The sequence below is a fragment of the Neofelis nebulosa genome, chromosome 2 (genome assembly GCF_028018385.1).
Source record: "Neofelis nebulosa isolate mNeoNeb1 chromosome 2, mNeoNeb1.pri, whole genome shotgun sequence".
NCBI classification, from domain to species: Eukaryota; Metazoa; Chordata; class Mammalia; order Carnivora; family Felidae; genus Neofelis; species Neofelis nebulosa.
The window spans coordinates 129,729,694-129,873,872 of record NC_080783.1 but is presented as its reverse complement, the minus strand read 5'-3'; the positions used below and the strand labels follow the sequence as shown (position 1 = coordinate 129,873,872).

The 144,179-nt window shown below is 39.8% G+C and overlaps 1 protein-coding gene across 3 annotated transcripts; it reads right to left on the bottom strand.

The window, feature by feature from the left end:
- Positions 1 to 59,782: 59,782 nt before the first annotated feature.
- LOC131504273 (mitochondrial adenyl nucleotide antiporter SLC25A24) lies at positions 59,783 to 121,060 on the bottom strand. 3 transcript variants are annotated; one of them, XM_058716349.1, is made up of 11 exons: positions 120,671 to 120,808; positions 103,942 to 103,980; positions 102,775 to 102,901; positions 98,483 to 98,570; positions 88,074 to 88,185; positions 80,885 to 81,043; positions 78,406 to 78,558; positions 71,672 to 71,779; positions 69,546 to 69,713; positions 64,514 to 64,664; positions 59,783 to 61,866 (listed from the first exon to the last, which is right to left on the bottom strand). In XM_058716349.1, the coding sequence occupies exons 3-11, from the start codon at positions 102,842 to 102,844 to the stop codon at positions 61,682 to 61,684; spliced, it is 1,194 nt and encodes a 397-aa protein (XP_058572332.1). In that variant the 5' UTR covers positions 102,845 to 102,901; positions 103,942 to 103,980; positions 120,671 to 120,808; the 3' UTR covers positions 59,783 to 61,681. The 3 variants fall into 3 exon arrangements, with proteins under 3 accessions (XP_058572332.1, XP_058572331.1, XP_058572333.1); XM_058716348.1 differs by lacking the exon at positions 103,942 to 103,980 and having other exon boundaries at positions 120,671 to 121,060; XM_058716350.1 differs by lacking the exons at positions 103,942 to 103,980; positions 120,671 to 120,808 and adding an exon at positions 107,717 to 108,100 and having other exon boundaries at positions 102,775 to 102,903.
- Positions 121,061 to 144,179: the final 23,119 nt, after the last annotated feature.

The following is a 144,179-nucleotide window of genomic DNA, read 5'->3' as shown; positions in this document are numbered from 1 at the left end:
TATAAATCCCCTCCAGGATTCCATAATTCTATACCCTGGATGTTATGAAATAATAATAATATGAATATATGAAATAATATTCCAAAGAAGATATGTTATCATTCTTTCATTAACTTATTTGTGGAATATTTTAAGCTTTTAACATAGCTGGTTACAGTTGATAACTAAGTAATAGGAAAAAATATCCTCTAATATGATAGAAATAGGCTTAGGGAATCTACACAAGGTTTTAGCTGTCAAGGTCACTTTGGTAAGATTCAGATCCCACAAACAAAACTGACCTCAACTTGGCAGCTTCTGTACCCTAAATTACAGGGCTGAAAAGAAAGTCAACACTCATTCTAATTAGGGTGATAACCAGCTGTTAGCAATGAGCAAATGGCCTAGAGAGGGTACACTGCCAGCACAATTTTTAAATAGCAGGAAGTTCATTAAAATGATAAGGGAAGAGCAGTAAGAGACTGACACATTGTTCCAGCTAGTCCTGGGAGGTGGGAAGTGCAGGCCCCAGCTGGATAGATCATTCCAGATCCTGGATTTAAGGCTACAGATGTCTGCTGATACAGGAGCTAATTATCATAACTGGAAAAAAAAATTAACAACAAAACTAAACTACCACAAGATGACAGGTAAAGCCCTGTCATCTGCCAAAATTTAGGCTTCAATTTATACCCCAAGGTCTAGAAGGGAACTTACACATCAGTTATTAGTCAGTGGTTCTCATGCCTGGAAACAAGTTAGAATCACCAGGATGCTTAAAAAAAATTACTAATGCTCAATCCCACAACCAGGGATTCCCATTTACTAGGTCCCTGCTGAGGTCTAGTCTCAAGGTCATTAATTTGCTCAAGATCATCCAGTTTTTAGTTAGTTCCAGGCTAGAGATGATCATCGTTGGTATCCAGATCTGCACATGCTTTCTCCTACCCAGCTTCTGTTGCAAATATCCCCTGATAGGTACAGATGCAATGCATAAACAGCCTTGCTCAGCATTTCAAGAACATCTTTTTTCTTTTTTTTTTAATATGAAATTTATTGTCAAATTGGTTTCCGTACAACACCAAGTGCTCATCCCAAAAGGTGCCCTCCTCAATACCCATCACCCACCCTCCCCTCCCTCCCACCCCCCATCAACCCTCAGTTTGTTCTCAGTTTTCAAGAGTCCCTTATGCTTTGGCTCTCTCCCACTCTAACCTCTTTTTTTTTTTTTTCTTCCCCTCCTCCATGGGTTTCTGTTAAGTTTCTCAAGATCCACATAAGAGTGAAAACATATGGTATCTGTCTTTCTCTGTATGGCTTATTTCACTTAGCATCACACTCTCCAGTTCCATCCACATTGCTACAAAGGGCCATATTTCATTCTTTCTCATTGCCATGTAGTACTCCATTGTGTATATAAACCACAATTTCTTTATCCATTCATCAGTTGATGGACATTTAGGCTCTACCCTATGACCCAGCAATAGCACTGCTAGGAATTTACCCAAGGGATACAGGAGTACTGATGCATAGGGGCACTTGTACCCCAATGTTTATAGCAGCACTCTCAACAATAGCCAAATTATGGAAGAACATCTTTCATGGTGAGATCAAAAGGGCACTCAAAGCCTTGTGTGGCTCAGTCCAACTAGAGAGACCATGTCAAAAGAGTCTTGTTTCTATCAGGTAGAGTACTGTCTATTCCTATTTACTCAGATCACAAGCCAATCTTGCAGAAGCCAGGAAGTTCTGAGTAAGGTCTGGGCAAAGAGATAATAATTCTATAATTCCCAATTGGCCTGCTTCATCCTGCAACCAAACAGCTGTTGTCTGTTTGCTGAGTGTGCGTGCCCCCACCCCACACGAACCACAACTCACACTCAGCTACAACCAGTTTTCTCATGCCATTCACAGCTGCCTCTAAAATCCAGAATGATTTTAGCATTGATGTATTAACACTTTCCTAAAAATATCAGTATTTAATTCCATCTAATCCTGACAAATACCTTGACACCTAAATTATAAATAAAGAAATCTATGTGGCCAATAATTTTTAAATATATTCCAAATGGATAAAAACATATCGTGGTAACCATGACTCATCATGTTACCGTTACTGTGACACAGAACCTTCTCTCCCTCTCCAGATGGCAGTTGGGCCCCCTTTCCTTCACCACGGCCTGAGGACTCCCAGTTAGTCTGCTGGGGTGATCCCGGGGCTCACCTCAGTTCCTTCCCATTCCTCAGGGATCACCGTTCCTTGTTGCCAGATATTTCAATCTTGAAACATATTGAAAACTGTTATTTCATATATTTTGTTCTACTTTTTTAGTTCTTTCAGGCAAGGGTTAAATATAGTCCCTCTTATTTTATCTTGGCCCTAAAGCAAAATCCTTGGATGCAATTTTAGTTTAAAAAGAGAAAATATTAAATGTATCATGTTTAGAGTTTGATGAAGAGAAAATAAAATTGCTTCCTAACTGTCCTTACTAGATTCAGAGGGGAAAATGATTCAGAGGCTATTCTTTTCACTTTTCATAGCACGTTCTGACTGCCAGATTTTCTCACTTCTAAGGTGGGTCAATTGTAAGACACATCATTAATTTAAAAATAGTATTAGAGGGTTTGGTGAGAAACACCACACTGAATGTATACACCAAGTGTAAGGTATATCTTTTTTTCAGAAATATTAACCTGTGGAAAACTATTCATCTTAAAATGGAGGAAATGTGGTGATTTCCTTTTAACCTTGCATTTTTGTTACCCTCATTGCAAATGCACCCTTGGCAGGCCATAGCACTACTGATATGGCAAAATGACATGACAGGACCCCGGGCTCCTAAACTTTGATGACTAGGTTGGTATGAGTATTTCACTCACATTGTGGATGAAATAATCTACTGTGGACCTTCTTAAGATCCTAATCAGCATATGTAACATTGTTTGAATGGAAAAAAATGGTTTCCATTTTTTTGATGGGGGAAGACAACCACGTTCTTCCCCCATCCTCCCGAAGTCTCCAGGTTGCTTAGGTGGCAAGAGGGGTATTGGTGGTACTAAGACCATCTCTCCCCCACCTCTTGGATTAGTGGTTCTCAAAATTCACTGTGGGTCAGAATTATTTGGAAGGTATGTTATCACACACATTGTTGGACCCCACTCCAGAATTTCAGATGTGGGAAGTCTGACATGAGGCCTCCGTACTTGCATGTCTAACAAGTTCCCAGATGGTGCTGATGCAGATGGTCCTGGGACCACACCTTAAGAATTAATGGTCTGGAGCTTTGTAAGCAAGTAAGAGAAAGATAATCCACTGTCTTGGGAACTCCACTCCCTCTTCTAGATTCACAGGGCATTTATAAATCAGATGTTGCCACTTTGAGGAATCCTCATCCTTAGGGACCCAAGATCATTTATCCTACAATTTTGATACATTTTACCTTTTTGCTTTTTAAAGAAAAAAAAAGAATGAGTTTAAGATTGCCATTTTCCATTACAATACTGCAGGGGAAATATATATAGGTTGCTTTTACCCAAGAGAAAAGAAGATGCCAAGCCAATTATTTCTTCTAATCTCTTCCAGTTTTGTTATCCTGTGATTCAATAATCAACAGCCAGTAGTGAAAATGGAAACTGTTGGCTCCTGAAGTCAGAAGTGTCTTTATTACTACATATTGCTGGTGACAATTTTAACACAAATCTCATACAGTAACAAACAGTCCCACCAGCTGTCTCTTACTTCTAAATTGTGGGAGGCTCAAAACCTTCATGTCTCTTCTCACCTCCCTGCTGCAAAGCTATCATCTGCTTCGCTTTCCAGCATCAGGCAACTTCTTGCACCTGATCTGTCCAGCTGAGGAGACAGATGTTTTTAAAAATGCAAAATTCGCTAAGATCTTATGTTTGCTTTTTAGTTTATTAAAAAATATATATTGACCCAGTAAAAGGCCTAGAATTCAAGCCTTCTCTTGGCTTTGGAATATTTTGGTGATATGTAGTTTTCATATTTTGATGTATATCAGAATCACCTTGGGAGTGGGAGCTGGATATGTGTATTTTTTAATTAACTTTTTTATTAAAAGACTTTATTTTCTACAACAGTTTTAGATTTACAGAAAATTAAGGCAATAATACAGGGAGTTACCTGTGCTCCCCTACACAAACACAGTTTCCACTATTACATCTTACATCATATGGTGCATTTGTTAATATTAAGGAACCAAAACTGGTGCATTATTATTAACTAAGGCCACATAGTTTACTTATATTTCCTTTGTTTTTTTTAATTTTTTTAAAAATTTTATTTTAGAAAGAAAGAGCACAAGTAGGAGAGAGGGGCAGAGGGAAAGGGAGAGAGAGAGAGAGAGAGAGAGAGAGAGAGAGAGAGAGAATCCAAGCAGGCTCCACACTCAGCACAGAACCCAACAGGGGGCCTGATTCCACAACCCTGGGATCATGACCTGAGCTGAAATCAAGAGTCAGATGCTCAACCAACTGAGCCACCCATGCTCCCCTAGATTTCCTTAGTTTTTACCTAGTGTCCTTCCTCTGTTCCAGGAGACTGTATTATAATATAGTTGTCATGTATTCTTAGGTTCCTCTTAGCTGTGACAGTTTCTCAGAGTTGTTTTTGATGCCCTTGACAGTTTTTTAAAAAAGTACCAGTCAGCTATTTTGTAGGAAAGTCCTCTATTGGAATCTATCCAATATTTTTCTCATGATTATATTGTGGATTATGAGTTTGGGGAAGGAGAATCACAGAGGTAAATTTCCATTTTCATCACAGCATGTCAAGGGTAAATACTGTCAACATGATTTATGACTGTTGTTGACCTTGATTATCTGGCTTATAGAGTGTTTATCAGGTTTCTCTTCTATAAAGTTACTCCTCCCCCTCCTTCCATATTGTACTCTTTGGAAGGAAGTCACTATGTGCAGCCCACAAGTGAGGAGTGGGAATATATGGTCCCCCTCCTTTAGGATGGAGAATCTACATAATTATTTGAACTCTTTCTGCATGGAAAATTTATCTCTTCTCCCCAATTTATTAATTTATTCAATAATTTATTTATATCAGTATGTACTCATGGATATTTATTTTAATACTTTGAGTTATAATCTAAAGCCACTCTATTTTGTTGCCCAAAACATTCTGGCTTTGGCCATTGGGAGTTCTTTCAGTTGGCCCCTGTGCACCTTTGACATACTCCTTCAGTGTGTGTGTATACATATCTATAACTATTTCTATGTTAACCATCTGTATAAATACTACCCTGAGTTTTTACTGAAGCCCCCCATTCTAATCTATTATTACATCCCTTCTCTGAAAACATCCATTCCAACAGTAAAAAATGGTCCCTACCCAGCCACCATTCATTTACTTTATTGTTCTATTCCTGCATACATCTACAGCAGTATCAGAATCACTAATGCTCACCTCTGTGAGAAACGATCTTCTGACTAGAGGCCAGTACTCATGTGCACTCCTTCTTGCCTTTGATCTTAAAGACTCCACTCACTTTCAAAGTTACCAGGTCACACACCAGTGAGGGGGTTTCACACTTACGTAACACACTTAGATTGTCTCGTACTGGCCTGTCTTCTTCCCTGGGACCCCCTAACCTCCTAAATGATTTTTTTTTAATTTGCATACACTAAGGTTTACTCTTGTGTTGTAAAGCTATAACAGGTTTTGACAAATGCATAATAGCATGTATAAATCATTACAGTATCATACAGAATAGTGTCACCACCCTAAAAATTCCCCAGGCTCTGCCTATTCACGCTGTTCTTTCCACCCCCAAGGCCCTAGCAGCTACTGGCTTAGGCTGGCTTCTTTCACTTAGCAATGTACATTAAACACTCTTCCAAGTCTTTTCACGGCTTGACAGCTCATTTCTTTTTACTGCTGAATAATATTCCATCGTATGGAAACCACAGTTTGTAGGGGCGCCTGGGTGGCGCAGTCGGTTAAGCGTCCGACTTCAGCCAGGTCACGATCTCGCGGTCCGTGAGTTCGAGCCCCGCGTCAGGCTCTGGGCTGATGGCTCGGAGCCTGGAGCCTGTTTCCGATTCTGTGTCTCCCTCTCTCTCTGCCCCTCCCCCGTTCATGCTCTGTCTCTCTCTGTCCCAAAAATAAATAAAAAACGTTGAAGAAAAAAAAAATTTTTAAAAAAAAGAAACCACAGTTTGTTTATACATCCGCCTACTAAAAAAACACCTTGGCTGCTTCTAGTTTGGGGTGATTATAACCAAAGCTGCTACAAACATCTGTACACAGGTGGACATAAGTTTTCAAGTCAGTTGAATGAATACCTCCTCAGTTGGGTTGAAGAGTGTGATTGCTGAATCGTATAGTAAGACTATATCTAGTTTTGTAAGAAACTGTTAAAATGTCTTCCAAAGTGGTTGTATGTGTTGCATTCCCACCAGGATGAATGAAAGTCCCTGCTGCTCTGCATCCTTATCAGCATTGGGATTTTCCGTTTTCTTTCTTTCTTTCTTTCTTTTTTAATTTTAACAATTCTAAAAGGTATGTAGTGATATCTCGTTTTAATGTGCAGTGCCTTAATGATAAATGACATTGGGCATCTTTTCACATGCTTCTTTGCCATCTGTATGTCTTCTCTGGTAATGTCTGGGAATGTGTATTTTTTTTTTAACAAGTCTTCTAAGTGATCCTAATGAAAACCAAATTTGAGGGCCATCATTCCATAACCATCATTTGCCACTCTCATCTCACCTTAACTGCTTGTCCCTCATTACTATCATCCTAGACAACAACAGGGGCATATTTCCTTTTGCCTGATTTTAGAGCTAAACATTTTTTTGTCTTTGAAATTTTACCACTTGCCTCTTCATTAACAATCTATTTAAATAGAAAAGTAATCAACTCCTGAAGGACTGAGATGGAGGTAAATATGAGGATGCCTATGCCTGAGGACGGGCTCTCAGTTTATACCTCTAGCTTATAGACACACTAGTTTCTAGTTTGGTGAATCTGTACCCAGAGAAGTGTGATTCCATGGGCCATGGCCACCTGGTCCACTGTCTAGGATCTCCCTAGGTGGAGATTTCTGGTTCCACAGCTTTCAGTTCACAATTTACAACACATGCTTCTTTTGTGGAAATACAGTTTCTTAAACAAAATAGAACATGTATGTCCATTTGTGAACAGCATGACACGCAATTTAAAGTAAGGCTTCAAACTTAAGTATAAACAAATGGCTTCTCACACTATAAACATCAATCCTTGAACACTGACCAGTCAATCCAACACTGCTTCTATTTTTCGCCTTAAGAACTTTCAACTTTGTCTTATGCTTTGATATCTGAAGTCAGGGCCTGTGCAACTCAGACTTTCTGGGGACTCGTCATTTCACACACCCATTCTCAGGAGCTTCAGAGGGTATTATGGCCTTCATAGAGGAGGGGCTGTCACCGAATCAGCAGCAGGCTGTCCTTATATCCACTCAGATCCTCTCAAAAGGGATTAGTAGTTTGCCTCACATGTTCTATTTAGTCTCTTTAAAAGGTGAGACCACAACAAAATAATAATAATCGTCTGGTTACCCTTATGCATTCCTAAACATTGGCAGGTATCACCAACTGCCTTCTCTTCGCATCTCCCAGAAAGGGTGTGTCCTCATTCTTCAAGACCAAGTTCCTACTCTCAGTTACCAGCCCCCATGTTTTGCAGCACTGGGCAGCTGTGAATGATTCTGTAACTAATTCCTTAAAATTATCTGGTAATTAGCCCTACCACCTCCTCTTAAAGCCACCTCTTTTGACTAGTTATTCCTTAAAACCTGTTTTTTTTAATATCTCCAAAAAAAATTTTTTTTTAATCTCTCCAAAATGTCTAACGTTTGAGTAGAGCCATTTTTTAAGGATTATGATGTAGTTTCCTCACAAGGACCCAGCAGTGGAAAACAAGGTCATAGCTACTGCTTTCCCCTAAGGAACACAATCCATCTTCTTTCTGTATTAATTGTCATCTGCCTTGGTTTATGTGGGAATCCATTTGAACGGGGACTATATTTGTCTCTATGCTCTGTATTACAAGTTCAGTCTGGGCACACCGTTAGAGATGTGTACCTGTCAAATTATGGCCATTGGTTATTCTTGGCTACAGTGCTGACTTCAGCTATGACCTTCCTCAAGTCACACAGATTTCTCTGTTTTTCAAGTTTCTCCTCCTGTAAAAATACTGACCTACTTAAATAGAAACACTCTGAGGCTTAACCAATAGATTGTTCTGAAAATGTCAGGGTCTATAAATATTGTTATTAATGTGTTAAGCTATAAATATATATATCGAAGAAAGCCCTTGATTTTTAATTTCAAAAAAAAAACCTGTCAGCTTGAATAGTTTAATATTGTTACCTCTATTTCCCAAGTATAATGCCAGATTAAAAAAAAAACAAAAACTACTAACACTTTGTTTCTCCCAAGACAATGGCCAATATACACCAAGGAATTTTTTTAGCTGCTGTTTTTAATTTTTTAATGATCTTTAATGTTCACGTCGAATAGTTTCCTAGAATTTAAAACTAGGAAGAGATAATAATGATGATATCAAGCCTCCTACCCAAAGTAGGGCTATATTGTTATTAAACCATTTAAAGATCTGGTCATCCACCCTCTTGATAAACTCTAGGCAATTGCCCCACTTCATATGGTGCCCTCCCAAGTGAGGTAGAAGCTAATTATTAGCAATATCTTCCTTCATACTGAGATGATTTCGTCTTTCTTTGAATTTCTCCTCTCTGGTCTGCCTCCTAGAGCTAAACCCACTAAATCTAATCACTCTTCTACAGGAAAGCCTTTCAAGGGGACAGTTGTCAGAAGCACCCAAAGGTTTTTCTTCTCCCAGTTTCTAGTTCCTTCTCTCATTCCTAAAGCGACATAGCTTCCTGAACTCAGCCTTCTTCCTGTTTACCCTTTCAAAACAGGCCCCAGTTTCTCATGCTACTTTTCAAATGTAGCACCAAGGGCTGATGACAGAACTCTACAAGTAGCCTCCCTCCCAGTGGGAAATAACGCTGGGGCCGCCCCCTTTCCTGTCCTCTCCCTCATGACGCCCAGCTGCAGGCAGTGATAAGATGCTGTGCACCTGGGCCCTATTCACTTCCACCCACTGGCTAAGGGCTTCAGCTGCAGACCATCAGAGCTCCCTAGAGGCAGGGGCCCCACTATACATCCTGCCGCCTGGGTGCCAAATGCAGGTGCCACTCAGCACCTACCCCACCTCCAGCTTCTGGAGGCCCACGTCAGCTTCAGCACTGAAACCTCTTTATGCCCAAGGACTCCTTGCTAATCAGTGACCTGCCAGCCTGACTGCATACTGTAAATCCCTGGGGACTTTACAAACTGCTGCTGTGCCCTACTGATGATGCTATCAGATTCTGATAGAACTGGACTGGCATAGGACCTAGGCATGTTGCATTTTAAAAGCCCCCTCCCACCGCCCCCTCCCACCACCACCCCCCCCCCAGGAGTTATAATGTGTAGCCAGGATTAAAAACCACTGAGGAGGGACGCCTGGGTGGCTCAGTCTGTTAAGTGTCCGACTTCAGCTCAGGTCATGATCTCACAGTTCGTGGGTTCGAGCCCTGCATCAGGCTCTGTGCTGACAGCTCAGAGCCTGGAGCCTGTTTGAGATTCTGTGTCTTCCTCTCTCTCTGCCCCTCCTCCACTTGCACTCTGTCTCCCTCTGTCTCAAAAATAAACATTAAAAAAAATTTTTTTAAACCACTGAGAAAATCTGGATCTTTCCTAAGCCTACTCCTTCCCAAGTGAAAGTATTTTATCTCCCTCTTACAACTGAGTCAGTAGGCGGTTCCCCCAGTTATGCTCCACTGATACACCCAGTCGTAATTGAAGACACTTAATATTGAGCCTTAAATGAACAACCTCATGTTGCTTTGAGACCCATACCCTCAAGAGTGACAATCTCTTCTCCACTTCACTTCTGCAACATGCCCATCTCTTGTCTACTCGCTCACATTCACCATGAACTTCACGTTGTCATCTTTCTCACCATCTCGCTATTATCTGCTTGAGGATCAATGGGCATTGATAGACTGTTTCCACACGTGGGCTTCCACTTCCTTGATCTTACTCCAGGGACTTCAACTCATGCCCCTCAGCCACCCACTCCCAAGCCCACATGCAGACCTTGTCATCACTCAGAATAGCTCCCTCAGAGATTTTAAACCCCACTGTCCTAGTCTGACCATTTTCTGTCTGGTTCTCATTCTCTTTTCACTCCTATCCCAAATCCCTCTTTCTTGCACAATAAGCTTTTAAAAAGCACTCTGTTTACTCACCAACAAACACTCAGTTCGCTACCTCCCAACTATTCCCAACCCGCCTCACCCTGGCTTCTCAGCCAAATGTGTCACAGAAAATACTCTTCCTGGGGACACTTCTGTGTTCATTTACCTGAATGCTTCACAGCAGATGGTGCTTCTCTTGAAACTATTTCCTCCCTCAGCTTCTAGAACCACACTCTCCTGGCTCACCTGTTACTTCACTGACCACTGTCTTAAGTGTCCTTTGCTCTTAACTGTCCAGGCTTTTCTCATGCAGACTCTTTTTTTCTCTTAAAGAAAGAGAGAGAGGGTGAGTGGGGAAGAGAGGCAGAGGGAGACAGAATCATAAGCAGGCTCCATGCTCAGTTCATACCCCAACTCAGGGCTCCATCCCATGACCCTGGGATCATGATTTACACCGAAATCAAGAGTTGAGAGCTTAACCAACTGAGCTAGCCAGGCTCCCCTCTCCTGCCAGACTCTTAAACATTGCTGGTCCCTAAGTTTCCAGTCTGGTCTCCTAATAACCTTTAAACTCATTTAAACATGCCCATCGCCTCAACTGCTGCTCTTATACAGATGACTCCCAAAACTAAATCCCCAGCCAAGACCCCTTATCTGATATATGAACTGAATTTCAGTTTACTACATATCTCCAAAAGAATATCCCACAGTCTCCTCAAATCCTGTATATTCAAAGCAGAATTCATTATCTTCTCCATACTAACATAGGATTCTATAGCCAAAAGGAACTGCAGAGGCGGTCTCATTCAACCTCTGATTCCACAGCTTTGAGAGTCTCTACAAATACAAGTATTACTGCACAAGAGCTACCTTGTGGTTTATTCAACTCAATACCATCCTGGGAAGAGCGCTTTTGGAAAGTACACCCCAAATTGATCCCTTCCTAGATTCCCTATCTTAGCCTATGGCACCAAACTCACCCCATTGCAAAAGGCAAAACAAAACAAAACAAAACAAAAAACCATGAGGTCCTGCTAGTTGTACCCTTCCCTCTTAATTCTCCATTCAAGCAATTACCAAGTCCTATTAATTCTGCCTCTCAAAGTTCTTGCAGTATTTATCCTCTTCAGTTGTTTCATTTAAAAGTATTTATTGAGATGCAGCACCTGGGTGGTTCAGTCGGTGAAGTGTCCAATTCTTGATCTCAGCTCAGGTCATGATCTCATGGTTGGTGAAATCGAGCCCTGCATCAAGCTCTCTGCTGTCAGCACAGAGCCTACTTCAGATCCTCCGTCTCCCTCTCTTTCTGGCCCTCCCTGCTTGCTTACTCGCTCCTCTTTATCTCTCCCTATCTCTCTCTCAAAAATAAATAAACATTTAAAAAATAAAAATAAAAATAAATATTTATTGAGCATCTACAATCTTCCAGGCACTGTTCCTAACTCTGTGGACACAGTGGTAAATAAGAAAAGTTATAGTTTTGCCCTCTCCATCTTCATTCTCAGTATCACTCAGGGTTCAATCAGAAAAGCAAAACCATTCAGAGTGATGGGACCAATTATAGCGAGTTGACTGCAGTTTTGGGGACCTGGTTAAGGAGTTTATGTACAGCTGTTGCTTCTTCATTTGGTGCAGGCCTGAAGTCAGCAGGGCAGGCAGCTGGGAAGGAAAGGTAGACAGGAAGTGGGGGAGAGCAAGGACAAACTGGAACCAACAGGGTAGGTTGGAGCCCAAGAGGACAAGCTGAAACTCTCCTCATTTCCCAGCACCTCTAAGTTTTCACCCTTTATCCGGAATCTAAACCACAGCTGGCCCAGAAGCAGAGGAGCTGAAAGAGGAGATCAACAATAGTTGGACTAAACACAGGCCCAGCTGCTGCCTGGAGCCAAGAATGTGAACGAGCAGATTCCCAACTATGTGTGAGCTGCAACGGCGCCCAACCCTACATCCACTTCCCATGTAAACATGGCTGCTGCTTCCCTCTCCCCTTCCAAATCTTGTGAAATTTCTCTTGAAGCCAGTCCTAACAACCACATAGAGAAGGGAAGTATAATCCCAGTTTAGCTAGTTTGACCCAGTACGAAGCCACAATATCACCACTGAGTGGCTCTACCCACCCCGCATGTGTCCTGCTCTAATCCACCTTCACAGTGTCCTGAGGGGGGTAGTTCTTTTACATGACTCTGACTGTGTTGCTGTCCCAGCAGTTCTCCACTCAAGTTTCCCACTGCCTCTCTATCAGCAATGGTACAAAATCTAAACTCCTTTGCAGAATGTATGAGTTAGGGTTAGATATGTTTGCAAGAGACAGAAAACTCAAAATAACAGTTGTTTAAACAGAATAGAAGTTTATTTCTCTCTCAGGTAGAAATCTGGTAGATGGTCTGGAGCTGTAAGGTTACCCAAGGCACCAATGACCCAGCAAAAAAAAAAAAATTGTTGACATTATTTGCTTTCCAGAGTTTATGTAGAAAAAGGGACAAAGACAAAACAAAAAGGATACTCTCATCCTCACTGTCTTGAAGGGCCAAGGCAGAATCCCTGGAATGGCCACATGATATTCTATTTATAGAACTAAGTCAGCTGGCCACACCTAGCTTCAAGGAAGTGTGGGAAATGTAGTCTTCAATCTGAGCTGCCATGTGCCCAGCTAATTGAAGAAGAGAGAAAACAAATATTGGGGGACAATTAATAGTCCCTCCCACATGTGACATGAGACCCTTCATTGCCTGACCCTGACTACTCCCCTAACCTCATTTCCTGCCCATCTACCCTTCATATTTTAATAGCAAAACTAGAATACTTGATGTTTCTGAAATTTCATGTTTGGTGTTTCTGAACACTTCATGAACCATTACAATTTCATGATTTTGCACATGGTGTTCCTTTGCCTGGAATTCCCTCATCCATTCACCTGCTGGGGAAATACCTATTTATCCTCCAAGAAAAGCTCACTGGCTCTTTGTAACAGGTGTTCCATCTCCTTACATACCTCCTGCCTTTTGAACAAATATTCATTAAAATAATTATAGTATCATATGATAATAGTTTGTGGCTATATTTGCCTCCCTTCTGAGTTCCTTAAGTGTGGGAACTGTCTTTTCAGCCCTGAATCTCAACATTTGGCCAAGTGTCCAGTGCATAACACATAGGAAATGTCTGCAGAAGATTTGCAGAGTTCAAAGGGATTGGCATTTTATCCCATCCATATGCTGTATTTCTATTAATGCAGTCTAAAGTTGCTGGGGTGGCAGCCAGCCACAGTCTTCTATGGTTGTGGAATTGCTACATTGCTTCTACTGTTTACTGAGGAGAGATCAAGGCAGAGTCTTCCTGACAGAAAATGAGCTTGCCGGAGGAGAGAAGTAATTGCTTCTTTATCTTTTAAACACAGTATTGAGGACAAGCACAGATGGTTCCCTAACTCTTCCTGTGCCTTCAGAGAAAAAGATAATAATGTCACAAGTCTAGAGCCAACATGCTACAGGGTGGGTGCATAAGAAGGTTAGAAGAGGGTCCCAGGAGGCAAACTAACAGCTAAAATGATGAACATCACTCATCATTAAGACATAGTATTCTTAAGGCTACAATCTGGTGACAGTGGGGGGGGGGGAGAGGATAGCCAGACCCACCCCTGCCAGGAAATACTTACTAACCTCTCTAGGCATCTCCCCAAGAACAGGAAAGCCTTTGAGATGCAACTTTGTCCCCACCCTCACCCCCACTGTATTTGCTGTTCTTTTGGAAGGATATAAAGGCTCTTCTTTTGACACACAAATACTCAGAGCATTAGGGGAAACCCTTCCTGGCAATTATTAGTATTACAACTGTCATTATGTTTTGCTGAAAAGCAAATATTAAAGATAAATTCAATAAAAGATACTTTGAGAGAAAGCAGTTAACTGTACTATCTAGTTTGTTATTCAGGGACTCAGAAGTAGCTGTTGTATGTGAACAATTCTAAGCTTTGATTGTATTCTCTTATGGACCATTTAAAAGAAAAGCCACAAGAGAATGTATCCTGAATTATTTTCGATGCCTGCGGACAGCCCTCTGCAAAGCCCTATACTCTGTTGGTGTTGGAGTAAACTGGAGTGCCCTTTTACCCAGCAAATTCCACTTCTAGGAAATCATCCCAAGGAAATTATCAGTGATGTACACAAAGATGTTTGTAAAAGGATATTTATCTCACCATTATTCATGATGTGAAAAAACTAGAAATAAGTATCTCCAATTGTAGCAAGATGTTCATGAAGTTAGGTGAAAACATGAAGGTCATAAAAGAGAATCTTCAGTGTGATCCAAATTTTATTTTTAAATTCAAATTATTGTATCAGGTGTTACAAGACACTTTGGCTAGGCATGTGCTGGCCCAGACTCAGGATGATGACAGATTTGCATAATGCCCTTCCCAATATATCCATTTGTGTTAAAGCTTAAGAATTCCTGAGTGTCTGACCAGTCTTTTATGTATCCATAAATTAAGAGAAGGAGTAAAGATTCTGGAAGACCCAAATCCTTCCTTTTGAGATTCAGAGTTTTTGCAGATTGTCTGATGGGTTAGAAGTGAGAGGGTCTGAGTTTGAATTTTACGAAATAGTGAGACTACTAAAAGGAACTTACCATGTAGATGGAAGGAATCAAGAGCAGTGGACTGGTCTTGGCATCAAGGGTTAAGGATCAGGATAGTAACCTCTGCCTCAGAACTCCTCCCAACTCAGCTACCCTGGAGGCAGATGTATATTAAAAGAGCTTTAACCCTTGGAGCCCAATTATATTTCTGTAGGGCACAAAAGGTAAGGCAGAGAGAAAATGAGTAGTCCCTCATCCAGTGAGGTACCACAGATGACTGTTCAGTGGTGGGTGGATAACAGAACAGGACAATGGGGCCAGCAGGAGTGGGGGTTCAACTAGGTCTGCCAGGGCCTCCACAAAGCTGGCAGTGACCGCCCAGCCTGTCCCAGTGGTAGGTGTAAGAGCTACAGAAACAAGGAGCCTTGGGGGACAAACAACCTTGCTTTGAGGCTGCCCTCCACCACCACCTCTCATTTAATTGAGTCTATCATAGAAACTTTCTCTATGAGAGTGAAATTTGGATCTCTGTATTAATAGGCAATACCAATGTTTCTGTCCTGCCACCTTCAGAGCAAGCTATTCTTGGTTGATGGTGGACCCTCTGGAGAACCAGACTCATGGCCAACAGTAGCCTCAAGGGGATATCTGAGTTCCTACACTACCTGTAAGTAGTAGAAAGACTAGGACAATTTTTAGGAACAAATTAGCCCCCGCAGTAATTCCAGAAATACCAGAGAAGAAAAAGGCTGAGCAAAGCTCAACTTCTGCTAATTTGGCCAATGGGATCCAGGAGTCATTACTACTTGAGGTATCGATGTGAGGATGACTGGCAGGGAAGAGGATGGAGCACTGTCCAGAATGGTAATGGATCTTTGCCCAGTATATTTACCCCACAGACTAATTACCTAGAACAAGAAATATGTTGGAGATAATTGTATGCACTTTTAAGTATGCAGGAAAGAGTACAGATTCTCAGAGGGGACTGGTGGACCCCACTGAAAGTGAAATTCAAGGGATATTACCAACCTTTCAAATGTTTACTTATAAGAGGTTCAAAAGAAACAAGTAAGTTGGTTAACCCAATTAGAAAAATAGAGGGATGTGGTACTCTGTAGGGCTTAACTGCAACAAATGGCCATAATTTTGAAATCACCTTGATGACCACCTAAGTCCCTCCTGTTGCGAGCACGGTTATAGGTGGGGACTCCGTGCCCAAGTCCAAACGCCTGCCTCTACTTCAGGTATGTGAGGGGGGAATCTCCTGAAGAAGGGGTGGGAGTAAGGAGGAGATGTTTGCATGCCTGGATTGGGGATGGGTGTGAAACGGGGGACGGGTTCACCAATAGAGTACAACCCTGGTGCATCTCAAGTATCTGCCCAGTACTATACGTGAGAGGCTGGGAAGCTGCTGGATATTCTTCTCATCCGTGTCTGGAGTGCAGAGCCTACCAAAAGACAGAAACCACTTTTCCTGAAGCTTTCACAACTGAGATACCTTGTTTAAATCTTGAAAACTTTTGATTTAAAGACTCTTCAGTCCCCAGAGCATGGAAGAAAAGACAGGAGGAAAATACAAATAAGGAATAAGGTTATGTCCTTCCTGAGTATAACAGAATCTGTGTTCAGGGCAACAGCATAAAACAGAGACAGTAGAAACTAGACCCTGAAAATAACACCATAAAAAGAGTTCTCTGCCTTAAGTTAACATCTGGTTACAACCAGCAATTAATGACATCATCTCAAGGGTGATCATATACTTTATTATCTAAATCAGGATAACTTGAGCATGAAAGGGGACCCTATTAATATTTATACCCAAGTAACAGGCATAAAATCGAGGCTGTCTTAGACCAACCAGAATGTATGGTCACCCAACTGTTTCTAAGTCCTATAGACCATATGCTTCTATTGGGTTATTGCAGAAAATCAAGACAAAACTTGGAGATAATATGAACTACTGCATTCTGAGTAAATGAACCAAAATAGATCTGTGTACCGAAGCCACAAAGCCAGGATACTCCAGACAAGGTGCTAGGAAGCCAGTTGTTCTAAAAAATTGTCTTAAGAAGTAGGTATTTTTTAAATGTTTATTTATTTTTAAGAGAGAGAGAGAGAGAGAGAGAGAGAGAGGGGGGGGGAGGGGCAGAGAGACAGGGAGACACAGAATCTGAAGCAGGCTCCAGGCTCTGAGCTGTCAGCACAGACCCTGACGCAGGGCTCGAACCCATGAACTGTGAGATCATGACCTGAACTGAAGTTGGACGCTTAACCGACTGAACAACCCAGATGCCCTAAGAAGTAGATATTAATCAAACGTATAGGACTGACCAAGATAAAGAAAAGATACTATTCTTGTGTCCCATAAGAGTCCAATTTAAAATGATAGCCCAAGGGATCTTGGAGTAACTGATATTTTCTATAAATTGATGGTAAAATGGTAAAATGATGTTTGTTTCTATGACCTAATTTTATTTGGCAAGACCTTAGAGGATTGTGAACATAATCACTCTCCATCTGGGAGACACAGGCTTATACTTATACCTTGACAAATACCAATGCTGGTAGGTCCTTATTTTAAAAACATGTAAGACATATAGAATTGCACCAGTGATAAAAATATCTCTGCCATCACTGTCAGCCTAGGTCCATCAATGATAGAGAATTAAAAACCTTCAAGTTCAAGGGTCTGAGTCAAAGTGATCAGGTCAGAACTGTGGCGCTATTGCAGAACAGTGGGCAAAAGGGACAACCCAAGGACAGGAGCTCCTAGAACCCTACAGCTCCAGTCCTCCTGGAAGAAGCCCTCCAGGGAAAGATATGTGAGCATGTATAAAAGGCCTCAGCCAACTTTGAAATCTGAGTTCATATTTTATTTTCTTTTATACTCTCATATTATCTCTGAGGGCTAGGAGCTGTTTTGTCCAGATAATTCAAAGAAGAAAAAACCCAAGGTTTCTGTCTACGAGTTTCTCCAAGACTGAAACTCAGTATGTTCATCACAGATTAACCTTCCTGCTGCCAAAGTGCAAGTACAGCTGAGAGTCAGAGCTGTGTTGATGGAGCACCTCTCTGGACGTGGAATGATAACAATCCCCTAAAGTACGAATTCATTACCAGTGTCAAACTAGACATTACTGCGAGATGGCAGAACCTCAGGTAAAAGGTGACAAAGTTGTTTTTATAAACACAAAGGGAAAGTTGAGTCTAAAACTGCGTTAAGACTCAGCTAAGAATGTTTGATGCCACAGTGAGGGAAGGGATTCTCTCCACTTCACATTAGATGAGATGAACAGTTGCCTCATGAGGTGCCTCAGCACAACAACACACGGGCACAGAGAGACAGACAGCATGGGAGACAGTATCCCAGCAGCAGAGAAATACCTGCTCAGGGCTTACTGGTCACCTGCAGCCCCAGCAGCAGACAACACCCTGGGAAGTAAGATACAAGGCAGAAGAAAATGGCACAGGGGATGCTATAGACTAAATGTTGTCCTTGCAAAATTCATACATTGAAATCCAGTCCCCGATGTGATGGTATTTGGGGGTAGAGCCTTTGGGAGGTGATTAGGTCATGAGGTAGAGCCTCATGAATGGGATCAGTGCTCTAATAAGAGACCCCAGAGAGCTCCCTTATCCCTTCTGCCATGTGAGGACACTGCAATAAGACAGCTATCTATGACCCAGAAAGTGGGCTCTCAGTAGACATCAAATTGGCCAGCACCTTGATCTTGGACTTGACTTTGAGAAATAAAATTTCTGTTTATAAGCCACTCAGTCTGTGAGAAATTGTTACAGCAGTTCAAACAGACTAAGTCAGGGGACACAACAGCTGAGCTTGCTGGCTTCCCAAACACCTACGAGATGTCCCAAGGGCTCCATAACCAGGTATAAACTTCTTTCAAACAATGGAAATTCTGAAAAAGCAAGAGGGGCAAATTTTAAAATGCTGTACTGATGCAGCTTGCTAAATACAGGTTCTACACATAAGACACTCTGTTTTCTTTCTTTTTTCTCCAACTTGTGTGATTTTATAAATGATGTTTTTAGTTATAGTTAGATTCAAAAGAATTATGTTTTGATTATGGTACTTATTATCTTATCTCCTATTGCCAAAACAAAGACAGAATGCAAACAATATGTGCACTGTTATTACAACTATCTGAAAATATGCAAGTATAAGGGCAAAGACCAAAAGGTAAGATACAGAGAAAGAAAACTTAGAGACATGATAATTAAAACCCAAATTATTATCTATATATATATATTTCTAGTCATGCTAAGTCTTAGTCACTGATATTTCAGAACAAGCTTTATTCAAAAATCTTTTATCAAAAACAGTTTAGATATAATACGATACTTTTGCAATAAAAAATGTCAGATTTGGCAATTAATTATACTAATATTTCAGTGAGTTCTCACCAGTTTCTAAGTATTGGATGCTAGCTTCAAATGTGTTAGGAAATAGGATATACATCTGAGTGAAGAAGCAATGGTCCTTGAAGGAAAAAAAGCCTTTCTCTTGGAATGTTATCACCTTAATATTGATAGTTACAAAAGTTCTACCTAGAAATTGGTTTTAAAAATATGACTCCTGTTTTAAAAATGGGGTGCCTGGGTGGCTCAGTTGGTTAAGCATCTGACTTCAGCTCAGGTCATGATCTCACCGTTCGTGAGTTCGAGCTCCCCATTAGGCTCTGTGCTGACAGCTTGGAGCCTGGAGCCTGCTTCAGATTCTGTGTGTGTGTGTCTCTCTCTGCCCCTCCCCTGCTCATGCTCTGTCTCTCTCTCTCTCTCTCTCTCTCTCTCTCTCTCTCTCAAAAATAAATAAACATTAAATTTAACATTTAACATTTTAATAAACATTAAAAATTTTTTTAATAAAATAAAATAAAATAAAAATATGACTCCAAGTCCATTGATTATTAAGTGAAAGAACAAAGCTGAAATTCTGGCCTCCTATCTCCTTCCCCAGCACCATTCCTTAGTCCTTCACTGCTTTGAAACACAGCTAATAAACTCCCTGTTCTTGTGCTATCAGAGAAGAAACATTCTTACTCTAAAAAATGTATACATTCCTGATTAGACCTTGCCAAACTTGATGGCCAAATAGTACAAGAGGAAGTTCTTGTGCCTTTCACAATGAGAGGTTTCTAGAAACAAAACATATCCATTCAGCTCCAGTAGAGTAACTGCTGAGAATGGATGGGCAATACTGGATACTAGGGTATTTAGATGTACAGGAATTCTCCAGAGATGGTGAAATGGCAAAAAGACTTTTCTAGGAAACACATCTGTTTATAATATTAGGAATCCAGGGCACTGGCCTCATGAGAAGCAACTTAAACCACTTCTCACTCTAGCAAATAGCAAGGCCCAAAGGTTGGGTCAACAAAGGGGACTCCAAGGAATTGTTTTACATCCATGCAAGGTCAAGGCCTGAAGACAACAAGCCATCAGCTGGATGTTGCACTTGGAAGTCTAATATGTAAGCCAGCATGAATCCCAATTCCCTTGCCAAACAGTACTACATGCTCCTTTCCTGACAGTCTGGGTTCCTCTGTATCTGTTTAAATATTGGATTCAGGAAATTCCAAAAAAAATCAAGACTTTAAGACAAAATAAATCAATAGATAAATGAGCTGTTATTTCATTGTGCTCAATGCTCGCCACAAACAGAAAACCTAAAAGAAATGAGAAAGCATTCCTGTGGGAAGGGAATGCAAGATTGGAATCAAAGTTATTTTCAGGGACAGTGAGTGAAAAAGCCCACCCTCCCTTCATCAGATAGGTGAGCGATGACCCAGAAAGGCAGCTGGAAGGATGGGGGAACCAAAATATTTTTTGTTTGTGTATAAAATAATCCTAAATCACCTCTTTATCTGAATTCCCTCCCTTCTTCCCTTACCACCCACCAAAGTGAAAAGGGACAGTGGAAGAAAGTTAAGAAGTAATCTTACTGTATACCTAGTAAGTGCCAGAAATTCTAATAAATTCTTAACTCGTTTACTCAAAAATATTTTTAAAATTTTTTTAATGTTTATTTATTTTTGAGAGATAGAGAGAGAGAGACAGAGAGAGAGCGTGAGTGGGGGAGGGGCAGAGAGAGAGGGAGAATCCAAAGCAGGCTTCAGGCTCTGAGCTGTCAACACAGAACCCAATACGGGGCTTGAACCCATGAACCATGAGATCATGACCTGAGCCTAAATTGGATGCTCAACTGACTGAGGGGTATATTATACCCCTATAATATTTTAAATTGTGAGAGAAGGGCTCTTTCGGCAAAACATGAAGCTCAGAAGTCATAAAAATAAATAGATATCACAGTATAATTTTTTAAATTTTATATAGCGGAAGATGGTATAAGCAAAGTTACTAGACAAATAACAGATCTGGAATATGGTTAATACACAAAGAATTAATATCTATAATATGCAAGAGTTTCTGTAAGATAATAAGATAAAAATTCAATAGAAAAATATACACAGTATTTTTAAAGGAAATTTACAGCTAAATAATGGTGCCCAATAAATATTTGAAAAGACAATCACCCTTGCTAACGAGGCAACTTTATAACTGAATGTGATATTTTTTGCCCTTCGTGTCAGCAAATATTTTTTAAAGACATAATCATCTGGAGAAATAAGTGCTCACACACTATTGGTATGAGGGTAAATTGATAACCATTTTTTAGAGAGCAATTTGGTTTTTCCTTTTAAAATGTTCATATTTTATTCCTATAAATTTATGTGTCAGACATACTCCCACAACTGCCCAAAAACATACATTTAAAACTCTTCTTTACAACACTATTTGTAATTACAAAAGTTGGAAGCCGTGCTAATATTCATCAAGCATGGAAATGGTTAAATACACTTTAGTTCGCCCACACCATGAGCCATGTGTTCTAAGGTAGAAAGATGCCCAGGAAATATTACTTAACTTAAAAAGCAAGCCGCAGAAAAATATGTATATAGCATAATCCCATTTTGACAAAATTATAATATGTTTAGAAGATAATCAGGGAAACGTGGGCTAAAATGTTGATTGTGGTTATTTTGGGGGTTGGATTTGTTGGGATTTATTTTGCTATTATGTTTTGCTAATGTTTGAATATTGCCTATGTATTGTATTTGTAATCAGACAAAACAAATGTCACAGCTTAGGAAACTCTTCATGATCTCGAAACTATCTATCTCTCCAATCATTTTTACTTCTCGCCACCTGCCAATTTATGCTCTAGGTCACATGGAATTACATACAACTTGTTCCTTACCTCCTTGCCTTTGTTTATGCAATAACTCCCACCCCCTGAGCCACAAAAGAGTCATAAAAACATACCCAGCTGTTATTCATCATTTTACACTCAGCTGAGCTGTGTCCATATCCAGAACCCCCCCTTAGAACTCCACTCACCACTCTGGCTGGCTTAGGAACTCCTCATCAAAAACATCACAGCACACACTTTTTTGTTATACTCAACATTATATTGTAATTATCACTTAATGTGTCCATCTCCTCCACTACACTGGGAGATCTTGAGGGTAGGGATTTACTGAGTGCTCACGGCTCTTAGGTTATAAACTCCATGAAAGCATGGGACACAGCACCATTATTCACTAACCTAGTAGCTGATAGATAGTAGGCACACTGATGAATGAATAATGAATCGTGAGTGAATTAACTGTCAACCTACCGAACTGTACCTTTATAGTCATCTCTTCAGTTGGCCTGAGTCAATGCCCAGCCCATATTCAAGAACTTGAGTTTCAGGAATTTATGCCATAGACTTAAATCAGCAAGAGATTAAAAAAAAAAAATTGAGGGAGAATGCACATTTGTTCACAGCAATACTTTCAATAATAGAGGGAGGAAATGCAGGTGAGCAGACAACCAAAATGTTTAACTGTAAACACGGGTCTTAACCAAGCAAACATTTACCAAGCATCTACTCTGTAGTAAAAGAAAAGTGAGACACAGTCCCTGTTATGGGTTGAATTATATTCTCTAAAAATATATGCTGAAGTCCTAAACCCTAGCTCCTCAGAATGTGACCTTATTTAGTATTAGGATGCTTGCAGGTGTAATTAGTTAAGATGAGGTTATACTGGAGTGAGGAGGCTCCTTAATGCAGTATGACTGGTGTCCTTATAAGAAGAAGAGAGAAATACACAGAGAGAAGGCCATGTAATCACAGAGGCAGACAGGAGCATCACAGCTGCAGACCAGAGAACACCAAGGATTGACAGCCAACAGAAGTTAGGAAGAGGCAAGGAAGGATTCCCCTAGAGATTTCAGAGGGAGCATGGCTCTGCTGACACCTGGATTCCAGACTGCAAGCCTCCAGAACTTCAAGACAATAAAGTTCTGTTCTTTACAAGCCACCCAGTTTGTGGTACTTTTTTTACTGCAGCCCTAGGAAACTTATACAGTCTCTATCTTTAGAAACCCATGATAAGAGACACACACATAAATAAATATTTACACATTGGAGTGACAAGACAAATATAAAATAAAATTATATACAACATTCAAGTGTAATAAAAAGTAGCAGTTAACTTACTGGGGATCTAGGTGTGGGGGGAATTCATGTAAGACTTCACAGATATAGTGATGTTAATTTAGGGCATGGATGATGGCTACAGGAAGGCAAGGTGGGGATGGAGAATGAGAGGATATTCTTCCAGGCATAGGGACCAGCCTGTACAAAGCCTGCAAGGTGTGAAATGGCATTGTGGGTCCAAAAATTGCAAGTAATTCATTATTGCTCTAGTACAAGTTGAATGGGGAGAGAAAATATTGGCCAAAGAAAAAAAAATGCAAGAAGCAAAGACCAGATCCTGCAGCACTTTCTATGCCTTGCCAAGGAAACTGGAATTTATCCATTCCATGATGGGAAGCACTGGCATTTTGAAAGGAAAAACAGGGTGAGATTAGAAAGGTCACTCTATGGGGCAAAGAGAAGAAGGAACTGGGCAGAATATGGAGTCTCACAGCCCAACAGAAAGACAAATTGGTAAGATGACTTTTTTCCTATCCCTCATGACGCTTGTCTTTCCCTCAATAGCTTTCACCCATTACCCACTGCCAGTACTAAGTGACCACCATACATCAGATCTTTACGTGGAAAGTATTCATTTTTCTCTGTTGCTCCAGGTCACAATTAAGACTAATTGGTGTAAGTGTGAGAGAAGATACAAAAACAAAAAATTCTCTCATTATATAGAGCTTTATAATTATTGTAGCTTATAATTACTGCAAATTACATATTTTCCAAATGGGTCCTCAGATCACTTCTATGAAGAAGTAGAAAAAAATTCACGGTTAAATGTTTGGAAAATTTGGTTTAAACAAAATTTTTTTTAATCTCCTGATTTTTGCAGAGCTCTTGTTACTCTAATTCAGATGATGGCTCTCCAAGACGGGGCAATTCTGTAAAACATTTTCCTAATGCATTTAATCTCAGGACCTTTTTATGCAAATTATCACTTTCTAAAATGGAACACGCTTCAGGAAATGTTGAGTTAGAATTTTCTAATGAGGTGGCAGTCCCTGCTTGGCTGCATGTTTTATGAGAGATCAGCTCTCTAAAGGATGATGTAAAAGATTTCTCCATTGAGTGGGATGTTAGATTAAACTACTTCTGAAGTCACTTTCAACTCAACATGCCAGTATTCTGTGACTAGCGATGATTTCTTCATGCCTGAAATCTGATTTGTTCTATCTTCAAGATTTCATTGTATTATTGTGTTTTTTAAAGGGGGGAGGAAGTTTCACCCATTAATTAAATGGTAAACATAGCTGGGCAATGATGAGTGGATTTTTTTTTCCCTATGTAAGGTCACTTACCCCTGGGATCAGACCACGAGGGTTTCCTTAGTGAAGAAACCCAATGCTTTCTGCCCCAGAGAGCCAGCCAGCTCCAACTCCATGCCCAATTGTGTAGCTTCCTTTCAGACATGCACCTCCAAGATTCATAGTAACTTAAGCTACTCTTGACTTTTCCCAGGGAAAATGAGATTTAAATACTTGACTGCCTCAAAGGAATGCTGTCATCAATAATGTGAGGAGGGCTGAAAAAAAGGTAGCCACTGTCTAAAGGCAGACTGGCAGAACATACCTGCTGCCACCAGAATAACCAGAGAGGTTGTGTGGAATAGAACTGAGGATGATAGGCTGGAAGAAGGGAAGGAAGAAGTCAAGGAAGAAAAATAATTTCTTTGCTGACTGAAGAACGTGCTGCTCCATCACAATCCTGATCAGCCCAATGTAGGCTTCAGAGATCCTGACTCTCTTCCCACTTAACTCAGTTCTAAGTTACAAGTGCATCCAATTGGCAAAACCTAAATTACAACCAGAACCTTTTAAGAGCCCGTCTTAAAGATGTGATTTTTAGCTTTCTAGCCTCTGATGTACAGGAAAACATGCTAGAAACACAATGGTTATGGAGAAGGCAAAACAAACTGCAATATGTGACACACCACAGATAGATACAATAATACCTAGACGAAGCAGATGTTTTTGAAAGAAAACAAAACACAAAATAGAAAGAATCTAGTGAGATTCAATGACAAGTTATAATCCACTTCAGAAAGCTCCTGGTGATCCACTTACACTACCAGTCAGTCATGAATAGCCAGTCTCACCTGAGTTGAGTCTGAGTAAGGATGGAGGATATATAGCATACAGCCTTCCACTTTCCCTTCCTATTCCTGTGGCAGACATTAATAATCAATCACATCACTTTTGTGTTAAACCTAGATTCAATTTCAGATTTTTTTTTTGAGAACAATGCACCCAGCAGCTGGTAACATCAGTCAGAATTAACAGGTGACTTGGAAACTGTCATCCTTCATTCAGAGTCTTCACAACATTTTGCTTTTAAAAATTTTTAAACATTTTACATTTAAAAATTTAGGAAGCTGCTGGTCTGTTGGGTATTGCCACAAAAATTATACACAAAAACAAAACAAAACAAACAAATAAAAGACAACTCCCCAAAATTCAGTGATTCAAAGCAACACTCATTTATTATTGTTAATGCATGTTGGCTGACCTACACTGAGCATGTCCGGAGCAGCTCTGTTCCACATGTCCCTCATCCTTTCTGGACCAATGGGCTAGTCTGGGCATGTTCTTCTCATGAGACAGCCAAGGCACAAGAGGGGCTACATAAATGCACAGCCCAAGATTTGGAACTGGCACACTATCACTTCTGTGCACAGGTCATTTGCAAGAAAAAAAAATCACGAAGTTGAGGTCAAGATGAAAAGGAGGAGATACAGTTCAGCCATGATGAGGCTCCCACAAGGGTGCAGAAGCAAGGGGTAACAGAGAATTGGGTACAATAAAGCAATCTACCACAAGCCCTTATTAAAGGTCATTTGTCAGCTCACAATAAAATTGAGTGTAATCTCTAAGTTTCATTGCCAACAACCTTGAAAAATTCTGCCCTACTTTGTAAGACATTGGTTCTTATCAACTAAGAATGTAGATCCACATCAGAGGCCCAGGGTGACAGCACTTTTATATAAAGGCACCAATTTGCTCCCATTACTCAGTGCTATTTATGAAGGAGGTTAATACATTTAAATGTGTGATTTTGGTAGTCTCAGAAAACATATATAGCTTGATGGTAGTAAGTCCTAGAGTATATTGGGTGCTATAAATTTTTGGTTTATTGATGCCATGACTAAAAGAATTGCTAACAAAATATCTTTTCACCATATAATACTGTGAAAACATGCCACTTAACTATAAATCTCCAACATGGAAAGCAACTAAGTAATTTGGTATTATGTATTACATTCATAATCACTATTTTGGCACCAGTAAGAAAACTATGAATACATTTACTGAATCCACCAATGCAATAAATGCCTTTGAATAATTTTTCTTCCAAGAAAGCTACATTTCAAAATACTTCGTGTTCCTGATTCCTTTCAACACAGCTCAGTCCTAGTATTTCCATTAAAGATTTTCTTTCCTCTTTATCCCTTCATGCTCAAATCTATAATCACCAATGATCAGGTAGAGTGGGGAAAAGGGAAGGAAAAGATGTTGGCTTAAAAAACTAAGTGAGAGAGAGGCACCTGGGTGGCTCAGTAGGTTAAGCGTCCAACTTCGGCTCAGGTCATGATCTCACCATTCTGGAGTTCGAGCCCCATGCTGGGCTCTGGGTTGACAGTTCAGAACCTAGAGCCTGCTTCAGATTCTGTGTCTCCCCGTCTCTCTGCCCCTCCCCCCTCATGCTCCATCTCTCTCTCTCTCTCTCAAAAATAAATAAACATTAAACATTTTTTTAAAAACTAAGTGAGAGGATACTTTTAAGGGAAAATGATCTTTTATTTATAATATCTTGATTGGCCTTTTGTTGTAGAAAGATATCCCTTAAGATGACGCAGGATGGGCCACGAGTGAAGAAAAAAGAATTAAATTGTTCTACACAGTAAATAAGTTTTTGTGGAAGGGGTGGGGCTGTGTCTGTGAACATGAGAGAAACTGGGGGAAGAGATATAAGAGGATGAAGAGAGAAAAAGAGGTACAGTGGCCGAGAACAGATTGCTACGCAGAAACTCAAAGTTGTGGCCTAGCTCTTGATCTTGAAGAAAAGGGGTAGTTAATATTCTATTTTAAATTGCCTGCTGGGCTCTGCTGCAATATCACACAAACCTGACATCAACCTCCAAGTCATCAGTATAAGTCCACGAAGTATTTCATAGAAATCAGAAAAAGGAATTGTTCCCTTGAGAGTAACCAAGAGCAGAGAGAAGGGAATATCTATGAAAAATGAAACAAAGAGAAGCAGAATTCAGTGGAAGCAGAAAATGTGAGCAAGAGGTGACTAGAAGAAATGACAGCAGGGTTTCCAGATGAAATAAAGGACACCAGCTTAAATCTTAATTTATGATAACAAACATTTTTGGAATATGTATTATCTCAAATATTGCCTGCGATATACCAATACTTTAAAAAGTAGTATTGTTACTTATTAAATTTAGCAATACTGAATGCAAGCCTCTTCTACCCCCAAATCCTTAGCTCTACTGTAGCAAGTATGTGTTTCTGTTTTTAATTTGAGATGGGGTTTCAAACCAGTTTTATTTAAATTCATTAAACATAATTCCCCACCTTCCAGCAGACAAGAGGACCTGAGGAATTCCAGACAAGGGAATAAATGACTAACCTTATCAATTTACTTGTTACTATCTAGTAATCAATACTAACCCCTTGGGGCGCCTAGGTGGCGCAGTCGGTTAAGCGTCCGACTTCAGCCAGGTCACGATCTTGCGGTCTGTGAGTTCGAGCCCCGCGTCGGGCTCTGGGCTGATGGCTCGGAGCCTGGAGCCTGTTTCCGATTCTGTGTCTCCCTCTCTCTCTGCCCCTCCCCCGTTCATGCTCTGTCTCTCTCTGTCCCAAAAATAAATAAAAAACGTTGAAAAAAAAAATTAAAAAAAAAAAATACTAACCCAGGCATCTATTTCCCCTGTCTTTTTGGTATGGTCATAGCACTTTAAAATAGGGACTACTGTCCCAATGACTTCCTACTGTGCTACAGAAAGAATAAAAAGACCAGAAGTAGGCTTCTTTTTCTGGCATTAGGAACAGATTAGATACTCAGAATAACCTTCACAATCGAATAAGCTGAAATGCAGGATAAAATGTTTCTTAAAATATTTTAAATGCATCACTGAGGTGTCACAAAGGAATCTATAGAGTCCAAAAATGAAATGAGAGCAGGAACTCTAGGTGGTAAGCAAGTATGAACTTCTGTATGGAAGGTTTGTGCTAAATCCTAGAGACACATTTAATAAAACTGCAGAGTACATGGCCAAGGGTGAGTGGGGAGTATAAATCCTAGCTACTACCCAGGGTAGGCATCAAATGGAAAACCCTGCACAAAGCTGAGGTTGCAAAGGCCTACACCCTCAGGATGAAATAAAAACCAAACCCCTCCATGCTGAAAGGGATAGTCCGCCTCCATCTTGATGGTGGGTGGAACAGGAAAAAATATTCTCCTTGAGATCTCATAACCACAGAGTGCTCTCATGGGTTCACAGTCTAAATCCACATCAACTCTGTGGTCCAAACACCCAAGCAGAGAATTTAAAGTGGCCCCAGGGGACTTCTGAAAAAGAACAATGGTAGCAGCATGAAATTGTTGTCTCCCTCAAACTCATCCTGAAAGCAAACCAAACAAACCAAAAAGGCTGGCAAAGACTCACCACCAAAAGAAGACTCCACCCAAGTGGAAACCTAGGCAACAGGTGTAAGGGCCACCTGCTGAAACTGAGAGGAGCCCTCCCAGGCTTCAAGCCTCAGCTCAAGAACTACGTGTGGGATGGGAGAGGACAGACCCTGTTATGGTAGTCTCAGCCATCTCAGATTCTTTTCAGAATCTCAGAAATACCCAGTCCTTTCCCCCCAGTACCTCTCACTGGAAAACCCATGAGAAGCCAGCTGACATGGGAACCTGTGTCAGCTTCCTACACTACAGAGCAAAACAAGGAAAGGATGAAGAATAGGGCCATGAGCAGCCAGGCAAGCCACTCTTTTCCCTGCTGCTGTGATCATGGCAACATTTGTCAAAGAGTGACTATGAGGGGCAGAGCCTCTGCCGACCTACACTGAACTTGTCAAGTTTGAAGTCATTTAGCATTGCAGCGCAACCTAGGCTTCCCTTGACATGCACAGAAATTAGTATCAGAAGGGGGACTCTGCTAATAAGAAAAATAATAACAAATACCCTCAATGGGTGACACTGGCTTAGTGGTCACTGGCAAGGAAACTGAGTAGAGGCTAGAATAGCAATCTGTTTTATACATTAGGAAGCATTTGGTAGAATTGTCACTACAGGAACCTGGAAGGCAGCTCATGCACCTAGTGAATTTGTAACCCTAGGGAAAAAGCTCAGAAGACAAAATGTTACCTACATGTTTTGGTTACGGTTGGCTGCATTCAGAAAGTGCCAACAGGAAGAAAGGAGCACAAGGAAGATTTGGTTGGCTTTCAGAAAGGGGTGAAAGAGAACAAAGCCCACAAATTCAGGGACTTGTATAGTACAGGAGGCAACCACTTCTCACCCATAAACAGTAAAAGGTAATACTGAAGAAGTTTGGGCACACAAAGGTCAATAAAAACTCAGTTTAGGGGTAAACACCAGGCAAGGTATAGACATCAGAATTCAGAGATCAGGTCCTTCATAGTGGCCGGAAGTAGAGGTTGAATTAGCAGTGTGGCAATCAATAAATCCTTTCGCTGGAAAATTGGTTCAGGGAAAAGATATTGTGCCTATCTGGGATTTGGGGTTGTTTATTAAAACACAGATACTAAAATCAGAAAATGATAAACAACTTTTTGTAAATTTGAAAACCAGATGAAACATATCAGTTCTGGAGGATGGAGGGGAGTCCTTACCTACAATAACTGAAGAAACAGAAAATCTGAATATTTTTATAACCATGACATAAATTTAATTAACATTTTAAAACCTTCCCCAAAAGAAAACTAGGCCCAGAGAACTTCACAGGCAAATTCTATCAAATATTCAAGTAAAAAATAACTCTAATCTTACATAAGCTCTTCCAGAAAACATAAAAAGAAGAAACGGGGGCACCTGGGTGGCTCAGTCAGTTAAGTGTCCAACTCTTGGTTTTGACTTAGGCTTTAATCTCACAGTTTCATGAGTTTAAGCCCCGAGTCAGGCTCTGCACTGGCAGCCCAGAGCCTGCTTGGGATTCTCTCTCTCCCTCTGTCTCTTCCCCTCCCCCACTTGCACTGTCTCTGTCTCAAAAATGTTAGTTACCCAACTCATATTCTCAAGCTACCATATTTCGTACCCAACCCAGACAAAGACAGAACAAAAAGGAAATCAGGGGTGCCTGGGTGGCTCAGTCGGTTAAGCATCTGACTCTTGATTTTGGCTCAGGTCATAATCTCATGATTCGTGAGCTGGAGCTCTGCATCGGGCTCTGTGCTAACAGCATGGAGTCTGCCTGGGATTCTCTCTGCCTCTCCCCTGCTCGTACTCATTCTCTCTCTTTCTCCCTACCCCCCACCCGCCCTCTCTGAAAATAAATAAATAAACTTTAAAAAACAGGAAATAAATCACCAGGTCAGGTAAATTCATGAACACAAATGTAAATACCTTAAGGAAAATATTATAATTCTGAATCCCAAAATGCATAAAATAATAATGTAACATGATCAAGTTGGTTTTCCTTCTCAGGAATGAAAGTTTGACTTAAAATTAAATATCAATTAATCAAAATGATTATTTCAATAGATATGAGAAAAGCATTCAATAAAATTCCATATCCACTCATGATTAAAAAAAAAAACCTAAGAAAATGGAAATAGAAAGTCTCTAACTTGTCAAAGGATCTCTAAAAATAACTGGTAGTCTGGTAGCAAAGCATACTTAAATGTACTGCTTCCAGCATTTCACTGTTAGGCACTGTCTGTTACAAGACACAGATGCTTATTTAATACTGCTTCCACTGAACACTGTACTAGAGATCTTAGCCTGTACAGTAAGACAAGAAAAATATACCAAAAATGGATTTGAAAGGGATAAAATTGTCAGTATTTGCATCTCCTATGACTATCTACATGTAAGCCATAGGAAATTATTAATTAGTAACAGGGTTTAACAATTGCTGCTTACAAAACCCATATGAAAATGCCAATGGCATTGCTCTACACCCTCAACAATTAGTCAAGAAATCATAATTTTTTAAGATACTTTTTTTAAGATGTAGTTAGCTAGGGAAAAAAAAACTAACAAAAGATGTAACACATTGTGCCGAAAAAATATAAAACTTTATTGCAATACTGAAAACCCTAAACAAATGGAGAGATATGTAATATTCCTGGATAGAAAGATTTAATATCATAATGAATTCTCACCAAAATGATCTTTAGATTCACTTACATACTTTTTGGATTCCCAAAATATTTTTCAGAAAAACATGCAAAAGGAAAACAATTAGGAAGAAGTAAGTTAACACCAATGTCAAGGTAGTTTCCTTTAGGTGGGGTTGAGATGAGAATTAAATTAGGAAGGGGTCCACAGGAGGCTTCTGAGATTTTAGTAATGTTCTGTTCCTTAAACTGAAACACAGCTGTGCAGGTCTTTGTTTTATTATTTTTCATTAAACTTTACATTAGTGTTTTATACACTCTGTACATTTCAAAATAGAGATTTTAAGGGGTGGCTGGGTGGCTTAGTTGGTTAAGTGTCCAACTTCGGCTCAGGTCATGATCTCATAGGTCATGTGTTCAAGCCCCACGTTGGGCTCTGTGCTGACAGCTTGGAGCTGGAGCCTGCTTCAGATTCTGTGTCTCCTGCTCTCTCTGCCCCTCCCCAACTCATGCTCTTTCTTTTTCTCTCAAAAACAAACATTAAAAAATTCAAAACAGAGATTTTAAAAATAATATTAGTAAATAATTTGCCCAAATTGTCTACTTGCCTAAAGTTGTTTAAAAACTTCCTGAAAATGTCAATCCATTACGTTTGGTAAGTACCCAGAAGGCCAATACTAGATCTTATTGTTCATCCCATTTTCCATTGTCTAGTACAGTACCTGGGATGGAAAAAATACCTCCATAAATATTTTTTTTAATGAGTGAATAAACAAAGCCTCATTACTCCTCTATACTGGCATGCATCCATGCCGAAGCCAATTATTCTCATCTTTACAACTATGCTTCATGTTCATGTATCTCTAAGCCCTGCTGGTGTTCCTATTATTTCCTGCCCACTGTCTACTGGATTTCCTCTCTGCTGAAATGCTTGACTCACTTCCTCATATATGTTTAATGAAGTTGTCAGCAAAGCACTTTCTAATCAGACAGCCTGGCTTATGTTTCACTTAAGGTCTGATTAGCATGCCTAATTCTACTTCCAGAAAACACAGTTAATTAAACTACTAAATCTGTGAATGTGGCCTGGTATCACTTGGCATTTAGTAGCATTTACACACCGAGAGAAATTGAGGAACCCAATCTGTCTGCTGGGACTTGAGTAGCATGGCAAGAGTCCCTGGGCTTTGTCCATGAAGAAGGAACTGAAGCAGTAGTTGGACCACCAAAGGAGCTTGGGCACAAATACCAGCAGCAATAGCAGCAGGAGCCCAGTTACTGCAGCCTCCAGCAACAAACTGGAGGCTCAGGGCTCTGGGTTCAGTCCCTATGAAAAGCTGCCGTTGCACATAGTATTTCTCCCCAGGAGGTTAGTGCATTTTTAAAAAGAGACTTATGGTACCCTTCATATTTCCCAGGGGCTCATATTCATGAGTGGCTTTGGATGGGGTATCTTCTGATGACCTGGACAGGGTAACATCAAGCAACTTGGGGATTTCTAGGCCATTTTGGGAGAAACTGAGGCTCTGGGGAAGATGAGGCAAAGTTGACACATATCCAGACTAGCCCATTCTCAGGTAGCCACGGAGACCACCTAATTTTATCAGAGGCTCCTCCTCCTACCATTCTTCCCCATGCTTCCCTCCAGATCTAAGGCTACATATGTAAACTGAGTTCCTGCCATAGACCCAAAACTCCCTAAGGAAGATCTGCAGATTAAACTCTAAATGTAGCTCTGAGCTAATTAGATACAGAAACATAACAAATTCAGAATAGGAAAATAAACTTCACAGAATTCTAGTTCTTGGGTCTCAATTGCTTCCCAAGGTGGCTTATGTCACAGTCATGAAGTTGAGGCTCCTTCTTGCCTCCAACAGCATGTCCTCCAAACAATACCAGCAGTTTATGCCCCTGGTAATGGAATTCAGGGGGTACCATTTTGCCTGGGAATCCAAGCTGTCTTCTGACCCCCAAAGCTATACAAAGATGTATAGCTTTGAGTATGGTCATGCCTCCCTTTCTTCATTTGTACAATGGGGATCACAAGGCTCTCCTTGTAGGGTTATTAAGAGGGTTAAGGATATGACATATAGGAGATGAGTTGCACACAGTAGGTACCCAATAAACTGAAGCTACATGTGTGTTAATATTATCATTATTATTCCATTACACTCTCACCCTGCCTCCTGACCTTGCAGAGATGATCTCTCCCTTCCTTCCCAGCAGTGCTCAGCAAGACTTAAGCACTGACTTGATTCTGAAGTCAGAATATTCTGGTTTCCAATTATGACTCTGCCAATTAATAGGGAGGGCTATGACCATAAGCAAGTCACTTACTTTCTTGAAATCCATTGGAATGATAACAGTACCAACCTCAAAAAATCCTTTATCACCTAATTCATGGAATCAGTTCTTTCAGTTCTCCATAAACAATAATCATTATTATTATTATTTTCTCAATTCCTCAACTCAAACTCCTAGTATCCCAATACAGATAATCTTAATTTATACTAAGAAAGAAATTATTAACAGATTTAACCTTAAGAATAGGTTATTTGCTAACCAAGAAAAAATTCTAGTTAGTGGGAACATTGAAAAGACGCTTTTGAATGGGAGGCTCTCCCGGCCTCATGGGTCCCTCTCTCCATACCCACATACTTTACAGCACAGCTTAGGAATTGCTCCTGACTTCTGAGAGGAGCCTGATGCCTGCTCTGAACCCTTAGAGACCAAAAAGAATGTTCCTGTTCATATTCTTGGAAGACTACAACAGGGGTTATTAAGCAATTATTTCCTTGATGTGATCCTATCCTCAACTCTTTTTTTTTGGCAATTGTTTCCTCTTCTTTTAATTTGGCAATTTAACATCTCTAATTAAAGATATTTCTGTAATGCAGAACGACTGTGAGTATAACTTGCATATCTACCCTGGGGACGCATAGGGTATTACCAAGGCTCACTTTGCACAGTGTCCCTGTGCCTTGTGGGAAACAGGATATTGAGGTGAGGAGGGTGGCTGAGTGTCTTTGAGGCTGTTTGAGGACAGGCTGATCTGGCTGAGCAGCAACAGTGACTCTTAAAAAAAAATTTTTCACATTTATTTATTTTTGAGAGACAGAGAATAAGCAAGGAGGGACACAGAGAGAGGGAGACACAGAATCTGAAGCAGGATCCAGGCTCTGAGCTGCCAGCACAGAGCCCGAAGTGGGACTGGAACTCACTAGCCATGAGATCATGACCTGAGCCAAAGTCGGACGCTCAACCGACTGAGCCACCCAGGCACCCCAACAGTACTCTTATAGCACTTTTCTTTCACAGTAAAATTCCTTAACATTTATAATAAACAAATTGGGGGATTATCTGTTCATTGACCAAACACACACACACACACACACACACACATACACACACACACACACAAGTACACACACACAGGATATTATCTCCATGAGGCTGGAATTTGACCCCACAACATGTCCAGCACCTACCACCATACTGTCCACCAAACATGACTTTAATACATGTCTACTGAATAAATGAGTAAATTTAAAGGCCCCAGTGGAAGGAGTTTCTTTATGTCCTTTTTTCCTTTGGAATAAATTCCATTGTTCGGTTAGGGTTTTAGGGGCCAGTAATTCAGAACCGTTGTAAGAGAGGGAAAAAAAAGGGAATCAGACATCTTTACTACTTACATAGCTGGAGTGAAGCATGTAGCCTCGATGTGTAACTGCAATGACTTACAAGCACCCACCCCTCATTCCCAGCTGAGCCATCAGAAGCCTCCATGACTGGGTCAGGGCAAATGGTATACAGCAGAAAGCAGATCAAAATAAGTCCATTCCATAGATAGGTGGCTCCAAAAGAGACTGAGAAGTGGAGGGTGGCTGGCCAGGCCACAAGTGTTCAGTGCCTCCCAAAGGCAATCAAATAAATTGCCTCCTCCCACCCCCCATGCCTGGGGAGGAATGAGTGGAGGGTCAGATTAAGAACAAGGCTGGACGCATCACTTCAAACTGGCAACACTGGCTTCATTGAGATCAGCAAGCAGTCGGCATGGGTCCAGTGAGCCCCAGACTGCAGTCATGATCCTGAGCCTACAAAGAGCCAGACTAATTCAGTGTGACAGGTAACCAAAAGAGGATCATCCAGACCTGGCCTGGACTGTCCCATTAGGAGACAGGGAGGATGAGGTTTTCATGCTGTGAGCCATCATTGCCACCAGAGAAACACCCCACCACACACACACAGCACTATCGCTTTCCTAGGACCCTGCCTAGCCAGCTTAGAAAATGTCCCCAAGTTTCCATGTAAATAGCACTGGAGCAGTCAAAAGAATGGCCACATCCTGAAGGTCAAATGACAGCTTAGGCTTGTCTGGAAATGGGACTCTTATCAAAGGTTCCTGAGGGTGTGGAGGAGCAGGGCAGGTCCTATATACTGTCCAGAGACATTACTCAGCCCCCTCTTCTTGTACCTCTCTCTCATTCCCCTCCCTTCCTTCTGGCATGTGGTCTCCCCTACAGAGTTCCCAGTGCTCTTGCATTTCCTCTAGCTTCCCAGAGCCTACTCAGAACCACTCTCCCTGAAGTGTCCCCCACATCACAAAATTAAGTCTCCATTTTTCCTATCATTATTCTCATCCTCAAAACTCAGTCTTTCAGGAAAGCTAAACCATGTTTGGGAAGAAAACATGTCATTGAACTAATTCACACAAAACTTCCTCGTTTTTGTCCAAAACACAACCGAGTAGAATTCCACCAGAAGGTGGGTCCCTTCTTTGCCTCTGTACTAGTCACCTCTGAATGTAATTCCTGGAATGCTGCCTAAGTTACAATCCCATGGGAAATCAGCCTTGAGCTGTAGCTGATATTGAAGGCAGAAGAACAGAAGGCAAAAGGCATCTGGTCCTGGAGGACACAGCTGAGCTAATGATTTTAAGGAGCCTGGAGCCTTCCCTTTTCTTCCTATAGATTTCTTGTTATGTAATACAGGAATTTCTCATTGTTTAAGAGCCAGGATTAGGAGGAAGTGAGTAAATCAAGCAGGTGTAGGATCAGATTCTGTCCTCATTTAAAATTTTGATATTTTGTTCATCATGGATTTTTTTGCATTAATGTTGATGTTTTAAAACCTTACGTTAAAATGGTATAAATCTTTATTACTGTTTTTTGGTGCCCCCCCAGTCCCAAATCTGCACCCAAGGTGAGTCCCTCAGTTGTCTGACTCAAGTCCTGGCCCTGCTACTTTCAGTTGCAACTTCTGTTACTTGCAGCTGAAATCATCTTCAAGGTGGAAAAAAAAATGAAGAGTTTGATAAAAGCTGTTAGAGAAATTAGTTATCCACATGGGATAAAGGTTCAAGTAAGATTCTAGCTCCAGACAGACTCCATGAAGAGCCAATATGCTAACCTTGCACTGTGGGAAAAAGTGAGAGCAGATGCATGGAGGTGAGTTAGTGAGCTGGCCACAGCTTTGCCATCAACACAGCTCATCACTTGGTCTCACACCATGTCTCCAAAGAGGCCAAATGAAACCACTGCATCTTGACAAAAAGAGAAATCAAGGAATTGATCCCATTTACCACTGCACCAAAACCCATAAAATACCTAGGAATAAACCTAACCAAAGAGGTGAAAAATCTATACACTGGCAACTATAGAAAGCTTATGAAAGAAATTGAAGAAGACACAAAAAAATGGAAAAACATTCCATGCTCATGGATTGAGAGAACAAATATTGTTAAAACGTCAAGACCACCCAAACAAATCTACATATTCAATGCAGTCCCTATCAAAATAACACCAGCATTCTTCACAGAGCTTCAACAAATAATCCTAAAACGTATATGGAACCAGAAAAGACCCCAAATAGCCAAAGCAGTCCTGAATAAGAAAACCAAAGCTGGAGGCATCACAATTCCGGACTTCACACTGTATTACAAAGCTGTAATCATCAAGACAGTACGGTACTGGCACAAAAACAGACACACAGATCAATGGAACAGAACAGAGAACCCAGAAATAGACCCACAGACATATGGCCAACTGATCTTTGACAATGCAGGAAAGAATATCCAATGAAATAAAGACAGTCTTTTCAGCAAATGGTGCTGGGAAAACTGGAAAGCAACATGCAGAAGAATGAACCTGGACCACTTTATTACACCATACACAAAAATAAACTCAAAATGGATGAAAGACCTAAACATAAGACAGGAAGCCATCAAAATCCTAGAGGACAAAGCAGGCAAAAACCTCTTTGATCTCATCTGCAGCAACTTCTTATACAACACATCTCTGGAGGCAAGGGAAACAAAAGCAAAAATGAACTATTGGGACCTCATCAAAATAAAACGCTTCTGCACTGCAAAGGAGACAACCAGCAAAACTAAAAGGCAACCAATGGAATGGGAGAAGATATTTGCAAATGACATATCAGATAAAGGAATAGTATCCAAAATCTATAAAGAACTTATCAAACTCAACACCCAAAATACAAAGAATCCAGTGAAGAAATGGGCAAAAGACATGAATAGACACTTTTCCAAAGAAGACATCCAAATGGCTAATAGACACATGAGAAGATGCTCAACATGACTCATCATCAGGGAAATACAAATCAAAACCACCATGAGATACCACCTCACACCTGTCAGAATGGCTAACATTAACAACTCAGGCAACAACAGATGTTGGTGAGGATGCAGAAAAAGAGGATCTCTTTTGCACTGTTGGTGGGAATGCAAACTGGGGCAGCTGCTCTGCAAAACACTATGGAAGTTCCTCAAAAAGTTAAAAATAGAACTACCCTACAACCCAGCAATTGCACTACTGAGTATTTATCCAAGGGTACAGGTGTGCTGATTTGAAGGGACACATGCGCCCCAATGTTTATAGCAGCGCTATCGACAATAGCCAAAGTATGGAAGGAGCCCAAATGTCCATCGACTGATGAATGGATATAGAAGGTGTGGTTTATATATACAATGGAGTATTAGTCATCAATCAAAAAGAATGAAATCTTGCTGTGTGCAACTACATGGATGGAACTAGAGGGTATGCTAAGCGAAATAAGTCAGTCAGACAAAGACAAATATCATGACTTACTCATATGTGGAATTTAAGATACAAAACAGATGAACATAAGGAAAGGGAAGCAAAAATAATATAAAAACAGGGAGGAGGACAAAACATAAGAGACTTTTAAATACAGAGAACAAACTGAGCGTTCCTGGATGGGTGAAAGGCAAGGAGCATTAAGGAAGACACTTGGGATGAACACTGGGTGTTATACATAGGGGGTGAATCACCGGAATGTACTCCTGAAAACATTATTGTACTATATGCTAACTAACTCAGATGTAAATTAAAAATAAATTAAATCAATCAATCAATCAATCTTAGAATGAGCACTGGAATTAAAAAAAGAAAAGAAAAGAAAAAGAAACCACTGCATCTTGGAGCTCCATGGGATGAGGACAGGCAACCACACTTCCCCTTCCCCTTCCCCTCTTCTCTTCCTTTATAGAAGTCCACCTACTAGGGCCTTGACTCCCTTACACTTCTTGATTGTGCCCCCTCCAGGCAGCCACTGGAGAAGTCCGAGCGTCCACATATCCCACCTAACCAAGGTGCAGGGATGATGGACTCTCCTTGTCAGTCAGTGCTACAAGGGGCTCCTCAGGCTATGGGATCAGTGGCTATGGCTTTATGACCATGAGAACAAAGTGAGTCATTTCCAGGGTCCCTCTGGCCAGCAACAGGGCAGGTGGCCAGCATCCTGGCTGCTCCTGGCAGACCGGGGATGCACAGAAACTGGCTTTGTTACAAATCCACACTTTCCATTTCACACGAAAATAATTTCTGGGGCATTAGAGACCTAAATACTTTTTAAAGAACAATAAACTATAAAAGTACTAGAAGAAAATTTAAAAAGCATGCCTTTATTATCTGGGGGTTAAGAAAGGCTTCCTTAAATAAGTCACAAAAAAGTAAAATCGTAAGAAAAAGCCTTATCAATATAATCATACTAAGAATTAAGCTTTGTATAAACAATAGTTCTTGACTGGGGACAATTTTGCTTCCCAAGGGACATTTGGCAATACCTGGTGACATTTTTGCCTGCCAAAACTGGGGAGGGGAGGTTGGATATTACAGACATCTAAGATAATGAGGCCAGGGTCACTGCCAAGAATCCTATAGTGCATAGGACAACCCCCACAACAAAGAATTATCTAGCCCAATATGTTAATAGTGCAGAGGTTGAGAAAGCCAACCATAAATAAGGTTAACAGACAAGTTAAAGACTGAGAAAAGTAGTTTGGCATTCATATCTCTAATAAAATATTAGAGTCTAATATGGAGAAAGAATTACAAAGCAGTAAAAAAAAAAATTCAACAGAATAAAATGAAATCAGGGCATCTGGGTGGCTCAGTTGGTTAAGTGTCTGACTCCAGTTCAGGTCATCAGTCTCCTGGTTTGTGTGTTCGAGCCCCACGTCAGACTCTGCTGCAGCTCAGAGCCTGGAGCCTGCTTCAGATTCTGTGTCTCTATCTCTCTCTCTCTGCCCCTCCCCTGTTCGTGCTCTCTCTCTCTCCCAAAAATAAATAAACATTAAAACAAATTTTTTTAATTTAAAAATAAAGGAAAAAATGAGATCATTTCTCATCCTTTCAATTGCTAAAATGTTTTCAATCCAATAACATCAAGTGATAATGAGAATATCAGAAAAGAAGACTCTCATATACTGCTGGCAATCATGTAAATAAGTACAACTACCCAGTACAATAAGTTATTCAACAGAATTTTCTAAAATTTGGTATGTTCATATCCAACTAGTTGAAAAGCAGTAAAAGTGAGGTTTGCCCCTTTTAGTTCTATTCCTTACAACACCAGGTGTCAGCTCCTCCATGCACTTCCTCTCTTCCTGATGATGGGATTTAGAGCTACCATTGACCTATCTTCAATCATGCAGAGAAGGGTAGCACACAAGGAAGGTCTGTGATTGGCCATGTGGGCAAAGCCATCTTTCTACATGAACTCTTCACTTTGGGACTATTATGTGAGAGAACATAAACGTTGACTTTCTTTAATCAACTATCTTTGGGGGCCCCTTTGCTGAACTAGCTTGCTTTTATCCTAATTAATACACTGCAAGTGTGTACTATGTATGTAAAAGCACAGGGAAAGATCTGGAAGACTACACACAAAACTCAGTAGTGTCTTTTTGGCTACGGGATGGGTTTGGGAATCAGCAAAGAACTCTTTCTGTGATGTTTTCCTTTTAAACAAGAGAAGGCATTCACATACGGTGCATTTTAAAAACTGCATTTTTAGAGGCATTCAGGTGACTCAGTCAGTTAAGCATCCAACCCTTGATTTCAGCTCAGGTCATGATCTCACTGTCAGGGGATTGAGCCCACATGGGGTTTCGCGCTAAGCATGGAGCCTGCTTTGGATTCTCTCTCTCCTTCTTTTTCTGCTCCTCCCTAGCACTCTCATGTGCTCTCCCTCTTTCTCTCTCAAAATAAATAAATAAACTTAGAAAAACTGCATTTTTAAAACAATTGACTGATATTACGTTGCCAAAGCACATTCAACACATGGTAACAGCGATTAGTAAGAGGCAGATGCAAGATAGAAGCATATGCTTTGCTCTCAGGAGACCCAGGTCTCCAGCCATGTTCTGTTTGCTGCTGGACCTTGGTAAAGTTGCTTCATCTCTGAAGCTAAGACCTTTCATGCAGAGAATAAAGACAATAATACCTCCCTCACATGACTGTTGTGAGGAATAAAGGAAATAGTGTATGTAAAATTCTTAGAAAGGTACCTGGTATTCGGAAAACACTCAACAAATGAAACATTTGCTATTATTAATATTAGGACATGTGTGAAAAGTGAAAAAAGTTCTCTATTCTTCTAGAAACATGTTTTTGAAAATAAAAATAAAAGCGTTATATGGCTGGTAAAGAAGGAAAGAATAAAATAAAATTTAGTTCCATTTAACGTGCATACAGTGAACACCTATTATGTGCTAAAATGTCAGGACAGGGGCAGTACAGGCAAGCAGGAGGCATGTAGAAATAGATGAAACAGGGAACCACCAGTGTTGCTGGAATCTAGGCATGAAGGTAGTAAAAGTGAGAGGTGAGACTCTGGGGGTATCAGAGGCCAAAAAAGGAAGGGCCTTGAATGCCACGTTGAAGAATCTAGCAGCACTGTGGAGGGTGGATATGGAGAGGGCATGGCTGGGAAGCAGGAGAGGCTCTTGCCAGAGTTACATCAGTGAGAATAGTAAGCACAAAGGGGACCGAGAAGAAAGACTATCTAGGTGGCAAAAACCCTCTTAGACATGAGGGAGGAGAAAAGAGAGGAGCTCAGGATGGCTGTCAGGTTTCTAGCAGGTTGTGTCTCTGAAATACAGAGTTCAGGCTGCAGGAGAGAGCTGTTCAGTGGGTCTATTCAGAAAGCCACCCAGTTCCTGTGCTGCCAGGTCTGAGGGTGTGAACGCTTGATGGCACTCCCAAGTCCTGTGGAGGGGTGCTTACAGGCAGGATTAGGAATATGTCAGAAGAGGGAAAAGACAGCTGTTGGCCTCTGCCCTCCATAGACTCCTAGAGTCTCCAAAGCTTACATAGACCACAGCATGGCCCACCTCCACGCCTCAGTTCAGCCCCATCTTTCCCGGGCATTTCTATTTGCATTTAAACCTTACAGGCTGTGAGGGCTATAGAGACAAAAGATGGAAATGTGTTATCCTGTATTAGAGTCCCTGGTATCTGTGTGCTTCATCTTTCATATTTTCAATTAAATCATGAGGAAATAATTATGCAAATCAGAATTTCACCATCCATAGGGAAATGGTTAGTTTATTATCCTTGAGAGGTTTATGCCAGGGCATCTAAATCTTTAGATAAGGGGCTAATTTAATTTTGGTCCCCCTTCTGCTAAGATTTCATACTCCAGGGTAATATATCCAAAAAGAGAGAGAGAGAGAGAGAGAGAGAGAGAGAGAGAGAGAGAGAGAGAGAGAAACACGTGAGGTCTCTGGGTCAAGAAAATTAGCATGATTATTAATAAATAGAAATGTAGCCGTTTTACCTCATAAGTCTACAGAGTTCTTTCTCACATCTCCTCTTAAAGAATACATGTTTATTCTTAAAGTTAGTATAAAGCAAACACTCCAAAAACAAAACATCTAAGTTATACTCGAGGCCAACTATTTTAGGAAAAGATATGTTTATATTACCAAATTTATAACACCTTGAATCATAGAGTTTTCAGGCTGAAAGAGACCACTGCACAGGAACTTAACTTGTTTGAGAGGTGAAATGAAGACTTCAAGCACAGCAATAGCTTGGCAAGTCTCACTCAGCAGGTCAGTAGCAGAGCCGGGGCGGGAAGCCAGGTTCCCTATTCTCAATCCAGCATTCTATACTCTACACCATACTATTTCCACGACTGACATCTAGTCATTTGTCTCAAAGATAAATTTTAAATTACAGTTTAGATTCTTGTACTTCCCACTTTATACAGAAATTGGGTTTTTTTTGTGTGGATCAGCCTTTCCAATAGATGGTGAACTGTGAGAACGAAAAGGACCTATTATTTATTTATTTTTAATTTTTAATTTTTTTTAATTAAAAAATTTTTTGTAAGTTTATTCATTTTTGAGAGAGAGAGATAGAGCGTGAGCAAGGGAAGGGCAGAGAGAGAGGGAGACATAGAATCCAAAACTGGCTCCAGGCTCTGAGCTGTCAGCACAGGGCCCGACTCGGGGCTTGAACTCACGAATCACGAGATCATGACCCGAGCTGAAGTTGGGACGCTTAACCGAATGAGCCACCCAGGCACCCCAGTACCTCTTATTTATTTTTTATATATGCCTAATGCCTGGCAAAGTCTCTGGCATGTAGTTAGCACACATCAACAAAAATTGCTGAGATAATTACTCTGTTCTCAGTGGGACCGTGAATGCTTGGTGCTGGTGCTTCCCATCAATATCTAGTATGTTCCAGGCTGATTTTATGTATTTACAGTTGTCCACATCTCACAACTTCTTCTTTGTTCTATTTATGCACTTTAAGTGGAAAAAGCAAAACCTGACCTCTTTTCTGATCCCTCAGGCTCCTCTTCTTTATTAAGTTGAAATCAAAAATATTAAAACCATAAAAAGACTTTTGGCTCACACCCCTCTTCCTGTAGATAGCAATGAGAACAGTTGTTCTTTCACTGGATTTGATTAATTCTTTCATAATGGAATCAAAATTAACTTCACAGAAATGGTACATACAGCCAGAGGTAATTCAATGCCTAATGAATGAAATATTACATAACCAAACAGCTTAAGTGGCTATTCTTGATTCAAAAGGCACGGCCTCTGTATTTTACAACGTTTAATTTCCTTTCATTCTTTCTAATTTTGTCATTGTGTAGTAATTATTACTCTTTGAAAACCATGCCTTCCGCTAATTCCATTCCTGCCCTTGTAAATGAACCACGCCCACCCACGCTAGACTTCATTGGGGTTGATTTGAAGAGTCCCAGCACAAAAAAGCAGGTCATTGCTCTGTCTCCAGGAAACTCCCAGGCCCCCTCCTCCTTGCCCATACCACTGTCTCTCCCACTCAGTTTCCAGGTTCCTCCACACCCTGACATTTGGGGTTTGTACATGGCCCCTGACGTGGACTGATGATTCAGTTTGGACTTCCCTCCAGGATGGAATTTCTCAGATCTGCCTTCTTGCTCCCCTCTGTGACAGCCAGCAAGCAGTGCTCTTCTGCCTCTGGCCATAGCACCCCTGGGAACACAAGCTCCCAAGAGCCCTCACCTGACAGGGAGGGAGACTGGCAGGCTTCAACGCTGCTCGCATTCCTATTTCTACCCATCATCCTCATGCATCTTAAATTCTGTCCCTCATCATCTTCCTTCTGTCATCAACATTTTTTCCCCACTTCCTAGTTACTCACTTTCATTCATTAAAGACTAGGTAACTAGGTCACCAGACACTGCCCTCACCCCTCACTGTTTCTCTGTCTCAAAATCTCAGTCTGGCCCAACTGCTCTCCTCCCAGGTGATCTGCGATCATTCCCCCAACCTGTGCTCTTCAGATCTTTTAGGACCCATGGACCATCAACGCACACCCTCCTCAATGCAACAGTCTCCCCTCCGTTATGCTACTTTGATTCCAAGGTCCTAATGTGCAAAATTCCCTCTCTGGGACTCCCACCTTCCCTTCCTGTCTGTGCTTTCACACCCCTGCCTGTTGAACCCTAGTCCAATTAAGCTATCTGATGTTAAACACTGCTGGAAAAAATCCGGTGCACTACGGCAGAATTTTCTCTCCTGTCATACACTTCTCTTCCTCTCCTTCCTCTAGCAACCTCCATGGAGTGAAAGCCAAGGGTCCACGCTCAGTCCTCACCTTACCTAACATGGCCTCTCCACGTTCCGGCTGTCCTCCTACCTCACCACTGCTCCTTCTCATCACCCCACCTGCTCCCTCCTCATCCCTCTGACCTCCTACAGGGTGTGCCAGGCCCTGGTCTTCAGCCCTTAATTCCTCTCCCTTGTCTACACTTACTGCTTAGGTAACCATCAGATCTCCAGGCCTTAAATACCATCTCGATGCTGAAGACTCCCAGATGTGTGCGTCTAGCCTGGATTCCAGAACTGCCTTCTTGGATTTTTGCCTAGGCTACCTCTTGGGCATCTCAAATTTCATATGTTCCAAACCCAGTTCTCCCCCCACCCCCGCCAATCAGCCCCACCTTTTGGGGGGATTCGTGCAGTCTGCCCATGTCAATAAAAGGCAGCTTCATCATTCTATCTCTCTTGGGTCAAAAACTTGACTCAACAATTTCTGTTAAATTTCTACCGTATCTGTCAGCAAATCCTGTTGACTCCCTTCCAGTCTCCTCTCTGTAGGAGGGCACTGGAGAGCCTGTCTTTTTTCTTTTTTTAATGTTTATTTATTTTTGAGAGACAGAACACAAGCAGGGGAGGAAGCAGAGAGAGAGGGAGAGACACAGAGCCTGAAAGCAGGCTCCAGGCTCCAAGCTGTCAGCACAGACCCCTACGTGGGGCTAGAACTCACAAGCCCTGAGATCTTGACCTGAGCCGAAGTCGGACATTTAGCCCACTGAGCCACCCAGATGCCCCGAGCCTGTCTTCTTTATATCCTTTTATCTCAACCATTCACAATGTCATTTATACGCAGTGGTCAGGAGGCAACCAGTTTGCAATGGTTCTCAGCCTTGGCTACACACTGGAATCATCTGGGGTGGCAGCACCTTTAAAAAATTCTGGTGTCCCTTGGGGCGCCTGGGTGGCTCAGTCGGTTAAGCGTCCGACTTCAGCTCAGGTCACGATCTCACGGTCCGGTCCGTGAGTTCGAGCCCCGCGTGGGGCTCTGGGCTGATGGCTCAGAGCCTGGAGTCTGCTTCCGATTCTGTGTCTCCCTCTCTCTCTGCTCCTCCCCCGTTCATGCTCTGTCTTTGTCTCAAAAATAAATAAACGTTAAAAAAATTAAAAAAAAAATTCTGGTGTCCCTGTCTCAACCCTCCACCTGAGATTCTTATTTAAATAGTCTGGGGTGTGGCCTGGGATTTTTAAAAGCCACGCTAGACCCCCACCCAGGTGGTTCTAATGTGCTGGTAAATTTTCTAGCCACTGTGTCAGGGCTTAACAAAAAGAGACCTGGTGAAAATCATTAGTATTTATCAGTGCTTATCAAGTAGATTTTAGAATCAGCATTATACACTAAAAAAAAAAAAAAAATCCCCCAAATCTAAATAAACAATAAGAATTAAAACTGGGAAGCTATAGCATTTTCTATTTTCTTGAACAAGACTTATAATCCCAATCTTTCCTTTTATATTCTTTTCTTTCTCATTTTTATAAGAATCTTTTTTATTCATTTTAAAATAGGGATCACTGGGTGAGAAAATCTTACCCTGGCTAAAAAACTGGCCAGAATATCACCAGATCTTAGCTCTGGATCCTCTGTGTTTTCTCTTCAGGCACAGACATTTTTCTGTGAATTTGGAGGGAAATGAGCTGAAAAGCTCATCTCAGTTTTAGGCAGGGTTGAAGGAGTTTAACAATTTAATGAGGTCAGTTTCATCACCTTGATTTTCCTCTTCAATTTTCATTCACTTTTCCTGCGAAGGCCTGCAGGCTGCGGGGTACAGGCTTCTCACTGGTAACCTGCCTGCAGTTTTTTTATTACTAAGTTAACAAACAAGGGGAAAGAGATAATTGGGAAGTAAAGAAGGATCACTAAAAAACACCAGAGGACTGGTGGGTGGGAGGGAGGAGAAAGGAAGAGGAAAAGGAGGCCAGGGCCTGGCGCCTCTTCTCAGTTCCTATGAAGGGGGTGTGGGGAGCAGGTAAACATCTGGTAGACCCTGTAAGAGGGGAGGGGCCCACATCACATCAGAATCTAACAGTACTCTTCCCCATCCTAATTTCTACTTTTCTCTGATTGAAATTTGTAAATATTTCCACCTGTTTACTAGAATTCTAGTGACTACTCCAGATTAACCCAAAAATTCAGGTTGAGTTGCCTTATCTTCTTATTAAATTCTTCCTCTGATGCTTATACACCAGAGAAAATATATCTCAATGTGAAATCTAAACTGTATTTCTTTCAAAACATGTCAACCAGAGTACTACACGAATCAATGAAAACAACTTCCTGTAAAAAAAAAAAATCCCTTACAGGTGTGCTGTTTCTAAGGGGTACATGCACCCCAATGTTTATAGCAGCACTATTGACAATAGCCAAAGTATGGAAAAAGCCACTGACAGGTGAATGGATAAAGAAGATGTGGTTTATATACACAATGTAATATTACTTGGCAATCAAAAAGAATGAAATCTTGGGGCACCTGAGTGGTTCAGTAGGTTGAGCATCCAACTTCAGCTCAGGTCATGATCTCACACCTTGTGAGTTCGAGCCCAGAGTTGGGCTCTGTGCTGACAGCTCAGAGCCTGGAGCCTACTTCGGATTCTGTGTCTCCCTCTCTCTCTCTGCCCCTAACCCACTCATATTCTGTCTCTGTCTCTCTCAAAAATAAATAAACATTAAAAAAAATTTTTTTTAAAGAATGAAATCTTGCCATTTGCAATTACATGGATGGAACTAGAGGGTATTATGCTAAGCAAAATTAGTCAGAGAAAGATAAATATCATATGACTTCACTCATATGTGGAGTTTAAGATACAAAACAGACGAAGATCAGGGAAAGGAAGCAAAAATAAAATAAAAACAGGGAGGGGGACAAAACAAGAGACTCAAATAGAATCACTGAGGGTTGCTGCAGGGGTTGTGGGTGGGGGGATGGGCTAAATGGTAAGGGGCATTAGGGAGGACACTTGTTGGGATGAGCACTGGGTGTTATACATAGGGGATGAATCACTGGAATCTGCTCCTGAAATCATTATAGCACTATATGCTAGCTAACTTGGTGTAAATTAATTTTTAAAATTAAAAAAAAATCCCTAAAAGAGAATAGAGCAAATTCAATTTTGTGGTGCATTTTGCTTGTTTGTTTTATTTTATTTTTACAGTTATTTTACTGCACTTGCACTTCATCCTGGAATTATGAGTACACCTCTCAAATTATTTTAAGTGAATAAAAAAATATTCATCACACTGTGAAAACAAATGTCTCAAAATATCTTCTATGGTCACAATGCTCATATCTGAACATTTAGCTATAACCCTGTATAGGACCAGTAATACTTGTGTGTGTGGTTTTTTTTCAGTCATTTGTAATTTTACTTGTAAAACATGAAATTTTTTTCTATTTCTGAAAAACTGTCTAAAAAAATTAGAACAAGCCTCTCTCTCCAGTGCTACATATAAAGGATCTTTGTCACCTTCTCTCCCGGAATGCTAACAGACCGACCTTACCTTCACTCCTCTAACCAAGGTAATGATGGCTTGCGCTGGAAATCTAAATCTGGCCAGAAGCAGCGCAGTGATTTTCCAGATGGAAGCAAAGGGAGAAAGCGGCCCAAAGAGGCTCTGTGTCCCTCTCCTGGCACCTGCTGTCGGCAGAACTGGGAGACGTCTGCCACCTAGTGGAAGACAGAGGCTAACGCTGGTTATTTGCAATAGTTTTGTGCCAGGGCCTCAAGGCCATCAAGAACGGCTTCTAATCACGGACACCTGGGCCACAGCTTCCCCTTGGGACATGATGTACTATCAAGAAACCACCCACTACCAACTACAAACAATATTCAAACCCAAGACACAAACCATACCTTCCTATAAACGAAAGTACACAATAACACCTCTTCATATACAAAGTGCCTCTTCATAAAGTAGTACCACGTAAAGTACTATTCTACTTAACAAATCCCATTTCTACTTAACAAATCTCATTTCCAGTGGTTACCAATGTATTTTGTGTGTCTTTTCCTACACGGTGAAAACACAGGTGGGAAGTATACCTATCCCCCATTATAATGATTAAAGTTGTCCTTATGAATTTTCTGTACAAAGAATATTTTTCAGCTGTTCATACCTGTGCAATAATTTATCCCAGTTTATGGCTGCAACTCAAAAATGATTGACATGTACAAGTTAAGTTAAGGGATTGGGAGGTGTACCCCAAGTCAGGCCATGAAGATATGTTAGCGCTCTCTTCTTTTGATTCCATTTGTCACAGTATTCTAGTTTGCTCTATGTTTCAAATGATTATTTTTAAATTGAAACTAAAATAGCATATGTACAGGTATCTATTTGAGTGCAAATAGATACACTCTGATACTCCCTGTTCTACCCACTCCTACTCTAGTCCTGTTCCCTAGAAGTAATTACTTACAGGTCTGTTAGATGCTTCTTTTGCTATGTTCCTCCATAATCTCTAAATAAAATGTGTTTGCTGCTCATCTGGATCTATTGGTGGTGGACTGCTCTGGTTTGGGTTCTTTTGGAAGCAGACCATGAGGTTAAGGATTCCTTGGCAGGATGGGGAAGTGAAGGATGTGTGTTAGTGGCTTGCTCTTCTAGGTGAGATGGCCTTAAGTGAGTGCCAACAGTGCCTTGCCCAGATACCTGACCCTGACCATGGCTGCATACAGCAGCTCTGTGTCCAATGAGGCAGCTTCTGCATGTCTTTGCTGTGGAGTTTCTCCTGCAGCTGAAGCTCACTCAGCTGCCCATGTGACAAAAGCAGCCCTAAACTGGCAATCCCAGGCTCTGTTTTTCACTGGCTCCTATTTCTGCACTGGGGTCTGGCTCTAGGTGCTCGCAGTAGCAGCTGGTTTGATGCCATTCCCTTTCCTGGCTTCCTTTCCCAAGTTGGCCACTTAACCGACTGAGCCACCCAGGCGCCCCTCATTACATTTCTTTTGTATCTGAGCTTTTAAATGTTTCCTGAAGTTTCTAACCACCTTTTAATGTTCTTGCCCTTTCTGCCTTTATTTGACATTTTCCCCTACCCTCTTGTGCCAATCAGGGATTGGTATTCTTTTGAGCCCCTCTTTCTCTGTAGAGTTTCTATGTATGCCCTCCATCTTACTGCTCCATTGTGGAGTCCTTCTCTGTACCCGTTGTTATCCTGAGACCTTCTGACACTGCTTTCCCAGGTTGAGGCCACTGTTGCCTGTATCCCATTCCCTCTTTTTTCTTGATATATTTACTCCCTCATTTTGCTTGACTATATCCTAAAAAAAAAACTGTGTGGGAAGTAAATTTCCTTTCACTTTGGATGTGTATTTTTCTTATCTTTAGCTTAGCAAATTAATGCTTTTAACTCTAAATTAAAAATCACTTTCTACTTTCTAAAGACAGTTGTAAAATCTGATATATTTTGATTCTTATTCCTTTGCAGATGATCTGTGTTTCCCCTTCTACCTCAGAAGCTTTTAAGATCTTTTCTTTTCATCCTTGGTGTTCTGAATTTTGCAACTGTGGTGTAGATATGTGTGTCTTTTGTCAGTGGGGGAAAGTGGAGACAGGGGAAAAATATCCTCCCTTCTCCCTTCCTCTGCCCTCCAACCTACTGCCACTGGCCAGCTCCAGCTGGGGGCAGCAGACCCAGGAGCCTGGGAAACAAGTTTGGAGGAGTTTGGCCCCATGATACAGAGCACGGCAGGGGGGAAGACAAGGAATGGATCTGGGAGCAGACACATCCAGGACTAGACAGTTAAGAGGACAAAATGTCACACAGAATACAACCTAATATTGCTTTTTACAGTTTTAAAGATTATAAAAGTAAAACATATGTAAAAACATATTGCTGTTGACACTTTTAAAGATTATAAAAGTAAAATAATTTAAAAAGTAAAACACGTAGGGGCACCTGGGTGCCTCAGTCAGTTAAGCGGCCAGCTCTTGATTTCAGCTCAGATCATGATCTCACTGCTGGGGAGCTGGAGCCACGCCTGGGGTTCTGTGCTGACAGCGCAGAGCCTGCTTGGGACTTCTCTCTCCCTCTCTCTCTGCCCCTCCCCAGTTTGTCTCTTTCCCTCTCTCTCTCTCAAAAGATAAATAAACATTTAAAAAAAATTTTTTTAAAGTAAAACATGTAGAAATTTGAATATGTAAGTTTACATTTAAAAGTGAAAGTTCGGGGCGCCTGGGTGGCTCAGTCGGTTGAGCCTCCGACTTTGGCTCTGGTCATGATCTCATGGCTCCTGGGTTTGAGCCCCTCATCGGGCTCTGTACTGACAGCTGGGAGCCTGGAGCCTGCTTCAGATTCTGTGTCTCCTTCTCTCTCTGCCCCTCCCCCGCTCTCACTCTGTGTCTCTCTCTCTCAAAAATAAATACACATTAAAAAAAAAAAAAGTTTAAAAAAATAAATAAATAAAAGTGAAAGTTCTGGGGCGCCTGGGTGGCTCAGTCAGTTAAGCATCTGACTTCAACACAGGTCACAGCTTGCGAGTTTGATCTCCAGGTCAGGCTCTGTGCTGACAGCTCAGAGCCAGAAGCCTGCTTGGGATTCTGTGTCTCCCTCTCTCTCTCCCCCTCCCCTGCTCACACACTGTCTCTCTCTCTCTCAAATATAAACATTAAATAAATAAATAAATAAATAAATAAATAAATAAATAAGAAAGTTCTTATGCACATGCCACACAGCTCTGAGTTTTTCACTAGAGATTCTTATCTATGCATGTACAAACTTTAGAAATACATGTATATGCACCATCTGTACATAATATGTTCTCATTGTTTCTTTCACATCCCCTTTGCTCAATTTTGTTAGGCTGGCTAAATTCTCATTTTCTGTTCTTTTCTTTGGGGAGATTAGAAGTTATACAGCTATTTCCAGTCTTATGGATTTGATTCTTAAATATTTCAGTGAAATATTCTATATGAAAAAAAATGTATATATAAAATATGATGACTGTGTCTCCATTACTCAGCCTAAGATACCACAGTATTATTGACTATCCAGAATGCCCTCTAAATCATAATCCCCTCCCACTCAGCAGTACTCACTAATCTGAATCTTGCTTTTCTTAAAACTGTATTTTACTTTCATTTTATTTTTTAGTTTATTTATTTTGTGAGAGAGAGTGGGGGAGGGGCAGAGAAAGGGAGGAACAGAATCCCAAGCATGGACCCAGTGCAGGACTCAATCCAATGAACTGTGAGATCATGACCTGAGCTGAAATCAAGAGTCTGACACTCAACCAATTGAGCCATCAGGTACCACTTAAAACTGTATTTTAAACAATTGCAAAGACTATCTTGGTAATTGATTGTGGTGGGAGTTTTGTTAACTTTATATAAAAGGTGACATATCAGAAACCTTCTGCAACTTGCATTTTTCAAAGTTATGGGTTTTTGTTAGCTTTGTACATATTGCTATGAAACTATAAAACACTACCGTGAGAAATGTTAAAAATTAACATATGGAAAGGTATACATTCTTCATGTGTCAAAAAATGTCATTTCTCCCCAAATTAATCTATAGATTCAATGTAATACCAAATCAGATTTCCCACAGACTCTATTGCAGACACTGACAAACTAATTCCAAAATTCATATAGAAATGCAAAGAACCTAAAATAGCCAAAACAACCTTGAAAAAGAAGAAAAAAAAAAGAACAAAATTGGATGATTTATAGTACTTGATTTCAAGACTTACAAAGCCACAGTGATAAAGACAGTGTCTCACTGACTTAAAATACACAAACAGATCAACAGAACAGAGTCCAACAATAAAAGCGCATATCTATGGACAAATAATTTTCAACAAAGGTACAACGGCTATTCAGTAAAGAAAAAATAGTTCTTTCAACAAATGAGCCAAGAACAATTGAATAAATGTATGCAAAAACATGAGCTTCAATTCACACCCTGTACCATATAGAAAAATTAACTTGAAACATATCATAGACCTATATGTAAGGTCTTTACACAGCTTCTCAAAGAAAATACAGTAGAAAATTCTTGTGACCCTAGTTTAAGCAAAGGTTTCTTAGGTATAATACTATAATTCACAAAGAAAAACTTAATTAAATTTCATCAAAATTTAAAACTGACCAAATTGATACACTGAACTGGATTAAAATTAAAAACTGTTCGTCAAAAACACAGCTATGAAAATGAAAAGACAAGCACAGACTAGGAGAAAATACTTGCAACCTTATATATCTGATAAAGGACTTTTACACAGAATATATTAAAAAAAAAAAACCTCTCACTATTCAATAATAAGCAAACAATTCCCCCCAAATGGTCAAAAGACCTGAAAAACTACTTCAGAAAAGTGAAATTTTTTTTTTAAGTTTTGACTTAGGTATACACCCATAAACACAGTGGCAAAAAACTAATGGCAAAAAAAAAAAAGCACATATGAAAATCATCATTAGTCATTAGGGAAATATAAATTAAAAGCACAAGGAGATGGCACTTCTCATATTAGAACGGTTCAAATGTTAAAAGGCCACAAGGCAAGAATGTAAATAGGACTCTCAGGGATGGGAATATAAAATAATAAATATATGACCACTTTGGGAAATAGTCTGGCAATTTATTAAAAAGTTAAATGTATACTACCATATGATCCAGCCATGCCACTCCTAGGTATTTACCCAAAAGAAATAAAAACATATGTCCACATAAAGCTTGTACATGAATGTTCATAGCAGCTTTATTTGTAATAGCTGGAAAAAATTCTAACATTCATCAATAGTTCAGTGTCCATAAACAAACTGTAGAGTAGCCCTACAACAGAACACTACTCAGCAAGAAAAAGGAATGGACTGTTGGTACTTGAAGAAACACAGAAGAAACAGAGTCAAAGAAGCCAGACATTTCGTCAAATTTTAAAATCCAAGTTAATCTATAGTGATAGCAAGAAAGATCAGTGGTTTCCTGGTGGAGTAGGAAACTTTGAAGGCTGATGGTATGTTCATCATCTTGATTGTGCTTATAGGGATTTGTTTAAACTCATCATATTATACACTTTAAATACGTGCAGTTTATTGTATCTCAATTACATGCCAATTAGGGCTGTGTAAAAAATACTACTTAGGAAGACTCAACTGTGTCTAAGATGTGCTTAAGAAGTTACAATGGCTAGAGGCACCTGAATGGCTCAGTCTGTTAAGCACCTAATTCTTGATTTTGACTCCTCCGGTCACGATCTCACAGTTTGTGAGATGGAGCCCTGCGGTGGGCTCTGTGCTCCTGCTTGGGATTCTTTCTGCCCCTCCCTCACTTGCGCATGTGTGTTTGTGCTCGCTCACACACGCTCTCAAAATAAGCTTTTTAAAAAAATTACAATGTCTAAAGGTGATCCCTATCAATATTACCTCACTTTTGTTCTTCCAAGCAATTATATTAAATTTATAATGTCCTCGTTAATCTGCAATGTAGTAGTTCTCCCTTATCCCAAGGAGGATATGTTGCAAGACCTCCAGTGAATGCCAGGATAGTACGGAACCCTATATATACTGTTTTGGGTTTTTTTTTTCCCCTATCTATACATAGGAACATGTGATAAAGTTTAACTTATAAATTAGGCACAGTAAGAGATTAATGACAATAGCTAATAATAAAATAGGATAATTATAATAACATACACTAACAACAGTTATGTGAACATGGTCTCTCTTATCACAGGATCTCATTGTACTGTACTCACCCTTCTTGTGATGATGTGAGAGGATAAAATGCCTGCGCGACGAGATGGAGTGAAGTGAATGACGCAGTTATTGAGACTTTAGCGAGTTTAGACTACTATTGACCTTCTGATTCGTCAGAAAAAAATATCAGCTGCTTCCGGACCACCGCTGCCGGCGCAGCTGAAACTGCTGAGTGCGAAACCACAGATAGGTAAGGGGAGACTCACTTTGCATATCTTCTACATGTAATTGGCGTGATTTACATAATTACTGGCTCACTTTGGAAGTACTGGAGGTTCAATAAAAATACCGATCTTTCCTCTAAATGGAAATATGTGGTGCAGTGGGTGACCCTGAACGGTGAAGGAAGCCTGGACAGGGCATCCTAACACTAGCTTGGCAATTACGTATATGCATTCGGTTTACCCAACCACAGCTGTCAGCGTCCCTATGAGGGCTGCAGTCCACAAGGATGCCGAGACATCCCCATCTTCCAATTAGATGCTCCATTCTATTGCCTGGGGAAAAAAAGACACCTCTCAGAAGAAGCATATAGCATTTTAATTAAAATTTATGTGCCTGGAGAGGCGCCTAGGTGGCTCAGTTGGTTAAGCATCCAACTCTGGCTCAGGTCATGATCTCATGGTTGGTATGTTCCAGCCATGCACCAGGCTCTGTGCTGACAGCCCAGAGCCTGGAACCTGCTTCAGATTCTGTGTCTCCCTCTCTCTCTCTGCCCTTCCCGCAAACACTCTCTCTCTCTCTCTCTCTCTCTCTCTCTCTCTCTCTCTCTCTCTCTCTCTCTCAAAACTAAATAAACATTAAATTTTTTTTTTAAATTATCTGCATCAGGAGTATAAACTTTAGACCCAACAGACTGAGATAAACTTGGCCCTACCTCAATTTGTATATCATCATTAGCTGGATCAACTCAAATGTAGCAGTCTTATCTGTGACTATGTGAAAAACTAATGCGATATAGACTATGGTGTTGAAAAGTAAATTAAAAATTGGGTTTTAACAGTTCATACTTTTTAAATGGTGGTCACTAGGCTGCTATGGGGAAAGTTCTCATGACCAGCACCTTCAAAGCCTTATGGTTGTGGGCCAGGTGTTATTATTTTACTGGTCCAGTGCTATTGCTACAACAGGCAAAAAATAGCCTTCCTATTTCACTTTGCATTGGATGATAGAATCTACAGAGTTTTGTAACTCCTCTGTTCACAGTCAGTAAAACAAAGGGTAGACTATGGCAAGAAACCCTTGGAAAATACTACCTTTGGGATGAGGCTTTTGGCCGTTTATCATATAACCATCCATCTAGGAATAGTTGAGCTTGATTGTATTAGTGTTCCCAAAGCATTTGTTTCCAAAGAGATAATTTATACATGATCAACAAGGGAAGAGATGAAATGAGCTGCAAAAGTCATAAATCACCTCCCTCTCTCCCTTTCCCTCTCTCTCTCTGTCAGAAATTATGCATACTTGACACTTGCAATGCCTGTATTAAAATAGAGAACCATATTTATGGTCCTTGGTGCCCCAAACAGGCAAATCTATAATTGAATAACATCATGAGAAATTATCAGTTATAAATCAGGATGTCAGTTCACTGCTTACCTTAAGGCCATGTCCACAGAGCTGCACTGAAGCCAACTCCCACGCTCCCTCTGCCCAGCCCTCCTGACCAAGGAGACCTCCACTGTGCAGAACTGAAAAGGGGATGGAAATACCTCACCAGAAGTTACCATCTGATTATCAGTTAATAGTACCATGAAAAAAAAAATAGGAAGAACTTTGCTGAATGACCCTCTTGACCAATGTATGTCTCTTGATGTTCTGAATCTTTTTCCTCATGCCTTATATAAATAATAAGTGAACTATCAAGGCTTGGCATAGAGAGGAAAGTCTCCCATAATCTCTGGTCAAAATCCCCTAAAATAATAGTCATATATTTTTACTAGTCATAGAAAACACACATAAAAAAGCAAAAATTTAAAACTATAGCAGGGGCGCCTGGGTGGCTCAGTCGGTTGAGTGTCCAGCTTCGGCTCAGGTCATGATCTCACAGTTTGCCTGCATCGGGCTCTGTGCTGACAGCTTACAGCCTGGAGCTTGTTTCTGATTCTGTTTCCCTCTCTGCTCCTCCCCCGCTCATGCTCTGTCTCTCTCTTACCTTCAAAAATAAATAAAAACATTAAAAAAATTTTTTTTAACTATAGCAAAATTCTTCTATTGTCTGACTCTTTCCTCTCCTTAACATAGTTTTATTACCTTATGGAAAATTTTTTCGTATCTCACCAGGAGGAACATCTCAGCAAATAACACAAAGTGGGAAGGAAACAAAATCAGAAGAACAAAGATCACAAGTGGATAGACTTAAAAAATTCTTCCTTGGGGTGCCTGGGTGGTGGCTCAGTTGCTTGAAGGTCCCACTTCAGGGCTCAGGTCATGACTTCATGGTTCATGAGTTCAAGCCCCGCATCCAGCTCTGTGCTGACAGCTCAGAGCCCACTTCAGATCCTCTGTCCCCTGTCCCCCCTCTCTCTCTGCCCCTCCCCCACTCGCGCTCTCTTTCTCTCTCAAAAATAAACATTTTTTTAAAAATTAAAATTCTCTCTGGAGAGGGACAGGCATACAGCAGCCAATAGACATGCTGCCTGGGAAGGGGTCCATGTGTTGGACTACTTTAGGGACAACTGTACAGATGGACATGAAGGTTACCTGAAATGGCAGGCATTTTCCAACAAGGTTCCAATAATGAAAGTCCCACCCCCAGAGGGGAGACATTTGAATCTTGTCCTGGAGTCCTAGAGACTGAGAACTAGACAAACACACTGTTGATATGCCTCCCACGGTAGGCCCTTGGCTGCATGGCTTACACCCTCCCCTCCCCCTTGCTCACTCGGCTCCACTGCACCTGCAGCCTGTACCTGCATTCCCTCTGCTTGGAATGCCCTCCCCAGATATTGGTATGACCCATTCCCAGACCTCCTTTACGTCCCTACTCAAAAAGCACCTTCTGGGCCAGGCCTTCTCTATCTCAAATTACGGCCCCAACCCCAGCACTGCCTTCTGTGCTTACACCAGCAGACATATTACTTATTTTACTCTGTGAATTTCTTGTCTGTCTCTTCCTTCCAGGTGATCTCCATGAGGAAAGGTGCTGTGTCTTCTGTTCAATGCTGTGTCCTCAGCCGCTGAAAGTGACTGGCACAAAGTAGTGTTTAATAAATACTGAAATTAAAAATGACACATAAGTTCTTATGGAATAAGATGCCCAAGTGGCCCAGGCTTGAGGTCCTTCTTTCACAGAAAACCATGCTGCAGTGGCTGTGGCTGAGCATCTGAGTTCATGGCCATGGGACCCAGAGACAACCAGGGAACATGCACATCTGGTAAAAACAAAAACAAAAACAACAACACACACACACACACACACACACACACACACACACACACACACACAAGAAAAACAACTTTCCCACCAGCCAGAGGGCTATGAATAGACATCTTCAGTCTCACTGTGGCCAGAGGGCAGTGGTGGGTCCAGGCTGGGGCAGCTTGGACTTCAGCACAGCTCTGGGCTGCACTGGAGGGAGAACGTGGCAGGGCATGCTCTCCCAGAGAGCAGTCTAAAGGAGTTCAGTCCACCCCACACTAATCCCAACAAGGGAATACAGCAAAGCAGGAGAGGAGGGTTGCTGCTTGCTCCTCCCCACAAATATCAATACTCCTGTGGTGCACATCTGAAAGAAGAAAGAAAGAAAGAAAGAAAGAAAGAAAGAAAGAAAGAAAGAAAGAAAGAAAGAAAGAAAGAAAGAAAGAAAGAAAGAAGGAAGGAAGGAAGGAAGGAAGGAAGGAAGGAAGGAAGGAAGGAAGGAAGGAAGGAAGGAAGGAAGGAAGGAAGGAAGGAAAGAAAGAAAGAAAGAAAGAAAGAAAGAAAGAAAGAAAGAAAGAAAGAAAGAAAGAAAGAAAGAAAGAAAGAAAGAAAGAAAGAAAGAAAAGAAGAAGAGAAAAGAAAATTCCATAAGAACAAAAGGGCAAGTAAAATTCCTATCTGGAGAGAAGTAAACCGGGCCATACTTTTATACATGTGTCCTGATATAAAGCTCAAAGTATAAAATAGCATAAAATATGATCCCTGCTCACATGAAGCTTCTCTTGATGTGGATACAAGGCTGAGAAGTAAATGCAGCAGCATTTTTCTAATCAAGCGTTCCTGAAAACAGAGGAGGGTTCATATGTTTATTCTTGGAATCTGAGTGGCATCTGAGTTGGAGCACAGAAATTTCTTTGCAGTCTTATGTTTTATTATTTTATTTTTTAAAATCAAATTTTGTATTTAATTGTAATCTGCACTGTAAAAAAAAATGTTTTAATCACCACTAAACTTACTTAGCTTTGCTTCCCACAGCTTGAAGACAAACTGATACTCCACCAAGATGTGTCAAGAAGTCCTATGATTTTGGGGGCACCTGGGTAGCTTAGTCAGTTGAGCGTCTGACTCTTGATTTGGCTCAGGTCATGATCTCATGTTTCATGAGATCGAGTTCCTGCAAGTTTGAGCCCCTGCATCTGGCTCTGTGCTGACAGTGCAGAGCCTGCTTGGGATTCTCCCTCTCCCTCTCTCTCTGCTCTTACCCTGCTCTCTCTCTCTCTCTCTCTCTCTCTCTCTCTCTCACACACACACACACACACACACACACACACACACACAAAAGTCATCCCATGATTTTGAATTCTCCTTGACACCATGAACCCCCAGGGGTATAACCCTAACTAATAAATGTGGAATTTGGACATCATGAAAAACATCTTATGCCAAAATGTATGACATTAACAACAATTGCTGTGGCTGTTCAGGAAAATATTTGCAGACTATATGGAGTCAGATGTGAAAAGTATCAGTCAAACTGCTGCCAGTGATAGAAGCTGTGTAACACAGCCATTTTTTTTTCTTTTTTGCCTATTTTTTAAAAATGAGGAAACAAATCATTTTTAAAACAAACATATATATTTTTTAATAGAAAGGCAAAGTACATATGCAATAATACCAGAAATAAACATCTTCAACTCTGGGCTCTTTTCAAAAGACACAAGATCATTTTTTCAAAAGATACATGATGCACAGATAAACCACATTCATACCTTACAATGTTAAATAGCAAACGATTTAAATTCATAATGAACAATGACTATTTTTCAGTAGCTTAAAATTTTAGTTATTCATCCCATAATTCTTATGAGTAAAAAAAGAGAAAGCTAATCATGTACCTTAATGTTGTCATTTATGAATTACTCCAAAGTACAAACAACCCTGAAGATAGAGTTCCATGCTTATCATGGGTATTATAAAAATACCAAGACATTTATCAGGCATAACTAATGTATTAAAAGCTATATTTTAGAATATGTTTCACAAACACAGCTCCAACATTTCTCTTTTATTCAAAAAATATAAGAGGTAGGTTCAAATAAATGCCTATTATGTCACTAGATTTTCACAAAAAAATGTTGGCAATTGATAACCGAAATCTCTAGAAATCAAACTACATTAAAAAGCTACAGAATAACTTCAACTAATAAATATTTGTCTAAGTCTTAATCACACAAATAAAAAAAGATGATTGCCTACAAAAATGCCTTTAGTAAAATAAAAATATGCCATCAATCTTACAAATTTTCTACATCATAATGTGTTCCTAAAACTTGGCACAAGGGAGAATAAGAATGTATATGTTTATAAATTGAGCCTTTCATTTAAACATAGGTACCTAACATATAATATTAATATACACTACTATTAAAATGCACTATTCTCCCAGGTTTGCACTGCCCAAGTTGAGAATTGTAGGTTCAAACAAATTTAACACTGAGGGGGAAATGAAGATGTCATTCACCCATGATCAACCTACTTGACATAATTAAGAAATGTTCGATTACCAAGAATGCTCCCTAGAAGCCTTCCTGATTAAAAGAGAATCTGATTCAAGTAGGAAACAAAGGAGGATAAAGATAAGACAGCTGTTCTGCAGATGCTGATATAGGTAAAAGGTTTTGCTTCCTGGTGCTTTTCAAAGCAATGACAGAATAAATAGAATCTTTCAAATAAGTTGCCTTGCATTGATAATTTAACAGCAATATACTGGCAATCAGTGTGTCACTCCAGGAACCAAATAACAGTGCAAGGAAAATGGAAAGGGGCACATTGAAGTAAATACTATTTCATCACTTCTCCTTATACAAAAAATGTAAATGGACTAGAGTTATTTGCATGCCCTGGAATTCTGCTACTTCAGTTCATTCTCATTCAGCTTAAAGAAACACAGTGATATAAGCCCTATACTTACTTGGCTGCTGTAAGGTATGTTTTCATGCAATGATTTTCTATTAATGGTTCTACAAGGAAATTTTAAGAAGTCTACAAAGACATTCAAAATACATTAAACAACTTAAATTTCAAGGTTTTCTGATCATTTTGTTTTTTAGAAAAAGACATTTAAGTATTAAGGAACTGGCATAAACTTGAACCAACCAAAATAAAGATTAGTAATTTATAATTACCACACAAAACAAATTTAATTAAAGCAATACATTTTTCAGATTTAGGACTCAGGGCATAGCTTTGTCGAAAGGCACTAATATGAAAAGATAAAATACAATTTTGTGGCCTTTTCAAAATTGTGTGAGCTTATCAAAACTATGATTTTTAACATTTCTGTATATATAAAATTGAGCCCAAATATTTGAAGTAATCATTGATATGCTCTTCCTTTTTGTGACAAATATATGGTTTCTTTTGCCATAGACCTGTAATTCTAGGTGGTAAAAGTCACTCCAGAGGACTGATGAAAATTTCAATAATCACCCTAAAGCAAAAATTTCAACATGTCATTTCTGGGTTACTCTTAAAGTTTGCTTCATATTTTCATAAACCACATAACTGATGCCCACAGCAGGGAGCACCTTCATAAAGTTTGGGGTGATGCCTCTGTAAAGTCCTGGTATTCCTTCTTTGGAAATTATTCGTCGAAAGAGGCCAACCATGTTCATTTGTTTGGTTCCTTCTATCATGGCTAGGAAAAGAAAGAAATAAAGAAAGAAACAAGGCTAATTTAATATTCAAATATGTTTTATTTGTGACTCTGAATGATATTCTAGAATATATAAAGTATCCCTTTATATATAAATCTCCTTGCATGGCACCTAATAGTGAGTTCCGTAATTACGGTAACAATGGTAACAACAGTTATTAGTTCAGTAATTGCTATGGGTTAGATACTGGCTTTATTACTTTATATACCCATCCTGCAAGGTAAGTATCATACCTATTTTATAAATGAGGAACTGGAGGTTTAGGAAGATGGAGAAACTTGGCCTAATATACTTAGCCAGCAAGTGGCGGGGAGCTAAGAGTAGATGGTCTTTCTGACTCCAAAGTTCACACACTTTCTACCACCCCACACTGCCATGGCCATCCCTCCTCATTAACCAAGCACTGAAAAGAGAGTAGATCAATCCTTGGAATTAAGGGGAGCATGGGAACACTTGGAGGAGCTTAAGAAAATGTAGGGTTCCTGGGCCTTGAAAATGGCCTCAAGAGTCAAGAAAGGGAGGAAGGGAAAGCCCATGCTGCTGACACCACAAAGAAAAGTGAGGGCACATGAGGGCACTACATGGGGACTGCTGATGTGGTTATTACACAGAGGGTATCCAGCGCTGGAGGTGAGTGAGGCAGGGGTGGGGAAATGGAGAGGAGGAGAAAAAATAAAGTGGGGCCAGATTACTAAAGGCTTTGAAATTCCCACTAAGAACGTGGGAATTTATTCTGAGGACACTGAAGAGTCACAAAGATTTCTGAACAGGAATCAAGTGAACAGACCTTGACTTTAAAAACAACAGATCTGGGTGCCTGGCCAGCTCAGTTGGAAGAGCGTGTGACTCCTGAGTCTGGGGTTTGAGTCTGAGCCCCATTTTGAGTGTAGCGATTACTTAAAAATAAAATCTTTAAAAAAAGAAACATAGGTCTATCAGCCACGAGAGGACTGGATTGGAGTTGGCAGATGGGAGAGGGGGACTTGCCAGATGAAGGTTTCAACCAGACTGTCTGGGTTTGAAGTCTAGCTCCACTATTTACCAATGTATAACCTTACGGAAGTTACTTTATCTCTTTTTGCCCCAGTTATTCACCTGTAAAATACAGATAATACTAGTATCAATGCCAAAGATGGTTGTGATGGTTAAATGAGAGAATACAAATGAAATATTTAGTTACTACTTTCCATTTTTCTCTCCAGGCATATGATTTTCTTTCAGCTCCTCAAATGGACCCCATTTTCTCCTGCCTCAGTGGCTTCACATATGCTTTTCCTCAGGCTGTAAGGCTCTTTCTTTTCTACCTCACCCCACCTTTGACCAGCTAACTTCCACCTGTCTTTCCAGGTTGAACTTAAATGATAATGTCCTCTGACTCCCAAGTAAGGTTAGAGCCCCTTGCTCTGTACTCCCCTGACAAAGGGGAGGTGATTTAACGAGTTTGTTTACTTGCTGCATGTGTGTCTTTTCCACTCCACAATGGCAGGGACCACATGTGACTTGTGGACTGCTCTAACCCTAGCATCTGGCAGAGTGTCCAGCACCTGACAATGGCTCTGAAAGTATTGGTTACTTAACGAGTGACCACTTGGTTGGGGGCAGTGGGTGAAGGAGAGACTGGGAATAGAGCTGTAGATACCCAGGAGGTACTGTTTAAAGAAATGATAGTAGGTGGGTGAGACTGGCCAGCAAAGAGCAAAAAAAGGAAAGAAAGGCACAGGCTACATACTTTAAATAGCAATAAAAGCCAGCAAATCTTTTAAGAATAGAGAATAATCAGTAAGATGGTAGAAAAGCCAGGGGACACAGTATAATCAAAGCCAAGGGAGAGGACAGGGTCACAATGAGGAGGGATCCCACAGTTCAAAAGTTGTAGGGTCCAATAAGAGCAAACAATTCTAGCCACCATTTACCAACAATTTGCCAAAGGCCAGGTGCTTTACATATATTGTTGCCAGTTCTCACAACATGCACAGTTCTCATTCCCATTTACAGATGAGTAAAGGAAAATCCAAAGAGGTTTGGGGCAAAGAGGAAAGTCCAAAGAGGTCTGAACCCAAATCCGTCTAGATACTTAAGCTTATATACTCTTAAAACATGCATTCTCAATATGGGCAAAACCAAATCTCACTGTTTACCCATAAAATGCAGATATACACAGAGTACATGTGCAGTGTATTTGTGATATTAAAATTTCATGAAGAGGGAGTGATTAGGAAAATAATTTATGAAAGCGTTCCCTAGGGAGGCAGTAATGAAAAAAATAAATAAATAAAGCTTGTGAAATACTATCTTAAAAGCATATTCTGCTACCTCAGGAGAACCTGAAGCTCCAAAAGCATGTTGCTGATAGAGTACTTTTATCAGCATCATTCATCCATCAAAAACTCACCTTGAGGGGCACCTGGGTGGCTCAGTCAGTTAAGCGTCTGACTGTTGATTTCAGCTCAGGTCACGATCTCACGGTAGTGGGATTGAGCCCCAAATCAGGCTCTGTGCTGAGCATGAAGTCTGCTTGGGATTCTCTCTCTTCCTCTCCCTCTGTCCTTTCCCTACTCATGCACACGTATGCATGCATGCATGCACTCTAGCAAAATAAATAAATAAAAACATTAAAAAAAAACTCACCTTGGGCCTGCATGCGTGTTTTCACCAAAGCCAAGGGGTAGCTGGCCAACTGACCGCAAGTACTAGATACGATGCCACATCCCAGCAACACGATGACTCCAGGGTTTACAGAGTCTTTGGCGTAATTATCCAGCCAGTAGGACTTCAAGAGCTGCCAGAGAAACAGAAGAGAAGAAAAACAGTGAACAACTAACATTACAACTACTTTCGCTCAACATGAACATTTTCACAGACACCCTCATCCTTATGAGAGACAGGCCGCACATCTGTGAGATCAGGTAACACATTCCCAGCAGCGGCAGTCACTGGAAGAGGCAGCAGCTCCGCACACAGGTGTGGTAGCCACTGGGGATTCAGAACACATGAGCTTGCACAGGTTGCTCCTTTTCTTCTGAACAAATGTTAAGATCAACAGGACTCCAAATGTAGGACCTCAAGCACATTTCCAATGGTATTAATAAAAACAATGTAATTCTACTAACTGCATCTAATTGTATACTTTACATACATGTTATTTCATTTAGTCCTTTCCCTGATGTGGAGCTATTCTTCCAATTTTAGAATGAGGAAAATGAGTCTCAGTGGAGTTATTTTTAACAAGAGTGTAGAATCAAGTGTACTGATCCCCCGGCCATGCCTTTTTCCCTGTCACCCTATATCCTTGTAATTCCATTAGAAGGTGATGATTGAGAGTAACTGTATAAAACACATATGCTAACCTACTTTTTAAATATACAATATTTTAAGTATAAGAATCTATGCACATACGTGGGAAAATTATTGTTATGGTAGCACAAGCATAGTAATACACTACTTAAAGCAATCTAAGGATTCAATGCAGTCCCTACTCAAATCCCAAAGGTATTTTTTGAAGAAAAAGAGAAAACTACCCTAAAATTCATATGGAATCTCAAGAGACCCCAACGGCCAAAATAACCTTAGGAAAAAAGAATAAACTTGGAGGCCTCATACTCCCTTATTTGAATAGATACTACAAAGCAACAGTAGTCAGATGGTGTGGTACTGCCATAAAGACAACATATATAGATCAATGGAACAAAAACAGAGAGCCCAGAAATAAATTGTTGAATATATGGCCAAATGATCATCAACAAGGATGCCAAGACTACAGACTGGAGAAAGAACAGTCTCTTTAACAAATGGTGTGGGAAAAACTGAATATCCACATGCAAAAAATAAAGTTGGACCTTTACCTTACACCATGTACAAAAGTTAACTCTAAATGGATTAAAGACCCAAACATAAGACCTAATACTATAAAACTTCTAGGAGAAAACACAGGTTAAATGTTTCAGGATACTGAATTCGGCAATGATTTCTTGGACATGATGTCAAAAGCACAGGCAACAAAAGCAAAAATAGATAAATGAATTTCACCAATTTAAAATCTTCTGTGCAGCAAAGGAAACAATCAGCAGGTGAAAAGGCAATCTATGGAATGGGAGAATATATTTGCAAACCACACATCTGGTAAGGATTAATACCCAAAATATATAAAGAACTCCTATAACTTCACAACAACAATTAAAAAAATTTAAAATGGGTAAAGGCAACAGATATATGAAAAGATGCTCCACATCACTAATCATCAGGGAAATGCAAATCAAAACCATAATGAGATATCACTTTATACCTGTCAGAATGGAATCAAAAAGACAAGAAATAACAAGTGTTGGTGACGATGTGGAGCAAAAGGAACCTTCATGCACCATTAGCAGGAATGCCAATTGGTATGGCCACTGTGGAAAACAGTACAGAGGTTTCTTGAAAAAATAAGAGTGGAACAACCATATCATCCAGTAATACCACTACTGGGTATTTACCCAAGGAAAATGAAAAGACTAATTCAAAAAGATACATGTACCCGTATGTTTACTGCAGCATTATCTATAATAGCTAAGATATGGAAGCAACCTAAGTGTCCATGGACAGATAAATGTATAGAACAGATACGCTGTGTGTGTGTTCACGCGCATGTGCATATACACACATATATACATTCATATATACACACACATACAATGGAATATTACTCAGCCATAAAAAATAATAAGATCTTGCCATTTGCAACAACATGAATAGACCTAGAGAGTTTTATGAGGGTATTAAGTGAAATAAGTCATACAGAGAAAGACCCTTACCACATGATTTCATTTATATGTAGAATCTAAAAAGCAAAACAGGGGCGCCTGGGTGACTCAGTCGGTTGAGCGTCCGACTTTGGCTCAGGTCATGATCTCACAGTCCGTGAGTTCGAGCCCCGCGTCGGGCTCTGTGCTGACAGCTCAGAGCCTGGAGCCTGTCTCGGATTCTGTGTCTCCCTCTCTCTCTGCCCCTCCCCTATTCATGCTCTGTCTCTCTCTGTCTCAAAAATAAATAAAAGTTAAAAAAAAAAATTAAAAAAAAAATTTAAAAACAGCAAAACAAATGAAAACAAAAAACAAAAAAAGGCAGATACAGACTTTTTAATGTTTATTTATTTATTTTGAGAGAGAGAAAGAGTGCACGAGCAGGGAGGAGCAAAGAGAGAGAGAGGAGAGAGAGAATCAGAGAATCCCAAGCAGGCTCCATGCTGTCAGCTTACAGCCTGACACAGGGCTCGATCCCACAAACTGTGAAATCATGACCTGAGCCAAAATCAAGAGTTGGCGGTTCAACTGACTGAGCCACCCAGGTGCGCAGAAACAGACTCTCAAATACAGAGAACAAACTGATAGTTGTAAAAGGGTGGAGGATTGGGGGATGTGCAAAATGGATGAAGAGGAGTGGGAAGCACAGTATGGAATAAATAAGTCACAAGGATGAAAGGTACAGCATAGGCAATATAGCCAATGGTATTATAATAGTGTCGTATGGTGACAGATGACAGGTGACACTACTGGTGAACATAACACACAGAGTTGTCAAATCACCATGTTGTACACCTACAATTAGCATAACATTGTGTATCAACTATACTTCAACAAAATTGGCAAAAATTTGGATAGACATTTCTCCAAAAATATATATAAATGGACAGTAAACGTATGAAAAGATCTTCAACATCGCTTATCATCTGAGAAATGAAAGTCAAAAGCATAATGAGACACTGCCTCATCTCTGTTAGGATGGCCACTATTTAAAAAAAACAAACAGGGGCACCTGGGTGGGTCAGTCAGTTGAGCATCTGACTTCGGCTCAGGCCATGATCTTGCAGTTGACAAGTTTGAGCCCCACATGGGGCTCTGTGCTGACAGCTCAGACCCTGGACCCTGCTTCATATTCTGTGTCTCCCTCTCTCTCCCCCTCCCCCGCTCATGCTCTATCTCTATCTCAAAAATAAATATAAATGTTAAAAAAAATTAAATAAATAAAATAAACAAACAGAAGCTATCAAGTGTTAGCAAGGATGTAGAAAAATTAGAATTCTTGTGTACTGTTGGTAGGAATGAAATAGGGTATAACCATGGAAACCAGTTTGACAGTTCCTCAAAAAGCTTAACATAGAATTACCATAGGACCCAGCAATTCTATGCCTCAGTATATACCCAAAGGAATTGAAAGCAGAGACTTGACAAGATACCTGTACCCCAATGTTCACTGTAGCATTATTCATAATAGCCAAAAAACAGAAGTGAGCCAAGTATCCACCAACAGATGAACAGATAAGCAAGATGTGGTATATACATACAATGGAATCTTATTCAGCCAATAGGAGTGAAGTTCTGATACGCTACAACATGGATTAACCCTGAAAACATTATGCTAAATGAAATAAGCCAGACAAAAAGGGACATGATTCCCTTGTAGAATACATGATTCTACTTGTATGAAATAACTAGAATAGGCAAATTCATATAGACAGAAAGTAGATTAGAGGTGACCCGGGGCTGGGAGGAAGGGAGAGTGGGGAGTTATTTCATAACAGATACAGAGTTTATGTTTGGGATTATAAAAAAAACACTGGAAATAGTGGGGATGGAACACAGTACTGTGAATGTAATTAATATCCCTGAATTATACCCTTAAGGATGGTTAAAAATGACAAATTTTATGTTACATACATTTTACCACAATTTTAAATTAAATTTTAAATTCTAAAGGCCACTGAACTGTACACTTTATATGAATGAAATGTATGGCATGTAAATTATATCCTAATAAATCTGTTTAGAAAAAAAGGTAAAGTCCTCTAAGAAAACTTTCATTACACATGCCACCCTTCCTCTCAGCTATAGGTGGGTCTCTTCCAAATGCGCCCAGGCTTACTTCTATCACAGCACAGCTAACCACACTATGCTTTAGTAGTCTGCCTATCTCCCCGACCAGAATTTCAGTTTTTCAAAGGCAAAAACTGAAACTGTTTGTCAGATTCATAAATTGGCAGAGTTGACCCAAATTCAAAAATTTGGCAGAGTTGACCCAAGATTTGCAGTCTAAGTTGTCTTTTCAGTACCAGGGGTGAATCTGTGCCATATACATCAGTCTCTCAGCTTTATCAATGTCAGATTTTAACAAATCAAAGAAAATGCGCCCTTCTTGCTTATTTTGTCTCCCCTCAAAAAAAAAAAAATCCTTAATACCATCTTCTCAGCTGAATAACTATACTTGAATGTGAGTTTGCTCACTTCATTAATAAAAATAATTTGCAGGGAAAGGCACCTGGGCGGCTCAGTCAGTTACTAAGCTTCCAACTCTTGATTTCAGTTCAGGTCATGATCTCACAGGTTTGTGAGTTCAAGCCCAAGTCTGCACTATCAGTGCAGAGCATGCTTGGGATTCTCTCTTTCCCTCTCTCTCTATGCCCCTCCCCTGCTCATGCAGTCTCTTTCAAAATAAATACATAGACATTAAAAATTTTTTTAAAAATAACTCCCAGGGAAATCTGATACAAAGGTGCCCAGGCCCTGAATCTGCTTCTGGTCACAAACTATTTCCTGGTATATATGTGCTTCTTTATATGAAGTCAAATTCTAACAATAGGAACTATATTAACTACGTTTTCAGATTTAAAACATGGCTGCAAACTCACCTCATACACAGCAAGATCTATACCTGCATAAGGTACGATGCCTAATAAATTGGGAATATAACCTTTGTAAAAAGCTCCCACGCCTTCATGTTTCAAAATCTTCTTGGCACAATCAAATATTCCATAATATTGTCCAGTTTTGCCTACAGCCAGCCTGGTTTTTATAACCTAGTTATAAAAGAATATAACAAAATGTTATTATTTATATTAAGTCCATCATGGAATTCAAAGTATTTTACAGAGAACAAATACCCAGCACATAGTGTCCCTCAAATGACTGTCTAGTTTGTCGATGTGTTATCCCTCACATAGCATGACTAGTGAAGGGCTAAGATGACACCCAAGAGGACCTATTTACTTTAAAGAGGATCTGAATGAGGGTAGTGGCAGAGGAAATAGAAAATAATTTACAGAGGTCTTAAAATTAGATATGGAGGGTAAGGGAAATGGTAGCACACAGAATGATCCCAGTGTTTCTAGCTTGAACACAGGAGGGAGGCAGCAGAGAAGTGGGAAAGTGATGCTGTTAACTGAGATGGAGGCTATAAGAGGAAGACTATGTATTCCGTTAGGATATTTTTAAGGGGTTATGGGAAATAATATGAATAACCATATTAAGATGCTTGCAAGGGGGGCGCCTGGGTGGCTCAGTCGGTTAAGCGTCCGACTTCGGCTCAGGTCATGATCTCACGGTTCGTGGGTTCGAGCCCCGCGTCGGGCTCTGTGCTGACAGCTCAGAGCCTGGAGCCTGTTTCAGATTCTGTGTCTCCTTCTCTCTGTGACCCTCCCCCGTTCATGCTCTGTCTCTCTCTGTCTCAAAAATAAATAAACGTTAAAAAAAATTTTTTTTTAATAAAAAATAAAAAATAAAAAAAAAAGATGCTTGCAAGGAAAGCTGTATTAATATGCATAGCACAAAGGTGAAAATGAAGGGTATTTTTTGCTTAGATCTTATTATATGCTGAAAACCCCTTTGTCATACCAATAAAGATAGCCATATCTGTAATATTATTTTCGCTCTAAAGCAAGAGTTGGCAAACTTTTCCTGCAAAGGCCTCATGGTAAATATTTCAGTCTTTGCAGCCCTAAAATATCAGGTCTGTTGCATATTTTTTTAACCTCCTTTTAAAAATGTATAAAATCATTCTTAGCTCAAGGGCTATACAAAGTATTACACAGGTACATGGTTTGCCAACCCCAGGCTCTAATGATAGGATGCCTAGTTAGGACTACCATTACCTAGTCGAATCTTGAGGTTCCATTATTAAATGTATGGTACAGAACCTCTTTGGAGGGAAATGAGTGCTATAATTCTTATCAACACTGTGGCAGCCAGCCTCCAAGAGGGGCCCCAACTATCCCTGCCTCCTTGTGTTCACACGGTGTGTAGTCCCCTCCCATGCTCCACCAGGGCTGGTCTGTGTGACCAACAGAATATAGCAGAAATGACAGAAGATTGCAGCTTCCATCCTAAGTGCTGGCTAAAACATTCTCTCCCTCTCTCTCACTCTCTCATATCACCAACTTGGGAGAAAACAGCTACATGTTGTGGGGGTACTCCAACAGCCTATGGAGAGGTCCCTGTGATAAGGAACTGATATCTCCAGCTAATAAACAGGGAGGCCCAGCAACAAACATGTGAGCAAGCTTGGAGGCAGACTCATCTGCAGGTGAACCCTGTGGTGGCTGCGACCCTGACCCACACCTTGACTCTAGGCTCAGAGAAACCCTGGGCCAATGGCACCCGACTAAGCTACTCCCAGACTCCTGACCCACAGAAATCCTGAGATAATAAATGCCCATTTTAAACTGCTAATTTGGGGGGCACCTGGGTGGCTCAGTCGGTTAAGTGCCCGACTTTGGCTCAGGTCATGATCTCACAGTCCCTGAGTTCTAGCCCCACGTCGGGCTCTGTGCTGACAACTCAGAGCCTGGAGCCTGCTTCAGATTCTGTGTCTCCTTCTCTCTCTCCCCCTCCCCTACTCATGCTCTGTCTTTCTCTGTCTCAAAAATAAATAAAAACATTAAAAAAAATTTAAACTGTTAATTTGGGGGTAACTTGTTACCCAACAGTAGATAATCAAACAAATAGCACCCACACAGTCAGACTTCAGAGTGGTACTTACCTCCATAGGATAAATAATAGTCTGTGCAGTTGCCCCAGCCAAGGAACCAGAAATAAATCTGTCAAAGATTCCTATTTTTTGTCCTTCCACAGTAAGCAACTTCTTGTACTGTATAAATACATATTTAAATGTATATTAATACCTGCTATAGACTGAATCATGTCTCCCCCTCCCAACAAATTCTTATGTTGAAGCTGTAACCACCACTGTGATGATACATGGAGATGGGGCCTCTGGGAGATAAACTGGAGTTAGATGAGGTCATGAGGGTGGGGCTCTTTTAAGCGGCCGACTTCCACTCAGGTCATGATCTCGCGGTCCATGAGTTCTAGCCCCACGTCGGGCTCTGTGCTGACAGCTCAGAGCCTGGAGCCTGCTTCAGATTCTGTGTCTCCCTCTCTCTGACCCTCCCCTGTTCATGCTCTGTCTCTCCCTGTCTCAAAAATAAATAAACGTTAAAAAAAAAAAAAAGTGTCCTTAAGAAAGATACCAGAGAGTTTTCTCTCTCTGCCTCTCTTTCTGTTTCTACACACACATGTATGAGAGAAAGGCCATGTAAGCACACATGGCAGCCATGTGCGAGCCAAGAAGAGAGCCCTCACCAGACCAAAACTGACCAAACTGGTCAGCACCCTGGTCTTGGATCCCGCAGTTCCAGGACTGTGAGAAATTAATTTCTGTTGTTTAAACAATCAGTATGGTATTTTGTTATGGCAACGCGAGCTGACTAGGTAAATATCAAAATACAAATTAGCTCCTAAATTGACAATATGATGATGCTTTTCCAAATACATACAGTGCGTTAATACCTCACAGAAAAAAGCAAGGCTCAAATGCTAATACATTCAGTTTACTGGACAGCGGTTTTCAAGTTAGATTTCCACAGAACACAGATGTTCCACAGACGGGACCCAGTTGTTCTTTTGCTAAAACACAATTCATAGCACTCATACAGGGTTGATGAAGTGTTTACAATTTTTAGATGTTTTTCTCATAGTTTTTCTTTTTTAAGATGAGTTTATTTTCACCAGTATAAATAAAATAAGTGACAAATATTAACAAAACAACTTAGAAAGATTTCTGTAGGTAATACATATAATTACTCTACCACATCAACCCCAGAGCCCATCTGGCCCACTGGTACTAAAGCAACCAACACAGCCAATCTGGCCAAGGGTAAAATCTGACCCCGATGCATCCAAAATGTCCACAGACCAGGATGATAATATCACAGGCTCCAGATACAGGCAGACCTGGGGCTGGAACTCCAGAAACATGTGGCCCTGAGCAAGTTCATGAGCATGTTTCCTCATCTATGATAACAACCTATCTCACAAGGTTGCTAAAAGTATTAAATAATATAATACAGCAGAGTGTTGAGGACATGGCAAATGTTCAGCAAATGTGATCACTATTACTCTTTACTTCTTACAACTTGGAAAGAAAAGCTGTGCCCAAACAGACTGTGGTCATAAACCAGGCAAATCAGACTCCTTGTTTTAGAAAGGTAAGGAGAGTCTACAAAGGTAATTATTAACCACCGACCCTGGAGGGAGAAGTGGAATAAATCAACAGAGAGAAGCAGGAGACTAACTGAGCCCTCAAAGCCACACTAAAATCCTTTTGTCTGTCCTTTTCCATGTGTTACAACACCTATTTCAATCGTTTCTATCCTCCTCCAGCTTCCAATACCACTTCCTCCCTCATTCTCAGCGACTGTCCTTTCTTGGGAACTCAAGGAAGAACAGAGGCTACCAGGCAAGGGTATTCCTGCCCATTCTCTGCAAAATTATCCACATCCATATATATCTTCTTTCTTCCCAAAGTGACATAAGAAGAGTCCCCTGTACCATCAAAGCCAATCCTTCCCAGGGCATCTGGATAGCACCTATGTCTCCCCAGCCCTTCCACCCCCATCCCCACTTCCTGTGAACACCTGCTGCATTTACCAGCCTCTCCCACCTATACTTTTAACTTCGTTCTTTGTGTTGACATGCTTGCTTCAGCAATGGGCACATTAAAATAAAACATATCAAAACCCCCCTCTGTCCACCATCTTTCTATCACTCTCCCTCATATCTTCTCCTTCCTTTCACTCAAGTCCAACTTCCCAAAAAATGTGTCTACACTGTACAATTATTGTCACCCCCTGGTTTACAGTCGTTTCAGAATGGTTTCTCATCTCTTTACTTCACTGGAACATTTATGCCAAGTTCTCCTGTCTGTGTGTTGATAAATCCTAAAAGACCCTTTCCTTATTGTATTTACCAGCCTATAGCACTTGACCCTTCACAAAACCCTGTTAATCCTCTGACTTCTAGGCCATCACTCTCTGCATTTCCTCCTGTCCCTCTGGCTATTCCTTCTCAGTCTTTTCTGCAATGGGCTCCTTTTACTTCTCCCTGGCAGATTCCCAGAATTCTTCCATTCTATAAGCCTTCCTCAGCAATCCATTTCAATGGCTGCAACTCAAAAAAAACCTCTCTATCAGAGATCAAAAGTCCCACTGGACAGCAACCTGCTCGTGTTGCAGAGATGTCCCAAATTCAGCTTGTCCAAAATGGAACATGTCACTTTACCCAAAAACCTATTCCTCTTATTGTATTCTCTATGTATTTTAGTTGTTCAAATTAGGAACCAGAGTATCATCTCTGATTCCTCTTTCTTTCTCACTTCAATATCTAGTCAGTCAGCAAGTTGTGCTGATTCTATTTCCAAAATATTTTTCAGTTCATTTCCTTCTCCAATTTCTCCAGCCACCACCCTGCACTGGTGATCATCATTTCTTATCTAAATTATAGAAATATTTCCTTAAATATTAGTCTCCCTGCCTCCAGTCTGACCTCACTTGCCTCTAATACATCCTCCATTTTTTCCGGGTTGGTCTTTCTTAAATGTAGATATACTCATTTCACTTCTCTATATAAAATGTCCAATAGTCCCTCACCCTATTCAGGATAAAATCAAAATTCCTGTTACATTTGGCTTCTGCCTACCTGTCCAGCCTGCTTTCATCATTATCTTCCCAGAAACACACTCCACTGCACTGGAGTCAAATGAACCACCTTCAATTTCCTAAGTGAATGATGCTCCCCTGTGCCTGCATTTCTGCTTCTGCTTGAAATACACATTTCCCCTTCACCCTAGTGGACTTGAGATGCAGGCAGGCTTGGGCTCAAATTCCAGCTCTGGGAGCTCTGTGCTTTCACTCATCAGTAAGGACTCACTGTCACTGGGCAGAATACTGGGAATATAAACCTGCAAACAGATATTGCCTAAGGAAGCTCACAGTCTCATTAAGGAGAGAGAGAAGCACTGAGATAATCAGAATTTAGTGTGATAATTCTAATAGAGGGAAACAAAGGAACTGTAACAGTGAAGAAGGTTTCCTGGAGGAAATAACTCCTGAGTAAAGTCCTGAAGGATGTTCACCCACTATATGACACTCATTTACAAACACTTATTGACCACTTCTCACAGGCCAGGCTCCAAGTGCTAGCGTCCATGGAGAAGAAGCCAAAACCCTGCCCTCATGGAGCTTTCATTCTAACTCAACTCCACTTTATGACAATGTCAATACACAACTTAAAAGTTTTCCTCCCAGATCTTAGATTGGGATACTTTCATAAAACATATGTTAACAGGCAGCTTCTGCTCTGAATTCAAAATGAATAAACAAGGGGCACCTGGGCGACTCAGTCAGTTAAGGGTCTGACTTTGGCTCTGGTCATGATCTCACTGTTCGTGAGTTTGAGCCCCGCATTGGCCTCTGTGCTCACAGCTTGGAGCCTGGAGCCTGCTTCAGATTCTGTGGCTCCTCCCTCTCTGCCCCTCCCCCACTCACACGCTGTCTCTTTCTCATAAATAAACAAACTTCTTAAAAAAATTAAGAATAATGAATAAGCAAAAATTCTACATTTCTTTTAAGAGCTACTAAGGAAAGAGTACAGAATTCTTTTTGATCACTGAATAATACTCCACTGTATATATATACCACATCTTTTTTATCCATTCATCTGTCAATGAATATTTGGGCTCTTTCCATACTTCTATAAACATTGGGGTACATGCTGCTATAAACATTAGGGTACATGTGCCCCTTCAAAACAGCACACCTAACTACATGGCAATGAGAAAGAATGAAATATGGCCCTTTGTAGCAACGTGGATGGAACTGGAGAGTGTGATGCTAAGTGAAATAAGCCATACAGAGAAAGACAGATACCATATGTTTTCACTCTTATGTGGAACCCATGGAGGAGGGGAAGGAAAAAAAAAAAAAAGAGGTTAGAGTGGGAGAAAGCCAAAGTAGGAGACTCTTAAAAACTGAGAACAAACTGAGTGTTGATGGGGGGTGGGAGGGAGGGGTGGGTGGGCGATGGGTATTGAGGAGGGCACCTTTTGGGATGAGCACTGGGTGTTGTATGGAAACCAATTTGACAATAAATTTCATATATTGAAAAAAAAAAAAAACAGCACACCTATATCCCTTGGATAGATAACCTTGTAGTGCAATTGCTGGCTCATAGGGTGGTTCTATTTTTAGTTTTTTGAGGAACATCCATACCGTTTTCCAGAGTGGCTGCATCAGTTTGCATTACCACCAGCAGTGCAAAAGGGTGTTTCTTTCTCTGCATCCTCACCAACTTCTGTCATTATCTTAGTTGTTCATTGTAGCCATTCTGACAGGTGTGAGGGGGTATCTCATTGTGGTTTTGATTTGTATTTCACTCATCATCAGTGATGTTGAGCATCTTTTCATGTCTGTTAGCTATCTGGATGTCTTCTTTGGAAAAGTGTCTATTTGTGTCTTTTTCCCATTTCTTCCCTGGATTATTTTTTGGGTGTTGAATTTGAAAAGTTCTTTAGATTTTGGATACGAACCCTTTATCTGATATGTCATTTGCAGGTATCTTCTCCAATTCTGTTAGTTGCCTTTTATTTTTGCTGATTGTTTCCTTCACTGTGCAGAAACTTTTTATCTTGATGAGGTCCCAATAGTTCATTTGTGCTTTTGTTTCCCTTGTCTCTGGAGACATGTTGAGTAAGAAGTTGCTGCAGCTGAGGTCAAAGAGGTCGTTTTCTATTTTTTCTTCTAGGATTCTGATGGTTTACATTTAGGTCTTTCATCTATTTTGAATTTATTTTTGTGTATGGTATAAGAAAGTGGTCCAGGTTCATTTTTCTGCTCTATCCTCCAATGGAGTATTACTCGACAATCAAAAAGAATGAAATCTTGCCATTTGTGACAACGTGGATGGAACCAGGTATTATGCTAAGCGAAATTAGTCAGAGAAAGATAAATATCATATGACTTCACTCATATGTGGGATTTAAGATACAAAACAGATGAACATAAGAGAAGGGAAGCAAAAATAATATAAAAACAGGGAGGGGGACAAAACATGAGAGACTCTTAAATACAGAGAAAAAACTGAGGGCTGCTGGAGGGGTTGTGGGTTGGGGGAGGGCTAAATGGGTAAGGGGCATTAAGGAGGACACTTGTTGGAAAGAGCACCGGGTGTTATACGAAGGGGATGAATCACTGGATTCTACTCTTGAAATCATTATTGCACTATATGCTAACTTGGATGTAAATTTAAAAATAAATAAATAAAATTTTTAAAAAAGAGAGAAACAGAAGAAAAAAGAATGAAATACTGCCATTTGCAACAAGGTAGATGGAAGTAGAATGTATTATGCTAAGCGAAATAAGTCAGTCAGAGAAAGATAAATACTTGATTTCACTCATATGTGGAATTTAAGAAACACAACAGATGAACATAGGGGAAGGGAAGGAAAAATAAGATAAAAACAGAGAGGGAGGCAAACCATAAGAGACTCTTAAATACAGAGAACAAACTGAGATTTTCTGGAGGGAAGGTGGGTAGAGGGATGGGCTAAATGGGTGATGGGCATTAAGGAGGGCACTTGTTGGGATGAGGACTAGGTGTTGCATGTAAGTGATGAATCGCTAAATGCTACTCCTGAAACCATTATTATACTATATGCTAACTAATTTGGATTTAAATAAAAATTTAAAAATATAAAGAAAGAAAGAAGGAAAGAAAAGAAAGAAAGAAAAGAAAAGAAAGAAAGTCTTTTTTTTTTTTTTTTTTTTAGGGGCACCTTGGTGGCTCAGCAAATTGAGCTTCTGACTCTTAATTTCAGCTCAGGTTACAATCCCAGGGTCGTGAGATCGAGCTTAGGATTCTCTCTCTCTCCCCCTCTGGCCCTCTCCCCAGTTCATGTGTTCTCTCTCTAAAATAAAACAAATAATAATAATAAACGTCTTTTTTAAAATAAATCATATGAAATTAAGAATCCTAGAGTTTAGGGACGCCTGGGTGGCTCAGTCAGTTAAGTGTCTGACTTCAGCTCAGATCATGATCTCACAGTTCATGGGTTCAAGCCCCACATCAGGCTCTGTGCTGACAGCTTGGAGCCTGGAGCCTGCTTGGGATTCTATGTCTCCCTCTCTGTCTCTGCCCCTCCCCTGCTCATGTTCTTTCTCTTAAAAATAAAATAAACATTAAAAAAAAATCCTAGAGTTTAGTCATAAGGAATTTGAGTTTATCTAGTCTAATCTCCTATAAGAGAAATTCCTCCTGGAGTAGATGTGGAAAATTATTATGCATTACAACAAGAACCCAAAAAGCACTGTATGTTCACTGCTATTGAATCAGTTTATTAACTCCTCTTTGTTAACAAATTCCACAGGTGATAACAATTACCTGTTCATATGACCAGAACTTAACAGCTGTCTCAGGAGCAATTTTAAGGACATTTGTACCATTTCCTCTCCAAAGGGAGCGGATACCTCCTTCCTTCACCATCTGTCGAAAGCCATCATATATGTTCATTTTGCCTGATTTTGAACCGTGGACCTAAAAATAAAAGCAGAGTGATACAAAATACTGGTGGCATGTTACTGTTACTATTTCTAAGGTAACCATACAAACCACCCTCTTTATTTCAACACTATTTATTACTGCAAGAAGATATGTTTAAAAATACAATCTAGAAAAAATAAAAATAGAATATAGAATATAGAAAGCTCAGAAAATATATAATGATGGGAAGAATTATTACCACATTGTAGAGGCTGATTCCAAATCTAAAACTAAGAAAAATCAGTACCCTCAGTGTGGGAAAGCAGGCAGACAGGACATGATCAAAATTAAAATTATTACAAACAATAAGATAACATGAACCAAAGTATGTATTAGACTACAGAACTGCCCTTGGAATGTGAACAAGTTCAGTTTAAGAGACTTTTAACAATACACTGCAAGTAATATACTATCTCTCCGCCCCCCAGAAGCAATACCACCATGAAATATAAATGGGTCTGAAAACAATTTTGTATTTTGTATATCAGAGCCATAGACAATGGAATGCACACAGCCTCCCACCAAAACTTAAAATACCTTCTATGGCTTATCTCAAAGCCTCTCTAGGCAATAAACTCATGGCAACATGTACCACTTGCCTCACCCAGTGACTACTTGGTTTATACCACAGATGTGATCACTATTTAAATACACTAGACGTTATAACTGCCTCTGTATAAAAATGACAAAATCTAATAAGCCAAAAACAGTTATAGAAATCAGCTCTTCTTCTGATCATTTTGGTTATGGTATGAGTGGCTACTGAATGAGTGGCTACCGTAAAAAACAGAAAAACAATATGTGAAGGGCTGAAGAATAAAGGTCAGCCACGTGGGCAATATATGATCCATCCACAATAAAAACTCTGGACATCAAAGACTCAGGCGAACTTTCTTGGTTGGTTTGCAACACTGTGCATATTGTCATACATCAATGCTGGAATATAACACATGGCAACTCTACAGGGAGAAGAAAACAAAAACTCTGCATTTGGTGCTTTCCCAGACTTGTCCTTATATGCTTTTTTCCTTGGCTGATTTGAATCTGTATCTTTCCTTGTAATAAACCACATCCATGAGTATTAAAGATTCTAGTATATTCTGTGAGCCTTCCTGAATTATTGAACCTGAAGGTAGTTTTGAAAAACCCCACCCACCTACCCCACAGAACTTGCAGGAAATAAAGTCCAGAGATATCCATTTTATTTTAAATGAACTTCACAAAAAAATATGACAAAGGAAAAGATGAATGCTTATTCAAGCTCTCTCAAAGTCAATTTACTATCATTCCTAAAGAAAAACACAAACACCAATTCCTTCTTATTCTTCCTTAATGCACTATTTTTACCCCTAAATATATCTTGGGATTTAGGTACATTCTGAATGGATGCTGTTAAAAATATTGTCAGAAATGTTTTTATACCTAAATCTAATGACAAGTATAAAAAATGTTGACCACAGGTATGACAACACAACTTGTAAAAACTCATTTTTAAGCAACTACTATATTCCAGTAGGGTTTTCCAGTTTATCAGGCATTTGCACATACTTTAAATCATTTAATTCTTACAACTAGCCTTGTTAGATATTCTTAATCCCACTCCCAGATAAAGGAAAATGAGACCTCAGGGGTTCCATGCAGTGTGAGAACCACAGCTCTATAGCCAAAGATACTCCATTCCTTGTCAAATTTGCTATAAAGGAAAAATTATTTACTTCTCTGAGCCTCAGGTTCTCCAGAGATAATGTGAGGATATAATACCCACTTGCTATGAAGATTAAATGGGTTACCATAATGAGCACCAAATAAATATCAATTCCTTTCCTTTCTCCTTCTTTCCACTCTGATCAGCCAAAGCCACATTGCAGGTAAATAGCAAAGTCAGTCTATAAATCCAGGTCTTTTCTACTAACCTCATCTTTAGAATGATTTCAAAAATCACATCCCTGTTCCCAGATTCTAAAACTTGGAAACATTCCACTTTGAGAAAGTACACAAAACAGAAGGAAAATATAAATAATTTAAGGAGAATCCTACAATAATGGCCTAGAGATTTTTTTCTCATTAAACATTTGAAAAGTCATAGAATGCCAAAGACTAAAAGTTCATCACACAACAATTTAAGGTTTTACAGAACACTGAAATACTTACATGGACTGAATTCAGGATTAATAGCAACAAAATAGAGCTTTCATACTTTCTTTTTTAAGGTATGAAAGAATATTAGTAAGAAATTTTAAAACTTCTTTTTCAAACCAGCACATTTCTCACTGTTTCAGAATATGTAGGAGAAACTTAGACACAAGATCATAAAGTTCACCTGCATCATGACTTTCAGACGGTCCAAAGGGGCAGTGCTTGTTCGAGAGACGGCACCAGCAATACCTCCTGCCAAAAGCTGCCTCCACCACTGTCCGGACTTCTTTTCTTCTTCAGTGAACTCATCCGGAATAGTTAAACTGTCTCCTATGTCAATACCCTGTTAAATGGAAAGATCCCCATGCCCCTTCAATTAAAAATAGATCACTCCAGAAGGTTTCTCTTGGAGAAGAATCATGTGTTAGTTTATAGTTAACATCAACTTCATTCCTTAGAAAGTATACTAAGCCAAAGTCCACAGAAGATGGTGGAGCATCATGGAGACCCTGAACTTGTCTCCTCCCTGAAACACAGCTAGGTCAGCACCAAACCGTTTTGAACAACTAGGAAACTGATATGGGGACTAACGCAACAATCTATGTAACTTGAGCCACAGAACCCCGCAGGAACGGGGCATGAAGAGGTGAGCTGGGGTCAGAAAGGCTACAGAGGGTAGGGAGCCATTTTTGTGGAAAGAGGACAAAGAGAGAGAGAGAGAGAGAGAGAGAAAGGGAAAGAGTGTGGTGCATCAGGATTGCACAAGAAAAGCACACCCCTTGAAAGTAGCTGAAGAGAAAGAGAAAGAGTGTAAACACTCACAGGGGACTGAACAAGAAATCTTTTCACCCAAACCATTGATGGGGAGAAAGGAGAGGGTTTCAATACCACTAGGATTCTATAAACAGTGGACCATAGAGTCTGAAGTTTTGTCTGAACTAGAGCTTAGAACCAGGATAATAAGAATACTAGCTGGGGTTGAAAAAAAGCATAGAAGACACCAGAGAATCCCTTTCTGTGGAGAAAAAAATAAAATCTAGTCAGGAGGAAATTAAAAATGTTATAATCAGGATACAATCTCGAATGGATGCCATGACAGCAAAGATGGATGAAGCAGAACAGTGAATAAGCGATATAGAAGATAAAATTATGGAGATTAATGAAACAGAAAAAAAAGAGGAAAACAAAGGCAAAAGATCATGATACAAGACTTAGAGAATTCAGTGACTTATTAAAAAGGAATAACATCCGAATCATAGGAGTCCCAGAAGATGAAGACAGAGAAAAGGCGCAGAAGGTTTATGTGAGCAAATTATAGTGGAAAACTTTCCTAATTGGGGAAGGACACAGACATCAAAATCCAAGAAGCACAGAGAACTCTCATTAGATTCAACAAGAACTGACCATCACCAAGTCATATCATAGTCAAATTCACAAAATCCACAGACAAGGAAAGAATTATGAAAGCAGCAAGGGGAAAAAAAAGTCCTTAACCTACAAGAGAAGAGAGATCAGGTTCACAGCAGACCTAACCACAGAAACTTGACAGGCCAGAAAGGAGTGGCAGGATATATTCAACATGCTGACTCAGAAAAATATCCAGCCAAAAATTCTTTATCCAGCAAGGTTGCCATTCAAAATTAGAAGGAGAGACAAAGAGTTTCCCAGACAAACAAAAACTAAAAGAGTTCATAACCATTAAACCAGCCCTGCAAGAAATTTTAAGTCAAACTCTTTGAGTGGAGAAAAGACAAAACAAAACAAAACAAACAAAAAACAGAAGCAACAAAGACCAAAAGGACCAAAGAACATCAGCAGAAACACCAACTCTACAGGCAACACAATGGCACTAAGTTCATATCTTTCAGTACTCACTCTAAATGTCAATGGACTAAATGCTCCATTAGTCCAGTGGACTAAATGCTCCAAAGACATAGGGTATCATAATGGACAAGAAAACAAGAACCATCTATAAGTACTTACAAGAGACTCATTTTAGACCTAAAGACACCTGCAGACTGAAAGTGAGGGGATGGAGAGCCATCTATCTATAATGCCAATGGTTATCAAAAGAAAGCTGGAGAAGCCATACTTATATCAGACAAACTGGATTTTAAAAATAAAGACTGTAACAAGAGATGAAGAAGGGCATTATATCATAATTAAAGGGTCTATCCAACAAGAAGATCTAATAATTATAAATATTTATGCCACCAACATGGAAGAACCTAAATATATAAATCAATTAATCACACATAAAGAAACTCATTGCTAATAATACCATAATAGTAGGGGACTTCAACACCCCACTTACAGCAATGGACAGATCATGTAAGCAGAAAAACAACAAGAAAACAATGGCTATGAATGACACACTGGACTGGATGCACTTAACAGATATATTCAGAGCGTCTCATCCTAAAGCAGCAGAATACACATTCTTCTTGAGTGCACATGGAACATTCCCCAGAATAGATCATATACCAGGTCACAAATCAGCCCTCAACAAATTCAAAAAGATCGAGATCATACCATCCATATTTTCAGACCACTGAAATTCAAAATCACTATGAAATTCAAAATCAACCACAAGGAAAGATTTGGAAAAACCATGAATACTTGGAGATTAAAGAACATCTTATTAAAGAATGAATGGGTTAACCAAGTAATTAAAGAGGAAATTTAAAAATACATGGAAGTCAATGAAAATGAAAACAGGACAGTCCAAATCTTCTGGGATACAGCAAAGGCGGTCATGAGAGGGAAGTATACAGCAATCCAGGCCTTCCTAAAGAAGGAAGAAAGGTCTCAAATATACAACCTAACCTTATACCTCAAAGAACTGGAAAAAGAACAGTAAATAAAGCCCAAAACCAACAGAAGAAGGGAAATAATAAAGATTCGAGCAGAAATCAATGATTTTGAGGAAAAAAAAAAAAAAGAGTAGAACAGATCAATGAAACCATGAGCTGATTCTTTGAGTTAACAAAATAGATAAAATCCTATCTAGACTGATCAAAAAGGAAAAGGAAAGGACCCAAATAATAAAATCACAAATGAAAGAGGAGAGATCACAACCAACACTGCAGAAGTATGAACAATAATAAGAGAATATTATCAGCAATTATATGCCAACAAATCGGGCAATCTAGAAGAAATAGACAAATTCCTAGAAACATATAAACTACAAAAAACTGAAAAAGGAAGAAATAGAAAAATTTAAGAGAGCCATAACCAGTGAGGAAATTAAATCAGTAATCAAAAATCTCCCAACAAACAAGAGTCCAGGGCCGGATGGCTTTCCAGCGGAATTTTACCAAACATTTAAAGAAGAGTTAACACCTATTCTTTTGAAGCTGTTCCAAAAAAAAAGAAATGAAAGGAAAGCTTCCAAACTCATTCTATGCGGCCAGCACTACCTTGATTCCAAAACCAGACAAAGACCCCGCTTAAAAGGAGAACTACAAACCAATTTCCCTGATGAACATGGATGCAAAAATCCTCAACAAGATACTACTAGCCAAACAGATCCAACAATACATTAAAAGAATTATTCACCACGATCAAGTGGGATTTATTCCTGGGCTGCAGGGCTGGTTCAATATCTGCAAATCACATTAATAAAAGAAAGGACAAGAACCACATGATCCTCTCAATAGATGCTGAAAAAGCATTTGACAAAATACAGCATCCTTTCTTGGAAAAAAAAAAAAAACCCTCAAAAAAGTAGGGATAGAAGGAACATACCTCAAGATCATAAAAGCTATATATGAAAGACCCACTGCTAATGTCACCCTCAATGGGGAAAAACCGAGAGCTTTCCCCTTAAGGCCAGGAACACGACAAGGATGTTCACTCTCACCACCGTTACTCAACATAGTGTTGAAAGTCCTAGCCTTAGCAATCAGACAACACAAAGAAATAAAAGGCATCTAAATTGGCAAGGAGGAAGTCAAACTTTCGCTCTTCGCAGATGACATGATACTCTATGTGGAAAACCCAAAAGACTCCACCAAAAAATTTGCTAGAACTGATACATGAATTCAGCAAAGTCTCAGGGTACAAAATCAAAGTACAGAAATTGGTTGCATTTCTATACACCAATAATGAAGCACAGAAAGAGAAATCAAGGAATTTATCCCTTTTACAATTGCACCAAAACCATAAAATACCTAGGAATAAACCTAACCAAAGAGGTGAAATATATATACACTGAAAACTATACAAAGCTTATGAAAGAAACTGAAGAAGAAACAAAAAAATGGAAAATTTTCCATGCTCCTGGATTGGAAGAACAAATATTGTTAAAATGTTGACACTACCCAAAGCAATCTACATATTCAAATCAAAATAACACCAGCATTCTTCACAGAGCTAGAACAAACAATCCTAAAATGTGTATGGAACCAGAAAAGACCCCGAATAGCCAAAGTAATGTTGAAAAAGAAACGCAAACCTGAAGGCATCAAAATGCCAGACTTCAAGATGTATTACAAAGCTGTAATCATCAAGACAGTACGGTACTGGCACAAAAACAGAAACACAAATCAATGGAACAGAACAGAGAACCCAGAAATAGACCCACAAATGTATGGCCAACTAATCTTTGACAAAGCAGGAAAGAATATCCAATGGAATAAAGACAGTCTCTTTAGCAAATGGTGTTGGGAAAACTGGACAGCAACATGCAGAAGAATGAACCTGGACCACTTTCTTACACCATACACAAAAATAAACTCAAAATGGATGAAAGACCTAAATGTTAAGACAGGAACCCATCAAAATCCTAGAAGAAAAAGCAGGCAAAAACTTCTTTGACCTCAGATGCAGCAACTTCTTATTCAACATGTCTCTGAAGGCAAAGGAAACACAAGCAAAAATGAACTATTGGCACCTCATCAAAATAAAAAGTTTCTGCACAGTGAAAGAAACAATCAGCAAAACTAAAAACAACCAACAGAATAGGAGAAGATATTTGCAAATGACACATAAGATAAAGGATTGGTATCCAAAATCTATAAAGAACTTATCAAACTCAACACCCAAAAAACAAATAATCCAGTGAAGAAATGGGCAAAAGACACGAATAGACACTTTTCCAAAGAAGACATCCAGATGACTAACAGACACATGAAAAGATGCTCAACATCAATCATCATTAGGGAAATACAAGTCAAAACCACAATGAGATACCTGATACCAGTCAGAATGGCTAAAATTAATAACTCAGGCAATGACAGATGTTGGCGAGGATGTGGAGAAAGAGGATCTCTTTTGCACTGCTGGTGAGAATACAAACTGGTACAGCCACTCTGCAAAACAGTAAGGAGCTTTATCAAAAAATTAAAAATAGAACTACCCTATGACCCAGCAATTGCACTACTAGGTATTCATCCAAAAGATACAGGAGTGCTGATTTGAAGGGGCACGTGTGTCCCAATGTTTATAGCAGCACGATCGACAATAGCCAAAGTATGGAAAGAACCCAAATGTCCATCGACTGATGAATGGATAAAGAAGATGTGGTATATATCTACAATGGAATATTACTCAGTGATCAAAAAGAATGAAATGTTGCCATTTTCAACAATGTGGATGGAACCAGAGGGTATTATGCTAAGCGAAATTAGTCAGTCAGAGTAAGACAAATATATTATTTCACACATATGTGGAATTTAAGAAACAAAACAGATGAACATAGGGGAAGGGAAGCAAAAATTAGATAGAAACAGAGCGGGAGACAAACCATAAGAGACTCTTAAATACAGAAAACAAACTGAGGGTTGCTTGCAGGATGTTGGGTGGTGGATGGGCTAAATGAGTGATGGGCATTAAGGAGGGCACTTGTCAGGATGGGCACTGAGTGTTACATGTCAGTGACGAATCACTAAATTCTATTCCTGAAATTATTATTATACTATATGTTAACTAACTTCAGGATTTAACTTAAAAAAGAAAAACAAATGCAAAAGCTGCAAAAATTTTCAAGTAAATATTTTAGTACAGTAGATTACTAGAAGAGAATAAAAATATTTAGAACTTTTTTATTCAAAAAAAAAGTACACTGAACTAATTTGAGCATATAGATAATTATAAATAGACTATCCACACTAAATGAAGTACACTATCACTTCATAGGAAATGAAAGTTAACAGTAATTACAAATTTACAAAACCAAAAACTACAGCTTTCTTTCTGAATGGATTCAGAACAACTTTTCTCTTCTTGGTCTACGTTAGAATGAAAGATCAGCCTTTTGTCAAGTGTTGTGAATCCTTTTTAGCTACAGAAAGAAATTAGTTTGTCAATTCTTCAAAGGTATTCCCTTTATCTCAAAATTCTAGCCACATTATTCTTTATACCATGATATATGCTATAGACCTGTAAATAAAAATTAAAGCTATATATGTGAACACCTCGAAACTCATCTGCTATACAGACTGTCTATAAATATTTTTATAGACTTGTCATTTAAAACATGCAACAAATTCTTTATAAAATTTAGCTAACAAGGAAATACTGTTTAAAAATAGTCCTTCATCCTACTCACATCACCATAGATTAAAAATATAGCTTGAGATAAATTGAGTTCTTTTTTTTTTTAATTTTTTTAACGTTTATTTATTTTTGAGACAGAGAGAGACAGAGCATGAACAGGGGAGGGGCAGAGAGAGAGGGAGACACAGAATCTGAAACAGGCTCCAGGATCTGAGCTGTCAGCACAGAGCCCGACGCGGGGCTCGAACTCATGGACCATGAGATCATGATCTGAGCCGAAGTCGGACGCTTAACCGACCGAGCCACCCAGGCGCCCCGAGATAAATTGAGTTCTATAATGATAGTATTTCTACAACTTTATTAGCTAAGTGCTTCTGGTGTAAAAGATTTTATAGGTAGGAGTGTAGGGATAAGAGGCTACACTATAGTAGTAACCCTCTCTTTCTTAATTTTACTATCAATAAAATGAATACATGACTGTAGCCTCACCTGTTATCAACTATCTCCAAAGATACAGTAAAAGTCTGATTATGTAAATATAACTTCACATAAGTAGAAAATTTATCTAGGCAACTGAACTACTAATATATTTTCTATACTCATAGAAATGAGGCATTAATCATCAATCATTTTATAATGTTCTATTTAAGTTTAGGCATTGCTACTAGCAGCAATGTGAACCCCAGACTTTATTTATTATGTATAAAATTTACTGAAATCCACGAATAAGCATAGCAGACAAACCCATTAGAAAAATTAAAATTCCCTCAGAGAGTTCCCATTGTTTTAGGGAGCAGATTTAACAATAACGTGAACTTCAGGGATGCCTGGGTGGCTTACAAGGAAGTATAATGTAATGCACATAGCATACTTACAGTAGAATGTTTCCAGAAACGGATAATTTCCTCAATGTCTGTAACAGGATTAAATAAGAAATAGTCCCTCCATTCATTCCAGTCTACTGTCATTGTCCCATCAGTATCAATACTGAAAATAAAAAGAAGCAAATTAAAAAACAAAATAAAATTTATAAGTAAAACATTATTGGCCATTTTGCAGAATGATAGTTTCTTTTCAAACTCAGTATTCTTATTAAAAAATTCCAGTTCACAATAATAGATTGTTGGAAATGGCAGCAAGTTTTTGATGTTCTGTTAGATAGTTTTAATCATTTAGATAAAGAAGGGTCCCAAAGTTAGAGAGCTCTCACTGAAGACTACTTTTGGCACTGGGTCAAACTCCAATCAGTGAGCTATCAAACACTAAAGCTTGAAGATTAAATATTGGGAGGGAAATGAATAGATTTATGATCTATCTTTTTTTCTTGCACTGGCTCAGGAAGATATTTCTTTTTTTGTTTAAAGTGTTTATTTTTGAGAGAGAGAGAGGGAGGGAGGGAGGGAGAACAAGTAGAGGAGGGGCAGAGAGGGAGACAGAGGGTCCAAAATGGGCTCTGCATGGCCAGCAGAGAGCCCGATGCAGGACTTGAATTTACGAACTGTGCGATCATGACCTGAGCTAAAGCCCAAAGCTTAACTAACTGAGCCACCCAGGTGCCCCAGAAAGATATTTCTTAACGCTCTGTTAAAATATTTGGATGTGATTTGGGAATATACGCAAAATATTCTATCAATTTCCTTCTCTAACTTCCTCAAAGCTAAGAAAATTAGCAGTATTTATAAAAAAAAAATCTAACTTGCTGATTGGGGCTTTTGAATCTTAAGAAATCTGGGTACCTCATCTTCAACATGTAACATTAATATACTGTAGTCTTAGATATTTGTCATTAACTTTTTGCTTGTTTTACAAGTGTCTTCATAGTGTGTCATTTAACCAGCTTTTACCTAAGATCTACTCTGTTGCCTGCCAGGATTTTGATTGTTTTGTTCACTATCTATACTCAAGACCTAAAGTGGCTGGCACAAAGAAGGTGCTCATTTATTTGTTGAATTAATGAATGTCTCTGAAGAAAAGTTTGAGTGTCTCCTCCAAACTTTATATTTATTCTATAATTTGTGTGAAAATGATACATAAAGATGGCAGTCAAATAAAAAGTAATTTTCAGGCACTTATTATCATGTTTTCTAGTGCCAATTTCTAATTTTGACCTCCATGTGTGAAATTACACTTAAACTTTCATTTGTCTCAGCACATGGGTATTAACATTCCACATGTGCATGAGAGTCCTAGTTACTACTTATGTTTATAACATTGTTGTGGGCTGCAATACTTATAGCCACTATTTTCCATTTTAATGCAATTGTTTATCATCTGACCCTACCCCTCCACCTCCCACACATGCCTTCATAAGTATCTTCTACAAGGCAAAGATTTTTGTTGATTTTGTTCACTGATATGACCCAAGTGTCTAGAACAGCCTAGCAGAGAGAATATTTATTGAATGAATACATGAATTCCAAATTCTGGAGCTTAAAGCAACAGAACACTGATAAACTTAAATAAAATAGTCTCATTGTGGTTTAAATCACATTTCTCTTCAAATCACTAATGATGTCAACCATCCCTTACCGTATTCATTTGCTATTCAGGTTTCCTTTTACTTGAAATGCCTGTTTGTCTTTTGCCCATTTTCCTACTACATTAAGTGTCTTTTTCTTTTATATGTACAGTTCTTTATATAGTTGATTCTTCAAGTTATAAATTAGCAGATACCTTCTCTTTGTCTATTCACTTTGTTTATGGTATCTGTGAAAAGATGCTCTTAATTTTAATATAGCTGAATTTATCAATCTTTTTATTTGCACTACTGCCTTTTGTCTTTTTTTTTTTTTTAATAAATCCTTCCTTACATGTGATAAAGACATTTCCTTTTCTTCCTCTGTAAGTATTCCCAGTTAACTTTGACATTTAGGTTGATTTTTGTGTCTGGCGTCAGGTAGGTATCCAGTTTCACATGTGTCTGCACGGACAACCAGATGCATTAGCCCCACATACCACATAGTCTCTCCTTTCCCTTTTCCTGTCTTCTGTGTGACAAATCCTAAATATGGATGGGTCTGATTCTGGGATATTATGTTCCACTTACCACCTTGGCTATCTGTGTACCACCACCACTGTCTTAACTATAGCTTAATAACAATCAGTATCTGGCAGAGCAGGTCCCTGCTTCTCACAGCTCTTCAGGAATGTGTTGGTTATTCCTGGGCCTTTGCTCTTTGGTATAAATTTGATGCTCAGCTTGACAAGTTTCTTGACAAGTTTCAATGGCACTGAATTATCAATTTGGAAAAAAGGTACAGCTTTTCTGTATCAAGTATTCTAAGAAAAGCCCACAGTTAATATCATCCTAAATGGGGAAAAACTGAGAGCTCTCCCCCTGAGATCAGGAACAGGACACGGATGTCCACTCTCACCACTGTTATTTAACATAGTGTTGGAAGTCCTAGCATCCCCAATCAGACAACAAAATGAAATAAATGGCATCAAAATTGGCAAAGAAGTCAAACTTTCACTTTTCACAGACGACATGATACTCTACATGGAAAACCCGACAGACTCCACCAAAAGTCTCCTAGAACTGATACATGAATTCAGCAAAGTCACAGGGTACAAAATCAATGTACCAAAATCAGTTGCATTTTTATACACCAATAATGAAGCAACAGAAAGAGAAATAAAGAAACTGATCCCATTTACAATTGCACCAAGAACCATAAAATACCTAGGAATAAACCTAACCAAAGATGTAAAAGATCTGTATGCTGAAAACTACACAAAGCTTATGAAGGAAATTGAAGAAGACACAAAGAAATGGAAAAATATTCCATGCTCATGGACTGGAAGAATAAATATTGTTAAAATGTCAATACTACCCAAAGCAATATACATATTCAATACAACTGCCATTCTTCTCAAAGCTAGAACAAACAATCCTAAATTTGTATGGAACCACAAAAGAACCCGAATAGCCAAAGTAATATTGAAGAAGAAAACAAAAGCAGGAAGCATCACAATCCCAGACTTTAGCCTCTATTACAAAGCTGTAATCATCAAGATAGTATGGTATTGGCACAAAACCAGACACATAGACCAATGGAATAGAATAGAGAACCCAAAATTGGACCCACAAATGTATGGCCAACTAATCTTTGACAAAGCAGGAAAGACAGTCTCTTTAAAAAATGGTGCTGGGAGAACTGGACAGCAACATGCAGAAGAATGAAACTAGACCACTTTCTTACACCATACACAAAAATAAACTCAAAATGGATGAAAGACCTGAATGTGAGACAGGAAACCATCAAAACCCTAGAGGAGAAAGCAGGAAAAAAACCTCTTTGACCTCAGCCGCAGCAATTCTTACTTGACACATCTCCAAAGGCAAGGCAATTAAAAGCAAAAATGAACTATTGGGACCTCATTAAGATAAAAAGTTTCTGCACTGCAAAGGAAACAATCAACAAAACTAAAAGGCAACTGATGGAATGGGAAAAGACATTTGCAAATGACATATCGGATAAAGGACTAGTATCCAAAATCTATAAAGAACTCACCAAAGTTCACACCCGAGAAACAAATAATCCAGTGAAGAAATGGGCAGAAGATATGAACAGACACTTGTGCAAAGAAGACATCCAGATGATCAACGGGCACATGAAATGATTCTCAACGTCATGCATCATCAGGGAAATACAAATCAAAACCACACCGAGATACCACCTCATGCCGGTCAGAGTGGCTAAAACGAACAACTCAGGAAACAACAGAGGCTGGCGAGGATGTAGAGAAACAGGAACCCTCTTGCACTGTTGGTGGGAATGCAAACTGGTACAGCCACCCTGGAAAATAGTGTGGAGGTTCCTAAAAAATTAAAAATAGAACTACCCTATGACCCCGCAATAGCACTGCTAGGAATTTACCCAAGGGATACATACAGGAGTGCTGATGCATAGGGGCACATGTACCCCAATGTTTATAGCAGCACTTTCAACAATAGCCAAATTATGGAAAGAGCCTAAATGTCCATCAACTGAAGAATGGATAAAGATGATGTAATTTACATACATACATATGTAATGTACATACATAATGGAATACTACTTGGCAATAAGAAAGAATGAAATCTTGCCATTTGCAGCAACATGGATGGAACTGGAGAGTATTATGCTAAGTGAAATAAGCCAGTCAGAGAAAGACAGGTATCATATGTTTTCACTCATATGTGGATCTTGAGAAACTTAACAGAAGACCATGGCGGAGGGGAAGGGGAAAAAAAAGAGCTACAAACAGAGAGGGAGGGAGGCAAACTATAAGAGACTCTTAAGTACAGAGAACAAACTGAGGGTTGACGGAGGGTGGGGGAGAGGGGGAAGGGGGTGATGGGCAGTGAGGAGGGCACTCGTTGGGATGAGCACTGGGTGCTGTATGGAAGCCCATTTGACAATAAATTATATTTAAAAAAAAGAAAAATCTAGACACTAATATCTTTTGAACTTAAAAGAAATTTTAAGTTGCTCTTTTAAAAGTATTGATTGTGGTACATTATGCTTTCTATGTACAGTTAATTTTTTTTCTATACAGCTAGCAGGTCACTAATATTTTCTCTAAAATATTTATATTTATATCATAAATGATGCTGGCCTATAATTTCCTTCTTTCATTAGTTGTCAGCCTTTGCTGTTAAAATTATAACGGCCTCACAGAATGGGTCAAATCCTGTTCTTGTACATTCTACATATATTTGTAGATCTGTTCTTTGATAGTTTATGAGAATCATCTAGGGCTAAAGTTTTCTTTATGGGAAAATTTTTAATTACTGGTGTAATGTGTTTGCTTAGGCACTGTTGGCTATTTCTTCTTGATTTAGTTTTGGTAAATTACATGTGCCTGCAAATTCTTCTATTCCATGTTTTCAAACTTATTAGCATAAAATTATCCATGATATTTTATTATCTTTGAAAAATTTCTGACGTGTCTACTTGCAATCAAACATTATTTATATCTCATTTCTCTTTTTCTTTATCAATCTCTCCAGAAGTTTGTCTTTTCCAATAACCAATGTTTGGTTTTGTTCATCCTATTACTATATCTCTACATTCTGTTTCCACTGCTTCCTTAATTATCTCCTCCTTCCTACCTTCTTTGAGAATATTCTGGTTTCTTCCTTTAAATTAGCACACTAATTTTCAGCCTTCATTCTTTTCTTTTGAATTTATTTGTTTATTTCCCTTTCAGGTACCAGACAAAGTAAAAAAGATGGAAAGATGAAGACAGGGACATGGCTGGCCCTGGGGTAGGAGTGGGATGGAAGCGGGGGAGGGGCCCAGTTCACATCACATCTACAAAGAACTTACTAGGGTATCCCACGGCCATGCGGAAGGACTGTGTGCTAGTGGTCAGTTTGGTGGACATGGAGGCCAGGTCTTTGCCTGGAGGGTTCCTGGGGGCCCCAGGGCCATAGGTAGTGGAGGCATCATCAGCATGGGGGAACTGTATAGAAAGAAGGAATGCCATAGGGGGCCGTAGCTCAGATGTGTGCGGTGGCTGCACAGGCTGCTGGTCATTGAGTGCTGGCTGTGGCAGCTATGCTGACCGGGCGCTGGCTCCCACAGCCCCGCAGGCTACTGTGGATTGTGTGGTCCCACTCGCTGCTGTTGCCACCCAATTTCAGGTCCTTCTCCTTCTACCAGTCGCTGCTACTATGGTTGGAGCCACTGTTCCAGCTGTCTTCACTATACTGACTGCTAGCACTGCCCCCACCATAGCTGTACCCCAGCTCTGGGAAGCCCGGGTGCAGGTTGTAGGGGTGCAAGGGCAGCAGGTACTGGTAAGGGAATCCATGGATCCAGGAGCAGCCCCCAGATGTGGCAAAGGGGCCCGGCATGTCCTAGTCAGAGGCTCTGCTGAAGCCATTGTGATCATGGAGGGACACGCTGACCATGTTGCCACAAAGGCTGCCAAAGATGTAGTAGCACTGCCCAGAGAAGTTGACCTTGTTGACAGTGTGGCGGATGAAGTCACTTTCAGCAGGCTGCTGGCATACTTGCTGGTCTCCTACCAGTCAGTGAAGCCTTCCACACTGTAGTACAGTCCCCCACATCCAAGCCAATGAAAGCACTGAGGATGGTAATCTGGAGCCATATATGGCTACAGACCTCCAGCCCAGATTCTGGGGAGGCCATGGCTTTGACGATGGCAGCCATGTCACTGTGGATGGACAGGTGTAAGTGGTCCAGATGCTCTGTGTCGGGGTTGGAGCTGGTGATAGAAGAGCCAGTGGAGGTGATGGTGCTCAGGGAGGAGCTCATACCATACGTAGGAAAGGTGTTGGTCATGGCTGCAGTGTGAGAAACTCAGGCTACAGGGTCTGTGGGTTGCATGGGCTTGCCCCTGGGCAGTGTGAAGCAGCCACGTGGACCTGGGTCCTACCACCTTGGCTACATTCAGGGTGATGGGCCCGGTCTGTGCCCATTCTCCAGAAGAACACGGACCGCATTGTCATTATTCATGTTCTCAAAGTTCATCCAGCTTGCCTGTAACAGCGTATCTCCTGGCATGATGTGTTTATCAGCAGCCAAAGCCCCAGCCTTCATGACAGAGCCAATGTAGATGCCTCCATCACCATGCTTGTTGCCTTGGCCCATAGTGAAGACGCCCAGAAAACTACTTTTCCAGGAGAGTGACTGTGATGATGTTGAGAGACATTGTGGAATCCATGAAGGACTCCTGATCTGCTGAAGGATCAGGACCACTCAAACTGCAAAACCTCCTGCTGCCACTGCTAATGCTGGTCTTCTCATTAGGTATGAGGCGCTTCCCTGCTCTGTGGAGCTGCTGAACCTGCAGGTGCAGTCATCCTCACCCGAATGGAAGAAGGTGGTCATCTCCACATCACTGCTCATAAGGTGGATGGGCTATTCCAACCCCCTGGCTCTTGCCGCTGCTCCACCTTTGCAGTTCTGTTTACCTGGGTTGTGTGCTCTGGGCCATCCTTCCTTCATGGCCGCTTATGCTGAGCAGACACCAAAGAGTCTGTCTCTGTGTCCTTGTCCAGGTTTTCCTGGCTGCCCCCACCAGCACAAGAGTGGAAAGACAGGGCCGGGAGTCCCCAGAGTCCCGTGCGCTCCATGGGCAGCGGCAGTTACAGTGGGTTGTCAGCACAGAAGGGAGCTAGCTCTGGGTGCGAGCCATCAGCAGACACCAACCTCAGCTAGGCACTGTTGTTCAACAGCTCCTCCTTCACCACTCCAAATCCGTGGTCCATAGCCTTGAAGAAGAACATAGAGCTGGTTCGCTGCAGAATGCCCTTCAAGTCCGCCAAGGTGATGCTCTCAGAGAGCAGGGGCAGCTCCGCTAGGTACCACATCTCCCGCCCATCCAGGTTGTAGATTATCTTGGTCTCCTCATGGGTCTGGCCTGGCAGCCCACTCACCCCTTGATAATTCTTTAATACAAGCTTTAAGGCTATAAAGTTCCCTCTAAGTACCACCTTAGCTATATCTCACAAGTTTTCATATGTGATATTATTCTTTCAAGTTGAAGTATCTTTGAATGTCTACTATGATTTCCTCTTTGACCCCAAAATTATTGAGAAGTATATACCATTTCCAAAACCCATGATATTTTTAGAACTTATTTCGGCTATTAAGTTCTAAATACCTATATGTGGTCAAAGAAGATGGTCTTGGTGATACCAATTCTTTGAAATGTATTGAATCTGGTTTTATGGACTAGTATAAAATCAATTTTTATACATGCTCCATACGTACCTGAGAAAAAAAAATTTTCTTTCTAATTTTTTGGTGCAAGATTCTATTGTATACCCATTCAATCAAGCTTATTTATTTCTCTTCCATCTTGACTAAATTTTTTTTCTATGCTTGATCTAACAAGTACAGGGAGATCTATGTGAAAACTTCTCACTACTATGAAGGATTTGTCAATTTATCCCTGGAATTCTATTAACCAGCTTAAAATTTTATGTCTTTGTGAATTTTAAATGTGATGACAGTTTATTTCCCACTAATGTTTTTTACCTTATAATTTTATCTGATATTAGTTAGCTACAGCAGCTTGCACTTAGTTTGCAGGATTTTGTTTTACTTTTTCTTTCATCTGACAATCTTTCTGTTCAAACAAATCTTATGTTAATTTTTAGTTTGATATACATTAAAAATCCACTATAAGTAGGGAGCATAAAAATATAGTTTCATGCCACTGTGACATTAATATTTTTCAATGAGTGTATTCTGTCACAATACTACAAAAATATTGAAATTATTTGTCCCCACCATATTGTACACTAAACTGAGAAAATCCTGACCTATCAGAGGCAATAACCTTCTAACCTACTCTTCTCCCATGCTACACCTCCCAAAAAGATAATAACTTTATTTAACCTGCCCCATTTGGGAATGGAAGTGAAAAGAAAACAGGACCTAACATTTTTTCAGGGTACATTTTGACAGGGTTTTGTTGTACATGGACTTATTTCTCCCGTCTTATCTTTTGTTTTCTGTCTCATTTTTTTCTTTGAATTGTTTTCCTCCTTTCTTTGTTGAATTTCCTGAAACTAGTTTCTTCCTATACTTTCAAGGTTTACCTTGAATTTTTGCCAGATACATATAACAAAATCTAAAGATACTATTTGATCTCCCTCTTCTAAGAATGAGGATCTTAGAATAGTTTAAGACAAATTATTCTCTCTGGTCTCACTATTATTGTCTATTATTTCAGCTGTTCTTTTTCTTAAATCCCAGAAATTGTTCATTATTATTATATTCATGGCTGTTTCCAATGGGCCACTCCAATGGCTCATAGACCACTAGCTAAAAGAAAGACCACCAGTGGTCTGGAGAGGATTCTGAAAAGCACTGCCTGACCCATTTCCTGAGTGTGGTGTTCACACGCTTCCATGTCTGCACAGGTCTCTCCCTCTACCTAGAATGTCCTTCCCCCTACTCTTTTTCACTAGGATGACTTCTACTCATTCTTTAACACATTCTTCAATATTTTCTGAGGGCCCACTATTGCAAGGTGCTGAGTGTAGAACACTTAACAAGATGGAAGTGGTCTGTGCCCTCAAAGCTTACAGTGTAGCAGGAAAAACAGACACTGAACAGTAGCAAGTAATAGCTAATATTCATGGAGCATTTGCTAGGCATTGTTCTAAGCACTTCCCAAGTAAGTTCATTTAATCCTTAAAACAATCCTATATACTTTCTATTGTCTCCATCTTATAGACAGAGAGAGACTAAGTATTTTGTCCTAGGTCACAGGCGTGGTAAGTAAAACAGAATATAGTATTTCAACCCAGGCCTTCTAACTTCAGAAACTGTATTTCTAAACACTAAGCTATACAAATGAGCTTATGGTTACAACCTGTAAGAGCGATGAACCAGCAACTTCATAAGTTGCACAAATAAATAAAACTGCTGTAGGGTGGAGGGGACTGATTTAGACAGGGTAGATCTCTCTGACATGAAAACTGAAGTCAAACATACGGGAGGCATTTAGTCCCTTAAGCAGTGAGAATTACAAGTGAAAGGCTCCAAAGTTGGAAAAGACTTTTAGAGAATTCAAAGAACTGAAAGAAACATGGTGAGAGCAGAGTCAACAGATTTCATCCATGCCTAGCTGAACTTGCTCTTTGAAGCCACAGAGAATGGACAGAGAGTGGCAGGTGGGAATAGCACGGTAAACATTTAGAATCACTGTGGGGAATGGAAGACAAGGGTGGCCAGGAACACAGACACACAAAGCTTCAGCCTGAATGTCTAGAAGAGAATAAAGCCTGTGCATTTTAGGAGTACTAATCTATACAGTCTCATTTTTCTCTAGAAATGTTTAATAGCCCAAATGTTGGGGCAAAGAAGGCAACTGGTAGGATGGTTTGGGGATGGGAGAAAGGAGGAGTGGAAAAGTGGAAGGAAATGGATCAAGATATTGAGGAACCAGTGTAAACAAAGGGGCCAGAGATCTGTAAGTCAAAAAGCAAGTAGAGTGGGAGAAACACTACGTAAAATTTGGAAGAGGGGTCAGAAGGTAGGATACGGGTGTGTGAGACTTCAGTTTCACGCTTCTCCAACCGAGCCAGCCAGGCACACCCTCCACTCCTATGCTTTACACATGTTCATATAAAATTAAAAGAAAGACAAAGAAAGATATTGAATGTACATGAGGAATGGTAAGATGTAGGGAGTTTTAAGCTATACTTAAAATGAAGATCTCTAATATAAGATATTAAAATCTTAAAAATAATTAAAAAAACATAAAATTAACATCAAGGAACCCCCCACAATTGTCAGTAAGAGAAAGAGCTTACCTTTGAAGAATCGACTCTGCTTGTTGTTCAGAAATAGTTAGACCTAATGTCTGAAGAGACTGGACAATTTCAGAAGCCTCAATTACTCCTTTAAAAAATTAAAAAGAGCATAAACTCAGATTCAGAACTGATAAGGATCTTAGAAATCATGAATTTTACATCTCTCATTTAGTAATGGAAAGTCTTGGACTCAGTAAGGCAAAATTTTTATGAATCTAGGTGAGTTATAGGTTTGCTTAAATACATACTTCCACACCAGCTCAAAATTTAACAAATAGACTAAACAAGTACATAGACATTATTTCATTCAAAAATCATAAAGCCTCGTAGGTGAATAATGATATGCCATCTAAAGAAGAAAGCTTATGTGGCATGATCAAGTAGCATTAAGCAGCAGCAGAACTGAGATTCAAATCAAGACACTCTAACTTCGAAGTAAATTACATTAACTAGGATCTATTCATTTCACAACTTTGCACTTCTATACTTTGATAAATTAGTAGGCATCTCATATGCATAAAGATGCATTGCACTGGCTTAAAAAGAAGTAGAAAATGACCAAACGAAGCCCAAGAGTGGGGACTATTCCTTTGAGAAATCTGGCAGTAAAAATAAAGAAATCAGGGATAGTAGGACAGTGGAAGAAGGAAAATTATTATTATTAAAGAAATCAGAGCATGTTTATAGACAGAATGAGAGGACTATGAAGAAAGGAACAAAGAGAAAATAGAAGCAATAAACTGGAGCATTAAATACTACTTTCCCCTCAAGCAACTCACAGATTCATGATCCCAACATCAATATACATGAAATAGGATGAAACAAAACAAAGCATGAGAGGGTCCGATGCCAAACTAGTACTAATGGCAAAGTTCTCCAGGAAAAGAGGAGGACAAAAATGACTGTTAGCGATGAAAGGAAAGACTTCATCTAAGAAAAAGACTTTGAAGAAATCCCAGAATTCAGGGGCACCTGGGTGGCTCAGTCAGTTGAGCGTCTGACTTCAGCTCAGGTCATCATCTCGCAGTTCATGTGTTCAAACCCTGCTTCAGGCTCTGTGATGACAGCTTGGAACCTGAAGCCTGCCTTGGATTCTGTGTCTCCCTCTTTCTCTGCACCTCCCCCACTCATGCTCTGTGTGTCTCTCTCTCAAAAATAAATAAACATTAAAAAAAATTAATTAAAAAAAAAAAGAAATCCCAGGATTTGGAGAGTTTTCCTGGAGAGAGGAAAAGAGAAACACGAGAATCTGAACAATGTAAGAACAGTTAGAGGCATCTATTTGTTAGCAATGAAATTCCTTATATACCACTCTGAATATTCTCCTTTATTTTTCATTTTTTCTAACATTTATTTATTTTTGAGAGACAGAGCATGAGTTGGGAAGGGGCAGAGAGAGGGAGACACAGAACCTGAAACAGACTCCAGGCTGTCACCACAGAGCCTGACGCAGGGCTTGAGCTCACATGAGATCATGACCTGAACTGCAGTCGGATGCTTAACCAACTAAGCCACCCAGGCACCCCTGAATGTTCTCCTTTATAATTGCACTCTTAAATACAGCCGATTCTCATTATTCATGGCAGTTACGTTCTACAAGGTCACTATAATCCCTGAATTATCAAATACTGAACCATTATTCCTATGGGAAATACAGGGATAGGTTCCTGTGAGCCTCTGATCACAGTATTTTCACCAATCAATCAATACAAAGCCTTGTCAATATAAAATCTTGTTATATGTGTATATAAATATATGGTACTACATAATACCATATTATATTGTTGATTCAATACCAATTGAACTCACGGCTATTAGTACTACAACTCACGCCTGAATGAAGTTTATCTAATATACGTATTTTCTTCCTAAGGCACATCACAGCCTTCTTGCATTCAGGAATGCTAGATAGCACTTCAGCACCATGCTTGGGAGACACTTTGAACAGCAAAATCACCAACAAAAAGCACAAAAATGCAAAAAACAAAAACAAAAAACCATGGCACTAAGTAGACTGCAGAAGGACACTTGTCTACAGTAGGAGTGCTAAAACAAGAAAGCAGAGCATCACTTTCTTCTTTCTCAGCTAGAAATGTGCTCGTCAAGCAAATGAAATTTGTTGCTACTCTGCACATGTCCGTGAAGGACTGAAAAAATGCTGTAAGCATTGATTTTGGAATTACTTCTGGAGTTAAATTTTAGCAAGCAGACAAATTCTCAAATATAGAACCCACAAATGAGGAAAGACTATGCTTTGCTTTAAGAGGTCTGATAAACAGGGGTGCCTGGGTGGCTCAGACAGTTAGGTGGCTGACTCTTGATTTTGGCTCAGGTCATGATCTCGTGGTTTGTGGGTTTGAGCCCTGCATCAGGCTCTGCACTGACAGGGCAGAGTCTGCTTCGGATTCTCTTTCTGCCCCTCCCCCACTTCACTAGCTCTCTCTCAAAATAAATAAATGAACTTTAAATAAATATATATATATATATATATATATATATATATATATATGAGAATAGAGTCTCCGGAGTCTATTAAAAAAAAGAAGCCTGATAAACACAAATATGAACTTACAATAAGAAACTATTTCAAAATCTACAAACAAGATAAATTAAGGGAAAACTGTTTTCATTTACTACAAATGTACCATAAAATTTCACCTTTAATTATTTCCTCTGGATCATTTAGAATTTTCTGGAATGGACAACTGATATGTGCACAACTTACATACTGGGATGATTCACCTCTGCTTATCTGGCAGATGATCCTGAAGGGGTTCCATCGCCCAGCTACTGCCTGCCTTAACACTATACACAGAGTCCTACCTATTTGACTGAACTGTAATGGGTTCAACATAGGATGAATGTTTGTAGAGAAGTAAAGCTGGTAGTAAGAACAGCATTTTGCTAAAAGATTGGACTAAGGCTAGACTTGGGGACATATAATGTGTAAGGCTTAGAGGAGAAGGTAACAAATGTTCGAATCGGACTAGTTTCCACCACAAACTCAGCTTCTTAGATGACTGTCACAGACTTGAACCATCATCAAATTCATTCAAAGGTTTAGTTGTTTGAAGAAACTTGCTTTATGCCTAACTAAAGTTTATATTCAGTATAAACGAGGGGCCAACAAACTATGACCTTCCAGCCAAATGAGGCCTGTTGCCTGCTTTTATAAATAAAGTTTTATTGGAACACAGTCATGTCCATTCATTTACATTTTGTCTAGAGCTGTTTTTGCACTATGACAGCAAAGGTGAGTAGCTGCAACTGAGACCACATGGCCCACAAAGCGAAAATATTTACCCACTGACCTTTTACCAAAAAAATCGCCCACCCCAACTGTAAACTATATTTTCTCCTCAATATATTTAATGTGTTTCTTGAATAACAAGTCTGTGAATTAAATGGCCCTAACTACTCATATATAGGAAGGGGTTTGAGGATCCATTTCAGCTTTTTTATTAAGTTTCTTATGCATTATAATTTTTAAAAAATAAATTCTCACTTCCTATCAAAGGCTGCCTTGAGTGATAAGGGTTTCATGACCCCTCCCTTTCTCCTACTGTGGCACTTGTTTTTGCTCTCCACACTGGGACTCCATTAACTCCAAACTATTAATCTAAATAGTGAAAGCATAATTCCAGTCAGAAGATACATATTTAGGGGCACCCGGCTGGCTCAGTTAGTAGAGCATGCAATTCTTCATCTCAGGGTGGTGAGTTCAAGCCCCACACTGGAGGTAGAATTCACTTAATTATAAAAGAAAAGAAGACACATATTTAAATGTCTATCTAGTACTTTTCCCCAATTTCCATGATCTGAGAACAGATGCTCTAAATTAATTCTTTCAAAAGACTATTAAATGTAAGACAATTTGAAATTTTTTTTTAATTTCAGAATATATAACATTTTATATTTAGAATATATTTAACATTTTAAATTGTAGAATATATATGAATAAAAATAAATATCTCTTGCCCAGAGAGCAAGGAAACATAACTGTTTTTAATCTATAACTTTAAGTCAAATTGGCATAATACTCCATAGTGAACATCTTATAAACCGCCCTACTCAGTTTTTAATTCAGTAGACAAAGCTATGTCTTTGTCTTTTCTTCACTAAGACATAAACCCTAAAGAAAATCACATCACTAAGAAAAACAAGTACACACACACTATTAACAATTGTTTGCCAAATAAAAAAAGAGAGACCAAAAACACATTGTTTTATATTGTTGGAAGTATGAGAAGGGATTCTTCATAGCTGGTGATGAATAGAAAATAAAGACACACCATCATTATTTTTGTCCAAACTCTTAAATGCCAATTTCATTTTTTTCTCATGGTCTTTAAGGTACTCCATAAATTCTTCAAAATCCAGCTTCCCATCTTTGTTGATATCACCAGTAGTTAAGATTTTCTACAAAAAAAGAAAAAAAAAGAGTTTTAAATAGGCTAAACTGCAAAATTATTTGGATATACAAACACTTTGAGCAGATTGCCTGTTTTCCAGAAGACATGCATTTTATAAACTCCAAGATAAAAAACACACACTTGACTTAGTATAGGATTTAAATGTCTAAAATAGTGTTTTTCCCTTTGATTTCCAAAATTAAATAATCTTTTCCAAAAAATGATCCTTATAAAAAGCTGTCATATCAAACTATCTATCTCTATTAATACAAATCATTGCTTTTGGGAAAGAAATAAAATTATGTTATTTGATATTACAAGCAAGCCTTCTACTACCACCACTCAAAATATAAACCTTCTGCCTGTTAAGACACTCATAATCACCCACTCAAAGCTTATAGACTCTATTAGTTTAATGGTCACACTTTGTGGAGAAAATAATGTCTCGGTGTAAAATAATGCCTCGTTGCAGAATGTGAAATGGCCAGACCTCCAAGCTTTGGACTCAAAGAAAAGGATCTGAACTCCATAAGATGTAACAAAAGCCTGGAGGAAAATTTATGATTTTAAATGCATAATTTGAAGGGCACCTGGGTGGGTCAGTTGGTTAAGCGTCCAACTTTGGCTGAGGTCATGATCTCGTGGTTCGTGGGTTCGTGAGTTGTGTTGACAGCTCAGAGCCTGGAGCCTGCTTTAGATTTTGTGTCTCCCTCTCTCTCTGCCCCTCCCCTTTCTCTGTCTCTGTCTCTGTCTCTCTCTCAAAAATAAATAAACATTTTTTAAAAATTAAATGCCAAATTTGAAATGAAGGAAGGCTAGGGGCACCTGGGTGGTTCAGTCACTTAAGCATCCAACTTTGGCTCAGGTCGTGTTCTCACATGAGTTAGAACCCTGCATTGGGCTCTCTGCCGTCAGCACAGAGCCTGCTTCAGATCCTCTATCTCCCTCTCTGCCTCTCTCCCACTCTTTCTCAAAAATAAATAAATATTAGAAAAAAAAAGGAAATGGGAAAAGGCTAGAAATCAATGATGAGTCAATGAGGCTTACCTCAATCTCAAAAAATCAGAAAAAAAGTTTGAAACAAGGCTGAAAGAAAAAAAGAGTAAAATGAAGAAAATGTGTAATTGAGATGATCAGTAATATAAATGATGCCTCTTTGGGAATACCAATAAAACTGATAAACCCCTGAAAGTGGCAAATAACGAATGATAGTGACAGTGAAAATCACTAGATACTACAGCTATTAAAGATATTATAAACAATTTTATATCAAAAAATATGAAATCAAGATAAAATAGCCAAATGCCTAGAAAAAAAGAATTTATCAAAAATTGATACAACAGAAAATATGAGGAGGCCTATAAGTATTAAAGAAATTTTAATCTGTAATTTTATTTATTTTTTTTAAAATTTTTTTTAACGTTTATTTATTTTTTTGAGACAGAGAGAGACAGAGCATGAACAGGGGAGGGCAGAGAGAGAGGGAGACACAGAATCTGAAGCAGGCTCCAGGCTCTGAGCTGTCAGCACAGAGCCCGACGCGGGGCTCGAACCCACGGACCGTGAGATCATGACCTGAGCCAAAGTCCGACGCTTAACCAACTGAGCCACCCAGGCGCCCCTTAATCTGTAATTTTAAAACATTCCCAGGAAAGAAAACTATAAGCAGTGTCATTAGTGAAATAGATGCAAAATCCTATATATTAGCAAATCAAATATGACAATATATAAAAGTATAATACTACACATAAAATGGATATTATTTACATATAGCTTTGTATTTACTTATATGTAGTTTTATATATTATATATCATTATATGTGTATATATATGATTTTATATATATATATAGTTGTGCACGATACATATAGTTACATACAACAAGGTGAATGGATTCCAGTAATACCAGGTCAGGTTAATACTATTTAAAAAAATCTGGTAATTTACCACATTACCAGAATAAAAATCATATGATCATCTTAATAAATGCAGGAAACCATCTGATGGATTCAACATCATTCATGATCAAAAACTCTGAGCAAACTAGAAACAGTGTGGTGTTTCCCCAATCTGATAAAAGGTATCTACCAAGAATTCTAGCCTATTTTGTTTAACCTAGTGTGAACAGGATTCTCTCATCTGTAAACTAAATAGCCTGAATTCAAAAACCACCAATTATTGCTTACAGCTTTAAAAACAATTACATTTATATTATCACTGAAAAATAATTATTGCTATTTACTTTTTTATAAATTAGATTGAGGATCATTTTCAAAAAGGAAATACATTTATATTATCACTGAAAAATAATTACTGCTATTTGCTTTTATAAGTTAGATTGAGGATCATTTTCACCTGGAAATTATGTCCTGATTACTCAAATACATATACTGAGATGAGCATAACTCAAGAGAAAATGTCACAGCATTCTGAGGCCCCATGTACATACTCAAGTTTCTTCTAAGAAGTTTGTATTTTGGTCAATGGAAATATCAGGGAACAATTATCATTTCGTAAATTACAAGTTAAAAGACATCCCGACACTATTTTTGAACAGGTTTTTTTTTTACCCATATTACTTTAACCCTTCTTGTGGTAAATAAGGACTCCAACTTACAAAAATATGAAAGACCAAGGTTTCCCTTTTGAATTTTCTTTTGTATTCCTCTGTAGAAATAAATGAAGACCTATCAAATAAGAAAAGCAAAGGCTATTTGTTCTGAGCTTACTTATAGCAAGGGAATCAGCCATGGTCAGTTGTGGCTGAGACTCAAAGGCAGGCACAGAATGGGCAAGCTTTATAGTGGGAAAAGGGAGGCTTCGGGTGTGCCCTGATTGGCAGCTCTTGGCCTGGGGAAGCTATAGGCAAGCTAACTAGAAGTGGGGGGCATCCTGTGTGATTGGTTAGGAGTACCTATTCAGCTTTCTGGTCCTAAGTTGGAAATGGAGATAAAAATTACAGAAGCTGTCAGTTATCAATCAATCTGTGGCCATTTGGGGCCATTACAGAAGTTATCATTTTGCTTTCTGGATTGTCTAGAGACCACAATCTGGCCTCCTGTTAAGTCTTAGTTATAGCAGGTTGGTTGCCTGGATTATTTATTATAGAAAATGGGTTGGTTTCGCGAGTGAATTGCTACAAGTTGTGGGCCAAAGTTCAATTTTAAATATGGGCAAACCATTGTCCATATTTGTGTATTCAGTCTCTCCCCCTTCACAGTAAAAAGCCAAATAAAACATTATTCAAAAAACCTATTAGTTATCAGAATAAAAAGTTGTATCTTTTCTTGCTTATCATTACATAAGTACCATTTCTATTTTTTAATTGGTTGAATTATTAATCTATATAAATGAGTTTTCTACTAGGGAAGCTGGAGACATGTGGGAGAAACCTCACATCAGAACCCCCTAAAGATGTCACTGTCACCTGAGGAAAAGCCACATCAGTGTTCCCCGGAAGTATAAGGTTCTGTGTAGTTGCTGAAAGTCTTCCAGAATTAATTCTTCCTTGGTTTTAATATGTGAGCCCTCAGCAATCATCACTGGGTATACAAAGCCTTTATATGGCTCACACCATCTCTTACCAAAAACAAAAGATTTGCAAAAAAAAGTTTTTTGACAAGAAAAAAAATGTTTCAAGAACTGAACTGGTTTATGGCTTAAACCAGAATTTCTTACAAAAGCATAGTTTGTATCAAGTAAACAAACACAAGTCACACTTGAAAATCTAAGTGCAAGAGTGGCTTTAAATAAGCCTAAAAAGGATATTTAGCTTTAAAAAGAAGAATACTTTAGCTTTTGTTTTAGGAATTTAAAAAATTGAGTGAACTTTCCAGAGATAACATGTTGGGTTGGCCTAGTCCACAGACAATACCCAATCCAGGCCTCTGATGCTACCAATGAAGAAACTAAGGCACAGGGCTTGACATAGAGAACATGCCCAAAGTACAACTGATCTTTCACTGGTTGGATGATTCAAATAAAGATTCCCAAAGATCACACAGCTAGTAAGAAGAATTTTACTAAATCTTAACATTGACAGAACTCAGCCAAGAGATTTTTGAGAACAAAATACCAATGATCTGAAATGAATTCAATGGTCCTCATGGTCTTGAATCTGCCATTCTACTGGTGTAGATACCCAAAGAGCAAATATAATTGGAAAGTAATTCTATTCAATACTAATTTCCAAACAGAAAATAATTTGGAAATACAGTGATTGAAACAGGTATAAGGCATCACATACTGAGAAGCAACCTATAATCTAGGCAGCTGGGAAAAAAGAGGGATTCCATGAGGTAATGATGCCTGAGCTCAGTCTTCAAAAGTCTGCTAATTAGGCATGCTATGAGGAAAGGTCAGCAGTGGTGAAACCCCAAGACTACAAGCCACTCAGACTGAATGCCCTCCTTCCAGAAACAAAAACCAAAAGATAATATTAGACGATTTCCAACTACCACTCCCCTCCCAAACATACATATGGTGATTATCCCAGTTCCCCAAAGTGAGGAAGGAACATCATTGGCTAAGATGCCCATTCACCCTACTAATAACAGGTGAGTATATTGAACAAGGTGACCTCCTCAAAACAAGGTTTTAGCCAACATCTTGAGAACAATCTGAATTTTGAAGTTTTATGAGGGCCAGGGGAAATAATGAGAAAGTGCTTGAGAGAAGTTTTAGCTGTGTTGAGTTATTCTTAATATGGTAAAACGTGGGTAATCAGCAGGTCAATTGGGAACGTGTCAATTTGGCTTCCCCAAGCCTGTCCAGAGCTCCCAGCCCCACACCTCTCTTATCATAGCCCCACTGAGGCCCATCTGCCCTTTCTCCAGGAAATCAATGATCCTCATATCCTGCAGGCCTTCCTGAAGTTCAAGGATGTCCAGGGTCCCATCGTCATTATGGTCCAAGTACCGAAAGAGTTTTTCAAAAGGGGATCCATTTGGGATGTCTCTGGCATCAGGAGTGGACCACGCTGTGTACTCCGCAAGTTTCCCAGAGGTGGAAGTGAGAGGGAGGAAGGAGATACTGCCCACCACATGCACAGCTGGCAGGGACCTATGATAGCAGTGTTCTCCCCAGCCACTCCCCCCAGGCTCCTTGTTCGAGATTAAAACAGGAAGGGGAGGGACCATCGCAATGGCTCCAGGGCAGAGGCTCGAGGTGCATCTGTGCGTGGGAGGTCTCACTGCTGGGGGCCTGGCTCCAGGCAGAGGCCATGGTGCTCCGCCTGCACTGGGCGGTCAGTGGATGAGAGGCCCAGGTTTTCACCCCACTCCAGGAGGAGCCTAGAAGGGACAACTCGTGTCCTTCCCCAAACTTCTGGAAGGACCTCTGCATAGGACTGTCTCTAAAGGTAGATATTCTTTTTAGAGAAAAAGTTGGGGCGGGGGGAGGGGGGAAGCGATGGTTAGGACATGGACTGTAGGGCCACATTGACTGGTGGTAAGGTCCAACATTTTTTTTAGGTTGTTTCGTCACGCCTTTTTTGAAAAACCTTCTAAGGCTGAGGCGCATAATATTGTTGTAAAGATAAGTAATTAGGAACCTGATGAAAATCTGCCCACTTGGGCCTTCCCTCTGTGATTTTACCCCACCCCCGCCCCCAGTTCTTTATCTTCAGCCAGCATTTGCAGTGGCTTGGGGTCAAGGCTACTCTAACTGCCAGGGTCCCAGCTTTACCCTTGCAGATGTTGGCAGCACACTCAGGATAATCTCAAAATGGACAGAAGTTAAGTCAGCTGGGATCCCAGAGGGATGTCAGGAGATCTTCATAAACAATGTGGCTTCTTAATCCCACTCTCCAGAGCCACTGAGGGCTCTGGCTCCCCTATACATATACCTATGGTCCCTCCCCTGCTCTACTGGAAATGTAGAAGTGTAGTTTCACAGTAAAAACTCCCATTTTTTATGTAATTTGTTTACTAAATATGGAATACTCTTTAAAAAGTTGAATATTAAAATTCAGGCGGGATGGCAGCAACTCTCTCATTCATTGCCGGTGGGAATGCAACACAGCACAGCCACTTTGGAAGACAGTTTGGCAGTTTCTTACAAAACTAAACATGCTCTTACCATACAATCCAGCAATCATGCCCTTGGTATCTACCCAAAAGAGCTGAAAACTTATGTCCACACTGGAGCCTGGGTGGCTCAGTCAGTTGACAGTCTGACTCCTGATTTCCACCCAGGTCATGATCTCTTGGTTCATGAGATGGAGCCCCACATCAGGCTCTGGGTTGAAAATGCTGAGCCTGCTTGGGATCCTATCTCTCTCAAAATAAATAAACTTAAAAAAATTACATTCACACAAAATCCTGCACACAGATGTTTATAGCAGCTTTATTCATAATTGCCAAAACTTGGAAACAACGAAGATGGCCTTCAGTAAGTGAATGGATAAGTAAACTGTGGTACATCCAGACCATGGAATATTATTCAGCACTAAAAAGAAATGAGCTATCAAGCTCTGAAAAGACAGAGGAAACTTAAATGCATATTACATATTACTAAGTGAAAGAAGCTAATTTGAAAAGAGTACATACTATGATCCTAGCTATATGACATTCTGGAAAAGGCAAAACTATGAACACATTAAAAAGATTGGTGGTTGCCAGGGGGTTGGGGGAAAGGGTAGAAGAATGAATAGGCAGAGCACAGGGGATTTTCTTAGGGCAGTGAAAACGATCTGTGTGATACTATAAAGATAGACACATGTCATTATACATTTGTCCAAACTCACAGAACACCACCAAAAGTGAATCCTAAGGTAAACCATGGACTTTGGGTGATAATGATGTGTCAATGTAGGCTTATCAATTGTAACAAATGTACAACTCTGGTGCCAGATGTTGATAATGGGGGAAGCTATGCATGTGTAGAGGGAGGGGGTATATGGGAAATCTCTGTAACTTCATTTTGCTGTGAACCTAAAACTGCTCCAAAAAATTAATTAATTAATTAATTAATTAATTCTTTTTTTTTAATTCAGCCATTATCTGTTAGCTCTTGCTCCATTTATTCACCCTGTCAAGTACTGACAACATAAAGAGGCCTGTCACATGTCCATGAAACACCCACAGGTTTGCCTCTAGGAGGAAGTTATGCTATGGTTAGTTCTAAGTACCACAGTAGGCTTTGCAATAAACACCCACCCCCCCGACCCCAGCCAGAGCTGTTGAGCAGTGGTAAACATCTAATGCTGTTTCATTAGATGTGCTGTGGCCCAATCAAGAATGAATTCTCCCACAAAAGGAGAACTGCACAGTCCACAGGTTCCCTGTGCACTGCAGAGAAGGCACGTACTCAGTCATAGAAGACAGACATCCAGACAGGACACAAGAGTCCAGTGGTCCGAGGAGAAAAGACAAAAGTAATGGCCAGAGTAATAAGGAAAACTGACATCATCTTACAGAACTGATAGGAGGAAGCAAAACATAGAGCTGATAGTTTCATCTAATAAAAGGGCAACTATTTTTGTTGAATAGCTAGCTCTTCCCACTTTTAAAAATTACCCTGTTCTTTATTTGCTTATAATTACCCCCCACCCATCCATCCAACACAGACCTCCTGTATGGAAAGCTGTGAGGACACGGTTGTGGGACCCTGTCTGTCTTGTTCACCACTATATCCCCAGTTCATTGAACAGTATCTGGCACTACTCAAAAGCATTAATTGAATGATATTAATATTTGTGCTACCTACTATGTAGCTCTTACCATTCTTAGTTTACATTTCAGGTTTCCAGGCATTAAATAGCTCACCCAAGGTCACAAGTGGTCTAACTAATTCCACAGCTCATAATAATAACCACCACACCCATTGCACCAGTGAATGAAATAGGCATGATCGTCTACAGTTCAGAGTGGGGCATCAAACTTTCTCAACAAATCCTTTTGCTGTGTTCATAGGTCCTGTCCGGTAAAGAAATAATTCTGGGGTGCCTGGGTGGCTCAGTCGGTTAAGCACCCGACTTTGGCTCAGGTCATAATCTCACCGTTCATGAGTTCAAGCCCCGTGTTGAGCTCTGTGCTGACAGCTCAGAGTCTGGAGCCTGCTTCAGATTCTGTCTCCCTCTCTCTTCACCCTTCCCCCACTCATTCATTCATTCTCTCTCTCTCTCTCTCTCTCTGTCTGTCTCAAAAATAAGTAAATGGGGGCGCCTGTGTGGCCTAGTCGGTTGAGCATCTGACTTCGGCTCAGGTCATGATCTCACAGCTCTGTGAGTTCGAGCCCCACATCGGGCTCTGTGCTGACGGCTCAGAGACTGGAGCCTGCTTTGGATTCTGTGCCTCCCTCTCTCTCTGCCCCTAACCCACTCGCATTCTGTCTCTGTCTCTCTCAAAAATAAATAAACATTAAAAAAAAATAAGTAAACATTTTTTAAATAAGTAAAAAGAAAAAATTCTGAGTGCACTAGGGTAAAATTATACAGGTGAGCTGAAGCCTTGAACAAATGGGTAATAATTTACCAGGCAGAAAAGAGGGAGTGAGAGCAATGCCAAGCAGAGAAAAGAAAATAAAGAGACAAGTGTCCATGGTTGTGGCCCAATCAGGGAAACAGAATGTTGGGGTTTGGGAAGAAGACTAACAGGTAGACTGCTACCAAGATGGAATGGGTATTTTATGCCTTAAGAAAGACTTCTTCCATTTTTTTCATTCTTTCCAAAATAAAGATGTCATCCCTTGAGGGATAAGATTTTAGAATATAAGGAGAAAAAACAAAAGATACAGATGTTATATATTTTAGAACATTTGACATAAATGTATTTGGAATTCATTGTTTTTCTTATACCATAATCTCCCTGCTATGATGTCCTAAAATGTACCTCTATGATTTCTTTATCATATTCTCTTTAGTAATAAAGTTTCCGACAACTGAAATGCTAATGAAATAAATCCCTCTTGTTAACAGAGGAATTATGTCATGGAGTAAAACCCTGAAAAGAAATTGCATGCAAAGCAATACACATTTGTTAAGCTACTGTTTTTGTATGTGACCCTATTCCATCTGTAGTTGTAAATATAAAATTTATGGACAGAGAATCAAAACAATCATAGCATGTCCGAGTTGAAAAACCCCTTAAATCAGGCTGTCCAGTCCAACCACTTGTCAGACACTGCCTAATCATTTAGCATACACTCAAAACCCATTAGGACAGAGGGTCCTCAAGTCCATCATCTAGTACCTGTGACATCACATTTTAAAGGCTTTTCTACATGAACTTTCATATCCAGCCACATGTGATCTTGACAAGAGCTCAGTTGGTTAAGTGTCCAACTCTTGATCTCAGCTCGCATCTTGATCTTAGGGTTGTGAGTTCAAGCCTCATGTTGCGTGTGAAATCTACTTAAAAAAAAAAAAAAAGATCTCTGTCCAAGAAAGATATTTGCATTTTAAGAATAATGAAAGTAAAGCAAAGGGTTAAGTGACTTGACCAGGACTACACAGTCACACCACATAGGGACCTTGTTGGCCATGCTGCTTCCCTTCCTGCTCTCGGCAGTCTCTGCTGTGAGAGTCCTAGACCCCTTATGATGATAAATCTCTCCTAAGAAAGTTACAGTAAGACTTGATGCACATGAAAATATGGCAAACAACTTAGTTTTAAAACTGCCTGTAGGGGCGCCTGGGTGGCGCAGTCGGTTAAGCGTCCAACTTCAGCCAGGTCATGATCTCGCGGCCCGTGAGTTCGAGCCCCGCGTCAGGCTCTGGGCTGATGGCTCGGAGCCTGGAGCCTGTTTCTGATTCTGTGTCTCCCTCTCTCTCTGCCCCTCCCCCGTTCATGCTCTGTCTCTCTCTGTCCCAAAAATAAATAAAAAACATTGAAAAAATAAATAAATAAATACAACTGCCTGTAATTTACCTGGTTAACTAAACACATTTGTTAAATCAGCCAGCTCTGAACCTGGATACAGGAATACCTTCATACTCTATGAAACCTGACCCCCATTCTCCTCCACAAACTACTAACAGAGGAGTCACTAAAATGATGCCGAGATTGGAGAAGGAGGAAAAATATCTGTAAAATCCTTTGGGCAAGATCCCCTTTTTTCATTTTATTGCCTAAATTCAAAATTTGGGGCATTTGTTGTTTTTTTGTTTTGTTTTGTTTTTGGCCCTACACTGTTCCAAATTCTTCCAAATTCTTCTTCTAAATTGAAACAAAATAAGCATAATTCCAGCTAAAACTGCTGACTCTTCCCCATCAGTTTATTTTCCTCAGAATTTCCATTTGGGTAAATTAAAATTCAGATTATTTCCTCTATTCTTTAATGTTCTAAAACTTGTTCCTTAGAGTACCTCAAATGGCATCCAAACATTGGGACTGTATTTTAGAATGCTCTAATGTAGCCTTTGACGAAAAACAATAAGGAGGAGGAGAGGGAGGAGGAAAAAATAGAAAATACTCTAGGGGCGCCTGGGTGGCTCGGTCAGTTAAGCATCCGACTTCGGCTCGGGTCATGATCTCACGGCTGTGGGTTCAATCCCTGCATCAAGATCTGTGCTGACAGCTCAAGCCTGCTTTGGATATTGTGTCTCCCTCTCTCTCTCTCTCTGTGCCCCCCCACCCCCACTCGTACTCTCTTTCAAGAAAAATAGACATTAAAAAACAATTTTTTTTAAAAAAAGAAAATATTCTAAAAAGCAGAACTTGCTTTGAAATCTTTTCCCTGGGTAGTTTTGCAACACTTAGTAATGGTTAGCTGTATTCCTTAAGACTCTCTTCTACACTCTACTTTTATATTCCATATTCTTTCTATTTAAGGTCTAAAAGAACTTTAAACAGAAATCTGCTGTCTTCTAATTACTGAATTCATTACAAACGCTTGGAAACATGGAGAGGAGATATTATCAGATGGAAATTTAGAGAGATTTCACTTCATGCTGAATATTTGTCTTAGCTGCAAACTATTAGGCTTCCCTTGAAGAGTCACCTCATAGTTCTCATTTCTAGGTACTCAAGTAAATAATCTCCCCAATCCTTGACATTATGCAAACCCTTGACCTGTGCCTCTGAAACTCTCCCCCATACAGACTGACCATGTGATCCTAATGCCAAGTACTTGGTTAGCTACTGTTTCCCAGGCTTGCTTTAACCCTCTCTTCCTCCACTTATTTCCCACACGGCCACTACAGTGATCTTCCTTTTAAAAACATCAGTCTGCCTGTGTCCCGCTCTTACTTAACACCTCTCAAGGCTCCCATTGCTCATATAAAAGCCAAACCATTCAACAGACCCAAAATGTCTTTGAAGATCTGGCCTGTCTTCCTCTGATATGACACTAATTTTTCAAGAAGACCAACCAGGCACTAAGCGGAAAGTCAGCTGTACTGAGGCCTTCTGTTCTGGAAGGGGCACTGGCTCATCCTTACAGGAATAGATAACCTCCTCCAGGTAGGGGTTTCACTTTCCCCTATCTGGAGGCTTACGGAATACCTGATTGACAGGCCTGAAATCCCCACATAACATAGCGTCTGACCAGGGAATCTGCTTCATAGTAAAAGAGGTGTGGAAGTAGGCCCATGACCAAGGGATCCACTGGCGTATTACACACCACACTGTCCAGAAGCAGCCATCCTCACAGGATGCTAGAGGGGCCTACTGAAACCATAACTGAAGCACTGAGGAGACAATATTTGGCCAAAGTGAGTTGCCAGCCTTCAGGATGCAGTATATGTATGAGATGAGAGACCTCTGTATGGTTCTGTGCCCCCAACAGGAAGAAAACGTGAGTTCAGGAACCAAGAGGTAGGAGCAAGAGCAGTCACACTTACTAGCATTCCATGTGACCCACTGAGAGACTTTTTGCTTCCTGCTCCCACAACTCTGGGCTTTACAGGGTTAGTTTCTAGTCCCCAAACAGGGAATACAGCAAGGGTCCCCCTGAACCACAGCTACAGCTACCACCAGGACACATGGAACTCCCTGTGTCCAGGGACCAACAGGCAAGAAAAGAAGTCATTGCTTTAGTAGGTTTCAGTTGACCCCGATCAGCAGGAGACAGGGCTGCTTTTATGCAATGGAGACAAACAGGAATAGGTATGGAACTTAGGTGACCCGTGTGGACACCACAAACGCTACCTGGTACTCCACTGCCCAATTAGAACTGTGAACAGACACAAGCAGCAACACTGGCTTGAGAAGCTCAGACCTCTCACAAATGAAGGTTTGAGGCACACCGGAAGTCACAAAGACCTGCAAGTATTATAGCTGAGTATGAGTGGAATTTAAAGGAGACAGTCAAGAGGAGCCTGAGTGGCTCAGTCGGTTAAGCGTCTGGCTCTTGACTTGGGTTCAGGTCATGATCTCACAGTTGTGGGAATGAGCCTCACATCAGGCTCCACACTGAGCATGGAGCCAACTTGAGATTCATTCTCATTCTCACTCTCTCTCTCTCTCTACCCCCGCCCTCCGGCTCACTCTCTCTCTCTCTCTCTCTCTCTCTCTCAGAACAAATAAATAAACATTGTTTTTAAAAAATAGACAGTCAAGAAGGGAAATGAGTACCAGCTGTGACTGGAATGGAGACTGTAGTTTGTCCCACTGACCTCCCTGAGAAACAGAGGGAGAGAACAATGAGGAAGTATTCCCCACAATGATGTAGAGAAGCAGATTTGCGTGGCACAAGGAGAGGTCTCTGGTGACTAGGTCAGATCACCCGTGAAGGGAAACTGATGTGGGAGCAGAGCTGACTGACGGCTGGCCTTGCCACACCTTTGGACCCTGCTGCCACAGCTCTGACACCAAGTACGTGCTTGCCCTGGGCTGCTCCAACCAAACACTGGCCACAGCAGGGGACCAGCACAGGGCAGCCTGTGACACAGGACTCCACTGACAACATTTGCCCTGTGACTCCCTATTATCTTAGCTGAGACTTTCTAAGAACACTGCTTTGACCTAAAGTTGTTCCAAAATCATTCTTCTTCAACTCTTCTAACAGGGGTTAAATTTATGTCATGGTCTTAAGACCCCCTCGACTTACTCCTTTTTTCGTCCTCCTTACCCTTCACAAGCATTGCTCCCAATAAATCTTTTGCACACTCAATCCCATCTTGGGTTTCTTCCCCTCAGAAGACCAGAACTGACAGTACAAGAGAAGTTCAACACAAGAGGTGATAACATGGGATCTGGCAACTGGCTCACTCATCACCCAACTGGCAAAGAGCCCTGAGTGGAATATGGCACAAGAATAATGTTTTGCACAAGGTGGGAGCCCAATGCTGATGATTTCCCAGTGGTGATTTGGGAAATGACTGTTTGAGGACGACACCCTGGTATAATAATTCAGGCATTTGAAAAATATGCTATAAGGGTAGGCAAGACAGTGTACTGATAAAAGGATCAATTTACCAGGAGGATACCAAAATGCTAAATTTGAGCACACCAGTAGTATAGTCCACTATATAGTCTATTTTTAAAATATAAAAGGGAAAATTGACAGAATTATAAAGAGAAGTTGGCAAATCCACAACCACAGAGGAAGCTTTTGACATCTTTCAGTAGAGATTGTAGTAACAATAGTCAATAATTTAAAGGCTAGGGGCACCTGGGTGGCTCAGTCGGTTGAGTGTCCAACTTTGGTTCAGGTCATGATCTTGCAGTCCATGAGTTTGAGCCCCATGTCAGGCTCTGTGCTGACAGCTCAGAGCCTGGAGCCTGCTTCAGATTCTGTGTCTCTGTCTCTCTCTGCCCCATCCCTGTCTCTTTGCCTCTCTCTCAAAAATAAATAAACGTTAAAAAAAAATTTAATAATAATTTAAAGGCTAATTGTTGGGATGCCTGGGTGGCTCAGTCAGTTAAGCACCCAACTCTTGATTTCAGCTCAGGTCATGAAATAAGGGTCGTAGGATCAAGCCCCATGTCAGGCTCCACGCTGAGCATGGCGTGGAGCCTGCTTAAGATTCTCTCTGCCCCTCCCCAACTCATGCTTGCTCTCTCTAAAAAAATAAATAAATAAATAAATAAATAAATAAATAAATAAATAAAAAAATTTTTTAAAATAAAGGCTAATGGCTGATTGCTTATTAGGTACCAGGCAGTTTTATAAGTACTTGACATATTTTAATTCATTTATTCTTCACAATAACCCTATGATATAGGAACTAATGTTGCTTCTGTCACAGTTGAGGAAACTGGGGCAAGAGAGGTTAAGAAAATTGTCCAGAAAGGGGTGAAGCCAAAATTGGTAAAGGGGAGTTACAGAATGAATAAGTCACAGGGATGAAAACCACAGCATAGGGAATATAGTTAATGGTATTGTAATAGTGTTGTATGGTGACAGGTGACAGCTACACTTGTGAGCACAGCAGAACATACAGAGTTGCTGAATCACTATGTTGTACACCTGAAACTAATGTAACATCGTGTGTCAACTATACTTCAATTAAAAAAAGAGAGGGAAAAAGAAAATTGTCCAAAGTTAACTAGTAAGTAGCAGAACCAAGATTCAAACCCAGACAGTTTGCTTAGATTTCTCCTATTTTCTTATGCATGTAAAAAGATGTTTATCTGCCAAAACTATGAAGACAATAAAAAGATCAGCAATGGGGGACAGGGATGAGTAGGCAGAGCACAGAATTTTTAGGGCAGTGAAAATTCTCTGTATGATATTGTAATGATGGATACATGTCATTATACATTTGTCCAAAACTACAGAATATACATTCCTAGAGTGAACCCTAAGGTAAACTATGGGCTTTGGGTGATAGTGATATGTCAATGTAGGTTCACTCTTGGTTAAAAAAAAGCATCATTCTGTTGAGTGATGTTGACGATAGGGGAGGCTATGCATGTCATGTGTAAGGGCAGAGGGTATATGGGAAATCTCTGTACCTTCCTCTCAATTAAACTTAAAAATTGATCTTAAAAAATAAGTCTTCATTTAGAAAAAAAAAGATGTTTCTCTTATTTTATCCAGGATTTCTTTGTATCTTGCAATAGGAGGATTTTTGGTTATCTTGTCCTACATAGGCTGGAAATACAAGTACTAACAACTGCTTTACCCTTAAATTTTATCTTTTTTTCTGCAATTATCTCAAATGGGCCTCTGCCTTGTTTAGGCTGTTTCAAATCACAGGCCTAAATATTTTTGTATTACAGTGTTCAGGTGACTAAGACATGACCCTCATCTTCAAGATGGTTGGTCTTATTGGAGGGCACAGGCAGTAACTGAAAATAATACCTTTTGAAAATGATAACAGTAGTGACATGTGAGACAAATGACTTACACATAGTAGGGTGTGATCAACTCTTCTATAGAGGGTGGTCCAAAAAGGCTCATCTCAGAGGAGGTGATACTTATAAAAACAAAACAAAAACCTCTTTTTCCCCCTTATCATAATAATATACAATTATTTTTAAAAATTGAATACAAAAATTGTGAAGAAAAAAGTAAAAAGGTAATTTAACTCCAGTCATCCATAAATAACCATTATTGACCTTTTTTTTAAAGTTTATTTATTTTGAGAGTGTGCAAGCAGGGTAAGGGTAAAGAGAAAGGGAAAGAGAATCCCAAGCAGGCTCCACACTGTCAGTGTAGAGCCCAATAAGGGGCTTGAATTCACGAGCCATGAGATCATGACTCAAGCTGAATCCAAGTCAGAGTTTAACTGACTGAGTCACCCAAGTGCCACTACCATTATTAACATTTTATTGAAGAAGTCAAGGGGCACCTGGGTGGTTCAGTCAGTTAAGTGCTGGACTTCGTCTCAGGTCATGATCTCAGTCTATGAGTTCAAGCCCCACATTGGGCTCTGTGCTGACAGCTCAAAGCCTGGAGTCCGCTTCAGATTCTGTGTCTACCCCCTCCCTCACTCACGCTCTGTCTCTCTCTCAAAAATAAATAAATATTTTTTTAAAAAGTCAAAAAAGAGTGCTGGGAATAGTTAATAATATCTAGCATAAGCACAGGGAGTAATACTGTATATGTGTATATGTATGCATAAAATACATTTTATGCTTATGTATATGTGTGTGTGTGATAGCGATAAATATATGCCATCCTATTCTATGTTTGCATTCACATAATTTTATACAACTTACTTTATAATTTGTTCATATATAAACTCTGGAAAACTAAAGGTATTTTTTATTTCTGATTTTAAGTTCTTATTTTCTTAATCAACCTTACCAGAGGTTTGTCTATTTTACTGATATTTTCAAAGAACCAACCAAAAAAGTGTATCTTTGGAAATTTAAAGCACACATTTAAATAATTCACGGGTCTGGGGCACCTGGGTGGCTCAGTTGGTTAAGTGTCCAGCTTCAACTCAGGTCATGATCTCGTGGTTCTTGGGTTCGAACCCCGCATTAGGCTCTGTGCTGACAGCTCAGAGCCTGGAGCCTGCTTCGGATTCTGTGTTTCCCTCCCTCTCTGCCCCTCTCCCACTCACATACACACACTCTCTCTCTCTCGCTCAAAAAAATTAAAAAATTTAAAAATTAATAAATAATTCATGGGTTAATGATGAAATCACATTGGAAATTAGAAAATACTTGGAACTAAATAACAAAAATACAAATTTGTGGGATGCAGCTAAAAAAAGTGATTAAAGGGATACTGTAGTTCAAAATTAAGTCATCAAGCATTCAACTGAAAAAATTAGAAAAAGAGCCAATGAGTAAGCCCCAAGAAAGCAGAAGGAAAGACACAAATTAATGGGAAAAAAATAACAAAGAAACCATCAGCAAAAAGTACCAAACGTTCATTCTTTCAAAGTATAAATAAGAAAAATCTTTGACAAAATTGAAGGAGGGGGGTGGAGATCAATATCAGAAATGAAATTGAGCAAGTTAATGACACATAGTCAGAACTTTTTAAAAACTGTAAGTGAATATTATGAACCTTGGACAAAATAGACAGTTTTCTAAAAATTGTAACTTACTAATAAGCCTGACCTCGGTAAGAAATAGTAAACTAACGGGGGGGGGGGGGCCCTGGAACTACTAAAGACATTGAACGAGTAGCTTAAAATGTAACTGTGAAGCAGTTGTTGGCTCTTATGGTTTAATCACCTTCCCTCTTGGGATAGGGAATGTCGAAGTGTCCTCTTACGTTTCGGAGCGGTTGGCGAGGTTCCAAGTATCCCCACCCCGCTAAGGGGGCTGAACTTCAGAGGCACAATCAAAATGACTCATAGGAGTTGAAACTGCTCAGCGACAGGCCAACCCTTTAGGTCAATATATGTACTGAGGACATTAAGAAGGTCTTAAACAAGGGAATGTTGCCTCTCCTCAACAGTTAGCTGGCAGGAAACACACGGTTGGTTTTCACGAGTTCTGAAATCTGAAATACTAGACAAAACTAGCTGGTGTAACAAAGCAGCTTCTGAGTGTTACAAAGTGTAAGCCTTTTTTACAGAACTCGGAGCCCACGTAAGTCTGAGAACTTGAAAAACAAACAACAACAAAAACCCTAAATAAACAAAAAACTTAATGAGAGCTAAAAAAAAAAAAATTCTTTATGATTAAATTTTGCAAAAAGGCAGGTGAAGGAGCCGGGATGCATTCACACAAAAGTACTGCGGTACAGACGTTTTAAATCGTTAGAGCGGGCCACAGTGTTCGCTGCGCTAACTTCCTTTGGAAAAATACCAGGAGGATTTCAGGTGACGAGCACCGGTCCCGGGGGACCCTGGCCCCGCACCCCATTCCCGAGCTTCGGCACCCGATCGCCGGCTGGAAGCCGCACAGCTCCGCCTTCTTTGCAGCCCGCACCCAGAATCTCCGCAGCCCTCCCGGCCCTCCCGCTGCGCCCAGCAGCCACCCACCTCCTCGCCATCCTGGCCCAGGGCGACGCCCAGGCCCTTGAGCCCCTCCTGCAGCTCGCCGATGTCCACCACGCCGTCCCCGTTGCGATCCAGCTTCTGGAAGAGGGTCTCGAAGTGCGTCGGCGGCGCCGCGTCCTGGCAGGCCGCCGCGGGCAGCACGAAGCCCCGCAGCCAACGCAGCATGGTCCCAGAGGCGCGGGGCGGCGCAGCCCAGAGGAGTCACCGGGGCGAGGACTTGGGGGGTGGCGGGTGCGACGAGGACCAGCGCCCCGGCCGCCGCCTGGCTACGAGGAGCCCGCCGGGTGCAGGGCGCAGGAGCAAAGACCCCACCCCAGCCCGGTTTGGCGCGCAGGGAGTGGCCGCTCCAGCTGCTGCTCGGGGAGGAGCTCGCCCGGCGCCGGCCTCCCTTAGAGGCGTGGAGGGGCGGGCCTAGCGCTGCCTAGAGCGGAGCAGGAAGTGAAAGGGCTGCCGTGGGTCTCCGGAGGGGCGGTGGGACAGGGGCTGGGGAAGGGGGGGGAGGGTGGTACGGGGAGGAGGAGGTCTGCTCGCGCCCAGTGGAGCTGTCAGAGAGGCAAGTTCGAGGAGCAAGCCCCCAGAGGCTGGGGGTTTTAGCATACGCAGGTTAAGTGCTGGGGCGGGGGGAGAGGACGTTCGAAGCTCAGGTTAACTTCACGCCCCCTTTCCCTAACGGCTTGGAGTTTCAGCAAGCTGCCCGGGAGGTAGTCCTCTCTGCATGGAAAGTGAGCCATGTCGGTCGGCCCAAATATCTGACTTTTTCGTGTGGCTCCACAGATACTACACTTCCAGGCCTGTTTTCCATTAACAAAAAGGAGGAAGTTGGGTGTTTGCACACCTGGGATGGGAATTCTTTAAGAAACAGAGAAGTTAAGGGGGCGCCTGGGTGGCACAGTACTTTCAGCGCCCCACTGTTGAGTTTGGCTGAGGTCAGGATCAGACGGGTTCATGGGATGGATCCCCTGCGATGGGCTCTGCGACAACAGCACGGAGCCTGCTTCGGATCCTCTGTCTCCTGTCTCCCTCCCTCTCTGCCCCTCCCCCACTCGCTGTCTCTTCAAAATAAACATTAAAAATTTATTTAAAAAAAGAAACAAGTTAAAGCTGAAAGCAATTTAAAAAAACAAACAACACCTAAAACTAATACAGTATTACATGTCAATTATGTCTCAATACAACTGGGGGTAAAAAAAAAAAAAAAAAAGGAGAAACTCAAGGGTCTTTGGCAGAAAAGATCGACGTTCATCCAGGTGGGCAGTGGTAAAAAGAGGGACTACTTTGCTCTACAGCTTAGTAAGATCTGACCCTGACAAATCATAGGGAGCATTTGCCAGCAGTACTTACCGGGAGGACCTCAGGCCCCTCTCTTTCAAGAGGGGTACAGCTACATGGCTTAGGGCTTCCTTCATAACATGGAATAAGACAAGGAACACCGGGGATAGAGAGAAAGTGGCAGGGTCCTAATTCTTCTGCTGTGCAAACTTGGAAATGTGGCATAGCTTCTCTATCAGCCTCTCATCAGTAACATGAGAGTATGAATATCTGCCTCATAACAACAGGGTTTTACATTGTATGGGAAAGGTCTTAATACTCTCAAGTGCCAATAAAATGAGATTCACCAATTGTAATAATTCCCTGTTCATCCACCAGCCACTTAATAGAAACTGTTGTTTCATTCCTCTTATCTGCAGGAGCTATAACTCTGTACTTATAAGGCTTTCCCCACATCCTCTGAATAACTAAACAAAGACTAGTTCTTCCAACAAAACCCAGGAACTCAGACCCAGAAATCACTTCCCCTCATGCCATTTTATATATCGAAGGCACAGGCGAATCTAGAGTTTGTAAATTGAGGACTGCCTGTTTAGTTACATCATTGTGAGACCAATCTCTTCATACTACTTCTGAATTCCAATCTTGTTATCAATTATCCTCTTCCTTTGGAAATGCCTTCTAACCACATCAAATTTTCTATCTGTCCTTAAAAACCTCTTTTAACCACCACTGTGGATACACTGTACTCGAAGAGAGGCTGCTTGAAGTAGTCCTCCCAGACTTAAATGTTTTTTTCTTTTTTCTTTTTTTGTAGTAACTAGAGGAATTAACTGTCAAAACTTGGAGAAAAAATTTTTTAAACACAAAGCCTTGTACAAGAAAGTTTACAGCAGTTTTATTCATGATCATCCAAACCCAAGAACAAGCAAAGTGTCCTTAAATGAGTGAATGGATGAGCGATCTGTGTTGCATTCATACAGTGGAACACAGTGATAATAAGGAGTGTCTCACTACACCATATAACACGCTATATGCCATTCTGGAAAAGGCAAAACTATAGGGACAGAAAACAGACCAGGGTTGCCAGGGGCTGGGGCGTGGGAGGTGTTGACTATGTAACAGCATAAGGGAGCTTCTGGGGGTAACAGAGCTGCTTAGGTTTTGATTCTGGTGGTGGCTACACAACTGTCACTTTGTTAAAATGCACAGCAGTGTATACTAAAAAGGTTTACTTTCGCTCTGTGGAAATTATACCTCATTAAATCTGACTGTAATATCTGACTTAAACATAAGTAAAACAATAAGAATTCTTAGTTCAAAATATCACTGTGAAAATCAAAACAGTTTGTGACTTATTACACAAAAGTATGGTTGCAGACCAGCAGCATCAGTATCACTCGGGAGCTTATTAGGAAATACAGTCTCAGGACCACCTCAGAGTTGCACTTAGGCAAAAGACCCAGTGATCCTTTCCTACATCAAAGTTTGAGAAGCTTTGCTGGTATAAAGTAATGCCACTCAAAGTGCGGTTTGCACACTAGTGCCAGACTACAAGCTCTTCCCTGTTCGCAACAAGTTTAGTCAGAGATTAAGAGGAAGCATCCAGAAACATAGAGTACTTTTATATTTGTTGAGTCTAATAATGACTCCTGGATTGTCTTTTTAATTTGAATTCTCTAACAAATCATTTTTACTGTATTTCACAATGGTTTATGTATCCACAGTGGATTAAGAAAACACTGTTGGGGCGCCTGGGTGGCTCAGTCAGTCAAGCGTCCGACATCGGCTCATCTCACGGTTCATGAGTTCGAGCCCCGTGTGGGGCTCTATGCTGACAGCTGGGAGCCTGGAGCCTGTTTCAGATTCTGTTTCTGTCTCTCTTCCTCTCCCCTATTCACTCTCTGTCTCTGTCTCTCTTTCTCAAATACAAAAAATAAAACATAAAAAAAAATTTTTTTTAAGAAAACACTGTTACTTGGGGCACCTGGGTGGCTTAGTTGGTTAGGCGTCCAGCTTCACCTCAGGTAATGATCTCATGGTTCGTGAGTTCAAGCCCCACATCAGGCTCTGTGCTGACAGCTCAGAACTGGAGCCTGCTTCAGATTCTGTGTCTCCCTGTCTCTCTGCTCCCTGCCCCCACCCCGCCAATTGTACTCTGTCTCTCTGGAAAGAAAGAAAGAAAGAAAGAAAGAAAGAAAGAAAGAAAGAAAGAAAGAAAGAAAGAAAGAGAACACTGTTACCATACAGAATAAAGGTAAAAGTAACAATACAACTTCCTGCATGAGAGAATAAAATTTTACATAGACATTTAAACACACGCACGAGAGACAGCATCCCTACCCATTTCTATGTTGATAATTCCCAAAGACCAGTGGCTCCGGCAGAGATCAAAAGGAGAAACCCTGAACTCAGATGTCCTTAACCCAATTCATTTCTGTGGTCAGGACAGAAGTTGGGAGTTCAGCCCAATTCAGCTTGCCTCACTACCATCTTCCATTGGGACGACCTTCAAACTTTATAAATTTCATCTATTTTGGTCTTCAAAGACCTTTTTCAGCACCTACCTTGAAAACCTTGTAGTTAGGAAGAATCCCCTTGAATGATCATTCTAGATGTTCATAGTTTTAGCTGGTAAACAAGTTTGCCCTTTTTACCTACTGGACCATGCAGTTACTGTGGGTGCTAAGAAAACCAAAGTCTCAGCCTCTCTACAAGGAATAACTCTGTGTCAAAATTCTGTTCACTGCTGTCTCAAATTTAAGGAATTACAAAGTGGGCTATGTAAGAGAATTCAATTGGTTCAGGGTAAAGCCATCACCATCACCAGAAAGCTAGTTTTATCATATGTATTTTAACCTTGAATATCCAGGTAGTCTTTAGAGAGACAAGAATCGTTTTAAGTTTTAACTCTATCTAAGCTACGTGAATATTCCCTTGAGATTTTCCAAGTCATGTATGAGACAGAAATCCAGATAACCAGGAGAATTCTGTGTCTTGCTCACTACCCCTCATCATCCACTACCCCTAACCACCCAAAAAAGTAAATGCAGACATGGCACTTCATCACTGGAAGTTTGACATCATTACTAAATCGTGTAAATACTTCCCATTTCAAAACAGTTGTGTCAAGTTCAAACTGGCTTCAAAACCACATCCCTCACTACTTTGAAAATAACTATGTAAAAGACTGTGTTAAGAATGTCTTCAGTTTGTGAAAATTTATGTGAATTTTGTTCTGAAGGCTGATAGATTTAAAATGAAAAAAAGCACATCTATTAAGGAATCAATAATTATGAAAATTAGATCAATATTCTATATATTTTTGCTTGTAAAGCCACCATCTCTCTCCCCTCCTTCCCTTCCATCCTCTCTTCCTCCCTCCCTCCCTCCCTTCCTTCATCACCAGTTAAACGTCATTAGGCGGGCTTGAGGAAAGCTGCCCAGAACGGGTCAGAGCTCAGGGAAAGAAGATGGGCAGGGCAGCAGCCTCCTGGGTGGGGAGGCTGGTTACATATAAGGGGCTTGAGCAAGTAAATAAATATATTGAGGATAGTAAGAGCTAGGCTTCCTGCTCTCAGAGAAAGGAGTTAGAAACATGCAAAAGAGAAAGCTAGAAAGAACCCTACAGTGTTGCATTTGAATTAGTGGTATTGGTGCGAACGCACGGTTTTAAATATTCTTGGATACAGAAATATAAAGAGGTCTTTGTTCTCATAGGGCATACAGTTCAGTCAGAGGAAACAGGAAATAATCATACCTCTGGGGTTCTGCAGCTAGAAGAAGTTTGGGTTGTATAAATAACAATAAAATTAAGAATCTATAAAAACAATTTAAAAAATTGCTCCCCTGGCATTTAAAGTTACGCTGTGCAGAGGTGTCTGGGTGGCTCAGTCAGTTGGGCATCCGACTTCAGCTCAGGTCATGATCTCACAGTCTGTGAGTTTGAGCCCCACATCGGGGTCTGTGCTGACAGCTCAGAGCCTGGAGCCTGCTCTGGATTCTGTGTCTCCCTCTCTCTCTCTGCCCCTCCCCCGCTCATGCTCTGTCTCTCTCTCTCTGTCAAAAATAAATAAACATTTAAAAAAAATTTAGTTATGCTGTGCAGAGAGAAATTTCCAATGCACATTTTCCTATTTTAAAATGTTCATCACTCATTAAAAAAAATTTTTTTTTTGAGAGAGAGACAGAGAGCACAAGTGGGGGAGAGGCAGAAAGAGAGGGAAACACAGAATCTGAAGCAGACTCCAAGCTCTGAAGCTGTCAGCAAAGCCAGACGCAGGGCTGGAACACACACACTTGAGCTCATGACCTGAACCAAAGTCGGACGCTTAACAGACTGAGCCACCCAGGTGCCTCCATCACTCATTTTTAAAACATAAATTTTTGCTGGTTTTTTTTTTCTTTCATGCCTTTTTGCTATATATATATATATATATATATATATATATATATATATATTCAAATTTTTGATGTCTTACATTAAAGTTTGCATACGTCTTTGTGATGTCTTCAGACTCATGATCACTTGTATATTTGTACTAATGTGACTGTACTTGTATCTTTGTAGTAAGTTTCAAAGAGTTTGAGAGCAATTCAATTTGCAGAAAGTTCATCTCTTGAGTACATTTTCAGTGTTGTTCTCCCAAAGAAAAAGCCAGCATTGGGGAAAATGGCCACCATGTAATGTTGCTAACATCTCAATAGAGGGTGCTGTTACCTAAAGGTGAAGGACGGTCAGAGCTAAATAGAAGCTGGAGTGGGGGAGTGAAAGCAGAAGGGGATCCAAGGAAAGGAAGAAAAGTGGGTCTTTCTTTTTTGGTCATCAATATAGTTATAGATACCTAAACTACACTAACAAAAGATACAAACTGAAATGTTATTTAAAACCTGGGTGTAACAATATACTTTCTTTCCATTAAAAAAAATACTCTGTCTATATCCATTCCTGCACTCTAACAAAACTAAAGTAAATCAACAGAACTATAATACATTTACCTTTAAAAGTTATTTTATATATTGCAAAAACAATGCATCACATCGGCATACTTCCTCTGTCAATAACAAAATCTAAGGTTCCTCTGGAGTCTGGAACTTTATAATCCTTGTGAATGATTTCTCAGTGACTCCATCATCTACTTAAGCCCTGAAGTAGATTATGTAACTCCAAATTAGATAATGTGCTCCAAAAAAGGCCAAAAGATGGTTAAAATTCTTTTTGTAACCCTTGACATCTTCTGCTGCCAAAGTGTACCACTTTTTTTTTTTTTTTTTCATGTTTCTCACTGCCTTTGATCAGGTCTTTATTCAAAATTAGCTGTCCAAAATGATTTGACTTTTATGGAATTTTTTTTAAGTGTCCCACTTTTTAAAGTTGTTACAGTATTGATACATTTTTGTTGTTGTTGATTTTACTTAACCCTTCCTTTTTATGACTGTACAGCTTCAAATGTCTCCTAGATGTTGGCTCTATATAAGGCACTATAATACTTGTGTGTGTAAATACAATAAATTTACAGTCATATTAAAACTTAATTTTTATATTTTCTGTTTTCAAAACAATTTTTTTTTACCAAGACACCTTAGAAGTCTATCAGGAAATAGCGTTTGGAGAGTCAAAATGCCAGAAATCCCACTTGCGCTAACTTAGCAATAGGAGGAAGGACTACAGCTGGAGCTGGGGTGAAATGAGAACCCCGAATTGGAGTAGCCTTGAGATTCTCTCACGTTCTCTGCTCCCATCTGAGCTCTTGTTTCCATCTTTTCCCACAGTTCACCTCTGTGTTCTACACGTGGTAGAAAGCATGCTTGCAACAGCTCTCAGTTTTATGTCATGCCCCCTCAGGCGCCAGAGAGAATCTCTGCTAACACTCTCTGATAGAAAGTCTCCAAGTCTTCATGCCGGACTCCTCTTGGGGTTAGGCGCTCACCGCTGGAATAATTAGCCATGGTCCCAGGATTATGTCAATGCTCTGCAGTTCCCAGGGAAACCAGATAAAAGGAAAGGGGAGAAGGGCATTTTCTGGAAGAGGATATAGATGTACAGATAGAGTTTCTTTATTAAATGTAATTGCTTTGGGCTTCAGTATATCAGATTTTATCTAATTTGTCAAACATCCAAAAGTCAGTTCCACTTAAAAACAAATCAGATAAAAACAATAAAGTATCTCTGAAACTATTATTCAAGTCAACGACAAGATGAGATTCAATTAACAAAAGCTAAATTCATACTCAACATATAGGAACACAAATTTTATATAAGGTAATGCAGAATGAACAGGCAGTTAAGTAGAATTTTAGATTAAGATACCAAGACCACGGATAACCTATTTCAAAATGATATGCACGACCATAATGCAGAATTTTCAAAGGAAGTCATGGTGGTAAGTGAGAACCCTCACCGATACTGAGGGTAAAAGGGATTGCATTAGAAGAGGATATTTGGAAAGAGCTGCTGCTGCATTGAGTCCCCTCCTCTACCCAGCCCCACCTTCCACCTGGGGGAAGAGGTACGTGCCCCTCATCTCCAGCTTAGAGCAAAGAGCTTTAGTGAGACTCCCTGAAAATCTGACACGAGTTTTGAGGACTGATGGACTGTGGACAGAGTTACGGTTACAGAATGTTTGCTGACTGTTATCACCAATAAAGTGAAAGAGAAGTTGCTGCCATAGGAAAGTTACACAGTCTGTTGAAACAAAGAATGTATGAATGTTTCTTCTGTATCAGATGTGAGCTGTGCAAGGTGCCTCAGGGAAGGACTGTGTTGTCTTGGGTCCTGTCTAAAAGGGCTGAAGGGCTGTCTAAATTCAGAGATAAACTTCAGCAGGAAAAAAAAAGTAGAGGCATCATCAGTTGTGTAGAGATGAAGGAAGGAAATATAACTGACCAGCCAGGGAGAGTGCATGATACCCAACAAGAAACTACAGAATAGAGTTTCCTAGTGACTGGGTGGGATAGGAAGTCTCCACGGAAACCACGAAAGAGCCCCATTAAAGAAAGATGTCAGGGCAGGGAACTCAGTGCGGCTCCTGTCAGCATGTTAGTCACAGAAGAACCGGCCTCCTGGCCTTTTCCTCTCCTTTCTATTCTGTTCACAGGCTAGAGAAAGAATCCTGGAAGGGGAAAAGAGAGAAGCCAAACACGCCCAGCCCCCTCATTGCAGAAGGCCTTAGCAAAGGCAGAGGGAGAAGTTCTTTACCTTCGAGATCGCAGTTGTGATGACTGCACTGCACCCAGCATATTATTTTTTTGAAGAACCTTTTGTTAACTGAAGCAATCAGGAAAGCTGTGGGACTTGCCCCAAATTTCATGTAGAGCAAGCACCAGCCCCACACGAAATAAAGTCAAAGTGACTCTGGGAAACACAGTTAAATGGCTTAGTAATTCCATCCCATAAGTTATGTTTGTTTTCCTACTTAAAATACTCAGCTGCAAGGGTCTCAGTAAATATAGAGATATTTAAGAAAAATGAATGAATACAGCTGTTAGAGTAACATCCTAAATTCCAGATAATCTACTTACATTATTCTCATTTAAGTCTCCTAACAATCTTCCAAAGTAGGAATTAATGACCCCCCCTTTTCAATATTTATTTAGAGTGTGCATGTGTGTGTATGTGAGCAGGGGAGGGGCAGAGGGAGAGGGGAGAGACAAAGAGAGAGAGAGAATCCCAAGCAGGCTCCACACTGTTAGTGCAGAGCCTGACCTGGGGCTCAAACCATGAACCATGAGCTCGTGACCTTAACTGAGATCAAGAGTCAAATGCTTAGCCAACTGAGCCACCCAGGTGTTCCAAAACCCTTTTTTTACATATGTGAAAACTATCAGCAAGATTGAGTGACTTTCTGACAGATACCAAATGTTTTCACTCATGTGGATCCTGAGAAACTCAACAGAAGACCAGGGGGGAGGGGAAGGGAAAATAAAAGTTACAGAGAGGGAAGGAGGCAAACCATAAGAGACTCTTAAATACCGAAAACAAACTGAGGGTTGATGGGGGGTGAGGGGGAGGAGAAAGTGGGTGGTGGGCATTGAGGAGGGCACCTGTTGGGATGAGCACTGAGTGTTGTATGGAAACCAATTTGACAATAAATTTCATTAAAAAAAAAAAAAAGATTGAGTGACTTTTCCAAATGACAGTCATGATTCATGTTCCTATAGATCTGGTCCCAACAACCATGTCCTTTCTAAACACCACCTTAGTTCCCAGGTCCTTCCTAGACATTTTTAATTTCCAGCAAACTTACCTAAAATCTCTGAGCTCTGGTTTCTTTGTGGACAAGTCTGGATTAGTAATACTTTTTCTGCCTTTCTCTAAGGGATATTGGAAGAATTGTGAGATAATACACTATAAAGCACTTCATTAATTCCAAAATATTGTTACTGGAGGAGGAGAGCAATATCTTATCGTCCCTTCTTCTGCAGACAGAAGAATTATCTTGGAGGCAACCATATTTTGTTTGGGACCGTACATCATCATCACAAATTGGGATATACTACAGCACTAAAAGCCATTATATCCTCTCTGAAAAAATTCAAACCAGAAATGCTTGCTTAAAAAATAAGTTTATTGGTCTAAAAGCCTAACACTGCTACCAATAAAAACCCAAAGTAGAAAATGGAGACCATTCTTTTTTATCATTGAATTAAAAACATGTATTTGGGTTATACAAATCATCATCAATCTAATTATGACTTGCCTGCAGTAATCCAGAGTGCACATGAATGAATGGAGTAAGGCTGGCCATGATGTGCACCTGTCTGAATTTTCTTTAGCCAAATTTATTTGTTAAATCTCGGAAGAACTTCCCACTGCCCACGCAACATCTTGCACAGACTTCTTGGTTGCTTTTTTTTTTTTCCTTTGTGACCTGATAGGGTGAGTATATATATACAACATTATGAGCACTTTTTTACCAAACTCTTCCTAGAACAAAGGTCATTTATGAGACAAGAGGTGATGGCTAAGAAATCAACTGTAATAAAATTACTAAGTTTTAAAAAATGGATTAAAATATGTCTGTTTTATTCTTATATTTTTATTGTTTAAATGCTGTTGAAGGCATTTAATCTTAAAAACAAAGGAGCTTCATTAGCCACCTATGTTGTATTAGAATTTTTTCAGCCACCTTAAAATTCTCTCCTTTATAGGGGCACCTGACTGGCTCAGTTGGTGGAGCGTGCAACTCTTGATCTCGGGGTTGTAGGTTTGAGTCCCACATCGGGTGTGAAGATTACTTAAAAAATAAAATCTTAAAAAAAATTCTTGGGGAGCCTGTGTGTCTCAGTCAGCGTACAACTTCAGCTCAGGTCATAATCTCACAGTTCGTGGGTTCAAGCCCCACATCAGGCTCTGTGCTGACAACTCAGATCCTGGAGCCTGCTTCAGATTCTCTGTCCCTGCTCTCTGCTCCTCCCCCACTCATGCTCTGTCTCTCTCTCTCTCTCTCTCAAAAACAGATAAACATTTTTTTAAAAATATTTAAAAAATTCTCTCCTTTATAATTTCTCTCATTATTTTTAAATGACTTTTGTAATTTCATTTTTTTTAATGTTTATTTATTTTGGAGAGAGAGCACAAGCAGGGAAGGGGCTGATAGACAGAGGGGGACAGAGGGTCCAAAGCAGTCTCCACCCTGACAGCAGAGAGCCTGATGCAGTGCCCGAACCCACAGACTGTAAGATTATAACCTGAGCTGAAGTTGGACGCTCAATGGACAGAGCCATGCAGGAGCCCTGCAATTTCATTTCTGATTATAAAACTGATATGCATTTGTTGTATGAAAAATATAGAAAATCACAGAGGAAAATATACTCATGATCTCACTGTCCAGAGATTTAATTTAGATATAGTAAACTCTATCTCTCTCCCACCCGCACCAACTCTGCTTTCTATGTCTGCTTTATTGCATATTTCTTCTTTAATAAAATAATCTCAAATTACATATAATATTTTGAGTACTGCTTTTGCTAGATGATTTAGTATAAACATTTTCCGATGTCATTAATATTCTCCTACATCAACATTTCAAAGAACTGCTTAATGTTGTAATGAGTTACAGATTTAAACTAAGATTTCATGAATACATATTCATTACAATTCTTTGCTATTATAAACAATAGAAAATATAAACACTCCAGTAGATAAATCTTTTTTAATATCTATGATAATTTCCTTAGGATAAATTTCTAGAAGTAAAATTGCTCACTTATGGCTTTTTCTTCTTCTGCTAAGTATTGTCAAATTGCCCTCCAGTAAGTTTGGACTAATACACACTTCCACAGGTAGTGTATGAAAGTGCTTTATTTAATTAAAAATGCAATTAAATATTAGAATATTATAAACTTTCTCAATTTTTTTTAATTTTTATTTTTCTAGAGAGAGTGTGTAAGTCAGGGAGACGGGCAGAGGGAGTGGGAGAGAGAGAGGGAGAGAGAATCCTAAGCAGGCTCCACACAAAGCATGGAGCTTGATCCCACAACCTGGGATCATGATCCGAGCTGAAATCAAGAGTCAGACACTCAACGGACTGACTCACCCAGGTTCCCTTTCAGAAACTTTCTCAATTTAAGAGATGAAAATGGTGTCTTAATTTAATATGCAATACTTTGAATGCTGGTGTTTCCACTTTTACATTAAGATACGACCTATTCCAGCTAACTTTTTGTGAATTGTGAAAGGTAGGAGGATCAAAGTTCATATTACTCCATATGGACATCCAGTTGTCCCAGAGTCATTTGTTGAAAAGACTATCCTTTCCCCCCACTGGATACCTTGGCACTTCTATCAAAATTCAATTGACCACATATGCACGGGTCTGTTCCTGGGCTCTCCAGTTTGTTTCATTAATCTGAATGCCTATCCTTATGCCAATCCCATCCTGTCTTGTTACTGTAGCTTTACAGTCGTCTTAAAATCAAGTAGTATAAATCCTCAAACTCTGTTCTTCAAAATTATTCAGGATAATCTGTTATCAAATGGAGTGAAATTTCTGATTTCACTGCACTGAGATCAGAGAACATACTATGTATGATTTTAATCCTTTTTAATTTATTGAGGTTATTTTATGACCTAGCATATGGTTTATTCTGGAGAATGTTTCATGTGCACTTAAGAAGAACGTATAGCCTCCTACTGTTGGGTAGAGTGTTCCATATATATTAGGTCTAATATATATTAGTGTATAGTGTTCCTCAAATGTTTTATTTCCTGTTGATCTTCTGCTTAGTTGTTACATCCTTTATGAAAATGAGAATATTACAGTGTCTAAATATTATTATTAATTGTCTCCTTTCAATTGTCAGTTTTTTCTTCAAATCTTTTGGGGCCCTGTTGTAAGGTGCATATATGTTTTTGATTATTATAACTTCCTGATGGATTAACCTATTTATTATTATAAATGTCCCTTTTTATCTCTAGTAACATTTTTTTTTGTTTTGAAGTCTATGTTGTCTGATATTAGTATAATCATGCTAGCTTTATAATCGTTATTTACAGGATACATCTTTTTCCATCTTTGCATTCACTTGATCTTAGCCAAAAGGCCAAGAAGCAATCCATTTCTTTACTTTCAACCTAGCTGTTATCTTTTGATCGAAAGCATATCTCCTTGTAAACAGTATACAGTCAGATTTTTTTTTTTTAAAAAAAAAGCCCTATGAAAGATTTTTCTTTCATTCACTGACTACTCAACAAGAGTCTCACATTAGGATACTTTATGTTACTCTAACAAATACATCCAAAACTGTAATTGCTCAAACTCAAAAGTAGTTATTTCTCATTCATATAATAGTACTATACAGGTCTTCCAGGTCACAGATAGCTCTCCTCCATGCAGAGTTTCAGGAAATCTCCCTTCAGGTCCAGAAATTGAACACGTCGCTTCTGTTCACATTCCATTGGAAAGAACTTAGTCACATGTCTACCCTAACTGCAAGGGATGCTGAGAAATGTTTAGCTGCATTCCCACAAAAAGGGGGAGATTGAATATTTTGTGGGAGCTAGACATCTCTAATTCAATACTATGCATAAACTTGAGAAAAAATTTTCCTCTGGAAGGTTCAATAATCTGGCATTAACTGTCCAATTTACAAGCAAAAATCCAAAGGAACTTCTATTAAAAGAAAAAGCACTGGGGCGCCTGGGTGGCGCAGTCGGTTAAGCGTCCGACTTCAGCCAGGTCACGATCTCGCGGTCCGTGAGTTCGAGCCCCGCGTCAGGCTCTGGGCTGATGGCTCGGAGCCTGGAGCCTGTTTCCGATTCTGTGTCTCCCTCTCTCTCTGCCCCTCCCCCGTTCATGCTCTGTCTCTCTCTGTCCCAAAAATAAAATAAAAAATGTTGAAAAAAAATTTAAAAAAAAAAAAAAAGAAAAAGCACTAAGCAACATATGTTGTTGCAAAAGCAAATTCATAGTAGGCTAAAGTACCGTGATGCCCTAAAAATTTATTAGACGCCCACAAAAATTAGGGTAAGCTTATCTTTCTAGGATCACCTGTATAAGCTGTTCGCACGCAATCTTCTACATCACCTTCTGTTTCATAATGTGTCTGTTGCACCACTACTTCATGGTATATTTACACTATCCATTCCTGGTGAGGTTTTTGTCTTTCCTCTGACATAATCTACTTTCTAATGGCATACTGTTCTCTTTATCTGACTTTTCTACTAATAAGGGAAAATATGATATTTTCAGACAGTCTTGTCTTCTTAACAAAAGTCTTCTTTTAGTCATTCACAGAACTCATAGCTTTTATAGAAGCAAGGAACTTTTTATAACCCTCTTTTTCTGCTATGTCCAGTGATTATAGTTCTTTTAAAGGAGATACAGAAAGAATATGTCAGGTTGGAAATTCTTTCCCTTCTCTTAAGGATTGTCTGATTACAGATCAACTATCTTTGTTAAGAAAAAGATTATGCTGAGGCTGGTGTGTATTCTAACAGAATAATACCACTGTTCTAAGAGGCCAGTTTTTACTATAAGCAGCAAAGAAAATGAGCTACACTAATTGCTTATAGGAAAATCACACCAATGACAGTTTTTCCTTGTTTTTCCAGTAGTAAGTCTGAGAATCCCACCCCAACATGTATTACTCTCAATATTAGGATTTAACAAGAAGCCCAACTTGTTCCCCATTTCCCTCTGGAGTTTACCAATATCACTATCATCAATATTATTACTGTAATTAATATCATCATCATTATTACAATTACAAAATGGGCAGCAAACCAAATTACCTAGTGAAAATATTTCACACCAACTCCACGGCAGTGAGACAACGTCCTTATCTATTCCTAAAAAGTTTGTGCATTCCACCTTACCTTCAATTTTTCTAAGTGAGCAAAGAGAGGTAAGACATCAGAGTTTGAAGTATGGGACCATTTCAGTAGGTTCTCAATGAGAATAATACCATCTCCTAGGGAGCTCCTAGGGATCAAGTTAGAAATTTGTGGAGGTATTTTAAAAACAATTTGTAAATAAAATTTTAACTTTAGAATAGTTTTAGACTTGCAGGAAAATTGTGAATACAGAGAATTTCCAGGTACCCCTTGCCCAGCATCCCCCTATTATTAACATCATAAATTAGTGTGATGTATTTGTCACAATTAATACTGATACATTATTAACCAAAATCCATACTTTATTCAGATTTCCTTAGTTTTTAACATACTGCCTCTTTTCTTTTCCAAAATTGCACCCCAGATACCACTTTACATTTAATCATCATGTCTCCTTAGACTCCTCCTTGCTTGGCTGTGACAGTGTCTCAGACTCTCCTTGTGTTTGATGACCTTGACAGTTCTGAGGAGTACTGATGAAGGACTTTGTAAAATGTCTCTCAAGTGAGACTTCTCTGATGTTTTTCTCATGATTATGGGATTATGGGGTTTTGGAAGGAAGAAACAGAGGTAAAGAGCCATTCTCATAACATTATGTCAATAGTATATATTATCAATATAACTTGGCCCATATTGACTTTACCTGGCTGGGGCATGTTTGTTAGATTTCTCCAATAAACCTACTCTTTTTCCAAACCCTTTCCATATTGTACTCTTTGGAAGTTACTATGCCTACACCACACTTAGTGAGTGGAGAGTTGAAGGAGAAGTATCTACATAATTATTTAGAATTCTGCACAGGGTATCTGTCTATTCTCTCCCATTGATTTATTTATTCAATCATTTGTTTACATCAGTACAGACTTACAGATATTTATTTTATATGTTGGGTTATAATTCAATACTCCTTCATTAATTTCATTGCTCAAATTGTTCCACTTTTGCTGATCGGGAGCTCTTTCAGCTAACTCCTGTGTCCCTTTTACATATCACCATTAATGTGTGTATGTGTGTGGGTTTTGGTTTTGAATTTATGATCACTTCCTTACTTTCTGGCACTACAAGATGCTTCAAGCTCATCATATATATATTTACTTCCTCAGTCCTAGAATCAATTATTTCTCCAAGGAGTCTTTTATTAGAGAATATCACAAACCAAGATCTGGGCATTAGGTGTGCTGGTTGCCACTGGAGTGTTCTTTTAGGTGTTATTCTCTCAACTGACCAAAGAAATATGTGTATAATAACCTGTGTAAAATACACCTAACTACAAAAAATCCCCTATATGTGACCATCTATATCTATATTTTGAGATAAACATGAGTTCTTACTGATGTCTCCAACACTAATCCTCACCACATGGATCATTCCAGCCTCCTGCTCTTGTTTATCTGTAATCACCCCCACCCCTAGCAGTGAGAAACCTGGCTCCCACCATCTGCCATCATTCGTGTAATTTAGCTCTTATTTCAAAATCTCAATTACAAAGAAAATCATCTAAATATTCAATTGGATATATTTTGTCTTACTTAGAGTTCTGGGTTCCATTGGAATGAGGTAGAAACTAAATTCTAAATTGCACTATTTCTTCTAGAAACCAGAGAAATAGGAGGAGAAAGAAAAATCCCTCAAACTACATTTCAGTGAATACAGGAGACAGGGAAAATCTGAAAACTCAAAACTGGGCATAAGCACTACCAAAGGTAGGGTCGCTAAGAAGCCTGCATAGGAGTTTGTGATGCATGTCTTAGAGAAGAACAGAGGGCCCGGCAGTGGAAGATCTCAGAGATTTCCACAAATGTTACATTCTATAAGGAGAGGATCCTATGTGGAAAAGAAACCATTGTGAACAAGACTGAAGTCTGACAGGATACCAGTGGAGAAGGGCAAAGAGAAATGCTCAGAAAATGCTGGAAGACGGAACCCTAAAGGGGCAGATTTCACAAAGTTCCCACCAACTTTGAAAAGTACATCCTCTTGGAAGGTGATTACTGTGTTTCTTGGTAATGGCAACATACAAAGAATCTGTGGAAGTCCAGGGTCCCTAAACTAGGCTGGGTCCCGAGAACCATGGGAGATAGGACTATATCCACAAAGGCAGCTGTTTTGTTTCCCTGAACTATGAAGCTTGGAAAGCTATCCTGGCTTCCCAACAAACTCCACAGAAACTTCTAATTCTAATCCAGAAATTTCCATCTCATTCAACTATCATTAATAAAAATGAATATGCTCAGCATCTAGACTAAGGCAGTTTAAGAAAAAAATAGAGTACCAATTTTCCTATAAACTCCCACACACAAAATGCCTACTGCAGGTAGATGAAAATTCTAAGCTAATATTCCTATATATATATTTTAAAAAGAAAAAATATAACAGAGCAATTACAACTGTGAAGGAAGACCATAAAACAGACATAAAAAAATGGAAAAGGGATACCCAAACAATGAAGATTATGACTAGATAACATGAAAATGTGAAGTAGGAAATGACATAACTCAAGAAAGCAACAAAAGAGAAAAACAGTTTGGAGTTTTAATTTGAAGCCAGTGTTAAATCAATGAAGAGTTTTATGAATGCTTTCAAGATTTATCTTTGGTTTTTGGTGGTTTCGCTGTTATGTGCTCAGGTATGGTTTGTATTTATCTTGCTTAAAGTTCCCTGACCTTCAGTCTACCTCTATTTTTCATGACCATTGTTCCTTCAAATATTTTTTTTTATATCCTACTTTCTCTCTCCTCTTCTCCTGGGCTTTAATTGCATGTATGTTAGATCTTTCAATATTATGTCACAGACCACTGAAGCTCATCTGTCCACCAATTATTTTTTCTGTTCTTCAAAGTAGATCATGGCTACTGACCTATCTTTAGGCTCTTCCTTCAGTCATCTCTAATTTGCCATTAACTGCATCCAGTTCATTTTTTTCCAGACATTTTTCAGTGTTATAATTTCAATTTAGTTCTTTCATAGTTTTCATTTCTCTGCCAAAATTCTCCATCTTTGACGTCCTTAAATCCTTTAACTTATTTATAGTAGCTGTCCTCCGCTAATTCCAACACTTATGTCGCCTGTGAGTCTGCTTCTATACGCAAGTTTTTCCTCTTGATTATGAACGATCCTTTCCTGCTTCTTTACCTGCAGTGTTTTTTTGTATTTTGTTTTTTGGTATACTGGTCATTACTGATAATACATTTATGCAATTCTGGATTTTGTTCTGTCTGCTAAAAAATGATGTGTTTTTGGGGTGCCTGGGTGGCTCAGTAGGTTAAGCGTCTGGCTTCAGCTCAGGTCATGATCTCACAGTCCGTGAGTTCGAGACCCACGTCAGGCTTTTAGCCCCACGACAGCTCAGAGGCTGGAGCCTGCTTTGGATTCTGTGTCTTCCTCTGTCTCTGCCCCTCCCCTGCTCATGCTCTGTCTCTCTCTGTCTCAAAAATAAATAAAAAATTTTTAAAAAATGATGCATTTTGTTCTGATGATTTAAAATTATTGTCAGATAACCTTGATCCTGTCTATGGGGACCAGTCTTTACATTTTGTTAGGGGAGGTTTATTTTAGCCCTTAGTCCTAAAGTTCCAGGCTTACTTTTAAGGCACAGCTCTTTGGGGATTTTAATGTGAAGTCCAAGGAGTTTATCCAAACCCTGTCAACTTGGCAAGATTTGAATTTCAAACTCCTAGACTTTCTTCAAACTTTACAGATTTCCTGACTGGAAATGTTATAAACAAAAATTTGTCTTGGAACAAATGATAAGCTGCTTAGCCTCATTCTGTCTCATGTAGTATTGTTCTAAGAGGCTGAGACAGTCCCCCAAGACTTAAGATCATTATACTATTGGGGAAAAAGCATTAATTTTTTTATCAGAAGAACTCAATTTGAATGACTGTGTCCTCTTGGATAAATTACCTGAGTCTGTCTCATCTGTAAAACAGTGGTGATCTATTTTATAGAAATCTTCAGAGAATTAAATGAGACAAAGTATATAAAAAACCTGGTGGGGCTGCAATAAACTGCAATGACCTTATAGTTTACAAAGAAGCAAAAATTACAAAGAAACACGTTTAGTCTATTTAGAGTCAAAACTTAGTTATTTGTGATAAGTGAACTCAGACTAACAATTTATTTCCCTCAGTCTTTGGGACATTTTAGGACCTCTGTCCAAAACTAACTGCTGTCTTGATACATGAGAAGAAACAAAAGAAAAACAGGGGGCCCCTAAGCCCAAGACTTAGACCTCAGCTGGAAAGAACCTTGCAGAAGCTGAAAGAGACACAAAGGTCAGGCTTGAATACTCTGCCGGCAGAGCAGTCCTGATGACACTGGGACCTTCAGAGTGCTCTGACTCCAGTACAGGTCTCCCCTGGGAACACCAGACTCCTTCCTTGCTAGACAACAGCATACCAGGGGGAGACCACCTTTGTACATTATATAAATGATCTGGATTGTAACCAACATTACAGTTTCCTATTTTTGAAGTCTAAGCATATCTTACAAAGTCCACATGTATTCTCTCCAAACTGAATGGATTAATAAACTAAGGCTATTTATAATGGCTGTTCATATATTATGAAGCAGTTTCATATCCCTTATCTCATTTGGTTCTGACAACAATCTTGTAAATAAGGTTTACAAAAGGCAATATTATTGTCCCCACTTTAAAAATACAGAAACTGAGACTCCAAGATTAACTGACCGTCCACAAATTTCAAATACAATGAACGCTAAAGACAGAACTGGAGGTCTTTCTGAATCAAAGTACCCTTACTCTCTACCTTACCACAAACATACTATTTACCCTAAAAATTATAATATTCTCACATAAAGCTTGTGGTTTTTAGAATACTTTCACATCCATCATCTCATTTGAGCTTCATAATAGCAGGCAATGGTCACACAGGAAAAGGATATGAGACCTTGGATCTAGATTGGGTAAAGGGCCAGAACTGTGACTTGTGCATAAAATTGTAAACCTCACAGGGCTGTATTTGAAGATGCAGAGACAGGTTCAACTTATACCTATCTCTCTGAGATAAAGTCAGAAGTTTAAGAGGAGAAAGAAAGGCTATCAGATTTTCTACAAGCACAGTAGGTCCCAGGTAGTTAGCTGAAGCACAGGACTGGTCTCTTCCCAGCTGCCAGAGCAGAGGGGAGCTACATAGGCAGACTACTCCCTCATGTTGCACCACTCCCATGGTGGTACATGGTGGATAGCTGTCAGCTTAGAGAACTATTGTGTAAACGCTAAGACTTCTGTTGCTCTTTAGACACCTGGCTTAGCATAGTACCTGGCACATACATGTTGAACTATAAACCGAATGTGAGCCCTGGTGGGAGCCTGGTGTTATTGGGGAAAATATTTTAGTTGTTCTGCTAGTCATTCTGCCAGTCTGGACTCCTTTTGTTCTGGAGCACAGTGAGACCACTCATACAAGGCCAATGATCACTTGACAACATGTAAGGTGGGATTAGAACATGGCAGAGATGGACACTCTAAGAACAGCTTCAGGGAAAGTTCACTACTCCATTTCTATCAGTCCACCATGATCATCCTTAAGGATACCCATTCCTATATGAAAAATGGAGGTAAAGAAGTGTGCACTGATTAGTGGATTCATTAGTTCCCTCTACAATTAAAGTGCTTTATTCAAGATTTTTTCTACACACCTGCAACAGATTAATTAATATCTGAAAATTGATCATTGAGAAAATTATACACTAATCTAGAAATGAGAGGAATAGAAATAGTCTGTTTCCTGAAATATTATGAACCCTGAGAACCCTCAGATGCTTGTTGGTTTTTGCAAGGATTAAAACCAGCCTTCAGAATGTTATGATTAACATGCTGGGATTTTCTCAACTGCTCTCTCCAAAGTGAATAGATTAATAAACTGGTTTTTGAATATGCAGTCTGGGCAACAGAATATCCAGAAGTTCTGCACTGCCCTCAGGAACACAGGGTTTGCATGCAGCTAGAGAAATGAGTGCTCTACAAGAGGCCTCTGGAGATCTGAGGGCTTATTGTTTTGCTGCAGTGGACTGCCAACTAAATTTCTGAAAGGCCTCTGTGATTTCTGGAGAGTCCTTTACTTTTCTGTGTGAAGTCCAGAGATTTATTGGGGTCAAAAATTCAATAGGTACTTAATCCCAAGTGTCTCCAGATCATCACTTCTGCTATGGTCCTTCTTTATCTTTAATTCATCATACTAAGTGTTTTCTATAACCCACTCTAACCTATCCAAAAATCTTAGTTATATGGTGTAACATGCTACTAACCCTCTGGAGACCATGAATTTCACTAGTTTGTATCACAGTTCTGCAAGGTAACCCACAAAGGGTGTGATCTTTAAGCTCTAACGGTATCTGAAAAACTACGCAGAGGGTGCCTTGGTGTTAAATTGAACTTCTGACACCACAGATCTTATAATATTGTCCAGTTATTTCTCCTATGGCATTAAGACAGGATCTCTGGTGTTTCTTCAAGATTAACTCCAACTCCCAAGTTTCAATGTTCAAGTAACATTATGATAACCACTTCTAAATAAAAGTTACCATTCAGACATCTCAGTACCTAAGAGCAGGCTTAGATCCGATCTCAGAAAATTGAGAGGCTGTACCCCAAGGACACAGAGCTAAATTATCACTTTAAGAAATTTTACAAAATATCCATGACTTCTCCAAGGATCTGGCTGAAGGTAGGCCTTAATGTAGAATGGAGGCCCTGAAGGTCAGGGATGAGCACAATCTTTACTGAGAGAGGAAAGTGTTAGATCTGTTCAAGGCACTTCTCTCTATAAACTTAATTTCCTCATTTGGAAATTGGGAAAATCTCAACCTTCTAACTCCAAATAGCCAAAGCAATCTTGAGAAAGAAGAACAAAGTTAGAGGCATCACACTCCCTGATTTCAAACTATATTACAAAGCTTTTATAATTAAAGCACTGTGGTATTTGGCATAGAAACAGACATATAACGAAACAGATTAGACAGCCCAGAAATAAATCCATGCATATATGGTCAATTAACGTACAACACAGGAACCAACAATATACAACAGGGAAAGGACAGTCTCTTCAATAAATGGTGTTGGAGGGGTGCCTGAGTAGCTCAGTTGGTTAAGTATCTGATTTCGGTTCAGGTCATGATCTCACAGTTCATGGGTTCGAGCCCCACATCAGGCTCTGTGCTGACAGCTTAGAGCCTGGAGCCTACTTCAGATCCTGTGTCTCTGTCTCTCTCTGCCCCTCCCCCGCTCGTTCTGTTTCTCTCTGTCTCTGAAGAATAAATAAACAACATTAAAATTAAAAAAAATAAATAAATAAATAAATAGTGTTGGCAAAACTAGACAGCTACATTCCAAAGAGTGAAACTGGACCACTACCTTACACCATACATAAAATTTAACTCAAACTGTATTAAAGACTTGAATGTAAGACCAGAAACCATAAAACAGAAGCAGTAAGCTCCCTGACACAGGTCTTGGCAATTATTTTTTTAAATCTGACACCAAAAGCAAAACCAACAAAAGTGAAAACAAACAAGTAAGATTATATCAAACCAAAAGTTTCTACACAGATACGTGAAAAGATGCTCAACATTAATCATCATCAGGGAAATGCAAATCAAAACTACAATAAGATATCACTTCACACCTGTCAGAATGACTAAAATCAGTAACACAAGAAACAACAATACAAGGTGTTGATGGGGATAAGGAGAAAGGGGAACTTTCTTGCACTGTTGGTGGAAATGCAAACAGGTGTAGCCACTGTGAAAACCAGTATAGAGGTTCCTCAAAAACTTAAAAACAGAACTACCCTATGATCCAGCAGTAGCACTACCAGGTATTTACCCAAAGAATACAAAAATACTAATTCAAAGGGATACATGCACCCTGGTGTTTATAGCAGCATTATCTAAGTAGCCAATGGAAATAGCCCAAGTGTCCACTGATTGATGAATGGATAAAGAAGATGTGGGTATATGTACACAATGAAATATTAATCAGCTGTAAACAATGATAGAATCCTGCCATTTGCAACAATACAGATGGAGATGGAGAGTATTACGGTAAGTGAACAAAGTCAGAGAAAGACAAATACCATATGATTTCACTCATATGTGGAATTTAAGAAACAAAAGAACTGAGTAAAGGGGAAGAAGAGAGAGAGAGAGGGAAGAGACAAACCAAGAAACAGACTCTTAACTATAGAGAACAAACTGATGGTTACCAGAGGGGAGATAGGTAGGGGGATGGGTGAAATAGGTGATGGGGATTAAGGAATGCACTTGTGATGAGGACCAGGTGTTGCCTATAAGTGCTGAATCACTAAATTGTACACCTGATATGGTAGAGGCGGGGGGGGGGGGGGGGGGGGGGGGGGTAAGAGGGAAGCAAACCATGAGACTCTTAAATATAGATGAGGGTTGATGGAGGCAGGTGGGTTGGAGATGGGCTAGAGGGGTGGTGGGTATTAAGGAGGGCACTTGTTATGATGAGCACTAGGTGTTGTACCTAAGTGATGAATCGCTGAATTATTCTCCTGACACCAATATTGCACTGTATATTAACTAGAATTTAAATAAAAATTTGAAAAAAAGAAAATAAATAAATAAAATAAAATAAATTGTACATCGAAACTAGTATTAAACTGTATGTTAACTAACTGGAATTTAAATAAAAACTTTAAAAAATTTTTTAAGTTTCTGCACAGCAAAGGAAATCATCAACAAAAAGAAAAGACAACTTACATAATGTGAAAAAATAATTGTAAACCATGTATCTGATAATGGACTAATATCCAAAACATATAAAGAGGTCATACAACTCAACAGAATAAAAAAAAAGTCCAATTAAAAAAAGGGGCAGAAGATCTGAATAGACATTTTTCC

What these genes read in the sequence shown, in the direction of transcription:
- LOC131504273 (XM_058716350.1), bottom strand. Translation starts at nt 108,032, where the DNA reads ATGGTCCCTCCCCTTCCTGTTTTAATCTCGAACAAGGAGCCTGGGGGG. An exon ending in GCAGAGTCGATTCTTCAAAG is followed by an intron (nt 88,186 to 98,482) that starts GTAAGCTCTTTC and finishes TTTTATTTTCAG; the next exon opens with TATTGATACTGATGGGACAA. An exon ending in GTTTCTGGAAACATTCTACT is followed by an intron (nt 81,044 to 88,073) that starts GTAAGTATGCTA and finishes TCCATTTAACAG; the next exon opens with GGTATTGACATAGGAGACAG.